General features: G+C 42.6%; 2 protein-coding genes and 1 long non-coding RNA gene across 7 annotated transcripts; 1 reads left to right on the top strand and 2 right to left on the bottom strand.

Moving 5' to 3' along the window:
* Positions 1–8,954: 8,954 nt before the first annotated feature.
* On the bottom strand, positions 8,955–31,622 carry EDA (ectodysplasin A). 2 transcript variants are annotated; one of them, XM_085857837.1, is made up of 8 exons: positions 31,500–31,622; positions 31,030–31,390; positions 22,010–22,772; positions 21,865–21,922; positions 21,646–21,755; positions 18,688–18,742; positions 18,439–18,560; positions 8,955–10,041 (listed from the first exon to the last, which is right to left on the bottom strand). In XM_085857837.1, exons 2-8 carry the CDS (start codon positions 31,044–31,046, stop codon positions 9,754–9,756), a joined length of 1,413 nt encoding a protein of 470 aa, XP_085713963.1. In that variant the 5' UTR covers positions 31,047–31,390; positions 31,500–31,622; the 3' UTR covers positions 8,955–9,753. The 2 variants fall into 2 exon arrangements, with proteins under 2 accessions (XP_085713963.1, XP_085713962.1); XM_085857836.1 differs by having other exon boundaries at positions 18,439–18,569; positions 31,500–31,613.
* Positions 31,623–31,871: 249 nt separating this feature from the next.
* LOC147011745 (uncharacterized) lies at positions 31,872–52,070 on the top strand. Its single transcript, XR_015051847.1, has 3 exons — positions 31,872–32,132; positions 51,573–51,727; positions 51,890–52,070. It is a non-coding gene; the product is annotated as an uncharacterized LOC147011745 (long non-coding RNA).
* Positions 49,291–100,897, bottom strand: LOC147011744 (solute carrier family 22 member 6-B-like). Of its 4 annotated transcripts, none has more exons than XM_085857835.1 (11): positions 100,449–100,897; positions 87,456–87,559; positions 87,150–87,304; positions 81,289–81,457; positions 75,167–75,247; positions 65,304–65,418; positions 65,091–65,209; positions 60,377–60,591; positions 56,286–56,394; positions 51,867–51,951; positions 49,291–50,539 (listed from the first exon to the last, which is right to left on the bottom strand). In XM_085857835.1, exons 1-10 carry the CDS (start codon positions 100,845–100,847, stop codon positions 51,873–51,875), a joined length of 1,545 nt encoding a protein of 514 aa, XP_085713961.1. In that variant the 5' UTR covers positions 100,848–100,897; the 3' UTR covers positions 49,291–50,539; positions 51,867–51,872. The 4 variants fall into 4 exon arrangements, with proteins under 4 accessions (XP_085713961.1, XP_085713958.1, XP_085713960.1 ...); XM_085857832.1 differs by having other exon boundaries at positions 51,867–52,082; positions 100,449–100,894; XM_085857834.1 differs by lacking the exon at positions 56,286–56,394 and having other exon boundaries at positions 100,449–100,896.
* Between the last annotated feature and the right edge of the window lie 27,543 nt (positions 100,898–128,440).

Genomic DNA, 128,440 nt, shown 5'->3' with positions numbered 1-128,440 from the left:
CTGATCCTGCTCACCAGATTCTCTGAGCGAGGGAGCCTCGTGAGTGGAGGAGGCTAATGGGCCGAACACGTGCCTCGAGGTTGTAGCAGGTTGATTAGCATCTCAAGGAGATGCGGATGGGCCAAGCATCTACCTGTGGGATGGCCAGACAAAGGCCCCTGGAGTACTGGTGGAAAACGGACGCTGCGACGCGCTGCTCCGGCGCATGCTCCCATACCTGACCTGACATCCTTGTGGTATTAGTTCCACATCAATTTTTCTTACGACTTTTTGAACCATGCAGTTAATACCCATAAAGTTTAAATAAGCCATACACGATGACAAGAGGTTCCATATCTACATTATTACATTTGCATGTCAGAATTTACACCTTTCCAGACGCAAGCTCACACCATATACCCTAAAGGTGAGCTCTAGGTGCTCAAACATCGCCCATGGATTATTATAAGCACAAAACCTCACTTGACACTTTCAGTATGAATAAATTGTGAAAGCATGGTCGATTTATCATTTCGATTTGTGAATCATTTAAAATCACCCTTTATTTGGCATAATGATCTTGTTGTGTTGGCATGTTATTATTACCTGCACAAACGAAGCAAAAAGTAGAGTCAAGCAATTGATTCACTTCAGTCTGTCTCTCTGTATGTGTATATCTATTGGCAAACGTCAGTTTATAATCGAGGAACAATTCCTATTTAAATTGAATGTTATATTTTCAACACTAATTGTAGCATAAATCGGAAAACAAGCCTGCCTTTTAACAGTACTTTGGCTCCGAATTTGTCCCGATTGCGCACGTGCAGAGAGGAGTGAGATATTTTTTACTCTGCCAGTCAACCAAAATTGAAAATCATTTAAAACAGGAAACCTATTGTTTTTAAGGATGTCATCAAGGACACATACAACAGGCAGAAAGAACTAATGTAATGTGTTTGATCGGGTGGTGTATAAGACCACAGGATGGCATCAACAGTGGTAAACTTCCAGAATTTTTTTCATTCAAACTTTAAAATCTTTATTTTAATTAAATTAAGATTATTGGCATTTCCTGCGATGAAGAATCACTTTTAAAAAGTCATATTCGGTTCTTCACCAAAATTTAATCAATTCGTCCTTGTTCCACACCCACCAAGTTTTGACCAAATCCCAACATAACTTTTTGAGATATCCTGCTCACAAACAAACAGGGGTGAAAACAACCTCTGTCCACTTTCAGTGGCAGAGGTAACAAGTTCCAGTGCAGCATCCGAGATTAACAGAACAAGAGTATTTCAAATCCACAAGTGAATGCAGATGTCACAGGTGTGCTGTTCGCTCTCACAAGAAGTGCTCTGAAATGCTGCACCACAACATGTCTATTTGAAGGTATTTTGTCAACAATCTGTATTCTCCGTTTAAACCAATTTGAAAGAGCAGTCATTAGCCTTCAAAAATAAGTTCACCCTTTTTGAGCAGCACTCACATATTATGTGAGGCAAAACCATTGCGCAAACATTTTGTCATGGGGCATCCAAAAAGCAAGTCATTGTGTACTCAAGGATTGGCTGTTCATAACCTGTATCCAGGGCTGGATTTTCCAATAGGCAACATAGGCCATTGGCCTAGGGCCCACCAGTAACTGGGGGCCCACCGGGGACTTGTGGGTTCTCTGATCGGTTTCATTGTATGCTTTTTATTATGCATTGTAATTTATTATGCTTCAGTTTCAGTGTATTTTTCCATTATTCCTCTGTGTAAGATGTACATGATATGGATCTTGATTTACTTTGATGTACTTGATATGGAACCAATTTGATTAAAAATTATTGATGTGTTACATTATGTTGTAATTCTTTTTTTTAACATTACAATATTACGATATATATATATATATATATATATATATATATATATATATATATATATATATATATATATATATATATATATATATATATATATATATTTTTTTTTTGGGGGTGGAAAGGCACTGATAAGGTTTGGCCTCGGGCCCACAAGCAAGTAAATCCGGTCCTGCCTGTACCCCCTTAAACCAGTCTTACCAGAAAAATACATACTCCAGAAAAGAAAGTTATAAATTGACAGTATTTCAAAGTGCACCTTTCAGGAGTAAACATTAAAATCCGTTTTATAACACAAAAATCATCAAAATTCAAACAAACAAAAACAATAGTATTACCTTATTTATTTATTTATTTTAGAATATCTCAATCCTTTTTAATGACAGAGGAACAAAAAAGTAGATGTAACAACAAAAAGACGTCATGCTCAATACTTGCAAAATCCACCCCCTCTCCAAAGGTTGCCATGGATACATCAACTTGTCCATTTCATTAAGATTAAAATTGACAATCTTAATCAAAGCTCAGGTCAAATCAGATGAAAATTGACGATTTTTCAGTTGAAAATTGATTTTAGAAGTTTAACCTTAAGTTGACCTTTGACCTCAAAAATAGTTGGTTTCCCAATTCAGTGACGGACTATACAAATCCTGTTCAACTTTCAAGTTAATTGGATGTAAATTGGCGGTTTTTAATAACTTCGCAGTCTTGGAATAACCGGTCGAATCACTGTCGTGACTCTTAGTTCATGATGCTGGGACACCAGATTCAAACAAAGTGCTAATAAGGGAACATGAAACAGGTCAGCAGATGGATCAAAATAATTTAAGATTTTAAATGAAAATATTTTCTACTTCCTATCCCCCACCCTTTTGCATGCAGGTTACTGTGTTTCCTACTCTTCACTTATTCCCTTGCTTATTGCATCCAACTTTGGCCCCACTGGTCAACTGTCACTACATTGTCTTTTTGCACTCTTCTAAGAGCCGACATTTTGTAAACGAAAAAGTCATCAAGTTCAATGAGCACGAACAAGTTTTGCATCAGCACCCAAAAAATTAAGGCCATGGAAAAATTTTGTGCATTGTCAAAAACCTCAAGCGAAGCATTTGCCTCGACGACTCCACTTCTTCAATCCCAGGCAATGTAATCTTCACGTTTTTTTTTTTTTTTTTTCACCAGCTGGTCAGTCATGGCACATTATTTGCTTTTAAAGTTTGAATGACTGGAACAGGGATCGTTCAAAGCTGAAGATTTGTCAAGAGAAAAATTTAAATATCATAAATCATAAATTATAATCAAGGAAAAGGCTGCCAATGCATACACAAAAATATATATTAAAAAAAAAAAAATAAATAAGGCCAATACCCCTGGGTGCTCACCTGGTAGAATAATAATATCGAGGAGGAAGTCAACATGGGATAGAATCAACAAAATGTACCAATAAACCAATGTTATGATCGAGATTTTTTTTAATGGTTTGACCAAACTTTGATACATATATGGTGATGAAGGTTGTGGTCAGGTTTCATCATAACCGTGTAGTTTCAGCGAATAAGTTGCAAGTGTTTATAGATGGACAGACACGCGCCATCTCATAAGCTCCCGGAACTACGTTCCAGGTGAGCGAACAAACCAGTAGTTAAATCACGAGCCCACAACTTTTCATTGATCAATTATTAGAAACGTAAACAAACAAAAAAATTTATTACTGTCAATGAGACTGATGTGTTCCAAAATAATCTGAAAATACCCAATTAAAGAATTGCTGTAAATAACCTGAAACAGCAGACGGAAAGAAAATCGAGCATCAGTATTTTAATAATGCTTTAATAGAAATGCAAGAACACATTATTTAAAAAACAACAAAAGAAAAGTTATTTCACAAATGAATAATCAATATTGTGCTTCATCCTCCCACACACAACCTCAGGAAGGAAGTCTTTAAGAAAATAGTGCAGAGCCATGGCAGGATGGCAGAGCGAGCGGTCCAAAAAAAACAAACAAAAAAATCATTCCAGTGGTCGTGGCATCAGGCCAATAAAATGTGGATCTAAAAATAGCAACACTCCTTTTGTTTGTACAAGGGTGGGAGGGGCACCGAGGTATATGGTTGGCAGAGTTCGCTGAGGGAAAGGAATCCGACGTCACCTAAAATTGTTTGTCATGTTTGTGCTGCTTGGGTCATCGATGATAAAAAATATATATATATATATACATTTTCCTTACGTAGTGGAAGAGTTTTGTGACCAATAATTAATCCAAGTACCATGCAGGTTTTCAAATACTATATTCAAAATACAAAACTATATGTGAAAACAAAGTATCGCATGTTGATCAAACAATGCACTGAACTTGCAGAGCTAATGTACGTACATCATTATTACTAAATGCAATGATGGGAGGTTCGGAGGAAAATGGCAGGCACACAAAGAAAAAAAAAAAAAAGAAAGGGATAAGATGAAAAATTGGTAAACTTATAATTATAAAAAAGTGAACACTCAATTTTTACGGTGAGAAAAAGTTACTACATTGTGCTCTAACTTTCATGATCTGAACACCATTAAACGACAGGCAAATCAAACTTCCATCATGAAATTAACTAATGCAAATGAAGCGACCACATCAATCAACATTGATATATATATATATATATATATATATATATATATATATATATATATATATATATATATATAGATATACACATACATATATATACACATACATATATATATACACATACATATATATATATATATATATATATATATATATATATATACACATACATATATATACACATACATATATATATATATATATATATATATATCAATGCAATACATACAGGAAATTTAGCACAAAAATACGAGATATACAGTATTTACAACAATCGTGTTTAAAACTTTCAAAAGTTTCAAATCACATCAAAAAACAACATCAAGTTGTTCAGAGGACGGCTTTTTCTGCTCGTCTTCATTTACATGTGCCTGGAAGGATTGAGTATAACGAGCAGTTTCTCTGGCAACCTGCCGAAGACCACAGGATGGCGTAGAGGTAGTGCAGTTGCCTCTGTGGTTTGGATTTTATTTTTGGACCGATTTTCAAGCTGTCAGATTAGTCCATTGCAGGTGGGTCGTTGCATCGATGGTGTGCCATCCCTCAGCTAGGACGTTAAGCTGGGCAGCTGTATGCTAGTATTGCCTGCTGGTTGTCCTTATAGTAGAGCCAAAATATGATCCGTATCACCGAACCCCAAAAAATTTGCAACAAAACTTTTAATTGTTTTAATAGGTCACACTGCGTGCCAGAAAAAAAGTCTCGGGTAATCTGACCCCGGTAAAGGGGTTACTTGCATATTTTAAAGATGGCCGCCAGTGAAAATTTCAATGTACTACAAACTTTTCATGGTTGATTTTAGACCCTATAAACGTATTAGCAACATATAGGAACATGGGGTTTCTGAATCAAATGAATATAGTTTCTCCCACCTATGACGTTTATGACATCAGAGCGAAAGCTGAAAGCCAACCCCGTTTCTTAGGATGAAAGAGCACAGACAAAAAGCCCCACCAAGAAGATCACAAGGTGATTATGAATAACTATTGTTTAGGCCTCCCATATGCACTTGTACGGTGCTGCCATCTGTGACTTTCAACTAAAACAATAGAATTTCTGGAACTGCTGATATTCACCTTTTCAATGTCCTTCAAAAGCATTGTCATGATGATAATGATTAGAACCTAGCAAGACTACAAAGACCAGGTAGGGATTAACACAGAACATCTATAATTTCAACATGTAGATCATGTGGAAGTAATTGGAAACCACATGTGGCCACGCCCTTGAGCAGAAGTACATATGGGAAGCCAATTGTAGAAAAATTCGTCTCGGGACTGAAAGACATTCTTGAAACAGTCTACGGTGAAAATGCAGTGAAACAAATGTTGAATGGGAAATCGGTGCAAAGGGCATTCCGTGGACATATGTCAGTAGAGAAATGTCTTTGTGGCATGATTGTGTCTGAGCTGATGAGCAGTGATCTTGAATTTGATACCCTAGTGCAACAGTACGAGGACATGTATCTAACGGTCATAGCTAGGGAGACGACCGTGGAATCCCTCGAATCTTCTGACATAAAGCTGAAATTAGAACAGGTGCTGAAGGACAAAGAAGACGAGTTGTCATCTCGGTCCCGGACAAGTAAGCTTTGGCTATCATACACCAGCATGGTAAAAACTAGCAGAAAGCTGATCATGGCTGATCGAGTAGGTTCCTGGCAAACTCACCTCGGCGCCGTGACCGAATGTCTGCCGATATTCGCTGCCGCAGGACACTTTAACTATCTGAAATAGGCGCACCTCGACTTGCAGAACATGCAACAACTGGAGACAAGCAATCCGGCAGTATATAGCAAGTACCAGGAAGGCTACCATGTGGTTCGCCAGAGTGATCAGTTCTGGGCTGGACTTGGGTTCGATCTTGTTATCGAACAGACACTTATACGATCACTCAAGTCGACTGGTGGGTTGACCAGGGGCAGTGGCATGACGGAGGAACAACGTGCCCTGTGGACACTGTCACCCCCGTATGTTCGGAATGTAATGTAGCCATGCAAGAATTCAATGATTGCACTTCCACGTCGAGTGAACAACACAAGGTGGCCACCAAGTCCAGGATGGAGAGGGACCAGTCAGATCTAGCAAAAATCCAAGAAAAACTTCAGTCATGCAATCCGTTCTCTGATGATCCAGCCTTGAGAAATGTTGTCACTGGTGTTGTAGCCAAGGATGAAGTGAATGTCGACAACTTGCAGTTAGTGGGGAAAGAAGTTGCTGAAAAGCTGACTGCACAACCAGTTTTCACCTACACATGCAAAAGGAAGGATAAAGCGAAAACTCTGGGAGATTCATCTGCTGTCCAGGTTACTGGCGACCAAACTATAAACCCTGCTCTTCTGTTTCAGAGGCTACTTGTCATTTCTCGGGCAGGGAACCTCTCATTGAAGGACGTTCTTGAATATGAATTGTCTCCATTTCCCCCAGCTCTCTTTGAGGCGAAGCACATATTCAGGAAAGCGGACAAGCCACAGCTTGCAAGAGCAATAGATGAATATGCAAAGGTTTGTCTACCGAGGATGAGTCGGACGATGTACCCAAGACGGACCACTAAGTGTTGGATGGTGGCTCACTGATGCATCGCGTTAAGTGGACGAAAGGGAGCACATACGGATCTATAGCTAACGGCTATGCTGACTTCGTACTCTGCAATTACGGGAAAGCTACTGTTGTCTTTGACGGTTATTCGGATGAACCATCTATCAAGGATAGCACACACCAGCGTCGTCAAAAGAAACATCATCCCAAAGTCAACTTCACAGAAGACACTGTGTTCATGGGGAAAAAAGATGAGTTCTTATCGCATGGTTCCAACAAGCAGGAACTGATAAACATCATTAGCTAAAGGAAAAGGGGTGCACTGTGATAAACGCAACAGGCGATGCAGACTACGACATCGTGCAAGCAGCAGTACGAGCTTCCCAGCTACAGTGAACAACACTGATAGGTGAAGATACGGACTTACTTATTCTTCTTCTTCACCGTTTTGCTGAAGGTGGCAACCGGGACTTGTACTTCTGATCTGACAAGATGCAGAACCAAAGCAGAATGTATCACATAAACAGACTGAAGAGCCCCTTAGGATCCCAGGCATCTACCATGATGCTTTTCGTACATGCCTTTACTGGATGTGATACGGCTTTGCGCATATTTGGGGTTGGCAAGAAATTTCTCTTCCAGAAAGTCATGAAAGGTGATGCTGGTTTGAGGTCATGTGCCCAAGCATTTACTATACCAGGTCAAAGCACATATGCAATTGTAGAGATTGGGTACAAGGCAATAGTCCAGGTGTTTGGTGGAAAGGGAACAGATACTCTCACTTCGTTGCGCCACAGCATCTTGACAAAGAAAGTGGTATCGGCTGTGTCATTTGTTACCCCAGAGCGTCTGCCGCCAACTGAAGCGGTGACTAAGCACCATTCACTCCGCACGTATTTCCAGATCATGACATGGATGGGAGAAGAGGCAGATTTGGAAGCAACAGACTGGGGGTGGAAAACAGAGGAGAATCAGTTCATCCCTGTAATGAATGACATGAATGCCGCACCAGACTCTTTGCTTAAGGTAGTTCACTGCAACTGCACTACCGGGTGCAGTACTCAACGTTGCACATGCAGAACCTACGGTCTACCACGCACATCAGCTTGTGGACAGTGCCAAGTGCAGTCATGTAGCAACCCTTTCAATCAAATGTTGGGGGATAAGAATGAGAATGATGACAATGACAATGACAATGCTGAGATGATCTTGGGTGACAATGGGCATGGCTAATGGTAAGGCTGTGTGACATACATACAGATTTATTTTGGATTGATGACGTCCCATCTATGTAATTACAGGAAAGGGACAGCTTAACGAGTTCAATGAGTTAAATTATAGCATCACAAGTCATTACATATTATAAAACAACAGATTTTCTATGGCATACTCATTTATCTTTTAACTATGATGTCATATATGTCATAGTTACATCACAGTACGTCATAGGTGGATGGAACTATGTTTATTTGATTCAGAAACCCCATGTTCCTATCTGTTGCCAATACATTTATAGGGTCTAAAATCAATCATAAAAAAAGTTTGTAGTACATTGAAATTTTCATTGGCGGCCATCTTGAAAATATGCAAATTAACCCCTTTACCGGGGTCAGATTACCCGAGACTTTTTTCTGGCACGCAGCATGACCTATTAAAACATTTAAAACAATAAAACGTTTTGTTGCAATCTTTTGGGGTTCAACCGTATATTGACTCTACTATTAAAGATCTCACAGTATATTTTGCAAGAGTACGCCATGCCAAACAACAAATTCATGCCATCATGTGCAGTGACTGCAACGGCAGCCGAACCACGCCTCTGGAATGATGCAACCAGCGAGCCAAATTTGTAATTGATTCCTGGCCAAAAAACAATAGCTGATGACAAGCACCTGCCATCAACTGCTGTCTCACAAAGACCAAAACGTTTTCATGTACAAAAACAAGGAAGGAAGAGCAAAATTGTTCCTTTAATGTTTTAGATTTCCTTCCAACTTGCTCATTTTCTGTTGTAGCCAGCAGCTTCCCAGCAGTGTCAAAATTCCATGAAAGGACTTTTAAATTCAAATTAGCAACGAGTAATAGCTGACACTTCGCCTGCATCATGAAACCAAAGGACACTCGATTTTCAAGTACGCAACAAACAATGCACGTTGAAACTTGGGAGTTGTACTCAGGGCGTGCATCACAATGTTCTACTGAGTTGGGATGCCCACCTCAAACTTCAACATGCCCCTCCAACCCCCTTGTTTAGTGTTTCAAATAAACCTTCCTGTCTCAAAGCTAAAATCCAGCAGTGGCATATACCCTGAAGATGTTGTGCTGCACTTCCAAAAGGTATTTTAGTTTAGTGCAAAATCCCTCCAAATTTGATCTGAAAGCTTTACAAGTGGGTAGCAGCTTCTCTTTTGTTCTCATTACTGTGCAGGCTCAACATCAAACAAAAACTGCTGTTCTCAGTCAGAAATGAACCCAGGCATGATTGCTGTTCAAATCAATATTATATTCAACATGTCAGTGTCTTCACATCATTCTGCAAAAAACATGAAATCTCTCTGAACTGTCTGTCCAGTCAAGTTACATTCAATAGTCTCCACCACCTGTTCATCCATCATCATCATCACCACCACCACAATCACGTGGTTTCACAATCTGGCAAGTTCTTCTCCAGCACCCCAATGATAAGCATATACATCACCTACGAGCCACTCAAAAAAACAACCCACGACTGAACCCCTCCCCCACTTGTCTTACTCCCTTTCATTTCCAAAATGGCTTCCGATTCCCCCAAAAAAGGTTCCTCGTGGATGTCCCAGTAATCGACTTGGTGCATGGGGGACACGCACACCAAGTCGTTCCCCAGCCCGCACCACCCTCACCGCACCTGCTGTGCAGCTGGCCAACCTCAGATCCGAGGTAGTGTCGAGGCCACTAGTCCCTCGACGGCGCTCACGGCTGATGGTGCACTGTGCAAAAGCATCTCGTCCATTCATAACTAATTGGTGTCCCGATACATCCACATAGTCCTGGTAATAAACCTGACAGAAAAGAGGATAATAAAACAAGAAAGATGTCATGCACAGCACGATACTTGCAAAATTCATAAAACAAATTTCACCTCACAAATAATTGGTGGTTGAATTCACTGACCAAATATGCAACACCTCTTCAAATCCCAAGTCAATTGGATGAAAATTGACAATTTTAGAAATCCGGTCTATGTTGACTTCAAAAATAATTTGTGGTTGAATTCAGTAACCTGATATGCAACTCATCTTCAAATTTCAAGTCAATGGGATGAAAAATGAGGATTTTAGAAATTCCAGCTTAGTTGTTGACCTTTTAGTCGACGCTGACATCAAAAATTATTGGCTTGTTGAATTCAGCGATCTAAAAATATAAATTCTTTGCAAATTTCAAGTCAATCGGATGAAAATTAAGGATTTTAGAAATCTCACCTAAGTTGTTGGCCTAAAAATAATTGGTGGTTGAATTAAGTAAGCTGATATGAAAGTCCTGTTCAACTTTCAAGTTAATCAGATGAAAAATGATGATTTTATTAAGTTGACCTCAAGATGACCTTTGACCTTTCACCTCAAAATCAATAGGCTTCTCAGTTGAGACTACCTCTACAACCCGGTAAAGTTTCATGACGATCGGTTTGGAATTGTGACCTGTAGACGATAAACAGATGGACAGACAGAATGAAAAAATCAATCACTCAGAGTGACACTTCGTGAAACGGAACGGCACCCGGTAGCGCACATACCTCTGCCAGAATGAATAGTTTACATTTTGTATACCGTAGCCTGGTGTTGGCTTAGTGGTTATGGTGGTGGCTTGGGATCCTAGGGTCCTGAGTTCAAGCCCCATTGGCCGCTGAATTAATACACCAGAGGGTTGACTCAGCCTGTCATCCTTCCGAGGTCGGCGAAAGGAGTACCAGGGTGTACTGGTAGAGGGGCACTGCATCAGCGACAGTCGCGCTTCCAATAAATGATAGCTACCTCGGCAGCGAAGCTGCCGTATGCAAGAAGAAGATTTTGTATGCCATTGATAGGTCGGATCTGAATTCGGACCTTAAGCAGAATCGAATTGGCTTGTTCTTGTCACCTAAACAACTCGTCCACAACTTTTTGAGCTATCACGTGATGCATAGTATTTGGTCCCACCTCTCAATGGTGAAGAATCACGTAAAAAAATTCACATCCGGATCCAGATTCTTATATTCACCCAAAAAAATCTCAGTACGATTGTGGTGAACTGAAGGTCGTGACGTGTGATCACATGTTGCACGGCTCGAGCACGGAATAGATAAAGCTAAGGTTCCGCTCGGTCGGGGGGATTGTCCCAGGGGCATTGTCGTTTACGGCGGCGATTCACTTGGTGCTCGTTGAATGGTGAGAATTGAGAGTATATCGGACTCCGGGCTTATACTGATTTATTTTGCGGTGATTAGTTGCACGTGTATACCTTACTGCTTATGTACTCCTTGCTGCACCTGTATCCCCTGATGTGCCCGTAGAAGCGGCTTCAATCAAATGGAATAAAGCCTACACTCTGAAGGTTCTTCTCTCGTTTTCATTTCAATTTATTCCATTTGGTTTTCTCGGCTCTCTCAACCAACGATGGACAAGATCTACAAACCAGAGAGGTTCGACGCAGACCCAAACGCGACTGACTCAGAAATGAAATGGTCGCATTGGTTCCGTTCCTTCTCACACTATCTGACCATCATCGAAGAGGGAGCCGACAAATTGGCCGCCCTTGTGAATCATGTCTCGCCCAGCGTATACAGGCTCTTCTCGGAGTGTGACACCTACGAAGCAGCGATCGATGTGCTGCAGGCGCTCTACGTGAAGCGCAAGAACGAGGTATACATACGACATCTTCTCAACACACGCAAGCAAGCAGCCGGGGAGACAATCGATCAGTTCCTGCAAGCTCTGAAACAGCTGGGAAAAGACGGCAGCTTCCGGGCCGTAAACACCGAGGAACACCGAAATGAAGCGACCGGGAGGCATTTATCCAAGGACTCAGATCAGCCCACATACGGCAACACTTACTAGAGAAAGCGCAACCCACTCTTGAAAAGGTAGTCGACCAGGCTCGAGCGATGGATACGGCTCAGCAGCAATCTGAGTCATTTGGGACACCGATGCTGCTAATGAACGCCGCTACGGTGGAAACTCAAGGAACCCCACAGACACAGACACAGCCTGACACAGGGGATGGAGAAAAACCCGAGGAGTCGGATACCCAGACCTCGTCAAACTCCTCAGCAACTACTCCGGTTGGTAAATGCTTCTTTTGTGGGTACAAAAGACACCTCCGCCACAAATGCCCCGCCAGAGATGCCACATGCATGAATTGTGACAAGAAAGGGCATTATGCCAGGGTATGTAAATCTACTCTAAGGAGAAATAAACCCACTTCTGCGGCTCTCTACTCACAAAAGAAACTAACTGCAGCCTCACCGGGGAATCTATCCAAGGCTATCATCAACGTACGAATTAACGGGCATATGGCTGAGGCTCTGATTGATACCGGTAGCTCTGAAAGTTTCGTCAACAGCTCGCTAGTGAAGGGCAGGAAATGGAAGATCCACCCGACAGACAATACGGTATGCATGGCCGCCACATCACTACAGTCCCGCATACGAGGGTACTGCAATGTTGAATTGGACGTAAAAGGGTACACGCATCGGGATGCAAGGGTACTGGTGCTTCGTGATTTATGCGCAGACGTAATTCTGGGTCATAATGTCCTCAAGCAGCACACGAGTGTCGAAATACCCTTTGGAGGAAGCAAACCTCGTCTAATTTTAAATGCTTTGACCACCGCAGAGGTAACGTCCCCCCAGCTGTTTGCTAACTTGTCGCCGGTCTGTAAACCGATAGCGATCAAATCGCGGCGATATACCACTGCCGATATGAACTTCATCACTTCAGAGACCAAGCGATTACTGGAAGAAGGAATTATAGAACCGAGCGATTCGCCATGGCGCGCACAGGTGTTGGTCACCGCCAATCAGAATCATAAGAAACGAATGGTTGTCGATTATTCCCAAACGGTCAATCGTTTCACCCAACTCGATGCCTACCCTTTGCCGCGCATAGACGAGATGGTCGAACGCGTGGCCAATTATAAGATATTCAGCACCATCGATTTGCGAAGCGCCTATCATCAAATTCCCATCCGAGAGGAAGACAAACCTTACACCGCATTCCAGGCAGGTAGACGCCTCTACCAATTCAGGAGGATTCCGTTCGGTGTTACGAATGGAGTAGCTTGCTTCCAACGAGTTATGGACGACATCATCTCAGATGAAAACCTCAAAGACACTTTTGTTTACGTGGACAATATCACAGTGTGCGGTAGGGATCAGGGGGAACATGATATGAATCTGGACAGATTCTTGAGCATTGCTAGAAAATATAATCTGACCCTCAACTACGAGAAATGCGTATTCTCGGCAAGGTCAATTGACCTTCTCGGCTACACAATAGCCGACGGCACGATTAAGCCTGATCCTGAACGATTGCACCCACTTCGTGAGCTACCCCCACCTCAGGACCTGCAGACAATGCACCGGGTGATCGGCATGTTCGCTTACTATGCAAGATGGATTTCCCAATACTCCGAGAAAATACATCCCCTAGTGCATTGCAAAAACTTCCCACCAGATGCCGCTGTTGTAAGAGCTTTCCACAGCCTCAAAGATGATATCAGTAATTCCGTGGTATTATCGATCGATAGCTCGGTGCCCTTCGTGGTGGAAACAGATGCTTCTGATCACGCGATAGCTGCTACGCTTAATCAGTCTGGGCGACCCGTCGCGTTCTTCTCGAGAACTCTCTCTGGAAGCGAGCAGAGACACTCGGCAATAGAGAAGGAAGCGTACGCCATTGTCGAAGCCCTACGTAAATGGAGACACTATTTACTGGGAAACCATTTCACGCTCGTCACGGTTTCATTTCACGCTCTTTGCTCTGCACGTCCACCAATGCAACTCCTCACGAACGAATGTTTACTCACCAGCGGCGTTATGTTGACGGCCAATCGGTGCCCAACTGGCTAACCCATCCCGGAACAGTGTTCATGAAACGCCCGGTATGACAAAGCAAGTATGAACCCATGGTGGAAGAGGTCGAACTCATCGATACTAATCCAGAGTATGCTCATGTCAGGCTCCCGGATGGCAGGGAGACCACTGTGTCGGTTCGCCATTTGGCTCCCTCAGGTACTCCTCCCGCAGGTACACCACCATCTGGCACTCCTCCCTCTGACATCCCCTCCCCAGGTGTTCCCCCCCCAGGAACTCCACCCGAGAATGGTGGCGACGGAGCTGCCGCGTTCCACCCGAGAGCGATCGGGGAGTCATCCCCGGCACGAGTCGAGGCTCACCAAGAGGATCGGAAGCCTCCCTCAAGTGAAACCGCCATTTACTCCCGGAGAGGTCGACGGATAATACCCCCTCGCCGACTCAATCTGTAAAGGGGATTATCGGCATCCTCGATGCTCATGCTCCTATATGCTCGTTACATAATATATCGATGCTCATTACCATGCTCCTACAACTCAAAATAATCCTCACTGCTTGGCATGTATGCTTCTGTAGTTTAGATAGTTCGCGTTGCTTGAAATGTATACTCCTGTAGCGCTGAAGTAATCATGGTGCGTTAGTTGGGCCTCTAGTTACATTTTAAAGACGGGGAAAATGTGGTGAATTGAAGGTCGTGACGTGTGATCACATGTTGCACGGCTCGAGCACGGAATAGATAAAGCTAAGGTTCCGCTCGGTCGGGGGGATTGTCCCAGGGGCATTGTCGTGTACGGCGGCGATTCACTTGGTGATCGTTGAATGGTGAGAATTGAGAGTATATCGGACTCCGGGCTTATACTGATTTATTTTGCGGTGATTAGTTGCACGTGTATACCTTACTGCTTATGTACTCCTTGCTGCACCTTTATCCCCTGATGTGCCCGTAGAAGCGGCTTCAATCAAATGGAATAAAGCCTACACTCTGAAGGTTCTTCTCTCGTTTTCATTTCAACGATTGCTTGGAAACTGTGGCCAAAAATCGTGTGACAAACACAGACCAACATACTTGGTGAAATTTTTTTCACCAAGTCATAACAAAATCGGCTGACCAATATACTTGAAAAATCTTCGTTTTTGCAAGTAAAAAACACAATGCCTATCAATAATATTTATTTAACAAGTGGTGCCAGGCACAACAAATCCCACCCATTTAAGGCACAAAGTTATTTTGGGGATCAAATTTAAATTTAATACATCCTTAACCTGAATGTTGATTATAAGGAATAGAATAAGGAATATTTTAGTCTTAGTTTGAAGTCAATTAAACCATTTTTGACGAAGTTATGACCGTAAAATGATTTTGACCTTTCAAGGCCACGTAAGGTCAAAGGTCATGGTGTCAAATGAAAGCCAATAAAGGACTTGATATATGTCTTCCATAGTAAACACGCATATTCCTAACCTTTTTTGATCGAAAATGGAAAATATGTAATTTTGACCGATGACCATGACCCCCAAAACTTCAGACCCTACCGATCTTCACAAATATGCATTTTTCATTCAAGGAATGGGTAGGATTAGAAGTGACAAATAGAATACGGTTCACTATAAGCTTAGTTTGAAGTAAATCAGATCATTTTTGACGAAGTTATGAGTGAAAAACGATTTTGATCTTTTTGTGACCTTGACCTTGACCTTTGATCCAATTGGACCCAAAAGTTAATGGGGTCGTCCAAGGTTCATCGCCCACCTGTGGATTAAATTTGATAGTGTTTGCTAAAGCCGTTTTGCCATAAAGTTGCTAACAGACAAACAAACAAACAAACAAACAAACAAACAAACACAAACAAACCGGACGATTACAATACCCCGCTCCCTCCCTCCGGACGCAGGATAATAATGGGGATGTGAAACCATTCAATGCATTACCATTTCTGGACTCTGGTGAGAACAGCAAACCACAGATATCCATCCAACAAGTCACAGTAATGAGTCATTTATTCTTTCATTGCATTTCCTTCCTGCCAGGGATATACAAGAAACTTGTACACAGGAGAAGCCCATTTGGGCCATCATGCTTGCACTTCATCAACACCACAGTAATTAAATATATCAGTGATTTAATTGTGGGAGTGGGTGGGGGGGGGTGAATTTTGAAGATGTGGCGTCATCAGAGTTGGTGGATTTTGACCTTTGCCTTTTTTGTATACATAGTCGAGGCTCGTGGCAGAGCTAGCACATTGAACGGTTCAGGGCGTTGCAGACAAAAACAGGACACAAAGCACGTATGCATGGAGAAGGAAACTCCAAGGAGGAAAAACTGGAAAATTAGGCAGAGGGATTTGGGTGGGGTGGGTGGTTAACCACGGTGGTAAAGATTATGCTTTAGGATTGAGGACGATCTGAGATGGTGGCGAAAAGTTATCTTGAAGACATGGAGGGAAGAATAAGATTGAAAAAGATGTGGAAATTGAATCCACAGGTGGGAAAAAAGAAGAACAAATGAGTGGAGGTGAGCAGTGATCCTGGATTTGGGTAATTTTACCAGAAGAGGGTTGAAGGTGGACTGTGAGAGTCTGGCAGAAACCTGGGGGGGGGGGGGGAAACGGGACAAAGCATGGAAAGAGCAGAGGGTGGAAGACCAGCAAGGAGGTGGTAGAAGACAGAGAGACCACAGACCTGTCTGCTATGGTGAAGTGATAGGCCCATCAAATCAGTTTCAATGCAGGAGGTTCCAATAATCTTCAAGGCCTTGGTTTCCATAGCATCAGGTTGAGCAAGATATGAGGCAGGCCAACGAGCCCGGATGGGAGAGTAGGAATCCATCAAGCTGCATATGAAGGCTTGTAGATCGATAGGAGTTCAGGTGTGCCAAGGAAGGATTTTGTACGACGGAGGATGCCGTCAGCACCTGGCTTTGGAGGCAAATGTTGAAATGTGATTTGCCCAAGAAAGATCATGGCTGATAGTGGGACTGAAGAGTTTGAATGACTGAACTTCCTCATGAGGATTGTTAAGAAAGATGGGAGGGTTTGCCAGATGGTCCTTTCCAAGAGAGATAGTGAGAAATAATGTGAGTGTGAGATTAGTCAGGATTGAAAGACATATTCCACGTTTTTTACCAGCTTATGATTTTCTCAATGTCTGAAGAGAGGCAAGAGGCTGCAGCATGCCTGTCTGAAGGATGAGGGATGTCACAGTGGAGGGTGGAGTAATCATCAAATGGATGAAGAGGATTTTCCAGAGTCAGAGAGTTCATTGATGAAGATTAGGAATAGGACTGGGCCCAGAACACTGCCTTACAGCACTCCAGCCTTGACAAGGAAAGGATAGGAAAGGACTCCGTTGAGTTATACACGTTGTCCACGAGTGTAGAGGAAATCAATAAGCGACATGTGGCGTTTGCCTTGGATGCCATAGGCAGGCAGGTTAGAGATTCTCTTGAGAGTGGACACACTTGTTGTGGACCTTTTGGAATGCACTAAGATTGCCTCCGGTCAGATTTGCCTTTCAGGAAGAGAAGGCAAGTTGTTTCAGAGCAGCTGCCTCACCACAGGATTCAGTGTGTCATGGGTGGGAAGAAGGGTGAGGATAATGGAAGATGGGATGGGGATGGGGATGGAGATGGAGATGGGGATGGAGATGGAGATGGGGATAGAGCAGGATTCTGTGGAAGAATTCCAAGGCTGAGTTATCATCAGGGTCAGTTGATAAGGGAGACCAGCCCTGAAGAGAGATGGCTGCTTGCAGTTCTTGCCAATCTGCTTGAGTGAAATGACAGACTCACCGTCATTGAGGCAGCCCTTTGAGAATAGCCAGAGAGATGTTAACTTTCACAAGCATATGATCAGATAAACCAATTGGAGCAGAGGAAGAGCAGGAGACATTTGCAGGAAAGTTAGTCAACACCAAATGCAGAAGGGAGGATTTACCATTTGGAGAAATCCAGGTTGGAAAGTTCTCCAATTGAGTCAGTCCCATGGAGTCACACAAGTCTTTTGCTGAAGTGCCATGGCTGGTGAGAGAGGAACTAACACCCAGCCAACTCACATGGTGACAACTGAAATTGCCACACATGCAGAAGAGAGTTGGGATGGGTGATTAAACATTTGTCCATGTTTTCCAAGAGAGAGATGTAGATGTAGATCTCCCTCTCCCTCTCCCTCTGCCTCCGTCTCCGTCTCACTCTCCCTCTGCGCTTATTCTGCCTATATTGCAGCAAACCTCCACTGGAAGCCATTCTCCTATTCACAACCTGTGGATATACTTGCTATCAGTATACAGCTCTGCCAAAGAAAATACCGTCCATTACTATTCAAGCCCCATATTTTCCACAAACATCAAATAAATTGAAATGACATATAAACACTAATCTCATAGATTATTATACCTGAGCATACAGGTAGTACAAGCCTCCCTCCAAGAACTCAACCTCGCCAGATCGCAGAATTCGGAAGATAGATGGTGGTGTCAGTATGGCTGCCTCTCGATCCCAATCACTCAAGAATCCTCCTGGGGCATCTCGTTGGGTAAAGGTGTGGAAGCATGGACAGGTTAGAAGAAAAAATAAAAATGAGGTGCAAATTGGAATACGAGGCAGAGAATACGATTACAGAATATATGAAGCACAGAGTCTTACCTGCATCAACCTGAATGACCGTGTCAATCCCTGGAACATGGAAACCTCTAAGTACCTAAAATATGGGGTAAGGAAAAAAAAAAAGAAAAGGGAAAAAAAAAAGAGATTGGAGAGCCAGACATGAAGGCATTTTGATTCTCAAATATACTAGTATACAGGTCTTGATTATAACAGTAGAAATGTCAAAACAAAATTACAACATTTATACAAACTGAAAACGAGCTGATGTATAAATAATTCCACGAATGTACTGAACATTTATTGCTGGGTGATATACAAGACAGACCACAATCAATAGACCATTCAAATGAAGCAGCTAGGCCAGATAATGGTCACACTTGTACCCATGTGTTTGTTTAGAGCAAGAGTACAAATGCTTTCCGCAGAGAGAGAACAGGCAAGCAGGAGACCGAATTCAGACCTCATAAAGTTGCAAAAGAAAAGTGTGTGTATTCATAACTTAAAATAAAACAAGCCGGTAGGCGACGAGGGATTCGCTAGGATCGAAGCGCTGGATACGATGCTTTTCATTCTGTCTGATCCACCGACGAAGATTCATTGCCAAGACGTATTGGTTCACATACAATTGTTCCTCTGCCTGGCAAGATTTTTCCTATTGCGTATTTTGCCAACTGGCACTCCTCATAAAAAATGACGGTAAATAGACACCATATTTTTGAAGGATGACCATTTGAAAAATAATCGGTTTGCTGGTTTGTGCTGTGGAGCCTCGCATTGCAGACAAACACAGACAGACAGACAGACAGACAGACACACGGAAAACCTGATAAACTTCTCTCAATGCTCTTGTTTGACCACACCTCCTGAGCCACACAATATTTTTCATAACCCATGCCCACTTCCATAAGCCACGCCCACTTTGTTACGCCACTCCCACTTTTCATCAACCACGTCCACTTTCCCTAAGCTCCGCCCACTTTCCTTAGCCCTCATAAAAATGACGGTAAATAGACACCCGATTTTTGAAGGACGACCATTTGAAAAATAAAACCTCAATCAAAAATCAGCTCGAGTAAAATTTTCTAAATATCTCGAAGTGTTTAATTCCGAAGTCTCCCTTCTCTACATTCAAAACTGAAGGACAAGTATTGAAAATACTGTACGCGGTTTTTCAGCAGCTGCTCAGTAATGGGTGGTTGCTAGGCAACGAAATTCAAATGCGAATATTCCCAGACCATATGGCACCTGTTGGCAAAGTTTCATCAAAATCGGTCCGCTGGTTCGTGCTGTGGAGCCTCGCGTTGCAGACACACATACACACAGACAGACAGACGGAAAACCCGACAATAAGGGATATCTCGCGAATCCAATATTTGGTATCGTATATACATGCGTTGGGATACTGATGCGACAACTGAGCTCTCGATAACAGAGTACTGCACTTGATGGTGGAAAAACTATAATACAACAAAATTCGTACCGCCACCACTTTACATGCTTTCGAGCATAGATGTGATTTTTCGCATGGCATAGGTGTGATAGGGCATCTCAGGTGACGATTAGTCACCGTACCTGGTGAGGCTGTCACGCGGTCAGCCCAGGTTTCACTACAGGGATAGTCATTCATGATTGTAGATCAATTTCATTTAATTGCAAATCCAATCAACAGCTGCACATTTCATCTCATGCCGATCTCCCAAATCTCCCGGAAACTAATCTCCTTCATCCGATTACCTCTGCCCTCCTGAAACCTACCTTTCTCCTGAAGAATAAGTGATCAAAATGAAAAGTAAGTTCAATCAATAAAATGAAGGCAAAACTTTTGTGTCACTTTAAACCGTTGTACGTGATACCCACAAATAGTGTGTAAAAGGGACAAACGATTCCAGTGTATTAGGGTGTCTTTTAGTGGCAAGGACAAGGTTGTGAATATCTCATGGAGGCAGAATATCTCACTCACTTATTGACATCTGTTTGCGCATTAATAATATTTTACTCACACTTTGTCCCAGGAGTGAAAGTCTGTCTGCAATTGTCCAGTCTCATTCTCCCCAAGCCTAATAAACCAACACTACTATATCAGGTCTGCCATCAAATTTGTGATTAAGAAAAATTATTTTGCAACACGTTTGATGAGATATAAACATCCGCTCCCTGAGAGAGAGCGGAAACTTTATTTTATGTAGTGCAACTTCCGGGAGTTTGCTTTTTTTTTTTGTGATGACTCCAGTTTTCGAGTTATTCTGCCCAGTGGTACAGGAGTGCATTAGAAAGTATGATAATTCACCCACTATTCACCATAATTCACCCATAATTCCCTAAATTGGAGGTGGTTATCCTTACTTACTAGAATGTTTCTATGCACAGCTCGACTAGATCCACCACTAAACTTATTTCCTCCAGTCCTTTAGGAGTGCATAAAATACAGGTCACACATGCAAATTGGCAAGTAGTTTTTGCTTCTACAATGTTTTCATACAGAGATACTATTATAATACTGAAAATTTCTGGGACTTGCAATACAATCTCCCAGCAGGAGCGGCACGACACAATACATATTTACAAAGGGAATTTGCATCCATCCCACAACTGCCTACCACCGCCTCCCAAAGCCTCGCGACAATTTTTTTTTAATGCCGAAAACCTTTCTGGACACACCGTAAGTACAACCACAAATTTTCAACTCATTCTGTCCAACGGTTTAGGAATTAATAAAAGTCAAACACACAAATGCTGTGGAGTGTACGTGCACGTGTGTACGTACAACACACACACACACACACACACACACACACACACACACACACACACACACACACACACACACACACACACACACACACACACACACACACACACACACACACACACACACACACACACACACACACACACACACACTCCTGTTATATCTCATTAATGTTGCTTTAAAGTAAGCCGGTACTTCATCAAAACCAGAGGAATGAACACCGAGATGCAATGAAGACGTTATCGTACTGGAAGGGATGGAGATGGGCCAGGAGGTCCAGGAAGACCAGGGGATCCCGGTGGACCCTGCAGTCCAACAGGTCCAATTGGTCCGATAGGCCCAACAGGTCCAGGATGACCTGAACACAGGAATGCGTCGAAAGCACTGTTGAAAATGTGAATAACATTCACATGCATCGCAAGAGTATATGGAAACAGAAGAATGAAAACAAAATCACTCCGATTTACCTCTTTCCCTTTGCCGTTTTCTGCCCCTTCTTCGCTTTGCATTCCTCCTTACCCTCAACTGCAAATATAACCAGGTGTAAGCCGGTGATGTAATTGCTATTTCAAAATTCCAATTCTAACAAAGAAACTCATCACAGGTTCTCACCTCATTATATGTTTGACCTGGAAATGATGGCAAGAAACCAGGAAATTCAAGTGTTGATGACATAGACTTGGTATAAATTGCGGATGAATCTGGTAAGATTGCATGCAGTCTCGAGTACATCGACAGTGAATGTGATGACGACAATGTAAGAGTGGGAGAAGGCTGTGGTGGTTTATGGGGATCGGAATATAGAATGTGAGATGCAAGTAGTGGAAGAGGCTGTGTCGAGATAGGCAGAAGGAAGGAGGGAGAAACCTTCGATGGAACATGATGGGCAGAAGGCACAAGAGATTCAGGGGAACCTGGTGTGTATTCGGGAGAGTGAGGATCAAGATTGGGAGAGAGGGGGGCATCATTTACAGAGGGTGATGTGGAGCCAAAAGAACGCAAGACAGGATCAGATAGCAAGACTGAGTCAGGAGAAAGTTCAGCAGAGTCAGAAGGGATGACATCAAAGTCAGGATAAAGTGGGATGGAATTGTGAGAGGGTAGTGTGGGGCTGGAGGTCGGGGGTACAAAATCAGGAGGTCGCTTGTCCGAATCGTGGGAGGGTGAAGGAGAGTAGTTTGGAGGATGCTGAGCAGAGTCCAGTGGATTGGGATCATTGGAGAATGAAGGGGAATGAGAGAGCAGGGAAAGATGAATGTGGCATTGTCGACTGTTCTCATCAATTCGAAAACGCAAGTCGATGTAGGCAACAGCCCAGAGAGCAACCGAAACCAGAAGGGAAGGGGAGAACAGAGGTCGTGTCCATCTGCGTTCCCTGCAAGTAAATGACAGACATTCACATTATAGACCCTTCCACAAAAGGGAATTTTCATTTCACACACTCATTCAAATTAGCACCAATATCATTCATTGCAATTGTCTACAAAGCATTGTTATCAAAGAGAAAGCAGAGGAAGATGAGATGCAAAGTATTTATAAATATAGGACGTGCAAACAGTTGTAACTGATTGGTTTTCCGACGGTCTGGATCAGCGAGGCTGTGTTCTTCAGAGGTTTCGACCCTTTATAATCAGAACCTCTCCAAACAGTGGGGCCATTCACTTCAGCTGTGCTGAAAAAGTCAGTCAATCCAGGGGTGTGTTCAGTTACCAAACAGCTAGCTATCTCGAGCTAAGCCGGCAGTTCCATATGAACAGTTTCGAATGGAGTGCTTCTTTCAATGCTGAACCCACTTGGTGAGCGCTGTACAAGAAACTTGGCAACAGAACACACCCCTGGGGAGTATTCCATTACTGACCTTAGTTTAGGATCACTTTCAAACTCACCAAAAGTTATACAAACTTATATGATGAGCAAACACTTTCCAAACTCACATGATGAGCAAACAATTTCCAAAAGTTACACAAACTCATATGATGAGCAAATATTTTCCAAAAGTTATATTGTTGTGGGCCAGGGTTCGGTGGCGATAAACGACCACTAGGTGGAACAGTAGAGCCATCTCCCACTGAACACCCGGAATTAAAAGGTCACTCCGGAGTCGACGGGCCGCTTAAAGGACCATGATCGCCAATTCTCTGACGGCGTGGGGTAGGGTCAATAGCCAAATTTCAATATACCTAAGTGCCCACGTCGTCAAATTATAGAGGAAATCACACCCTCGGCCGACTCTGTCCGAACCGAGTCGCAGGTACCGACTAAGATCCGGCGTAACCGAGCGGAGTTACCAGAGCCGTGCCGGTCCCAATGACAACTTACGGCACCAACGGCCTTACTATTTCTCAATACGCACCATGCGAGGCCAATGAAAGAAAACACGAACAACGAACTGGAACATTTAACACGGGGCTTTATATATAAACAATAATCGGGGAGGGGAGCACACAAAGAGCAGAGTTATCCGAATAAAGAAATGTAATGTACAATGAACATAGGGCACTTAGACAGTTTCTACTTAACAGACTGACACCACACACACACACACACACACACACACACACACACACACACACACACACACACACACACACACACACACACACACACACACACACACACACACACACACACACACACACACACACACACACACACACACACACACACACACACACGGTGGCCACGGCCTTTCAGCTCAGGAGGGAAAGGCGAGCTGAAGGCAACGGCCTATTCTTGCACCTGTCCACCTCGTGCGGTCTAGTCGAACTTGTCCAGTGGCGGGACTCGAACCCGCCGCCAACAATGCAGCGCCAAGAACCAGGAACCAGGAACGACGCCACGGACACCAGCCAGCACGGGAACGGAGCAGACGAGATGCCAGCAGGCAAAACGAGGCTTCCTCTCTTTTTCCTCTTTCTCGACGATAGGGCGAACCTTCTCTTCTCGACGGCTCGCCACCTCCTCTTATCCTTCCCCTCCCCCGCGGGTTGAGGGAAAATGCTCTGAGGTACTCGCCTCCGGATTGGAAGAGGGGTGAACATCCCATCTGGCTGGGCAGGGCCGCCCCTGAGGTGGTCAGTTTCCTGATTGGACGAGGAATCTCGGGGGGTGTGTCGAGGCGTCTCGGAGGCCCCCCCACCCCGAAGAGGCTGCGTAGTAGCTTTCAGCATGCTGGCCTTCCATTGGCTGGAGCGCGTGTGCGATGCTCACCCTTCGCTCATTGGCTGGAGGAAACGTCCCATGCCCTACCTCGGAGCGGAGCCTCGATCTGAAGCGATGGAGGCTCCACCCACGCCTTCAGCCAAAAACACATGGGTAATGGCAACCGGGTTGAGCGAGGGACGGTGTTGTTGTAGATGTATAAAACCCGACTATAAAATAACTCACAGCACACACACAAAATTCCCATTAGAAAGAAGGAAGGATTCTAACTATGAACACATACTTATCGAAATAACTAAGCTTATGGACTGCTGTCTGTTTGTGTGCAAATGGCTTCCAGATTCATAACAATGTAAACTCATATGACGAGCAAACACTTTCAAAAAGTAATTCAAAAACTTTCCAAAAGATATGCAAACTTTTATGATGTGCAGTTTCCAAAAGATATACAAACTTTCCAAAAAATAAACAAATTTATATGATGTGCAGTTTGCAAAAGCTATCCAAACTTATATGAGGCAGTTTCCAAAAGTTATACAAACTTTCCAAAAGGTATGCAAATTTATATGATGTGCAGTTTGCAAAAGCTACACAAACTTATTTAATTGTGCAGTTTACAAAACTTATCCAAACTTATATGATGTGCAATTTCCAAAAGTTATACAAACTTATATAACGTGCAATTTCCAAAAACTATTCAAACTTATATGACATGAAGTTTCTAAAAGCTGCACAAACTTTCCAAAAGATACACAAACTTATATGACGTGCAGTTTCCCAAATATATACAAACTCATATGACCTGCAGTTTACAAAAGTTACAGAAACTTTCCAAAAGTTATGCAAACTTATATGATGTGCAGTTTCCAAAAGTTATACAAATTTATATGATGTGCAGTTTCCAAAAGATATACAAACTTGTATGATGTGCAGTTTCCAAAAGATATACAAACTTACATGACATGCAGTTTCCAAAAGCTGTACAAACTTTCCAAAAGATATGCAAATTTATATGATGTGCAGTTTCCAAAAGATAGACAAACTTATATGACGTGCAGTTTCTAAAAGTTATACAAACTTTCCAAAAGATATACAAACTTACATGACGTGCAGTTTCCAAAAGCAAAACAACCTTATATGACGTGCAGTTTCCAAAAGCTGTACAAACTTTCCAAAAGATATGCAAATTTATATGATGTGCAGTTTGCAAAAGATATACCAATTTATATGACGTGCAGTTTCCAAAAGATAGACAAACTTGTATGACGTGCAGTTTCTAAAAGTTATACAAACTTATATGACGTGCAGTTTCCAAAAGCAAAACAACCTTATATGACGTGCAGTTTCCAAAAGATGTACAAACTTGTATGACGTGGAGTTTCCAAAAGATATACAAACTTATATGACGTGCAGTTTCCAAAAGATATACAAACTTATATGACGTGCAGTTTCCAAAAGATATACAAACTTATATGACGTGCAGTTTCCAAAAGTTATCCAAACTTTCCAAAAGATATACAAATTTATCTGACGTGCAGTTCCCAAAAGTTAAACAAACTTATATGACGTGCGGTTTCCAAAAGTTATCCAAACTTTCCAAAACATACACAAACTTATATGACGTGCAGTTTCCAAAAGATAGACAAACTTGTATGACGTGCAGTTTCCAAAAGTTATACAAACTTTCCAAAACATATACAAACTTATATGACGTGCAGTTTCCAAAAGATATACAAATTTATATGATGTGCAGTTTCCGAAAGATATACAAACTTATATGACATGCAGTTTCCAAACGTTATACAAACTTTCCCAAAGATATACAAACTTATATGATGTTCAGTTTCCAAAAGATATACAAATTTATATGATGTACAGTTTCCAAAAGATATGCAAACTTATATGACATGCAGTTTCCAAAAGATAGACAAAATTTCCAAAAGATATACAAACTTATATGACGTGCAGTTTCCAAACCTTATACAAACTTTCCAAAAGATATACAAACTTATATGACGTGCAGTTTTCAAAAGATATACAAACTTTCTAAAAGATGCACAAACTTATATGACGTGTAGTTTCCAAAAGTTATGCAAACTTACATGACGTGCACTTTCCAAAAGATATACAAACTTGTATGATGTGCAGTTTCCAAAAGATATGCAAATTTATATGATGTGCAGTTTCCAAAAGATATACCAACTTATATGACGTGCAGTTTCTAAAAGTTATACAAACTTTCCAAAAGATATACAAGCTTATATGATATGCAGTTTCCAAAAGTTATACAAACTTTCCAAAAGATATACAAACTTACATGACGTGCAGTTTCCAAAAGCAAAACAACCTTATATGACGTGCAGTTTCCAAAAGATATACAAACTTGTATGACGTGGAATTTCCAAAAGATATACAAACTTTCCAAAAGATGCACAAACTTATATGACGTGCAGTTCCAAAAGATATAAAAACTTTCCAAAAGATATACAAACTCATATGACGTGCAGTTTCCAAAAGTTATACAAACTTGTATGACGTGCGATTTCCAAAAGATATACAAACTTATATGAAGTGCAGTTTCCAAAAGATATACAAACTTAGATGACGTGCAGTTTCCAAAAGATATACAAACTTAGATGACGTGCAGTTTCCAAAAGTTATACAAACTTTCCAAAAGATGCACAAACTTATATGACGTGCAGTTCCAAAAGATATACAAACTTATATGACGTGCGGTTTCCAAAAGTTCTACAAATTTATATGATGTGCAGTTTCCAAAAGATATACAAACATATATGACGTGCAGTTTCCAAAAGATATACAAACTTATATGACGTGCAGTTTCCAAAAGATATACAAACTTAGATGACGTGCAGTTTCCAAAAGTTATACAAACTTTCCAAAAGATATACAAATTTATCTGACGTGTAGTTCCCAAAAGTTAAACAAACTTACATGACGTGCAGTTTCCAAAAGATATACAAACTTGTATGATGTGCAGTTTCCAAAAGATATGCAAATTTATATGATGTGCAGTTTCTAAAAGTTATACAAACTTTCCAAAAGATATACAAGCTTATATGATATGCAGTTTCCAAAAGTTATACAAACTTATATGACGAGCAGTTTCCAAAAGTTATACAAACTTTCCAAAAGATATACAAACTTACATGACGTGCAGTTTCCAAAAGCAAAACAACCTTATATGACGTGCAGTTTCCAAAAGATATACAAACTTGTATGACGTGGAGTTTCCAAAAGATATACAAACTTATATGACGTGCGGTTTTCAAAAGTTCTACAAATTTATATGATGTGCAGTTTCCAAAAGATATACAAACTTAGATGACGTGCAGTTTCCAAAAGTTATACAAACTTTCCAAAAGATATACAAATTTATCTGACGTGCAGTTCCCAAAAGTTAAACAAACTTATATGAAGTGCGGTTTCCAAAAGATATACAAACTTTCCAAAAGATATACAAACTTGTATGACGTGCAGTTTACAAAAGTTATACAAACTTTCCAAAACATATACAAACTTATATGACGTGCAGTTTCCAAAAGATATACAAACTTGTATAACGTGCAGTTTCCAAAAGTTATACAAACTTTCCAAAAGATATACAAACTTGTATGATGTGCAGTTTCCAAAAGATATACAAACTTATATGACGTGCAGTTTCCAAAAGTTATACAAATTTATCTGACGTGCAGTTCCCAAAAGTTAAACAAACTTATATGACGTGCGGTTTCCAAAAGTTATCCAAACTTTCTAAAAGATATACAAACTTATATGACATGCAGTTTCCAAACGTTATACAAACTTTCCCAAAGATATACAAACTTATATGATGTTCAGTTTCCAAAAGATATACAAACTTAAATGACATGCAGTTTCCAAAAGATATACAAACTTATATGATGTGCAGTTTCCAAACGTTATACAAACTTTCCCAAAGATATACAAACTTATATGATGTTCAGTTTCCAAAAGATATACAAACTTATATGACATGCAGTTTCCAAAAGATATACAAACTTATATGATGTGCAGTTTCCAAAAGATATACAAACTTATATGATGTGCAGTTTCCAAAAGATATACAAACTTATATGATGTGCAGTTTCCAAAAGATATACAAACTTATATGATGTGCAGTTTCCATAAGATATACAAAATTTCCAAAAGATATACAAACTTATATGACGTGCAGTTTCCAAACCTGATACAAAATTTCCAAAAGATATACAAACTTGTATGACGTGCAGTTTCCAAAAGATATACAAACTTATATGATGTGCAGTTTCCAAAAGATATACAAACTTATATGATGTGCTGTTTCCAAAAGATATACAAACTTATATGACATGCAGTTTCCAAAAGTTATAGAAACTTTCCAAAACATATACAAACTTATATGATGTTCAGTTTCCAAAAGATATACAAACTTATATGACATGCAGTTTCCAAAAGATATACAAACTTGTATGATGTGCAGTTTCCAAAAGATATACAAACTTATATGACGTGCAGTTTCCAAAAGTTATACAAACTTTCCAAAAGATATACAAATTTATCTGACGTGCAGTTCCCAAAAGTTAAACAAACTTATATGACGTGCGGTTTCCAAAAGATATACAAACTTTCCAAAAGATATACAAACTTGTATGACGTGCAGTTTCCAAAAGTTATACAAACTTTCCCAAAGATATACAAACTTATATGATGTTCAGTTTCCAAAAGATATACAAACTTATATGACGTGCAGTTTCCAAAAGATATACAAACTTTCCCAAAGATATACAAACTTATATGATGTTCAGTTTCCAAAAGATATACAAACTTATATGACATGCAGTTTCCAAAAGATATACAAACTTGTATGATGTGCAGTTTCCAAAAGATATACAAACTTATATGACGTGCAGTTTCCAAAAGTTATACAAACTTTCCAAAAGATATACAAATTTATCTGACGTGCAGTTCCCAAAAGTTAAACAAACTTATATGACGTGCGGTTTCCAAAAGATATACAAACTTTCTAAAAGATATACAAACTTGTGTGATGTGCAGTTTCCAAAAGTTATACAAACTTTCCAAAACATATACAAACTTATATGACGTGCAGTTTCCAAAAGATATACAAATTTATATGATGTGCAGTTTCCAAAAGATATACAAAATTTCCAAAAGATATACAAACTTATATGATGTTCAGTTTCCAAAAGATATACAAACTTATATGACATGCAGTTTCCAAAAGATATACAAACTTGTATGATGTGCAGTTTCCAAAAGATATACAAACTTATATGACGTGCAGTTTCCAAAAGTTATACAAACTTTCCAAAAGATATACAAATTTATCTGACGTGCAGTTCCCAAAAGTTAAACAAACTTATATGACGTGCGGTTTCCAAAAGATATACAAACTTTCTAAAAGATATACAAACTTGTGTGATGTGCAGTTTCCAAAAGTTATACAAACTTTCCAAAACATATACAAACTTATATGACGTGCAGTTTCCAAAAGATATACAAATTTATATGATGTGCAGTTTCCAAAAGATATACAAAATTTCCAAAAGATATACAAAATTTCCAAAAGATATACAAACTTATATGACATGCAGTTTCCAAATGTTATACAAACTTTCCCAAAGATATACAAACTTATATGATGTTCAGTTTCCAAAAGATATACAAATTTATATGATGTACAGTTTCCAAAAGATATACAAACTTATATGATGTGCAGTTTCCAAAAGATATACAAACTTATATGATGTACAGTTTCCAAAAGATATACAAAATTTCCAAAAGATATACAAACTTATATGACGTGCAGTTTCCAAACCTTATACAAACTTTCCAAAAGATATACAAACTTATATGACGTGCAGTTTCCAAAAGATATACAAACTTATATGATGTGCAGTTTCCAAAAGATATACAAACTTATATGACATGCAGTTTCCAAAAGATATACAAACTTATATGACATGCAGTTTCCAAAAGATATACAAACTTATATGACGTGCAGTTTCCAAAAGATATACAAACTTATATGACATGCAGTTTCCAAAAGATATACAAACTTATATGACGTGCAGTTTCCAAAAGATATACAAACTTTCCAAAAGATGCACAAACTTATATGACGTGCAGTTTCCAAAAGATATACAAACTTTCCAAAAGATATACAAACTTATATGACGTGGTTTCCAAAAGATATACAAACTTATATGACGTGCGGTTTCCAAAAGATATACAAACTTATATGACATGCAGTTTCCAAAAGATATACACACTTATATGACATGCAGTTTCCAAAAGATATACAAACTTATATGACGTGCAGTTTCCAAAAGATATACAAACTTTCCAAAAGATATACAAACTTATATGACGTGCAAACACTTTCCACCTCTACATTTTCAAGGTTCGCCACATTCTCAGATTCGCACCTGCCTTGCTGTGCCATGGCCTGCGATTCCCCAGCACTTTATAAATATTCTGAGGAAAAGTAAACCACACAGATCCTTTACATCAACTTAGCCTCCACTTAAAACGCTGTAAGTTAAGCATCATCCTTATGATATCTGTGCATCATATCCCTCGCCAAATTGCAAAAGCATTGGTTTTTTTTTTTGTTGTTTTTTAAAGATTCGTAAATTTTGCAAAGCTTTTGATGGAAAGAGCAGACGATCCACTTGCAGGCGCAAACGTGCCGCCCACGTCGCACGTTGATGACGTCACTGCTCTGAGGCGTTCGCAGTGTTTTGTTTTCTTTTTCTTGCTTTTTCCTCAACTCGACGACATATGAAACTGCAATAGAAAATTACATCGTCAATTCTAATTCTCCATTTGCATAAAATGTAATGGTGAAGGAATTATCCGACAGGATGAAGCTGCATTGTCCACTCGCACTGCTCACACTATGTACACGAACAGTTCGGTCAAACTCGAACAAAGGTCGATGAGGAGCAAGTGATGATTTCAAAATGACTTGTATCCACATTAATTCCCGATGAGACAAACCCTTCGACTGGCTTCCCGCCTTACACTGCAACCAACAGGGCTACCAATACACCGCCAAAGTCTTCAAAGGCGGGAAAACATGCAGATTTTTTTTTTTTTTAAGTAAAGACAAAAGCACAAAAAAATATGTGGTAGAATGTCATCTCTTTAACATTCTAATTTAAAGGAGGTGGTGGTGGTGGTGGTTGTTGTTATAATAATTGTTATTGTCTTTGGATTTGTTAATATTTTGGAGAAAAAAAAACAAACACACTTTGGATTTATCGAAGTCGATTTGCTTGAGGATTTGTCCCGTCTATTTATCTTTCCGATCTGATCTGCCATTGGTGATCAAGTTGACACGCAAATTGCCAACATTTTGCTGAAATTAAAGCGCCATCATCCATCATGGGATAGCTTGGAGTCAACGGCACACGGTCCGAAACCAAAAGCCTTGTGTTTAAAAGTTGGTTTTTTTCCATCTCGATGATGTATTGGGACAAACAACAAGCATTTGTCCGATGACGACAACAATGGACTTTGGGTCAAGGTGCGCGAGCGTGGAGCACGTGTGTGTGTGATGTGCGCACGTGATTATGTTGTGCGCACGTGATTATGTTGTGCGCACGTGTGTGTGATGTGCGCAGGTGATTATGTTGTGCGCACGTGTGTGTGTGATGTGCGCACGTGATTATGTTGTGCGCACGTGATTATGTTGTGCGCACGTGTGTGTGATGTGCGCAGGTGATTATGTTGTGCGCACGTGTGTGTGTGATGTGCGCACGTGATTATGTTGTGCGCACGTGATTATGTTGTGCGCACGTGTGTGTGATGTGCGCAGGTGATTATGTTGTGCGCACGTGTGTGTGTGATGTGCGCACGTGATTATGTTGTGCGCACGTGTGTGTGATGTGCGCACGTGATTATGTTGTGCGCACGTGATTATGTTGTGCGCACGTGATTATGTTGTGCGCACGTGTGTGTGATGTGCGCACGTGTGTGTGTGTGATGTGCGCACGTGATTATGTTGTGCGTACGTGAATATGTTGTGCGCACGTGTGTGTGATGTGCGCACGTGATTATGTTGTGCGCACGTGTGTGTGATGTCCGCACGTGATTATGTTGTGCGTACGTGATTATGTTGTGCTCACGTGTGTGTGATGTGCGCACGTGATTAAGTTGTGCGCACGTGTGTGTGATATGCGCAGGTGATTATGTTGTGCGCACGTGTGTGTGTGTGTGTGATGTGCGCACGTGTGTGTGTGTGTGTGATGTGCGCACGTGTGTGTGATGTGCGCACGTGATTATGTTGTACGCACGTGTGTGTGATGTGCGCACGTGATTATGTTGTGCGCACGTGATTATGTTGTGCGCACGTGATTATGTTGTGTGTACGTGATTGTTGTGCGCACGTGTGTGTGATGTGCGCACGTGATTATGTTGTGCGCACGTGATTATGTTGTGCGCACGTGTGTGTGATGTGCGCACGTGATTATATTGTGCGCACGTGTGTGTGATGTGCGCACGTGATTATGTTGTGCGCACGTGTGTGTTATATGCGCAGGTGATTATGTTGTACGCACGTGTGTGATGTGCGCACATGTGTGTGTGTGATGTGCGCACGTGATTATGTCGTGCGTACGTGATTATGTTGTGCGCACGTGTGTGTGATGTGCGCACGTGATTATGTTGTGCGCACGTGTGTGTGATGTGCGCACGTGATTATGTTGTGCACACGTGATTATGTTGTGCGCACGTGATTATGTTGTACATACGTGATTATGTTGTGCGCACGTGTGTGTGATGTGCGCACGTGATTATGTTGTGCGCACGTGATTATGTTGTGCGTACGTGATTATGTTGTGCGCACGTACGTGATTATGTTGTGCGCACGTGTGTGATGTGCGCACGTGATTATGTTGTGCGTACGTGATTATGTTGTGCGCACGTGTGTGATGTGCGCACGTGATTATGTTGTGCGTACGTGATTATGTTGTGCGCACGTGTGTGTGATGTGCGCACGTGATTATGTTGTGCGCACGTGTGTGTGATGTGCGCACGTGATTATGTTGTGCGCACGTGTGTGTGTGATGTGCGCACGTGTGTGTGTGTGATGTGCGCACGTGATTATGTTGTGCGTACGTGATTATGTTGTGCGCAGGTGTGTGAGATGTGCGCACGTGATTATGTTGTGCGCACGTGATTATGTTGTGCGCACGTGATTATGTTGTGCGCACGTGTGTGTGATGTGCGCACGTGATTAAGTTGTGCGCACGTGTGTGTGATATGCACAGGTGATTATGTTGTGCGCACGTGTGTGTGATGTGCGCACGTGTGTTTGTGTGATGTGCGCATGTGATTATGTTGTGGGCACGTGTGTGTGTTGTGGGCACGTGTGTGTGATGTGCGCACGTGATTATGTTGTGCGCACGTGTGTGTGATGTGCGCACGTGTGTGTGTGATGTGCGCACTTGATTATGTTGTGCGCACGTGTGTGTGATGTGCGCACGTGATTATGTTGTGCGCACGTGATTATGTTGTGCGCATGTGTGTGTGATGTGCGCACGTGATTATGTTGTGCGCACGTGATTATGTTGTGCGTACGTGATTATGTTGTGCGCACGTGTGTGTGATGTGCGCACGTGATTATGTTGTGCGCACGTGTGTGTGTGATGTGCGCACGTGTGTGTGTGTGATGTGCGCACGTGATTATGTTGTGCGTACGTGATTATGTTGTGCGCACGTGTGTGAGATGTGCGCACGTGATTATGTTGTGCGCACGTGATTATGTTGTGCGCACGTGATTATGTTGTGCGTACGTGATTATGTTGTGCGCACGTGTGTGTGATGTGCGCACGTGATTATGTTGTGCGTACGTGATTATGTTGTGCGCACGTGTGTGTGATATGCGCAGGTGATTATGTTGTGCGTACGTGATTATGTTGTGCGCACGTGTGTGTGATGTGCGCACGTGATTATGTTGTGGGCACGTGTGTGTGATGTGCGCACGTGATTATGTTGTGCGCACGTGTGTGTGATGTGCGCACGTGTGTGTGTGATGTGCGCACGTGATTATGTTGTGCGCACGTGTGTGTGATGTGCGCACGTGATTATGTTGTGCGCACGTGTGTGTGATGTGCGCACGTGATTATGTTGTGCGTACGTGATTATGTTGTGCGCACGTGTGTGTGATGTGCGCACGTGATTATGTTGTGCGCACGTGTGTGTGATGTGCACACGTGATTATGTTGTGCGCACGTGATTATGTTGTGCGCATGTGTGTGTGATGTGCGCACGTGTGTGTGTGATGTGCGCACGTGATTATGTTGTGCGTACGTGATTATGTTGTGCGCACGTGATTATGTTGTGCGTACGTGATTATGTTGTGCGTACGTGATTATGTTGTGCGCACGTGTGTGTGATGTGCGCACGTGATTATGTTGTGCGCACGTGATTATGTTGTGCGCATGTGTGTGTGATGTGCGCACGTGTGTGTGTGATGTGCGCACTTGATTATGTTGTGCGTACGTGATTATGTTGTGCGCACGTGTGTGTGTTGTGCGTACGTGATTATGTTGTGCGCACGTGTGTGTGATGTGCGCACGTGATTATGTTGTGCGCACGTGTGTGTGATGTGCGCACGTGATTATGTTGTGCGCACGTGATTATGTTGTGTGCACGTGATTATGTTGTCCGCACGTGTGTGTGATGTGCGCACATGATTATGTTGTGCGTACGTGATTATGTTGTGCGCACGTGTGTGTGATGTGCACACGTGATTATATTGTGCGCACGTGATTATGTTGTGCGTACGTTATTATGTTGTGCGTACGTAATTATGTTGTGCGCACGTGTGTGTGATGTGCACACGTGATTATGTTGTGCGAACGTGATTATGTTGTGCGCACGTGTGTGTGATGTGCGCACGTGATTATGTTGTGCGCACGTGATTATGTTGGGCGCATGTGTGTGTGATGTGCACGCGTGATAATGTTGTGCGCACGTGTGTGTGATGTGCGCACGTGATTATGTTGTGCGCACGTGTGTGTGAAGTGCGCACGTGATTATGTTGTGCGCACGTGATAATGTTGTGCGCACGTGATTATGTTGTGCGCATGTGTGTGTGAAGTGCGCACGTGATTATGTTGTGCGTACGTGATTATGTTGGGCGCATGTGTGTGTGATGTGCACGCGTGATAATGTTGTGCGCACGTGTGTGTGATGTGCGCACGTGATTATGTTGTGCGCACGTGATTATGTTGTGCGCACGTGATTATGTTGTGCGCACGTGATTATGTTGTACACTCGTGATTATGTTGTGCGTACGTGATTATGTTGTGCGCATGTGTGTGTGATGTGCACATGTGATTATGTTGTGCGTACGTGATTATGTTGGGCGCACGTGATTATGTTGGGCGTACGTGATTATGTTGGGCGCATGTGTGTGTGATGTGCACGCGTGATAATGTGCGCACGTGTGTGTGATGTGCGCACGTGATTATGTTGTGCGCACGTGTGTGTGAAGTGCGCACGTGATTATGTTGTGCGCACGTGATAATGTTGTGCGCACGTGATTATGTTGTGCGCATGTGTGTGTGAAGTGCGCACGTGATTATGTTGTATGCACGTGATAATGTTGTGCGCACGTGTGTGTGAAGTGCGCACGTGATTATGTTGTGCGCACGTGATTATGTTGTGCGTACGTGATTATGTTGTGCGTACGTGATAATGTTGTGCGTACGTGATTATGTTGTGCGTACGTGATTATGTTGTGCGCACGTGATTATGTTGTGCGTACGTGATAATGTGCGCACGTGTGTGTGATGTGCGCATGTGATTATGTTGTGCGCACGTGTGTGTGTGATGTGCGCACCTGATAGCTATAGATAGCGAGTTCGAAAGTGATCCTGTTCTGGGGTTGGTAGTTACCAAGTTTCCCAGAGTGTGTTCAATTACCAAGTTTCTTGTGAAGCGCTCGCCAAGTGGCATAAAGCACTCAAACAAGCACTCCGTTCAAAAAAACCGTTGATAAGGAACGGATGGCTCGGCAAGTGACAGCTTGCTGCTTGGTAACTGACCACAGCGCGAGATTGACGAACTTTTTCGACGCAGCTCAACTGAGTGGCCCCACCGTTCGGAGAGGTTCTCAAAAGAAAGGGTCGAAACTTGCATGAAGAATGCAGCTGATCCACACACAGTCGGAAAACCAATCACTTTACAAAGTCATGAAGTTCCCATTTTAATAGGTCGTGTTTGTAATGTTAAAGTACAAGCCGGGAGGCGACGATGGTTCGTGGACATTATTGAACAATGCCACGACAGGTACAATTGAGTTAGTGGAAGCTTTTGAGGAAGCCCTACCATAAAAATCCATCTCTTCCGTCAAAATTGACTAAATCAAATCGGATTTTTTATGTTCTACTTATGGACATTACGCACAGCTTCTAGGAAATGAAATTGCGAGAAAAAAAATCGAGAAAATTAATTAATCAATTAATTTAAATATATATAAACAAATAAATAAAAAGTTCAAGTGGGCGTGGCTCCGCCCACAAGGGGCGTGGGACGCCCCTCATACAAAAAGACACAACTTGACCATGATATCTAGCTTGTGTCCAAGTTTCATCAAGATCACGGAGCTATGTTCTGGAGAGAGTCACAGACAGACAGACAGACAGACAGACAGACAGACACAACGAAAATAGTCGTCACTGCTGGTGTCCACGAACCAATTATAGGGTCTTGGAAGATAAGTACAATTAACAACACACCTTTTTATATCGGATTTGATTTTTCGAGTGAAATTCGAATTTTTTTTAATCAAATTAACGATTTTTATTTCTAAGTGTATTTATTTAAGCAAAGCATTAAACTTGACTTTTTCTACTGTTTGGACGATTCTATTGAGCGACGAAAAGATTAAGGAATGTATAGAAAGTGTAACTTCATTGAGCGCAAGGCCGTGCTTCACAACTTGCTTTTGCAATCCATGGCAGCATCGTCCACAGGGGTTATTTTTTTTTTTGGCAATAACGGACACAGTTTGCTCTTTCCGTTTTGGCCGATCTGCTTTCATAACAAAATATTCACATAAACATACCATTATAGTTCTGCCAACATTGAGATGCTGCAGTAGCCGAGTGGTAATTCCGCCTTAACTCCGTGGGAAAATTATCAGTGAACTCCGCAATGCTCATCCAGGCATCATCACCATGGAGGATATTGCCCGAGCCCATGTTTGGTGGCCTGGTTTGGACAGTGACATTGAGTCCAGTGTGCGCCATTGCCACACTTGTCAAGCCCATGCCAAGACACTGCCACAGTCTCCATTGGCCATGTGGTCATGGCCATCAAAGCCATGGTCCAGACGACCACTGGACTGGCTCAAGTGCCTTTGTCACCCACCCCTGTTTTAACACCACCTGTGTTTGAACCTGAGGTGTTGTCTCATGCAAGCTTTTCACCCACCAATGTATCTGAACTCTCTCGATGTACCTGTACCCTCTATTGAGAAGCCCACAGCAGTCACAAGCAAGGACAACCCTCCACTTGCCCTTAGAAGATCAGCTCATGTCCATAAGCTTCCTAACCATCTTGATTTGTTAAAAAAGAAAAATGGGGGTGGAGGGGGGATGTATCAGTAGTTTATGCTAATGCATACATGTGTGCACCAGGGCATGGTCAACGAGCGTCATGTGACCCAGGAAGGAAAAGCTGAAAACTTGGAAAGAGATGGGTTTGGGGAGGGTTTAACAGGGGTAGAAAAGATCATTGGTTTGGATTGGGGATGATCTGAGATGGTGGTGAACACCTGTCTTGAAAACCTGGAGGGAAGAATGAGATTGAAAATGATGTGGAAGTTGGTTCAACAGGCAGGACAAAAGAGGAACAGATGAGTGGAGGTGAGCAATGATCCTGGATTTAGGTCGTTTCACCAGAAGGGGGTTGGTGGTGGAGCATCTGTGCCCTGCAGAAACCTGGGGGGATAAAACACAGAAAGAGCAGAGGGTGCAAGACCAGAAAGGAGGTGGTCAAAGACAGAGAGACCACCATCATGCCTGTGATGGTGTAGTGATAGTCCCATAGACTCGGCTTCATCATGGGATCTAACATTTTATAAAGCAGGTGACATAAACTATGTTAAGTGGACTTAGAAAGTAAATACAAGCCTTTCCTTCAGTAAATATAAAATATTGTATCAATGAAATAGGCTTACAGTCAATAAGTTTCATCACTTTGGTTGTCTTCTCTTCTCGAAGGCCATCCTCTTCTTTTCTGGTGCAGGAACCGACAAACTTTTGAAGATACATGAGATTGCCCCTGGCTTGAATTGCCTCTTCCCTGGGCAGAAACAAAGTCGTCATCCTCAAAATGTCCGGATCAAAGTTGGCTATACTTTGTACTCTCCCACAACTTATGCGGTTCCTTCACCGATTTCACACGTCCCATATTCAGCCTCCTCTTCTTGTTCAGTCCGGGATCGGTGGGAATCAACGGTAAAGCTGAACATTCCTCTTCCATGTTTCACGATATCGTCGCAGAATCGGTCCGGCAACACAGCAGGACATTTTCTCTGTGTTTACCAATCGATCAGTGTGAAATGTTTACAAGCTACTTTCAATATGGCATCACAATAAAACAGTGTGACTCAATTGACTTCACGCCTCAAATTGGTCACGTGACCTTTTTGCAGGTGATGGAGCTCAAGCAGAATGGTCCTACTTATACTCTAAAACCACATTTACAGAATTTCTAACCCTAGTCAGACCCTAAATTCTAATCCTAAAACTAATGTGTGTGGTCAAATACGACACATAAAACCTTATGCGTCCATCCTTCGAGAACACACTTGCGCCAGTTGTGCGCATCTTGCCCCACTGAGATAAACCCGTTTCAGTACATTTGCAAATCCCTGGGGGCCCAGATTAAAATTAATCGGAATCTTGAAAACAAATGTCTTCAGAGACGATCATCAAAAGGCGGAGTATCCAAGCACTAAGGTACTCCACCATTTGGCTATCAATGAAGCAACTGCTTTGGCGGTTGTGACTCCACTCACATTCGACTGTGATAATTCGCAGTTGCGGCATGGAGTCGTAAACGTGATAACACATTTTGAGACAATTCCTTACTGCAATTCACAGACCAGTGTGTGTTTGTTTGTCTTGGTACTCTTCCTACAGTTCCGGGACCCGATTACATCCAGACTTGCTACATCGTATCAGCATGACCCCAAATAGTGCAATAACGGTGTTTTTATCTGTGCCGGTGGTCTTGTGATGGTGGGGGGAAAAGGAGGGGGGGAGAGAAGGAGACGCAAATTCTCGACGTACATGCATATTGGGTAGCACCGCCTCGAGGTGGGGGAGCATATTACAAGTTCCCCCCATTTACAGTGCGGTATTCCTGTCCCCACATTTTCTGGTGTAGTGAGAGGAGGAGATTGGGGTCATACTCTGTGCTTAAGTAGTCTCCTTGGCTATTGGGCACAATCCTGGATGGGTCACCACTCCGACACAGTATACCAGCAAGCTGGCACTCATTTTGCCGACCTCGGAAGGATGACAGGCTGAGTCAACCACACCTGGTATTAATTCAACAGCTGAGCGTGGTTTGAACTGAGGACCCTAGGATCCCAAGCCCACCACTCTAACCATTAAGCCAACACCAGGCATGTATTGAGAGTGAGGTGTTTTGACTTACCCGTTTGAATAAGGATAATAACACAACCCCCCTGGCTGCTCCTGTATGGAGCAGATACTTCTAGTTTCAATAATGAACCTTTTCTAAAGTCTTACCTCTTTTTTTTCCTTTGAAAGTTCATAATGCTGTCTTTTAGGTTTGAACTTAATGAGAAAATTCTTCAACCTCTGAGATATTATTTATGACTTTTATATTGAGAGTAAGGCCTCTCTCTATCTGTTTTCTTGTTCACTCTTTCTGTCCTCATCAAATGTAGAAAACTAGCCCGAACAAGAAGGTTATTCTTTCATTGCAAGTTCATTTATATCATCTGACATTTAATTTTACTCATTATTAAATGTTTACTTTAAAAAATGAAGAATTGATCAGGGTCTCAAACTTCGACTTGAAGGGAATTATATTTTACACAACAAATTTGGTGTCCGAAATTTGAGTGAAATTTATAAAAGTTGTCTGTATTGTCTTTCATTGTTCCTGTACCATTCCTCTCTCGATATAGAGCATCAATTCTGCCAAAGCAGTTTTTTTTTTGGCAAGGGAAACAATTTTGAACATGCAATCACTTCACCACAGCTCGGTCAGGATTCGAACCCTGACTCGACAGCTCAGAAGCGATTGCGCATACATTGTGACTCTCTGTATGCAACCAGCTCAAACTTAAGGCCCTGTCACACCTTGACGTTTTAGCCAACGTATGCCGATTTTTGAATTTTTTTTCTAAAACGCTGGCACACGTTGAATACGTTATGGGTAAGTTTTGATAACATTGAGAGCACGCTGGCATACGTCGTAGTACGTTGCCATACGTCGTTGTACGTTGGCTTTAAACGTTGTACTTTTCGGTTGTCCTCAAATTTTTTCATGCTTGAAATTTCACGATGTATGTCGGCGTATGACTCACACGTTCCGCTACGCTGGCCACAAGTTGTAGGCACGGTCTGCGATCGTTGACAGACGTCAACACATGCTACTTGTAAGTTAATCATGAGTTGAGACACGCCGAGGTAATGTTTAGCGTACCCGAAACTTATTTCTAACCTATGATTAACGTGTTGTTGGCATGTTACGCGATCGTTGCCACACATCGACAGACGTTACTTTTAAGTTACTCATAGGCTGAAAGACGTCGGTATAATGGATCGTCCTTGCGTCAGCGTCCACGGCCACGGCCAGGACACTTATTTGCAGCATTCTTCAAACTTTTCTTCGGCATGACGAGGATGTTCACACTTCGATGTCTAGCTTGGCTATGATTCCAATTGTCCATCGGCATTGTCTATTTAAAATAGTCGAGTTTGAGCGTTTTAACACGTTCAGAAGAAACGTTTCAAATTTCCAAACCCCAGCGTCAAAAAAAACAAAAAAAAAAAAACAAAGGCGAGTGACAGCAATTTAAATCGTTCATTGTAAACAATGAAACTAGCTGAGTGGTACCGTTTAAAAGTCGTTGAGTGTAAAAAAAATCCAATTGTTGAGCGCAAGTGTCTACTTTCAATAGTGGAGATGCAGCCATTTAAATCGTTGAGTGGCAGCCTATGAACCTACCCGTGGACACGCGGACGCAAGGACGATCCATCATAACCCACACCCTCCCCCTCACACCCACCTACTACTGCCAACATGAACAAACTACTACTAATACTAATACTAATAGTAATACTGATACTGATACTGTTACTGCTGACATGGACATCGACTCAAAAAGGACTCGAAAACACTGTTGGGTTCCCCTTTTATGAACACCATTTTTATATACCAACTCCCAAAACCGCTGGGAACACGTCGTTATATGGCAGTTGTAAGCTAGAAACACATTCATTTATTTTTTTTTGTCGACCGAAAGACGTCATTGGAATATGTCTACATACGTCGATGTGTGTTGGGACTACGTAAAGAATTGGTTCAAAGCACGTCAAACATAAGTTAGAAATAAGTTTCGCGTAAAAAAGACATTACTGCGACGTGTTTCGACTTATGAGTAGCTTATAAGTAGCCTTTGTGGACGTGTGTAAGCGTCCGCATATCGTATGTAAAACTTATCCCCATCGCATGCGGAACGTGTGTCATACGCCGAGTACGTCGTAAAATTTTGAACATGTTCAAAATTTCTTGACGTACTCTACTTACTACGACTTATGATAGCGTATTTAGCGTTCTAGTCGCGCATACCAAACTTACCCATACCGTATTCGACGTGCCCCAACGTTTTAGACACACTTTTTGTTACGTCGGCATACGCTGGCAAGATCGCCAAGGTGTGACCGCGATTTTGACCCTTCCATTTCTACGGCAGTTATGATTTGAATCGTTGTGCGTCAGCCTTTTAATAGGCTACGTCCCAACATCGTCGGCGATGCGTGCAACGCGCTATGCCTGAGTTAGACTATCGTTGGGCATCGGTTGTGTAGGCCGACAACAGGTTCAGCATTCGTTGGTATAAGTTATCTATAACACAACGAAACGTTCTGTGTAGTTACCAATGCGTTATACATAAGACCAAGTCGCTATGAATACGTCCGAATCTTTAAAAAAAAACATCAAAAGTTCAACGTAAGCCAGCGTTTTACATAAATTTTAACACGTTGCCATCGCTGGCTAAAACGTCAAGGTGTGACCGGGCCTTTATATAGAGTAAAAAAAAATTGTAACAATTGTACAATAAATTCAGGGTACTTGTGATATGTTAGATTCAATCTTGAAAATATAGTACCATACTGTATCTTCAAATGCTGTTTGCAGTAGCAAAGAAATCCAAAAATACCAGGAGGCACAATATATCCACAAGATTATTTTCTGAAAATGGGAAACTAGGGGTGGGGGAGGGGGAAGAGGAGGTTGCAGAGTGAGATAATTTCGAAAATTGACTCATGGTGGGATGCCTAATCTTGTGGTTTTATCAATCAGTTACAATTCAAACTATTTATGCAGTTGGCTGCATGAGTTGTAACTTCCTTTTTAGAAAAAGTTTTCAGAGATTTGGGATACTGTTACGAGGCACTGACTACTAGCTTTTAAAGAATTTCTTCTTGAGAGGATTTTTGAGCCATTTTTCTGTTTGATGAATTCTCTGGGACAGGTTTCCATTTGATGTAATGTACCATTGCTAGGTAATCACATGGCTGTATATCTCCCCCCTCCCCCACCAGGGTTCTCTAGATAAACTATTGAATGGAATTTATTTTTATTGAAGAATCAAAGTTGGCTGCACAATATCTGTTTTTTCCAGCATGGAAAATATGTGCACAGATTATCACAATTGAAATGTGAACCTGTTGTGAATAGTACCATGAATCAGGTTAAGATGGTAATACCAAAACAGGCAAGTGCCTTAATGATAGTCGTGTGGTCAGAGAGCATGAAAATCATGCAAATTTATACACCACACCAACATGCCGTTTGGCATATTGGTCGGTCGTATGAAGATGTGGAATTGAAGTGGCTCCAACTACTCTGGGGTGGCCTTTTTGGTTACCTTTTTTACAGGCAAAGGTGAAATTGATAACATTCTCCTGAAAACACAAAAAGTTGAAGTTTAACCAGTTTTGGGTTATGTTGATGGAGATTTGGTATTGCTTAAACTTTAAAAAAACTTATCTTGGTGCCCTTGAAAGGTCAAAAGTTATCTGTCCCTTTTTCATCAACAGTAACTGCCAACATTTGCTGACAGATGCTGATGAGCCCATGCTGTGGTATAGGAGCACAGTATATCTCTCGATAAATGAAATGTCATCTGTTGTCATGACCTCTGGACATACACTACTGGTCAAAAGTTTTAGAACACCACCATTTTTACAATTTTACTGAAATTTAAGCAGTTTAATGATTCAATGTACTCTGAAATTAAAGCATAGAACAAATAAACAATTGCAGATAAAAAAAGAAATCATGGAATCGTTTTGTTGAACAAAATTTAATCTAAATTTTTGACTCATCAAAGTAGCCACCTTTTGCAGATATAACAGCCAAACATACTCGTGGCATTCTTTCTACAATGGAAATCAAATATTGTTCGGAAAGTTCTTCCCAACACTGTTGCAGAAGCTCCCACAAATGTGTTTCACTTGTAGGTTGCTTTGCTTTCACCCTTCTGTCCAGTTCATCCCAAACCAGCTCGATGGGGTTTAAGTATGGAGACTGTGCTGGCCATTCCATGATTTGAAGCCTACCATCTTGTTCTTTTCTTCGAAGGTAGTTCTGACATAGCCTGGAGGTATGCTTTGGGTCATTATCTTGCTGTAGGATGAACCCCTGACCAACTAGGCGTAGACCAGAAGGTATTGCATGGCGCTGCAAAATGCTGTGGTTGCCCTTTTGGTTCAGGGTGCCAGCCACTCTGTGCAAGTCGCCGACTCTGGATCCAGCAAAAGAGCCCCAGATCATCACGCTTCCTCCTCCGTGTTTGACAGTTGGTGTCACACACTGAGGAACCATCTTTTCGCCTACTCGACGGTGTACAAAAACCCTGCGTGATGAACCGAAGATTTCAAATTTTGATTCATCGGTCCATAAGACCTTCTTCCAGTTTTTAGTAGTCCACTGGTGGTGCTTCCTGGCCCAGGCAAGCCTCTTTTTTCTTATTTTGCCATCTTAGCAATGGCTTTCTTCCTGCCACTCGACCTGTCAAACCTGCAGCTTGAAGTCTTCTCTTCACAGTTGAAACTGAAACTTCCTTACTTCGACCACTGTTTAGCTGTGCTTGAAGCTGCTGTCCTGTGAGCCGCCTATCACGCAAGCTGTTCACTCTCAGAAACTTGTCTTCTGATTGTGCTGTGGCTTTGGGTCTGCCAGACCTCTTCTTGTCAGAGTTTTCTCCAGTTTGCAAGTGCCTTTTAATGGTGTAGGAAACTGTACTCACTGACACCTTGGCTTCGTTGCAATTTATCTAAAGGAAAGACCTACACTTTTAAGGGTTATTATGGTCTGTCTGTCTTCATTTGTTAATTGTCTTTTTCTCACCATTATGACAGCAATATACTACTTCCTGCAGTGCAATATTGTCCAAATGCTTCAGAGGGTGCAGCAATACAGTCTGTTCCAACACTGCTTTTATACAGACAGAGCGTTTGTAACTAATCAACAAAATTTGGGACACCTGTTGGAATTGTTTGCATCAACTTTCAAGGCTTAATTTACTTCCATTGCTGCAGAACAGCTGCAGTTGCTAACCCATTACTTGTTCCCTGAAAAGGGCCTTTTTAGCAACTCTGAAATTTACATTATTTTTCCGTTTTTGGTAACCTAAACTTTTTTTTTAACCTCTGGCAGTTTACCGCTTAGCTTTGTACCATTTCAGGTTATTCACTGGACGTAAACTGCTTAAGTTTCAGTAAAAACTGAAAAATGGGGGTGTTCTAAAACTTTCGACCGGTAGTGGATGATAGTGTCAGAAACGTGTGAGACATCTTGGTCAACTTTCAAAACTCCCCCACACAGTCTTTACCCCGTTCAGAGAAGTATGATATAGTATCACAACTAGTGAATGCATCCCAAAATGCTAAGGCAGTCTGAACATCTGGCGTAATCTTGTTAACACATTGGTAAATTGGTTTGAAGCATCTGTTCTTCCCAGTACCAATACCAAAGTCGCTCCACAATGCAAAAATGTTGAGTTGTGTAGATTTGTGGATTGCAATTACTACCATATCACAATCGACTGTCTTGACCATTAATTTGTCATGGCCACGATTAGCAGCATCCTTGATGTGCAGAAACATTAGTGTCCACTTATGTGTGTGTACATGGTGACATTCCTGTAATATCTGATACATAGCAAGATGATCTGACGATCTTGTGATACATACAGAAGGAGGCTTTACCTGGGGCTGTAATTGTCACATCATTGGTGAGCATGTGGAAAAGTCCCTTTTATTTTCAACTACACAAAGAAAAGCGTTCTAGTCTTTCGTGATGAGTGTTGAAAAGTAACATTGAATTTCTTCCCACACCCTTGCTTTCTTCTGTTTTCTTTTTTGAAGCTGTCAGCTTTACATATGTCAAACACCACATCTACTCTTGCTGCTTTGTGCAACTGGTGTATGATGGATGGCCATAACACATTTTTGCTGTAGTTGTGGAAGTTTTTACATTGCCCAGGCATACTGGTTGAGTGGACTAAAGCTGAGCCATCAAGCACCATGGCTGTCACCTCGGGTGATTATTATCACTTGGGCTTGTTTTCTCAATTTATGTTATAGCATCTGCATCATTTCCTCTTCATAGTTTGCTATACTCAAAGGGAAGATGGATAAGGCTGGTTCTCATGTTTGACCGAGAAATGTACTCAGTAGAGCACATTGTCTCAGCTGAACACGCTACGTGGCTCACTGCAATTATGCCCCATATACCCGTATCTTCCATGTACTCTATTATGTCACACACAGGTAGTGGACAAAAAACGGAAACACCTGCGTAAATGAGGGGACACCAAGCAACAGCTTCCACACAGGTGTGGCCCATGTGTTAATTAAGCAAATAAAATCCCAGGATGCTTAGGGTCATGTATAAAAATGCTTCACAGGCCCAGTTGCTGATAATTATGGGCAGCATGGCTGCAAGAGGAGGCCCTCCAATGCCTCCATTCACAGAGCATGTGTGGTCACCTAATGGTATGACAAGCATGACACTGATGTCATCCATATGTCATGGCCTTCTCAGTCACCAGATCTGAATCCGATCGAGCATTTACGGGATATTCCGGAATGACACCTGAGACAGCATTTTCCACTTCCATCAAACAGATGTGAGTTGATTGACTTTCACATGGAACAATGGTGCCGCATCCCTCCTGCAGAATTCCAGACTGGTGGACTCTATGCCACAGCGCATACAGGCCGTACATGGTGGTTCAATGCCCTATTAAGTGACTTTACATTGGTGTTTCCATTTTTGTCCACTACCTGTACATTTCCTTCATACGTAGTTTTAGTGATTATTAGGATATTTAACAACCACTTTTGTGCACATTAAGGCTAAATTGCATCAATGAAGATGAATATGAAAAACATTTCAAACTATATTCGCCATGGTCAGTCGATCATATGTGTGAAATTTCACATTGATTTGTTAAGCGATTCTGGAGATTTTTTTTACGTTTTAATTTTTGATCTAATATGGCAACCAGAACACATGGCCGATGATGTCATAAATTTTATTCTTTACTCACATCGGGTCATAGATCGGATAAAGATTTTGATTCAACCAATTATGGCTGGAATACCACATCACTGATGGTGTCATCATTATCACCCTACTGTGTATATACCCCACAGGGAGTTGATGACACATGCCAAGTTTCAATTTCTTTCATCAAGCGGTTTCAGAGAAGATGTCCAAATGTTTTCCTTTAATCTGATATGGCTGCCATACCATGTAACCTATGACATCAGAGTTGGGGAGTCCCTCCTATGTTCAGTTTTACATGAATCGGACAAGCGGTATCAGAGAGAAAAAAAAATTTAAGCGGAAAGATTTTAGACAGACAGGGTGTTACAATAGTCTTGCAACCCCATTGAGGCGAGACTTATTAACTGAACTGGTGATGAAGATTTCCTGAATGCACTTGACTGGTGATGAAAAAAGAAATCGAGCAAAGAGTTGAAAATCTTTGGTTCAGGCCACAACTTTGGATCACACTTTGTGGACTTTTGAGGATGATTTGTCTCTGAACAGCTGTCAATTTTTCTTTATAACATCTTGAACATAATCTTCCCGTTAATACCAGTCTTTCTCATTTGCAGGTGGAATAATGCTGCTGGTCAATGTCTGCTACACATCAGACAGATTATAATTAATGAATTTTTAATCAGGCATTTATGTGTTAACAAGATAAGTCATTTTGTCTCGATGAAATGGATAACCCTCACCATCTAAAACTTGCATGAGATTGTGACGTGCTGTCTAAACCACTCTTCAAATGCATTTGTATCTGCATGTGAATGTTCACCAGTCCCTTTCACAAGTTGTTATGGACATTGCTTCCTGAAATTAATTTACCATTCTCTCCATCTCTCACCCCAAGATCCTTTAAGAACCCCAATATCCTTAAGACCCTTTCGACCCCAAAGACACCCAAGATCTTTCAGACCCCCATTATCCTTTAGACATTTTATAGCCTTTCGACTCCTAGAACCCGTAGTAGACCTTTACACCCCTTAAGTCCCTTGACTCTCTTTCAACCCCTTATACATGAACATGATTTAGACCCCTTCAGACATGTTAGACAGCTTGGACCGTTGACTATTTCGAGCTTGTCTATTAGACCACTTGGATCTTTTTAGACCCTTTTTACCTGCTTGAGAGATTAGACCCTTTCAACCCCTTAGACCCGAACTACTATTGGAACATACTCTTTGGACCTTCAGACCATCCAGAACCGTTTTGGCACACACCGCACAAACATCGATAGTCTGATTGCAAAACACAGACTATACTTTTCACAGAAAGTAATGTGCAAACTCAACCCATCCAGGGGGTGGGTATTAAAGGTGAAAAGAGACTTTTGAACTGATTCCTGGGGTATCTGGTAAAACTTTAACTTTTATGTACTTTAGGGAAATTTTTCTTATCAATTTTACCTTTCACCCATATAAGGTCACCAAAAAGACACCCCAGAGATGGAGCGACTTCATTTTTTTCATCTACATGCCATGACCTACCTTCATGCCAACTGGCATGTTGGTATAGCAATTTGCATGATTCAGATGAAATTTGTTGCTCTACAACCCACAATAAAGGTTTTATCAACCAAAAGTTGAGAAAGGAACGCTCCTCTTAAGTTGATAAAACCTATCACTTGAATTGTCCACTGGCAGACCAATAGGACCCTTGACAAAGTCTAGCATTCCCAAGCGTAGTTTTACTTTGTACTTTTTGGTAATCAAATTTACTTCTAATACACCCCATTTATCTTCAAGTGAATAATAACTCAGGTTCCTGCAAATATTATTAATAGAGATACACTTCAGTATATACTTTCCATTTCCAAATTAATACTCGAGTTAAAGTGATTCAGTAGAACCCCTTTTATCCTGAATGGTCACGACAAAGCATGTTCTGGAGAAACGATATTTCCGGTTAATGGATGTTGATGTGTTATAAAGCATTATCCATCCCTCAATGATTAATAAACACAGGTATTATACATTCATGTACATGTACTGCATCTAAACAAGAAATAATTCAATATTCTGTAAAACATTGTATTGTATCTACAGTATTATAGGCATGTAATGGTTAGAAATATAAAAAACAAAAAGTTTGTGCTGTACTTCCCAATAAATCCTCTACGTATCCACTTCCAAAATGAAGATCCCAAACTCGACTTTTTGCTGAATGCTTATCACGTTCTGCTGCTGTTTCACGACACTACTTGTTTTCCCAGCACCCATCTTCTTGGTCCCAACTCCTTCACTACTATTGGCTGATGGTGGTCTTTTACCACTCTTACTGCCACGACAATCATCACTACAATCACAAGCATCCATAATAGGGATAGAAGAACGCTTTGGATTGCCCATCACTTTGAGTGCTGCTACCCGAATGCAGAAAAGTTTGTTGTGAAAATCCGGATTGCATTGCATTGGAACCCTGAATTTCTTTTGTCGGATCCGGTTCGATTCCGTAGCTCGAAGAAACCAGTAGTCCAGGCTTACGTTCGCGAACAAGCAACAAGCAGCAGCATTGGGAATACTGTATTTCTATCTCTGTTTAGTTACTAGATCTGTGGATTTCATGAAAACATTTTCTTTGTCTGAAATGTTCACGACAACATTTTAAAGAGCAATTTTCAATCGATAAACTTAAGGTATTCAGCAAATGTTTGGCTTTTAGAAGAGAAACTCCTTTAACAAGTGATTTTCAGAGTTAGTCAAGCTCAGATTGGCCACAAAACCTGGCCTGTGAAGCCAAATCCGGGGGAGTTGCAGTTCGGGAACCTGGTTCACTTACAGCACGAATTCTACTACCAACTGTGGAGCTAGTGGTGTTGCACGGAGACTGCAACTATGGCGGTACTTCCGAATGATGGACGATTTTCTGGCGAATCGATCATGGTTGAGAGGTCCTGATTTCTTCTGGATAATGGGTGTTTCCATTATTTGAATTTCTGGATAAAAGAGATTCTACTGTAATTGCTTAACAAAACATATTTATTGCTGTAGGTTGTTGGTCGATAGTGTTGTCATTTCCTCCAGTTGGGTACCATCATCTCTCCTCTCATTCGAGACTGCGTGGTTCTTCAAACGAGGTGTCTTTCCTCTATAGGTGGAGGGATACACAGCAGATGAGATATTTGTTGAATATTTTGAAAGTTCTGGAGATATTATTGCGAAGCACAATTATGTAAAATACTCGAATGCATTTTGTCAGCCTAGTTAAAAAAAAAAACTAAATTCTGAGTGATGATGCAACAGAGTAATACAAAATATATACCTTATTGTGCTGGATATGGGTTGAGATTATTTTCAGACTAATTTTTAGCAGGATATGATGACTAATTGAAAAATGTAACATTTCACATAAACATCACATTTTACCCAATGCAGCCCTCAAAGCTTCTTGCGCCAAAGTTATGGATCCTGCTTGCTGATTTCCCTTCCCCATCTTGGTTTCCATCGTGTGCTGCCTTCTTGGCTGCTGGTTGCATCATTGGTTATGGGCGCAGCTATGCCACTGATGCAGTGCTCTGATTACCAGTGTACTGGTGCTCATTTCACCAACCTCAGAGAGATGACAGGCTGAGTCAGCCCCCTGGTGTTAATTCAGTTTGAAACGGGGTTTGAACTCAGGACCCTAGGATCCCAAGCCACCACTCGAACCGCTGAGCCAACACCAGGCTACCCCTGTCTTTATGCAAAGGGATAAACTAGTCGTAGCATGTTCCTGGCCAGCAACAACTCAAATATAACTGCTGTTCAACCAAACAATACATTTGGGGGCTACATACAAAACATCATAACTCCATCATGTTGACTCAGTTTTCTATTTGAAATAATATTACTACATTTTTGGTGTATCTTAATGCACAGGAATACAAGTTGGTGCATCATCCATATTGTTTGTTTACAAACATTTAAAACCATTACCTCTAATGAAGTGGACTGTAGGCCAATTTTGTTTTTTTTTTTGCTTTATATAACTTTTCCAGCGAAGTTTTGCTCGTTACTGAGTTTGACTGTTTGCACTCTTTTGTTTGACCAACCTGGCATACAATCATTGTTAAAATTTCATGGTAGTCATTCAGCAAGCAGAGTTAACCATTGTGAGTGCTTTGTTGTTGTTGTTTCTGTAGGAATCCAACAAACCATGAAGTGGACAACTCATCCTTTTGCAGTTAGTTTGACAGATCATGCAGATGCTCGGCCAGTTTCTCACTTACACCGCAGAAGGGTAAACCCCAAAACGTCAGCTTCTCTTCTCTCCACGGAAGATCAATCACCATTTCAAGTATTTTATTTCCCATTTGTTTAGATTTTAGTTTCAACACCCCACTCACATATTCTTTGCACCAATATGAGTGTGACATACCCAGGAGATTCTTTACAGCATGTGATTTTATTAACTTAATTCAAATCAGAATACAAACCTGTTGTTATATTTTTGCTGCAGATCTTCTATCGTGTCCGGCAGAGTTCTGTTCCTCGTTTCTGGTAGCGTCAATGCTGCCATTCCTCCAACAAAACATACAGATGAATATATTATTTGTGGGAGTAATGGATAAAACTCTCCAGAATGAATGACCAATGGTGCAAGTATAGCACCGACTCGTGCCATGATAGATCCAGCACCAAAGCCATTCTGTCTGAAAAGTAAGAAAATGAAAAACAATAAAATGACAGTTCAACCAGGTACAGGTGTCATTGTTTCCCTGTCATGCTCTAAATGTCTTATCTCTGAGCCTTTATCTTCAGAGAAAATCTCCAGCTTGTTTTATTTTTGCTTTTATGCAATGTTAGATGATTGCACCTTTTGAATAAAACATTTCCATTGTTTGGGATGAAAAATATTTCAAAAGTGCAAGTAAATGTTCAAGTTTATTTGTCTTGTGGGTGCTTGTTAGCTTATAATCATGAGTGTTACATCAGGCTGGAATTTTATTTTTTATCTGGTTGCCAGCTGGTTAAGTATTGTCATCATGAGGTTTCTTTACTATAAATGTTTACTGAAGAATTAAATGTTTACATCACAAACTTGCCAAATACAAATGTCCATTAGGACCAATCTCAAGATGCCTGCCACCAGACATCGGGGCTCTGGCATCAATCGGGTGAGGTGAGGGCACCTCTGACCCGCACGACTCCTTCACTGACATCAGTGGGAGTGGGGGCCGTGCAGAGTGGGGGGGAGGGGGGGGAAGAAAACACAATATAAGAGGGTGCACACGAGTCAAGTTTAAAGAGTCTTCGGCTTGTCTTCAGCCTTTTCTTTGAAGGAATCTTGGTCTTTGGCTTGTTCTTTGGCTCATTTTCATCTTCAAGTTATCTTGTCCTCATCTTGGTCTTCCGAGTGTTGGTTTTCGGCTCGTCTTCGGGTCCAATCAGCATCATGCATCCGAGAGTCCCGTCTTGTGTCTTAGTGTCCTAACCTAAAAGTCCTAAAACCGTCTTGTGTCTTAGTGTCCTAACCTAACCTTAGTGTCCTAACCGGGCTCTGCACTGTGCTCGTCATCTTTACAGGAGTGCGCGATGGAACAACATGGCTCAGAGACATGCTGAGCAGAGCCAATGCTTGGGTGAGGAGGACCAGGGCCAAGAGAGACATTGAGCTGAGCTATCAGAGGCACCATCTCAGCTGAGCTGACACGAAGTGTGTCGGGGCATGACCGGTCCCCATCTTTCCTCTTTCTTTCACCTCCATCTCTCATTTCCTTGTCTAAGATGTTAAATGGGTGCCCTATGTGAAGTGTAAGTGACTGCTTAAGGAATCCAAGGGTGGGTACGCACATGTAGGGAATAACTGCAAGGAATGTTATTGCTTGTACATATCTGATGATCACTGTAAATACATGCCTTTCTCTGTAAATACGTGTAAAGTTTCAATACATGGTTGAAACGCATTAGTGTCTTGACTCATTCTGCCTGTCCTGATGGCAGCTTGTGGCAACTGCTGATTGGTTAATCAGGAAATTGGGCAACGGATAAAAATGCAGCACGTGACTTCGTCCCACTCAGTCAATCATTTAAGACCTGTCACTTGACTCCCAGCACGATACTGGTTCGTAATGATAACCTCACTGGTAATGGTAACAGAGCTTTAGACCCGGAGCTGGCTCGAGGTTAATGGTACAAAAGGCGTCCATGGCTTTTCAAGACTTGCCGTCCCTCTGGAGTTATCCACGGGCGACGATCATAACAATATCAGTGCATCCCAAGTTGGTCTTTACAACAGTTAAAAAAAATACATTCCCATAACTACTTTTACCATTTTTTCAGGCATGACCTGCCTTCTGAAAGCCTATTCAGCAACTACTCTGGGTACTTGATCATATGCTTTATCTAGATCAATAAAAACGTGATTCAGTTTCCTTTTCTTTGCCAAATACTTATCTTGGCATTGCCTCAAAATAAAAATCACCTCTATTGTTGATCTTCCTTGAATAAAACCAAAGTGGTTGTTGTCTATATTTACAACTTTTCCTCTTTCAACTAATTTTTCAAAAACTTTCAATGCCTGCTCAATATGTGACTTTCAAAATCACATAATCCGCTCCAGATTGCTTTGCGCGTATGTGCAGAAACCCCCAAGCAATTAAGTAAATCTGGGTGGCCGAGATATCTTTCATGCCTTCCAGATAAGGATTCTAGAATGAAACAACTAAGAAACTTTTTAAGAAGCCAAAAGTACTTGTAAGCATACGTGTGAGAAAGGGGTGTGTCTCTGCACAACAAAACAGTTAGAGAACTTCCTGATCAACTCGTTGAAAAAGTTGATATATTACAGTCCGGAATGCAAAAACTCCCAACAATGTGGCTTTGTGAAAGGCCAAAGGTTCATAGATGTGTTTTATAACCAAACCTTCATTCTTAACACAAAAGGGAATGTCATAACTGGGGCTCGTCGGTGCACAGGATAAGTTTGAAATTATGATATTTATTATTAATCATGTTAGGGAAGAGTGGGGGTGGGGGAGGGGTGGGAGTGGGAGTTTTTAATGGGCTGTGAGTGTCGTTACAAGTATATATATGTTTTCTTTGGTTCCAGGGTTGCAAGATAAATAATGCTCAAATATTGCATCTATTGGTGAAAGAAGTGTCCATCTCTGTGTGTGTGTCTCTGTGTGCTATAACCATGACCACCGCTGGCTAATTGTACTAATAGTAAATGCTACGAACCCGACTCCTCTCTTCCAAAGGATATTTTTCGTATTCCTTTATTTCCGTGAGTCCGATTTGCATTTAGGAACACAACAATGATAGTTAACCATCATGAAATTCCACTCTTTCGTCTAAATGCTGAAAATGATGTTTAAAAGACAATTTGAATTACAGATTTCATGCTAGCAATGGCAGGTTAAAAGTGCCCTGAAAAAGTGTGCACGTACACACACAGCGCATGCCCAAAAAGCCTCATTTAGCATTCATCTGTCATTTTGAAAGTCACATATGACTTTAACACTTCAAGAGGAACTTAATAAAGGGTCTCCCTTCATCTTGAAGAAGGACCCAATTTTAATTGGGTTAATTGTGTTAATTGGTATCATTGGCATCATTAAAATATGTTAATGCAACACTTCAACCGCATCTCGGAAAAATGCTACAGTTAGAACTGCAGTATATGAGAGTTGTACTCTCATATACTATAGTTGGAAACAGGTCCCTCGATAGTAGTCTGCAGAGAATTACTACAGGAAAGGAATGCTATTTTTGCTTGGGCATTTTGGTGGCAGGATTTGCACTCCAGCCACCATAAAAACACAACTCCGCCAAAACAGACTAAGTGGTGTGTGGTGGGGTGGTGCTGTGGTGTCATCCACCAGAAAGTGGTCTCCTCGGGTTAGCCTGAGGGGGTCCCTTCAGTTGGGTGACTGGAATGTTCTATCCCTAAAGAGATGGGGTGGGCCAGGCATCTGTCTGTAGAATGGCCAGATGGAGGCCACAGGAGTCCCGGCAGAAAGTGGAGGCCGCAACGCACTGTGGCGCATGCTCCCTATGTATGTATATCTTTAAATCCATCTCAGTCAAATCCATTTCTCAACTAACCCATTCCTTGCTTATCTTCACAAATATGGACTCTCTTCTCACTTCACATATTTTGCTCCCTTTTCTGCCTGTGGAACCAACAGCTTGTGCAGTCCTGCTCCTCATCATAGCTATTGAAAATGTCAACATCCCAAGATCCAATGTCAAACCTTTTGTCAATTTCTGAAACATATTTATTACTTTTCCCCTGCTTTATTCTTTGCTTCTTTGCTTGTTTGTGTCTTGTTATTATTCTGTGATATTACTCCCTCAGTCCTCTGACCCACTCTATCTTCTTCAGTATGCTCCTGTTCTTCCATTAACCTCCTCCTTGTTAATCTTCCAAAATCTGGGCTGACTACATTCCTCAGCTCTTTTATTCCTCACCGCTTTTGTCTACGGAACCGCCTTCCAAAGGCTTTTCTGTCCTACTCTTCCCTCCAGGGATTCAAGCAAGCAGAGCACCAGCATCTCTTGTCATATCAAATTCTGACCCAGAATCTTTATTACCCCCATTAACCTTTCCTAACTGAACTATTTTACTTCCTTGTTTCAGTTTTTGCTCCCCTCCCCCCTCTCTTTTCTTCTTCATTCATTCCCTTGATGTTTGTCCCACTGTTAGTTCTACCTCGCTCTTTTATGAGCCTCGCTCCTGTAGAAAAAAAGAAAAACTTTATAAGATTCTCAGCATTCTGTTCAGTTCGTCCATGAGTGCAGACATCCATTTTAACACAAAACAAAATCAGTGAAAAATACGAGAACAGATGAAAAGTATGACGTCATATTGCATCGCACACAAACAACGATACCATCTTTCAAATAGTTACCTCATAACCGTTGGATATAGTTCTCCTGTGTATAAGAACACGACCAAAAATGATGCGCCAATGCATCCTTTGCCAGCAACTGCAAATGATGCTCTCAGCATCTGCTTGTCTGGAAATGAAAGTTCTTCATGTGTCATGGCAAGATTAATGGAAATATTTTCTTTAAAATATAAAGATGTCCTCCAGCCAAAGCAGCAAAATGAAGATTTCTTCTGGACTGCATTTTCAAAACTCATCCAAGGGGAGGATAAATTATCCACCCATGATGAATGTACATGCTTTTCTTCTGAAAATTTCAATTTAAACAAACAACTGATTTAAATACAATTCAATAATTATCATGTGGCTATCAGGGATAACAGTAAATTCGTATCTGCGTGAACTAACGATTTCCAACTTGTTCGTGTGATTCACACGGATATTTGTGCAGACATCTTTTTCACATATACAGATGTCACGAGCCGTACGAACATGATTTTTAAAACGCGATGCTGTTTTTAGTCCCACTTGTTCCTTAAGGGACAGGTAAAGGTATGGCAATCAATGTGTACCTGCATGTGTGTATCATTGGTTGTTATCTCAATATGCAGGTTTCAGAAGATGGAACAGAGTCCTCCCAGGGCTAGAAGTATCCACTTCCGTTTCCGTAAGGGGTCATGATTCAGGGAATAAGCTGTGGAGTTTTCTTGCTCTCAAAGATTTGTTCCGAGGGATCTTTTCAGGATTGTGACCGAGCCCCAGACAACTTCCAACTGTACTTCGTTTGTAGTAATATTCCCAGGAATGTTAAAAAAAAAGATATCTGTGAGGTTCATCTTCATCATTACTGTTGCTCCAATTATTATCACTCAGAAGGTGGAGAAGTTTCTGACAACCCTCGACTCTGATTCTGCAACTGGACGGGAAGGGGTCAGCGTACGTGTCCTCAAAACCTGCTCTTGCACATCCTCCTTTTGCTCTTGTCGCCCTTTTAATTTGCCCTTGGTCATCTTCCATCTGTTTGGAAATCGGCCAACATCACTGCATTGCATAAATAGGTTGAAAAACCGATAACGTTAATTACAGACCGACCGATCAGCTTATTTCCAATCATCAGCAAGGTCATGGAATGTCATCATTGCAACTGACATCAAATCTTTTCTTTTCTCCAACAGTCTGATATCAGACAATCAGTTCAGACAGGCTAGCAGTGTGGCCAAGCGGTACGCATACTCTCCTCTAAGCTGTCTAGCCTGCGTTCGAATCCTGTCATCCTGGTGTTTCACAGGCAGGGGGATTCATCAATGTGTTTTACCCCCTCATCACTGCCGACCCTCAACACTGGCTGCCCTCAAGACCTCCCCATTAATGCCTGCCCTCACTACCTCCTAACCACTGCATGCCCTCGCTGCCCCTCACCACTGCATGTCCAATTCCTACTCCCTCACCACTAAATATCCACTTTCTACCCACTCACCACTGCATGCCCACTTTCTACCCACTCACTACTGTATGCCCTCACTACCCCTCACTACTACCTGCACACGCTACCCCCTCATAAGGTATTCAAAAGTTGAACAAACGGAGAGGGGGTGCCAAAGACAACCCTTGCATGGGGCATCATTTCATCTGGGGGCTGGTCCTGCCTCCACACATGGCTTCCGGACTTCCTCAGCCTCTGCAGCCAATGCATGGCTCTCAGCGGGATCCTTATCAACTCTACCTGTCAAGGCTTGAGTGCCCAGAGGCAGTCTTGGGCCCATTCCTATTCTTAATCTTCATCAACAATTTTTCTGACTCTCTGGAAAATCCTCTGTATCTCTTTGCTGATGACTCCACGTTCTGCTGCAACATCCCTCATCTTTAATATCGACAGAAAGTAGCTTTCCCCTTCTTTGCAGACCTTGATAGAATCACAGGCTGGCCAATCACTTGGAATATGTCTGTCAATCCTGACAAATATCACACTCTGACTCTGACTCTGAAAACAATGTCTGGTGAACCATGCCATCTGCTTTCTTAATAATCCTTTTGAAGAAGTTCAGCCACTCATCTTTTGGGCCTCAACATCAGCCATGATTTTTCTTTGCCAAACCACATATCGAAGTGGGCCTCCAAAGACAGTTACCGACTGGACATCTCCCATCTTGCAAAGTCTTTCCTTGGCACATCTGAACTTTTATCTTGTTACAAGGCCTTCATCCACAGCTTGATGGAGTACTGTTCTCCCATCTGGGTTGACACCCCTGCCTCACACTTTTCTCAGCTCAATGCTGTTGAAACCATGCCCCTCATGATTATTGTTATCTCCTGTGGTGGAGAGTTTGCTGCTGTGTCCGTGCCATTTATCCCCTTTTTCTTCCCCTTGCTCTCATTCTTCCATACGTCCCTTAACCTTTCATGCCTCCCTCTATTTTGTCCCTCAACTCTGCTGTTGTTGTGTTCTTCCTCCCTCCTCTCTTTCCACTGTTCTTTTACTTCTGTTATGTCCTTGTCTGTTCTGTGTTCTCACTCCTCCATGAGCCTTGGCAATGTTTACAAAAAATAAATAAATCATAAAGTATGAACCAAACAAAATGAAGCCATAGAGCATGGTATTGAGAAGGAGGGATTGAATCGTGGGAAAAGACAAAATCATTAAAAATAAAAAAACGACAAGTACAATAACTGTGAGCATAATGAGATTTTAAAGAAAATATATCATTTATTTCACAGCTTCCTGTGGAAGTGCAGCTGCCATTTTTGTCGTTCATGCATTTTATCTCTTCCTCCCCCAATTGGATATATGGAAAAATCACACCCTGTAAAAGTCAACAGGTTGTAACATCATTCTCAAGGACCAAAAGTCATAAGCTAGTGGTGGAGTCAATTCCCCCCCCCCCCATAAGCTATTATTCATTGTGATGCGGGTATTATAAGGTAAGAGTGTACCAAGGCTGAGGGATAGTTCAATAAAACAGGTTCTGTGCCTTTCATATTACATTTGAAAACATCATGAGTCATCTTAAATTTGAAAATAAGTCAACTGTTAATTATACATTCCTTGCAGCTGCAACCATAATTGACTGATGGACATGACCCTGATGGAGCAGATTGAGGCACGTGACAGATGATCAATGTTGGAGAGTAACAAGCTGCAACACCATGCATGCACATGGTTTTGGTGCCATGAAAGTTAGAAATCGTGGAAAATTATCAACACATATAGAGGTGCAAGTAATTTTGTTGGTATCACATTGATATATGTTATCCAAAGACTATTTGGCCACCACACCTGTGTTGCAACTCCACATTCATTCGATCCATGCCAGATGGGAAGTTTATCAACTTAAATTTAATTGGGGGTAGGGAGAGGAACAATGGTGACAAGCACAGGTACATCACCAGAGTACCATTTATAAATCCAAATTATTTTATTTTGGAGGGCTGGGGTTGGGGATGAAGATGGTTGGTGTGGTAAGGAATGAACTAACACCAACAGCACATTCTCGTTTAGACAAGACCTTCTCACAGGCATCACAATCACTATACATGTATGTATACAATCACCCATCCATACTTGAACTACCTACCAGTCCTCCTAATCTCCAAGTACCCCTCTATCTGCAATCCTTTGAGGTATTTATGTCGTGCCAGTTTCAACCTACATTCTGTTTCTGCTGCCCAATACCTGTCTGGAGAGACCATTGCATGCATTAAGTACTCCATTAAAGAAAGACCAATGTCTTACCACCACTATCACTCTCCTCTTTACTTTCAGGCTACAGCCTCTGGTCCTATCACTGTCTATTCTGATGAAAAAGTCTTCTGGACTTATTTTGTCTCTACCTTTTATTGTCTTAAACATCTCTATCAGATCCCCTAGTAATCACCTCCTTTGTAATGGAAAATGTCCTGTCACCTTCAGCTGCTCCTCAACACTTAATCAAGTTAGCTCCAGAATTAGTTTATTTGCTCCACAATAAACCCTCTCTATGGCAGCTATGTCTTCCCCCCCTCAGATAAACAAATAAGAAAGCAATACCTGGCTAATGTCAGCTTGAATTTGGCTTCAAGCTAAACAAGGTTATGTTATAGTCAAGAATATCTTGTCACTGTATCTACACACATACCTTTTGATATGAAGATTAGGGCAAAAGACATAACTCCTGTGAGCAGCAGTGCTCCAGCTTGGGCTGCTCGGCGACCAACGAAACCAATTACGACGGCAGAAATCAGTTTCATTGGCAAGTCAGCAAGGCCAAACATCACCATAAGGACGTACATGTCAACCTTAAATCCTTGGAGGTCCAGAGATAAACCATAGTAGGCAAAGCTGGTTGTAAACCTGTTTGGAATTCACAAGATGGAAAGTTATTGTTTGGGGTTTTTAAATTCACATTGAAATGCAGTCAACGTTGTAACATCAACAAAGTCAACAGGTTGTAACATCATTCTCAAGGACTTTCTACCTACCTGATTCTCCATCTTATTCATGAGAGCTAGTCATTCTACTCTGAGGGCTGAGAGAACAGAGGGATACCTCATTCCACATTTTTTTATTATGTTAAAAAAGAATGGCCAGTCACTAAATGAACAACTGTACCTAAAACGAATATGAACTGCTATGTTGGCTTAATCTTGGCATCAACAATAGGCAGACTTCCCAATAAGTAATGGAAGTTATCTTGAAGAATGTCAGTCTGTTTTTATTGTGCTATAATTTTTGGCATTCAGTTTAAAATTTATAGAAAATTAAAAATATCAGGATATACAATGACAACATCCTTCCAGCTTCTCCCAATCCAATAAATAAAGCAATTGGAAAAACTATGACTAAGAAGATGAGTCTACAAGTCCATTCCAAATATTCTCAACTTTTCATCCTTTGCCAAATTCTCCCCTTCCTATCTGCAAATTCTCTTCTGCTCTATTATTATCTCACCTGGAACATACTTTCGGGGAGCTTATGGGATGACGTGTCATCAGTCTATCCGTCTATCCGTCCACAAATATTTGCAACTTCTCTGAAACTACACAAACGATTTCGATGGAACTTTGCCACAACCTTCGTCACCCGTTAAGCACCAAAGTTTGTTCAAGGCATTAAAAAAAAAAAATCAGGCCCAAAGGGGGTCTACAGGTGTTGCCCCCAAAATATGTATTTGCTTCTTCTCAGAAACTACATATGAAATTCTGATGAAACTTGACCACAACCTTCATCACCTGTGGTGTACCAAAGTTTATTCATGGCATAAAAAAATCGAGGTCTGAGAGGGTCTACAAAAGGAGTTTACAGGGGTGTTGTTCTCCCTAAAGAGGTATTTGTTTTCTTCTCAGAAACCACACACAGAATTTTGATGAAACTTGACCACAACCTTCATCACCCGTGATGTACCAAAGTTTGTTCACTGCATTAAAAAAAATATGGGCAATACCCTTGAGCGCTCACCTGGTAGTGGCTGCATAAGATAACTAGGGAACTACTGGTAGGCATGGATGACCCACAGCCTATGTAATGAAGAAGAAAGTAAGTACTTTTTGAATTTTTTTAATGCCATGAACAAATTTTGCTACAGCATGGGTGATAAAGGCTGTGGTCAAGTTTCATCAAAATTGTGTGTGTGGTTTCAGAGAAGAAAGCAAATCAATATTTTGGGGGGCAATCCCTATGTAGAATCCCTAAGTCCCCAATTATTTTAATGTCATGAACAAACTTTAGTACATCATTGGTGATGAAGGTGGTGGTCAAGTTTCATCAGTATTGTGTGTGTAGTTTCCGAGAAGAAAGCAAATACCTCTTTTTGGGGGCAACCCCTATGTACAATCCCTTCGAGCCCAATTTTTTTTAATGGCATGAACAAACTTTGGTACATACTGGGTGATGAAGGTTGTGGCCAAGTTTCATCAAAATCGTGTTTGTAATTTCAGAGAAGAAAGCAAATACCTCTTTTGGGGGGTGAAACCTGGACCCACTATGTTCTCCCGTCGACCCCCTTTGACCTTGATTTCCTTAATGCCATGAACAGACTTAGATACATCAGGGGTGATGATGGTTGTGGTTAAGTTTAATCAAAGTTAAAAGAAAATACCTATTTTGTGGTGGGGGGAGGGGTGGTTAAACCTGGACCCACTTTAACCCCAAATAGACCCCCTTCGACCCCAATATTTTTTTTAATGCCGTGAACACACTTGAGTTGCAACATACCAAGTATCATTTTAGCCATGTTTGGTCACTATCCCATCAGCAGTTTCGGAGAAGAAGTTGCAGATGGAGGGACTGACAGATTTATGGACGGAGGACGCACCATCTCATAAGCTCCACGGAACTACGTTCCAGGTGAGCTACAAGTATGACCGTGGGTCTTGAAGCTCTCCAGGATCAGGAGAAAGTCACTCAAACCTCCCACAGAACCCCTTAGACCATGATTTTTATTTTTTTAATTTAATGTCATGAACAAACTTTGGTGCATCACAAGTGATTAAGGTTGTGGTCAAGTTTAATCGAAATAATGTGTGTAGTTTCAGAGAAGAAAGCAAATATCTTAACATGCTCTATAAGCAATCTCAATCATATTTAAATACTTATTTCCATACTAAAAAACGCAAAACTTCAGAGGTTTGGTTCCTGGCCACCACAAGGGCTCAGGGGGTGTTGCCCCTATGTGGGCCCACTTTCTACCTACCTGATTCTCCATCTTATTCATGAGAGCAAGTCATTCTGCTCCGAGGGCTGAGAGAACAGAGGGAACTCAACTGGAGGAGAGGCAATCAGACCGAGCTACTTGTGATTTGAGATGTAAGACCAAGTTTGTGATGTGAGAGCAAATTTTCATCGAGATAAAACTTAAGTAAAAAGGCTGCGGATAAGACACGGGCTTAATGGGTCAAATGGCCAAAGCAAAACAAGTGTGAAACAATATAATAACGTGCCAAAGTTTGTAACCAAGGTCGTAATTGTGGCGTATTGGCATACGCGTGCAAAGCACAATGCGTAGAGCGTTGTGGGGGCGTGGAGGAGTTGTGATGGTAGTCACGTGTCTGCAATGCATATAGCTGTTTGCGCCCGCGAGGGACTTGTAGCACCAGTAGCAGCATGTGGTATCATTAGCAGTGTCTTGTAGGTCGTGTGCCTGTACAGTGCATCGAGTGCGTAATAAAGTGGAGTTACGGGCATCGTACGCCCACCCTCTCGCTCGAGGCAATAAAGCGGAGTTGTGTTACCCTCCGGCTCGTGTCTGCCTGATCGCACCTCTGCCACGACACTACAGTTTGGCGACGAGGCTGTTTCGGATCGTCGTGTGCAGAGTGCCTGTTTTCCTCGTCATTGACTTTGAGTCGTTGCCGGAGCAATTGGATTGTCGGTCGCATGGAGCGCCGGGAGAATCAGCGCAGCTCGCGCGGTACGAGTTCGATCACCTGGTGAGGAGCCCAGGGAAGCGCATCGCGAGTTTCACCGCACGGATGAGACATCTCGCCGTCACCTGCGAATTCACGTCGAGTGAACGGTGGGCCGGGCTCGGTGATCGTTTTATTTCTGATTTGCAATCCTCGGAAATGGTTTCTGCAATGCCACGGCTAAAGGACGAGGACATTACATTCAACTCAGAAGCGGTGTCGGCCGTCGCACAGACTCTGAGGGATGTCCGGGCCCTCGATGGCCAGAGCAAGACAGGTGATCCGGAGGTCCGCGCAGTGTACCAAGCACCCACGGCCGCACGCACAGTCTTCAGTGCGGGTCGTGGCCGAACGTTGCAACGCGGCCAGTCGGACGGCGGTCTGAACACTCAGGGACATCTACGGTGTGTGTGCCAAGTGTCATTGGCCATCATAACGGTCATGGATGGCGGTGTGCGAAGCGACCCCAACGTCCCGGGTCGAGACCTACAGCCGGTACGATGTTTTGTGCATGACGTACACTTTTACGCCCCGGGTCGAGTCCTGCAGCCTGGGCAAGGTTTTGTGGATGGAACGCCGATTGTGTTTCAAGTTGGTACCGGAGCGGCGGTGTCGATCATGAGCGAGCGCACCGCTCGTGCACTCCCCGATCTACGCCTTTTCAGGTCTACCCTCGCATTGCACACATATACCGGTGAAGCGCTACCAGCGGTTGGCAGGGCACACGTCTTGGTCGCCCATCAAGGTCAGCAGGTCACGCTCTCTCTGTTCGTGGTGCGAGGGGAGGGGCTCACCCTTTTGTAAAGGGGCAAAGCACAATGTGTAGAGCTTTGTGGGGGCATGGAGGAGTTGTGATGGTAGTCACGTGTCTGCAATGCATCTCGCTGTTCGCGCCTGCTAGGGACTTGTAGCACCAGTAGCAGCATGTGGTATCATTAGCAGTGTCTTGTAGGTCGTGTGCCTGTACAGTTCATCGAGTGCGTAATAAAGCGGAGTTACGGGCATCCTCCGCCCACCCTCTCGCTCGAGGCAATAAAGGAGAGTTGTGTTACCCTCCGGCTCGTGTCTGCCTGTTTGCAGCTCTGCCACGACACTACAGTAATTAACTTTCTTAAGTTAATGGTTTTTATAAGATTGCCTGCCTTTTATGCAGCGAATATATAAGGACAATGTAAATAACATTTAAAAGAAATGTAATGATTTCTCAAATACTAAAATCAATATTCAAGTGAAATAAGCAATTTACACTGTGTGGTCAAAATTGTGCAAATTTATATGAAAGATGATTCAATATTAATAAGTCGGAATGACGATGGTGTTTTGGGTTTTTTTTTGTTTTTTTTTTGCCAATATGCAAAATTGTGGCTGGTTGTGGGATTTTGCCCTTCCATATGGAGGTTAAGCATTTAAATTTAATGCTTCCTTGGAGATACCTCAATTTGCACTTACCATACAAAAAGTATTGCACAAGTTGTCTTTCGAATCGCCGCTGTTCGGACCAAGTCCAGGAATGTGTATGTATTTTTCGACACTTCAGAACATTCCTTCTCGTATTCTTTTTGCAGGACCTGAGCCAACATTGACTCAGTCAGGAACATACATCATCGGAAATCACACAACTACAGTACATTATAAAGAATCAATACTTCATGTGATACTTACATCTATATTTAAAACAACACGTTTCCCGTTGACTCTGGCAACATATTTCAAGGACTTCAAAGCATCATCGAGTCTTCCTTTGATAATTAACCAGCGTGCAGATTCCGGGTGAAACCTGAAAACACGCACAAACAAAGTTAACTTAACCGTATATGTATCCAAGATTCTCCCTGAAACGAACACTACACTTCACATACCGTTGATTATAAATTCTTTTATTATGACAGTAAATTCTCTTACGGCTATTCTGCGATTTTTATCATTATTTATATAGTTTTTACTGTTTTGTTAGGGATAGGACATTCCAGGCACCCACCCGAAGGGACCGCCTCAGGTTAACCCAAGGAGACCGCCGTCTGGTGGACGACACCTCAGCACCACTCCGACACACTCTCCCTCAATCTGACCCAGGGATGTTACCCCGTGGTTTCGCTCCTATCAAAGATTGGGGGTCCCGAAGGCTACCAAAACGTGGGGTGCCACCAACACTGATCGATCTGATGTCTGAACTCTACTCTGGTTCTGAGAGTGCTGTGAAGTGTGGTGGTACCACCTCTGACTTATTTCCAGTTGTTACTGGAGTTCGTCAGGGATGTGTACTTGCCCCCACACTTTTCAGCGCTTGTATGGACTGGATTTTAGGGAGGATGTCGGAGAGATCAAGTTGCGGTGCATCGTTTGGGAATGTCAAGATCTCGGACCTTGACTTTGCAGATGATGCAGTCATCTTTGTGGAGACTTTAGACATCCTCTTGGGGGCCCTCGAGGTGCTGAATGAAGAGTCGGAGCCGCTGGGATTACGGGTTTCTTGGGTCAAAACTAAGATCCAGGCTTTCGGTGACATCTTGGATGCTGCTGTACTGTCTGTGTTTGTTTGTGGTGAGGATGTTGAGGTCGTGGAGAGATTCACTTACCTTGGCAGTGATATTCATGTCTCTGCTGGCTGCGAGTCAGAGGTCAATAGACGTCTGGGTCGGGCCTGGGGAGTCATGGATTCACTGGATCATGGGGTGTGGCGCTGCCGGTACCTGTGCGGGAGGACGAAAGTCCGAGTCTTCAGGTCCTTGGTACTTCCAGTCTTGCTCTATGGGTGCGAGACTTGGACTCTGACCAAGGATCTGAGACGGAGACTTAATTCCTTTGGTACCAGGTGTCTTCGGAGAATCCTTGGCTATCGCTGGTCGGATTTTGTGTCCAACGAGCGGTTGCTGAGAGAGACTCGGATGAGATTTGTTACCTGCATAGTCTGTGAGCGTCAGTTGCGGCTGTATGGACATGTGGCTCATTTTCCTGATGCTGATCCTGCTCACCAGATTCTCTCAGCGAGGGAGTCTCGTGAGTGGAGGAGGCCAGTGGGCCGACCACGTGCCTCGTGGTTGCAGCAGGTTGACCATCATCTCAAGGAGATGGGGATGGGCCTGGCATCTGCCTGGGGGATGGCCAGACGGAGGCCCCTGGAGTACCGACGGAAAGTGGACGCAGCGACGCGCTGTTCTGGCACATGCTCCCATACCTGACCTGACCTGACTGTTTTGTTATAACACAGAAGTCAAAATGGAGCTAGAAGGGCACTCGGGAGAGTGCATACCTCCACCAGGTTGAACAGTTTAATTTTGTATCCCACTGATAGGCCGAATCTGAACCCAGACTTGAACTAAAATCGAAATGGCTGGATCTTGTCACCTCCCCAACTCATCCACCAAGTTTTGTCAGAACTCACCCACAACTTTTTGGAATATCGTGCTATGTATCATACTTTGAGCGACTGTACCAAGCTGATCGACCAGCTCTCGAGTTGGACGTCAGGGGTGTTACAATCACTGTTGCTGACCCTCCAATCAACTGTGATCCACCTTCATTTGTGGAAACAAAGGCTGCGGTGAACCGGTTGAAATGGGGTAAAGCTGCAGGAATCTGTGGCATCCATGCTGAAATTCTCAAGACTGGTGGAAATGCTGCACTCATGTCATTGCAAGCAGTTCTATGCTCTACCTGGAACACAGGCATCATCACAACTGACTGGTAGAGGGGCCTTGTTGTCCCTCTCTGGAAAGGGAAGGGTGATCGCCAAGACTGCAACAACTACCGAGGGGTGACGCTGCTGTCAGTGCCGGGCAAGGTCCTTGCTCGGATAATTCTTGAGAGGGTTCGCCACCATCTGCTTGAGCACCAGCGTCCAGAGCAGTCAGGCTTTACACCAAAGAGGTCAACGATTGACCGTGTTCTTGCTCTTTGGGTCCTCACCGAGAGTTTCGGCAGGGGCTGCTTGCAGCCTATGTTGATTTCTGCAAAGTGTTTGATTCAGTGAATCGGGATGTCCTCTGTAGGATTCTTGGTCTTCGTGGGGTGCCACCAAAACTGATCGATCTGATGTCTGAACTATACTCTGGTACTGAGAATGCTGTGAGATGTGGTGGTACCATCTCTGCCTTATTTCCAGTTGTGACTGGAGTTTGTCAGGGGTGTGTTCTGGCCCCCACACTTTTCAGCACTTGTAGGGACTGGATTATGGGGAGGATCTCGGAGAGATCAAGGTGCGGTGCATCGATTTTTTTTTTTTTGTATACATTGTCGAGGCTCGTATGAGAGCTAACACACAACTCACAGCAAGGGGGCATGAGACAAGAGGGGCGGGAGTGGAAGGGACAAAACAGTGGGGAACAGACACATTAGGTGAACTGTGGAAGGGAGGGGGATGGGGATGGGATGGGGAACATGGCGAAGAGAGGATGGACATTACAGGGACTTTCAGGAAGGAAAGCAGGGGAATTGAAGGAAGTGGGCTTGGGTGGATTATCGGGGGTAGAAAAGATCGAGGATTTGGATGGGGGAAGATAAGAGGTGGTGGTGAACAGCTGTTTTGAAAGCTTGGAGGGAAGAATGGGAAAGAATAGAGTGAGGAAGTTTATTCCAAAGGCGGGAAAAACGAGGAATGAAAGAGTGAAGATGAGCAGTGATTCGTGATTTTGGTAGTTTTACCAGAAGGGGGTTGTTGGCGGACCTTGAGCGCCCTGTGGATTTGTGGTGGGGACAAATCGCAGAGAGAGCAGGGGGGCAAGGCTGGAGAGGAGTCGGTAGAAGACAGAAAGACCACCGACCAACCTGCGGTGATTGAGTGAGAGGCCCAAAGACTCAGCTTCATTGCGGGAGATGCCGATGATCTTAAATGCCCTGGTTTCGACAGCGTGAAGCCGAGAAAGGTGGGAGGCAGGAGCACCAGCCCAGAGGGGAGAGCAGTACTCCATCAGGCTACGGACAAAAGCTTTGTAAGTGGTCAGGAGCTCAAGAGGGCCGAGGAAGGACTTAGCACGACGGAGGATTCCCAGTCGGCGACTGGCTTTTGAGGCGCGGTTGGAAATGTGACTTTCCCAGGAAAGGTCATAGCAGATAGTGAGACCCAGAAGGTTGAAAGAAATGACTTCTTCCAGAGGATTGTTGAGAAAGTGGATGGGGGGGGGGGGTTTCTAAACGGTCCTTTCGAAGCGACATAGTGAGAGTGTGAGATTTCTCCGGATTCAAAGACATGTTCGACGTGTTGGACCAGTTTGTGATTTTGTCCAGATCTGCAGTGAGCGAAGAAGCTGCTGCTTGCCAGTCTGAGGGATGACCGATGGTACGGCAGAGGGTGGAGTCATTGGCAAAGAGAAATAGAGGATTTTCTAGAGAGTCCGAGAGATCATTGATGAAAACCAGAAAAAGAACAGGGCCCAGAACGCCACCTTGAGGAACTCCAGCCTGGACAGGAAGAGGGGATGAAAGAACTCCATTTAGGGCCACACGTTGACTGCGACAGGAGAGGAAGTCTGCGAGCCATGAGTGGAGATGGCCTTGAATACCATGGGAAGAGAGTTTGGTGAGTAGTGCAGGATGCCAGACTGTGTCAAAAGCACGTGATATGTCCAGGGATACGGCTCGGATTTTCTGTCTGGCATTGAGGACCTCCATCCATTGATGGGAGAGCAGAAGCAGCATATCCAGGGTAGAGTGACCTGGTCTGAAACCAAATTGATGATTGGAAATCAAACCATTGGAGAAGAGGAAGGATTTCATGTCTGAAGCGATGATGGATTCCATAACCTTGCTGATGATTGGGAGAAGGCCGATTGGTCTGTAGTTATAGGGATCTGTTTTTGCACCTTTTTTATGCAGGGCAGTGATGTTAGCAGATTTCCAAGCAGATGGCAGATGACCTTGGGCAAATGAGAGGGTGAATAGAACAGAGAGAGGGTGAGCAAGAGCAGAAGAGCAGGCTTTGAGGACACGTGGGCTGATGCCGTCTGGACCGGTTGCAGAATCTGACTCGAGGTTTGAAAGCAAGCTCTCCACCTTGTCAGGAGAAAAGGACACAGAGTCCAGGGACAGTTGGGTGCGACTGGGTAAAGTGGGTAGAGAAAGTGATGGGTTTAGGTTTAGCTGCAAACACCGAGTTTAGACATTCAGCTTTATCACGTGCGGTATCAGCAGTGTGGCCATTTGAGGTAAGGGAGGGGATGGAGGGGGAACATACACCAGAAACAGATTTGATTAAATGCCACCAGGATTTTGAGGAGGGAGAGAGGTTTGAGAGTTCAGACTTGAGATGAGAAAGATGTTGTTTTCTGGCTCTCCTGAGGGTAAATACACACTTGTTCCGAGCTTTGTGGAAGGAACTGAGATTGCCCTCAGTTGGGTTTGATTTCCATGAAGCAAAGGCAAGTTGTTTCAGGACAACTGCCTCGCTACAAGCTTCAGTAAACCAAGGGCGGGAGGAAGGGTAGGACAAATGAACGCGAGAGGAGATAAATCTGTGCATGAGGGAGAGCAAGTTTCTTTGAAAGAATTCCCAGGATGAGTTGATGTTTGAGAAAGTAGTGATAGGAGACCAGTCTGTAAGTTTGATGGCTGCTCGGAGACCCTGCCAGTCGGCTTGAGTGAAATGCCAGACTCGACGGCGGTGAGGTGGTTCTCTGATAACAGCCAGAGAGATGCCCACTTTGACAAGGACGTGCTCAGAAGAACCGATTGGAGCGAACGAAGAGCAGCAGATATTGTCAGGGAAATTTGTGAAAATCAGATCCAGAAGAGATGAAGTACCATTGGTTGAGATCCGGGTCGGGAAGTTGACCGATTGAGTCAGTCGTAATGAGTCGCAGAAAGCTTTTGCTGAGGTGCCATGGCAGATGAGAGAGGTACCCACACCTAGCCAACTGCGTGATGACAATTGAAGTCACCACATAAGAGGAAGAGAGAGTTTGGATGAGAAGATAGAAGATGGTCCATGTTTTCAGATAGTGAGGTGTAGATGGAGTCATCGCTGTTCGGTGGATGGTACAGTACACATATAAACATGAGGTGGGAGTGGAGGGGAAGCCGAAGCCAGAGGTATTCCTGGGGGTGTGGGGGAGTGAGAGCAGTGCATGGAGAGTGAGGAATAGAGTCTTTGATGAAGAGAGCAACACCTCCACCAGGACGAGGCTCAGGTCTGTCATACCGTAAGAGGGAGTAACCAGGGAGAGATACTTGGGAGTCAGACACGTCTTGGGAGAGGAAAGTTTCTGTTAGGCAGATAATGTCTGGTTTGTCAGTGGCAACCTGTATGGAAAGATCTGAAAGGTTTGAGCGAAGGCCCCAGATATTTGAGGTCCACACTTTTAATGAAGAGGTAGGGGAGGAGGCTTTGGGTGCAGGAGGTGGAGGGGGAGGGGGAGGGTAGGACAAGGGACGAGGGGGGCAGGTAAGGAGGGTTGTTGAAAGAGTGTGGGGTATTGCAGAATAGCAAGGGGAGCGGGCCGAATGAGGAGGAGAAAAGGCTCTGTGGTGCTGGGGGAGAGGGGGGACAAGAGACAAGGAAGAAGGCAGTTGAGGATTTGAGGAGGTGGAGTGAAGAGATGGAGGTGAGAGGGCAGTGGAGGGCAGTAGAAAATGTATGTATGTATGTATACATATATATATATATATATATATATATATATATATATATATATATATATATACATACATATACATATATATATATATATATATATATATATATATACATACATATATACATATATATATATACATACATATATATACATATATACATACATATATACATACATCCATACATATACATATTTATATATATATATATATATATATATATATATATATATATATATATATATATATATATATATATATATATATATACATATATACATACATATACACATACATACATATATACATATATCCATACATATACATATATATATATATATATATATATATATATATATATATATATATATATATATATATATATATATATATATATATATACATGTATACATACATATACACATACATACATACATATATACATACATCCATACATATACATATATATACATGTATACATACATATACACATACATACATACATACATCCATACATATACATATATATACATACATACATACATTTTCTACATTTACAGTATATATATATATATATATATATATATATATATATATATATATATATATATATATATAAGCCTGCTGTTGGCGCAGTAGTTAGGGCAGCGGCTTGGGATCCAAAGGTCCTGAGTTCAAGCCCCGTTGGTCCACTGAATTAATACACCAGGGGGTTGACTCAGCCTGTCATCCTTCCAAGGTCGGCGAATTGAGTACCAGTATACTGGGCCGGTGTCTACCCTGGTTAAAATAGGTGTACCATATCCCTGCGTCGTAAGAGGCGACCAGGGTTGTGTCAGGAAGGGCATCCGGCGTAAAAGGTGTGCCAAATCACTATGCAGATCATACGGAGATCCGCTGTGGCGACCCCTATCGGGAGCAGCCGAAAGAAGATGAAGAAGATATATATATATATATATATATATATATATATATATATATATATATATATATATATATATATATATATATATATATATATATATATATATATATATATATATTGCAGTTCTCGGAATCGCATGCATACAACAGATAGGTGTCCCGAGACAGTTATGCCATTAATATACGTGTAGATAGACCCCTTCGTTTTGTTTTGTCGGAAGACAATGGAGTGCGTTGCGATGAGCTAATAGGTTATCAAATCATTTTTCCCTTCTCATTTCATTCCCACCTTTTCTTTTCTGAGGTAAATCTTCCTCGCTTGCCCAGCGTCTCATTTACCACAGCATGACGATCCACGGTACCTTCTGCCTCGCTTTCCCCCTCGTCTCGTCTACCATAACCATGCACCAGCGTCTACCCGAAACCAGACATGTGCAGCGAGTCACGCAGTAAGGTGGGTGGGCTGCACCAGCGTCAACCCGAAGCCAGGCCCAGGCTGGCGGGCCATGTGGGGGGGTCGGACCCAGTCGGAACGTCCGACTCGGGCGATGACGTTGGATTTGGCATGGCCCCTCCCGAGCTCCGGGCTCTATAAATCACAGACAAACCCTCCGTGTAGGTGGGAGAATTGAGAAATGTGTGTGTTCGGTGTGGGTGTTCTTCACGCGGAGTGTTCCTGCTACTTGACTCTGCCCACGTCTCGCCTCGACAAACCACCTCCTGCCTGGTCCCGCCTACTGCTCCACCCGCACCTTCTGGACTCCCCCCTTCTCGACTCAAGCTCCTCCTTCAGAACACGATCTCCACATGTGCGGTTGTGGCTAGAACAACGCGACTATTGTCCGGTCCCGCACCACGGAGCACCCCCCCTCCAAAACGCCCATATACCGAAAGCTCTCACCTCAACCCCCTCCCTCCCTGGCTGCAAAAGTTCCCTCTTCATTGGTGATTCTTTTTCTGTGTGTGTGTGTGTGTGTGTGTGTGTGTGTGTGTGTGTGTGTGTGTGTGTGTGTGTCTGAGTGTGCTGGTAGCTGTCTGTTAAGTAAGCCTGAATAAGATCTTTTATTGTTGTTACTGTTCATAATCTCACGTCAAGTCTGCACCTGTGGCTTTCGTAAGTTGCTTGTATTCTTGTCGCACCCCACACACACCCCTCTCCTCTTTCCCTGCATTAGATACCCAATAAATCTTTGTTGTGCCACATGCTTTTCCTCGCTTGCTGTATATAAATAATCATCATTAGAAATGTTCCCGGTTGAGTTATTGGCATCCACGGTCGGTTAAGTGACCCGCCGCGTCATGGGATTTATCCGTGAGTGACGGCCTACAATTCTGGGAAGGCTGGTGGGAATCGACGTAGCTTCCCCCACCTCGTGGTCTTCTCACCCGACCCCGCCGGCCCACAACAATATGAATAAATAAATATATATATATATAGTCCGGGAGCCAACCTGTGTACGAGGCTGTTTTAGGGTTGGACCTTACAGCCTCTGCTATAAAATTTTACACCCCCAGGATGTTTAGATATATGTTTGCAGTTCATGAAAACCAATGTTGGCAATTCATAAGCTCTTGCGAAAAATTTTGGCGGCCGTTTTTGTTTGAGGAAGATTTGAAAAATTTGATAAAACAGCAATTGTCAATAAAATTTCTAAAAAAATTAAAAAATCACATTCATGAAAAATAAATGTGAACTAAATGTAAGAATTCAATCAGTGCATTGTAAAATGACAAAAAAAAATTGCCTTTGTGAAAGTAAACCTCGTAAAAGTACATAATTTTGTGAAAAATGCCTTAAAAATAACGTTTTTTGAAGATGGCCTTTAGAACTTTTCTTATCATAGGCAGATGCTGCATTAGAATACTAATTTCTCTTAATGTGATATGAACATGGTATCCATGGCTAATTAAAACAGCAAATTTGATTGAGTTCTATCAATTTTTAAAGAGAAAATTAACATTTTTGTCAACCAAAGTTACCCCTACCCCCAAAATCCTCTTACTCTATTGAACACAGTTCGGTTAAGGTTTGCTGGATCCAGGTTGGGTACTTCACAGTTCACTCTTCCAAAGGAAAATTCAATGGTGTTTGGAGTGACATGGCCCTGGAGCAGACATACAACAACGAAGGGAAGACATCTCTGTTCAAACGCATATCTCAGGCACCAGCTGCTCGAGATAAATATGTGAAAACAGCACCATTTCTCACAGCTGTATCAGAGAACATAAAGTCTATGGCTAATCTAGGCCAACAGGAATCTACTCATCATGGAGAAACACAGAAGCAGGCAACAGAAGAACATATGCATGTTGAGGAGATCAAGAAAGTGATATGCCAGCAGATGATAAACCCATTCCAGTGTAACAACCAAGTGGTTCTGCTCAATAGAGCAACTAGTGAGAAGGATGCTTCAAAAGACTTGGTCCATGCTCAAGCTAAGGGCATGGAAGCCATTATGAAAGCAGAAGAGGTGGTCTCTATTAAGATTGAACCACTGAAGCTGGTAACTTTCTCCTCACAGAAGAAATCAAAACCATCAAGGAAACAGAGTTTAATCAGGATCTATCAAGATGAGACTGCAACTACACGTGTGCTGTGTTTCTATCGAGATGCCGACCCAGTCACAAGACAGATTGCATTTTCCCATGAGTGGACAGACTATCCATCATCCCTGTTTGAGGTTGATCCACGCTTAGCACAGGGGTTTGTAATGCGCAAAGGCAACAAGTCTGATTTCGTGGCAGTGCTAATTGCTGAAGCTGAGCAGGATGTTGTTTTACAGCTGCCATCATTACCACAGAGTGACCTATACACAGTTTATCTGGTAGACACAATGGCATTTGTAAATAAATACCAAAAAATGGGTGCGAAAACATTTGGTGAACTTCCCCAGCTGTATCTTCGCAAGCAGGTGTATCCTGCAGTTGAAACCTGAAATGTGCAACTGTGTCAACATCATTGGTGACCAATCATCATTGGTCAACATCAACTGTGTCAACAACATCAACAACATCAAGTTCAGTTCTGGACTTACCTTGTGAAGAACATGAAGAGGCAGACACAAGGATTATTGCTCATCTTGCGTATTGTGTGGAATATCTTGATCACCATCGAGCTGTTGTGCATGCAACAGATACAGACATAATTATGCTGTGTATATATCACTTCTGCTGCTTGAACACATTGCAAGAACTCTGGATACAACGGCAGAATCAATACCTACCTATTCATGAGCTGGTAGAAGTGTTGAGCAAGAAGTACCAGAAAATCCTCTTGATGTCGCAGCTACACTTCTGTGCACATATGTGTTGTGTGGATGTGACACAGTGAGCTACCCATTCAGAAGGGGAAAAGAAGAGGTCAGGTCAGGTATGGGAGCATGTGCCAGAACAGCGCGTCGCTGCGTCCACTTTCCGCCGGTACTCCAGGGGCCTCCGTCTGGCCATCCCCCAGGCAGATGCCAGGCCCATCCCCATCTCCTTGAGATGATGGTCAACCTGCTGCAACCATGAGGCACGTGGTCGGCCCACTGGCCTCCCACTCATGAGACTCCCTCGCTGAGAGAATCTGGTGAGCAGGATCAGCGTCAGGAAAACGAGCCACATGTCTATACAGCCACAGCTGATGCTCACGGACTATGCAGGTAACAAATCTCATCCGAGTCTCTCTCAGCAACCGCTCGTTGGACACAAAATCCGACCAGCGATAGCCAAGGATTCTCCGAAGAGACCTGGTACCAAAGGAATTAAGTCTCCGTCTCAGATCCTTGGTCAAAGTCCAAGTCTCGCACCCATAGAGCAAGACTGGAAGTACCAAGGACCTGAAGACTCAGACTTTCGTCCTCCCGCACAGGTACCGGCAGCGCCACACCCCATGATCCAGTGAATCCATGACTCCCCAGGCCCGACCCAGACGTCTATTGACCTCCGGCTCACAACCTGCGGAGACATGAATATCACTGCCAAGGTAAGTGAATCTCTCCACGACCTCAACATCCTCACCACAAACAGACACAGACAGGACAGCAGCATCCAAGATGTCACCGAAAGCCTGGATCTTAGTTTTGACCCAAGAAATCCGTAATCCCAACGGCTCCGACTCCTCATTCAGCACCTCGAGGGCCCCCAAGAGGATGTCTAAAGTCTCCGCAAAGATGACTGCATCATCTGCAAAATCAAGGTCTGAGATCTTGACATTGCCAAACGATGCACCGCAACTTGATCTCTCCGACATCCTCCCTAGAATCCAGTCCATACAAGTGCTGAAAAGTGTGGGGGCAAGTACACATCCCTGACGAACTCCAGTAACAACTGGAAATAAGTCAGAGATGGTACCACCACACTTCACAGCACTCTCAGTACCAGAGTAGAGTTCAGACATCAGATCGATCAGTTTCGGTGGCACCCCACGAAGACCAAGAATCCTCCAGAGGACATCCCGATTCACTGAATCGAACGCTTTACAGAGATCAACATAGGCTGCAAGCAGCCCCTGCCGAAACTCTCGTCTGTGTTCGGTGAGGACACGAAGTGCAAGGATACGGTCAATCGTTGACCTCTTTGGTGTAAAGCCTGACTGCTCTGGACGCTGTTGCTCAAGCAGATGGTGGCAAACCCTATCAAGAATTATCCGAGCAAAGACCTTGCCCGGCACTGAGAGCAGCGTCACCCCTCGGTAGTTTTTGCAGTCTTGGCGATCACCCTTCCCTTTCCAGAGAGGGACAACAAGGCCCCTCTTCCAGTCAGTTGGGATGATGCCTGTGTTCCTGTGAAAAGAAGAGCGGCACAGGTTTCTCTGGGACTGATAGGAAACCTTCCCCACCTTGTTGATTTTGGAAGAGATAGTGAAATGGCAGCAACAGAATGTGTCATTGATGAGGCCAGAGTATACTGGACTGCTCTGTATGGCCAAAAAGGGTTCAGCTGTTTGGATACCCTCAGGCGGCATATGTTTGTCTCTTCAAAATTAGACCTTAGGTCACTGCCAGCAACAGAAGATGCGTTTTACTTCCTTGTTTTAAGAGCATTGTATCAATTGCTTCTGTATAGACGTGCACATCTCAGTGACCGAGCACTTCCCCCAGCCACAACATTTGGCAGAACCCTTATCAATGGAAAATTGGTCCCAATTCTCATGTCTAAGCCAGCCAAGCCAAACATAGACAAAACGGTGTCTTGCATGTGCAAATTATCCAAATGTCTGAAACGATATTCATGCAAAAAGGCTGCTGTGCCTTGCTGAGTGACATGCATATGCCTTGGTCAGAGAGGTTCATGTGGTGGAGTTGTTTCAGAGAGTGACTCTTCCTCTGAAGAGGATGTTTCATGTCACAATATTGTGTTAATCCATTTCTAATTTTATCTTCCTTAAAACCATGGCATGTAAAAGTATGTTCTTGTTCCTGACCCCATTGATAGTCAAGCATTTCTGAGTTACATAAATCTTTTGTTGTTTGACATATAACCTTGTCAATTGAAGGTAGGTTAAATCTACACCAATTGTGATATAGGAAATGAACTCCTCTTTAATATGAGGGGTCATTTGTGTATATAGGTTTAGTGGTTATGATTTTAGGACAATATGAATTACCCCTACCCCCATCCTACATCTTCGCTTTTGCCAACATTTTGTTATCAGAGGGGGCTCGCAAAAGTGTTGACTGTGTTGTTGCGCAAGAGTTTCACCATTGCCAACATTGGTTTTCATATACTCAAAGGGTGTCTCTTTATGAAAATCAACACAAAAATTTTATAGCAGACCGGGCAATTTTTTTTAAATTTTGATCGGTTGGCTCCCGGACTAATATATATATATATATATGTATGTGTATATATATATATATATATCTATATATATATATATATATATATATATATATATATATATATATATATATATATATATATATATATATATATATATATATATATATATATATATATATATATATATATATATATATATATATATATATATATATATATATCTATATATCTATATATATATATATATATATATATATCAGCATTCCACTTCTGGGAATGTTACCCCGAGCCATAAAAATGTCTTGCTCCGACCTCACGACATGATATGAATCACCCACACCAAACTCCGCGTCATAACTTGTCTTGCAAGAACCCCCGGGCCGTGCCCTGATGACCGGCAGAGGGCAGCATCAGTCTCGCACAACCGCTTGGGCGCCCCCGACCGGCGCTGGCCAATGTGCCCGGTCTGTGTGCGCCACGTGGCCCGAGCTGCACAACATACCTCTGCCTGATCGCAGCTTCGCTGGCAGTGGAGGCGGGGGACGTTTGCCGTCTGCGGCCACCAGCGAGGACGGAAGGTTCGATGTTATGGTGAACCCATGCACAGACAGTAAGATGTGTCCATTCGTGCCCGGATCTGTTCGATAACAAAGTGCCATGAGCGGCGCACGGGTCTGCCTTTGAGAGCACTTTCCATACTACATCTTCCTTTCCAATCCGCCATTACGCACGTGGCCAGCGCTCACCCGATTCTGCTGTCGTGTACATGGGGCAAAACCCGATCGATATAATTAGTCCAGAAATGGGTTGAAAGGAACACGCCACTTGCGCTGTGCACACTCGCATCCCGCCCAACGTGGCGTGGTTGTCGTTTTACTATTATCGGCCTCGATGGAGGGATCGCTTGAGGATGGGAGATCTGTGCTGTCGATTGTAGTGTGTTGTCCGAGCGCACCTAAGGTGTTGTTTCTTCCGTCTGCTCGGTACGCGTTTCCTGTAGTGTGGGCGTCGTGTTTAGTGTGCTTTCAACGGAGGGGTGTCCAGCATAATGCCTGCTTGACGTTGGCTGAGGACCCATCTCACGGAGAAGGGAGCACCTGGCTCAGATTTACCTCAGGAATAATCAGAAAAGAAGAGTAGGAATGAAGTTAGAAATGAAATGAAGAAGGAATGATGTAAGCAAACCGAGCTATAACATCCTCACAATGCACAACCCTGCTGTCCCGCTAGACAAAAGGGAAGGGACTATCTCCACATATATTAATGGAATAACTGTCTTGGGACCACTATCTGTTGGAGGCATGTGGTTCCAAGAACCGCAACAATATATATATATATATATATATATATATATATATATATATATATATATATATATACATATATATACATATATATATATATATATATGTATATATATATATATATATATATATATATATATATATATATATATATATGTATATATGGATGTACCCCACCCAATCCCTCTCCCTTCCACAGATCTCCTCATGTCTCTGTTCCCCACTGTATTTCCCTTCCCTCTCCCACTCCTCTTGTCTCCTGCTCCCCTTGTTGTACATTCTGTGTGTTAGCTCTCACATGAGCCTCGACAGTGAATACAAAAAAAACAAAACAAGGATATGTGTGGAAGGGAGAGGGATGGGGCAGGGTACACAGGGTAAACAAAATTGTACTACAAGGACTTTCAGGAAGGAGAACAGGGAATTTGAAGGAGGTGGTTTTGGGTTGGATTAAAAGGGGTAGTAAAGTTCAAGATTTTGGATGAGATAATATAAGAGATAGTGGTGAACAGCTGTTTTGAAGACCTGGAGGTAGGAATAGGATTGAAGAGAGTGTGGGAATTTGTTCCAGAGGCAGGACAAAAAGAAAAATGAAAGAGTGAAGGTGAGCAGTGATTCTTGATTTTGGCAGTTTCACCAGAAGGAGGTTTTTGGCTGATCTTGAGCACCCTGAGGAAATATAGGATGGACAGTTCACAGACAGAGCAGTGGGGGCAAGGCCGGAGAGGAGACCAACGAAGACAGAAAGACAACCGACCTACCTGTGGTGAGAGAGTGGGAGAACCAAAGGCTCAGCTTCATCGCCGGATATACCAATGATCCTAAAAGCTTTGGTTTCCATAGCATGAAGTCGAGCTAGGTGTGAGGCAGGAGCACCACCCAGAGGGGGGAGCAGTAGTTCATCAGACTGCAAATGAAAGCTCTGTAAATGGTTAGAATCTCAGGTGTGTCAAGAATGGACTTTGCACGACGTAGGACACCCAGTCGGTGACTGGCTTTGGAGGCCTGCTTGGAAATGTGGTTTTACCAGGAAAGATCGTGGCAGATAGTAAGGCCCAATAGCTTGAATGAAAGGAGTTCATCAAAGGGATTGTTGAGAAAGTAGATGGGGTGGTTTCCAGCCAGTCCTTTTGGAGAGACATGGTGAGGATGTGAGATTTGTCAGGTTTGAAAGACATATTCCAAATGTTTGATCAGCTTGTGATTTTGTCCAGGTCTGCAGAGAGTGAAGAGGCTGGTGCCTGCAGATCAGCGGGATGAGAGATGGTACGGCAGAGGGTGGAGTCATCAGCAAAGAGATTAAGAGGATTTTCCAGAGAGAGTCAGACAGAGCTCATTGATGAAAACCAGGAAAAGCACTGGCCCAGAACACTGCCTTGAGGAATTCCAGCCTGGACAGGTAGAGGGGATGAGAGAATTCCATGAAGGGCCACACGGTGAATGTAACAGTTGTGGAAGTTCATGAGCCATGAGTGGAAATTGCCTTGTAGACCATAATAATTGAGTTTGGTGAGCCGTGCTGGATGTCAGATCATATCGAAAGCTTATGATGCGTCGATGAAGATGGCTCTGATCTCAGGTTTGGCATTTATGATCTCAATCCATTGTTGGGAAAGCAGAAGTGGCACGTCCAGGGTTGAGTGACCTGGTCTAAATCGAAATTGATGGTCGGACATCAAGCCATTGGAGAAGAGAAAGGATTTGATGTTGGAAGCGATGATGGATTGCATGACCTTGCTGATGATTGGATGATTGGCCTGTAGTTGCAGGGATCAGTATTTGCACCTCTTTTATGCAGAGCGGTAATGTTTTCTGATTTCCAAGCAGATGTCAGATGACCTTAAGAAAATGAGGGTGAATAGAACAGAAAGAGTGTGAGCAAGAGCAGCACATCAGGTTTTTAAAACATGAGGGCTGATGCCATCTGGACCGGTTGCAGAATCTGAGTCGAGGTTTGAAGATATGACATTTATTATTTTCGGTTACTGACAAGAATATGCATTTTCATTATATGACTCAACTGCCTGTTATTTGATATATTGACATTCACTGGAATGAAATACATTTTTTTATCATTCTTGTCATACCATGCAATGAGGAAGAAGAGAGCAAAGGGAACAGAGGATGCGAGGTGGAGGTAGCGCCAGTCTCGTATACCATATGCTACTCCCGCAAGCATGGTCAGTCCAAAAGTATAGCAGAAACCCATGCATGTTGTAACGTACAGGCGATGTTCTTTAGTCACCCATTCTAGACCTGCAACATAATATAACCTTTTATAAGTTTAGATGATGAAAACTTTTGCCTACTTTCCTGAAGTGACAGTTGCAGTCATAACACCATAAAATGTTATGATTTCAGACCTACCTTAATATTTTGGTGAAACAGTTCCTCCCCCTCCCCCCCCATGACTTCTGTAACCCAAATGATTCAAGCACACAATTGACCACTGTGATCACAATTAATAAGTCATTGCACTCTTTAGAAGTGTACCTAAGTACACACTACTGACATATCATAGTGGCCAGGTGATCAACATCCTTGGGATTTTAGAATTCCCACACATATTTGATCAATTTCATTTTTCCAATGCGAAGTAAAGAGTAGCTAAATAAATTATTTTACAAGCATTGTGCGATAGTTATAGAAAGTGCACAGTGGATGTAAAGGCTGGAATTGTCAGGGGTGGGATTGCGATTGTAATTGTGAGTGAAGAAGTGAGGAGTACTTACAGGCTTATCACTTTTTACATGTGCTCTATACTGGGTTACAGGTGTTCTGTGCTGGATTGCAGGTGCTCTGTCCTGGGTTGCAGGTGCTTTCTCTGTAGTGGGTTGCAGGTGCTCTATAACCCAGTACAGAGATCTGTGTTAGGTTAATTACATTTTATTTGTATAATATTTACTTTGGAAAAGCAAAACAGCAAAAACTAGAAGGGCACTCAGTGGAGCGCATACCTCCGCCACGTCGTAAGGCCTCATCCACGAGAACATATTGGGACCAAAACATTTTTGATCTGGAAGGGCACTCGGTAGAGCGCATACTTCCACCATGTAATGCCTGATCCACGAGAACATATCGGGCCCAATACATTTTTGATCTGGAAGGGCACTTGGTAGAGCGCATACTTCCGCCATGTAATGCCTGATCCACGAGAACATATCGGGCCCAATACATTTTTGAAATATCATGATATACAGTACTATATCGTTTTTGGCCCTATCTCTCAATGGTGAAGAATCACTTTCGAAATTAAATCACTCTCGTATCCAGATCCGCATTCGGATCTTCACAAAGATTGAATCAATTCTTCCTCGTCACCCACCCAACTTAATCCGATCCGTCCACAACTTTTTGAGATATCCTGCTCACAGACAGACAGACAGACAGACAGATAAACAGACAGACAAACAAACAGACAGAAAGGAGTGAAAACCTAACCTCTTTCACCTTCGGTGGCGGAGGTAATGAATCCCCATGTTAACATGAAGCGATGGAACTCCAAGAAAATGATGAATCACTTGAAGTGAGAGTTTTCATTTTTAAGAACATTAGCATTTGAAAGGTGAAGGAGTCATAATGACAAGAGCGAGTAGTTTGTTGGGTGAGTTTGCTGTGTGGAATTTTAACCAGCTTGTAATTTTGTCAATGTATGAAAAGAAAGAAGAGGCTGCTGCCTGTTATCTGAAGGATGAGGGATGCCATGCAGAGAGTGGAGTCATCAGACAATAAATATAGTGGATTTTCCAGAGAGTCAGAGATTGTTAATGAAAATTAGGACTAGGACAGGGCACAGAACACTGCCTTGTGGCACTCCAGCCTCAACAGGGAGAGGAGATTTAAGGATTCCATTGTGGGCCACATGTTGGCCATGAGAGTAGAGGAAGTCAGTAACCCAAGAATGGAGTTGGCCTTAGAAGACAATGCGCATAGAGTTTGGAGAACACAGGGGGATACCAGACTGTAATGAAATCTGGAGATATATCGAGAGATATTGCCCTGATCTCATGTCTGACATTGAAGGCCTCCATCCTTGTTGGGAGAATCTGAGCAGCATGTCTAAGGTGGAGTGACCTGGGCTGAATGTGAATTGCTGATGTTAAATGAGGCCGATGGAGAAAAGTAAGGATTTCATATCAACTGTGATGATGGATTCCATGACCTTGTGAATGTTCGGAAGTAGGCCAATAGGTCTGTAGTTAAAGGGATTCGATTTTGACCTTTTAGGAAATGCAGAGATGTTGGCTGATTTCCAAACAGATGAAAGATGACCAAGGAAAAATAATTGGTGAAAAGAGCAGAAAGAGGATGTGTAAGGGCGGCAGAGAAAGTTTTTAGGATATGTGAGCTAATGCCGTTCTGTCCAGTTGCAAAATCATAGTCGAGAATTACCAGAAAAAAAAAATCAGGTCCGAAACACACAGAGTCCAGGAGCAGTTGGATGCGACTGGGGAGGGTGGGAGCAGAAATATTGTTGACACAATATTTGGAAGCAAACACCGAATTGAGGCATTCAGCCTTCTCGCAAGTAAAGTCGGCTGTGGTGCCATTTGAAAAGAGGGAAGGGTTGGAGTGGTAAGGGGCATGCTCTAGAGACAGACTTAAAAAGGCACCACAGGTTTTAGAGGAGGGAGACAAATTTGAAAGTTCAATCTTGACAATGGACAAATGTTCATTTCTGGCTCCCCTGAGAGTGGACACTGTCAGGAAGAGAAGGCACGACCACTGAAACTCGCTCGTTCTGCGCATGCTCAAACAATTCACTTTCTCTTTCCAGGAAGAGAAGGCAAGTTGTTTCAGAGCAACTGCCTCACCATATAATTTGTTTTACCATCAGTGGAAAGAAAGGTTGGATAACTGAAGATGAGATCTGATGTATCTGTGCATTAGAGAGAGCAGGTTAATGTGGAAGGATTCCCAGGCTGAGTTAATGTCAGGGGCAGTAGATTATAGAATTGAACGTGGAATGAGATAGAAGAAAATGTGGAGCAAATGAGTGGAGGTAAGCAGTGATTTTGGATTTTAGGGGGTTCACAACAAATGAATTGATGGTAGACTGCATGTTCCATGCGGAAACCTGGAGGAATAAAGTATGGTGAAGGCAGAGGGTGCAACACCATTAAGGATGTGGTAGAAGACAGAGAGTCCACCAACCTGTCGGTGATGGCAAAGTGAGAGGCCCATAGACTCAGCTTCATTGTGAGAGATTCTACTTATCTCAAAAACTTGGTTTCCATGGCATCAAGGGATCAAACTGAGCAAGGTGTGAGGCAGAATGTTCAAATAACCAAACCATTGCCTTAATTATATGTGCCAGCAAGTTATTATAAAAGATCATTCAACACAGAAGAGCAGATTTTATTAAGTGAGAAATGCCTGTTGAGCAAGCATGTTTCATAAAAGGAAGAGGTACTCGAGATCAAATCACAAATATGAGGTGGATCATGGAAAAGACAAGGGAATGTCACTGAAGGTGTATCTGTTTTGTACATTACTAGGAAGAGTACCCATCCCCAGTGACGGGCAAAGCAAGAAAACATATCTGCCACCAGTGACGGAGAAAGTTCAAGTTAATCTATTAATTTAAATTATTTCATGGACTTAAAAAAAGTTAATTGTACTGATACCACTCACCGCAAAATGGTGGTGCAACATCTGGCAGTGAAAGTTGAATTTGTCCAAAAAGAGGGCAAAATATGCAAAAAAAAAAAAATTGGCATCAACATTACTCATTTCTGTTCTCCTGTCATTTAAAAAGTGAATGTTGAGCTTTTAAAACGCAGTGTAGGAAGCGGCCGCCGTAAACGGGAGACAGATGAATGTACAGACAGACACCACAGTTCGCAACATGTAGTGCACTTGCAGGGGTATCTGGCATTACCTGGTCTATTTTCTTGTGAGGGGCCCAAAACACTTCCCCACACAGACTAAGGCATAGTCTCGGGGATCATTTAATATTAACTTTCACATCACTATAAATGCTTAGGCAGAATAGAGATTAAAAAAAAAAATATATATATATATAAAAATACACCAACAGCGGAGTTGAAGTCCACCAAAAAAAAATCTACCAACAGCAGAAAATGTTGGGAGGAGACCAACAACAAAGTTGAAGGACAAAATAGAGGGAGACTTGGACAAATAATGGAGTGGGGAGGAATGGGGTGAACAGATGGATACAGAAGAAAACTTCTTCCACCCCCCCACCCCCACCCATCCTCCCCTCTCATGTAAAAAATGTAGTCTTTATTTCAACTTCAAAGAGAATAAAATCTTGTCATCTGAGAAGATCTACATGTTCAGATTGGGTGACGATCATGTGGAAATAATGGAAAGTTTCATCTTCTTGGGTGTAAGATTGAAGTAAATGGAGAATGTGGAGGAGAAATTAATAGACAGTTGGCATTGGGGAGAACAGCAATGTCAGGATTGACAAAGATCTCGAAAGACAAAGATGTGACAAAACAAACGAAGAAGAGACTGGTGAATACTCTGGTATTTCCAATTGCAATGTATGGATATGAGTCATGGACAATGAAAAAGAAAGAAAGGAGGAAGATTCACAGTTTTGAAATGAGGTGTTGGAGACAAATGTTGAATGCAAGAAGAACAAACAATTGAGTGCTTGAAGAAATTACACCACCATATACTGTACATTAAAAGCGCTGATGCTCAAACAAAAACTGTCCTATTTGGCCTTTGGACACATCATGTGTGCAGAAAACTAAACTCGAGAGAAGTCAAGCATGTTAGGTATGATTGAGGGAAGAAGAAGAAGCAAACTATGTACAGTATGTGCTGCATGGATGGGGTAAAGTCTGCAACAAACTGTCTCAGGCAGAGCTTTGAGAAAAAAGTGCAGGACAGGGATGTTTGGAGAAATATGATCATGAATTTCACCAGAAGTAAGCGATGACTTCACAGAATTAGATAATAATCAGAATGAATAAATAACAGCGAAAGATTTCCCATGAATGCATAGCACCGAAGACGGGACACACTAAAAAAAATTCTAAGTAATCAACCAAAGTGTTTGTACTTGCATAATTGGAATCCTCAAGGGGCATAATTTTCTTTGATTGCATTCATAAATGCTTTTGTTTTTTTACAGGATATAAGCCTTGCAAGTGAGCTGACACACACACACACACACACACACACACACACACACACACACACACACACACACACACACACACACACACACACACACACACACACACACACACACACACACACACACACACACACACACACAACACAGGCACAAGTGTCGTCACTTCCTGGGGCACTCTCACTTTCAGCGACACCACAACAATGGCGCCACCTTTCTCACCACGCTCAGTGGGGCATTTCCTAGGAGAAATTTCCTCCTCCCCATGGATGCCAACCTCGTTCTCATATTTGTGAAAATTAGAAGAAGAAAAAATGACGCTGAAAAGTTACAATGTCCTGTTTTGGGTTTGGGGTTTTTCTCCCTTTTCAAAAGATTAAAGCAGTGGCAGTTTACGTGCACATAAAAGTTTACATGCACATCGTCTCATTTTTCTGCAAGATTCATTTTTCTGCAAGAGTAACTGTTCATATTATCTTCCCTTTGGAATGATTCTTATGAGATCTGGTATTTCCTCCAGTCACAAGAATATTGTGGAGCAAGAATGGTGGATGTGAGACAGCCCTACCATGTGTGCCTCATAAAATTCTCTTCCCTCTCCTCCTTCACTCCTATCACTTCAGTGGTCTTCACTTTTTTTTTTTATTATTCTCTCTCTTCCTTTTCTCAATTTGCCAACCATGTCCCCACACACACAAATATTATATCCTGCAAATTCCGTTCACCCAATGGATTAGAAAAGCACCTCATTGTCTGTATTTTAAATAAATATCCTTCAAGATATATATTGTTCAAAAACCTTGCAAAAACACGAGAGGAAAAAAAAAAACTTACCTAATGAATGTATATTTAATAGAGAACCAGACACAAACACCCCATCAGTGAAACGTGCTAGCATGTAAACGACCAACGTTTGGGTGAAGAAAACCCATATGCCCGATGCAACAATCCCAAGGTGAGAAATCATCATGACGGAGCGACGTCCATATCTGAAAAAAAAATCGATTAGAACTCATTATATCATGTAGCCAAAAAGTGGATTGTGCAAAGTATGATGAAAACAACAAAATACAAAATGAAATAGTATCTGTAGGTCATTTTGATCATTAAAATCAATTCTGTTAAATACTGAAGATGTACCTATCAGAAAGTGCTCCAAGTACCAATGCTCCAACCAAAACGCCACCCATATAAATGGACTGTGCCATCTGCTTCAACACTCTCTTTTCACACACCAGGTCCCACTAGGCACACCAGGAAATAAAAAAGGAGATGCAGAAAGTAATACATAGCCTGAGCTGTATCATCGAGTCAACAAAGAAACATTCAATGAAATGGAAATCGTGTACTATTTCTTGGTGAATATGCTCGAGTCCAAGGTATCCAGAACCTGTGGTTTTAGTGCAGCATCATTTGAAAAATATGAAATGAAATTTGAGCACAAATAAACAACAAAAAGTACAACAATGTAAAATTGAGAGGTATCTGGCAATTTATTCGAATAAGATAAATTGATGCAAATAAAATTATGCAAAGAGTAACAAATGAGTGGAGGTGCTTGGGTACACTTCTGGTCTGAGCATGTTGGATGTTGTTGCTTCATATGTGCCGATGGATCAGGATAAATAGAATTGCTGTAGATGAAAGTTAATTGTATTATTTCATCAGAATATTATAATCCAGGAAAAAAACATATGCTGTACAGTATTGTTAGGCAGCCATTGCCCTGCTAACTGGAGCTGTTGGGGGAAAGGGCTTTGTACTAAAATAAAATAATTGTGTTCTACAAAAAGGAATTCATTGCTTGTAGTTGAAGAAAGCTGTGTTATGCCCCAATTGCTTGATGGATGTCATGACTAACTGGCCAAGGCTGCAAAAAAACTTTGAAAAGACCACAACACATATGAAAACCAGACTCTGGGATGCTCGTGACATTGTCAACATAAAACATCTCTGGATGAAAGAAGAACAAAGGCTTATTGACAATTTGAAAATGAAATAAATTACTGATAGCTTGTCTTGGAACATCAGGAGGGAGGGAGATGTGAACTGAGAGGAGCAATGGCAGTGGGCTGCATTTTCATGTGGCCAAATGCATTTTAAAATCCAGCTCACCCAGTAAAGAGGGAATTGGAAGTGCTGCATGCGAACCGGGACTGTTTTCGCAACTCCAAAGCCCTGATTAAAGAACCAGCTTCACCCTGCGCTCAAAGATGGTAGTTCTTATCTACTGGCCGGTACTCGAATCTACTGACTGGCTGTTGTCTCGGAGACGACTTTAAAGCAGGCATCTCTTGCTGGATGCATCAAGGCGGAGCTTGCCTGTTCCTTCACTCGCTCCTTACCCTGTTGCCAAGTATGCGTAGCCCTTAACAGCCTGCAGTTCAGAATTCAACATCAATCAGCTCGATCTGTGGACTCGGATTCATCTGCATACTTCGGTAATACCAAGATCACCCTCTGAGGACTGGCACGTGACTGGCCATGATGAATGTCATGACGAACCAGCCAATGCTGAAATAAACTTTGAAAGGACAACAACACAAGATATGAAAACCAGACTCTGAGATATTCGTGACCTAGCCAACATAAAATATCTCTGGATCAAAGATGAACAAAGACTTATTGACAATTTGAAAATGAAATAAATTACTGACAGATTGCCTCAGAAGATCAGGATGGAGGGAGATTCGAACTGAGAGGAGCAATGGCTGTGGGCTGCATTGTCATGTGGCTGAATGCATTTTAAAATGCATCTCATCCAGTGAAGTGGGAATTGAGAGTGCTGCATGCGAACCAGGACTAGTTCCATGACTCCAAAGTCCTGATTATAAAACCATCTTCACACCTGTGCTCAAAGCTTCTATTTCTTTTATAGTGACCAGTACGAGACGAATCTACTCAACAAATCTACTGCCCTGCTATTGCCTCGGAGACGACTTCAAAGCAGGCATCTCTTTGCGGGCTGCATCGAGATGGCAGCGTTCCCGTTTCTTCACTTGCTCCTCACTCACCCTGGTGCCAAATACGCGTGGACCTTAATAGCATGCAATACATAATTCAACATCAATCCATTTTATTTGTGGACTCGGATTCTTCTGTATACGTTTGTGATACCAAGATCACCCTCTGAGGACTGGCAACGAGACTGGCCGGTCGGATTCCAATTTGTGCACACCCACTGGACAAGATTGTTTCAAACATGTTAACAGCTAACCCTTCACCCATTTGTAACGTGCTGAAGTTTATTTTACAAACTGTTTACCTGAGTTAAGTTACCACTTTGAAAGTTGTGAGTTAATTCATAGGTGCATTGATATCTGTGACATTTATATTTTGGTCTTCTGGAGATTCTTTGGAAAATCATTAAGTGTTTCTTTTAATCAGTTTTAGAGTTTTAAACGTTGATAGTAGGGATTACTAAATATTACTTTCGAGCAAATACAACCAATCACTTTGGTAATTGGAATATTAAGGTGGGGGGGGGGGAGTAAGAAGGAGGGGCGGGAGAGAGGGGAGAGGGGGAGAGAGGATAGAGGGGAGAGAGGATGGAGGGGAAGTGAGGAAGGAGGGAGACCGAGGAGGGGCTGGGAAAGTGAGATGGGATGGCGACCGAGGAGGGGTGGGGATGTGAGGAAGGAGGGGGGAGTGGTGAAGGAGGTGGGAGTGAGGAGGGGTTGGGGAGCAATGAGTGGTGGGGTAAGGGAAGGCAATGTGAGGGGAGGGCAAGGGAAGGAAGCATGAGGGGAGGGCAATGGAGGGCAGCGTGAGGGAAGGGCAAGCTAAGGCAGTGTGAGGGGAGCGTCCGTCTGGACATAACCACCATCCGGAGATAACCACCGTCCAGAAATAACCACCATCCAGAGATAACCACCGTCCAGAAATAACCACCATCCAGACACCTTTAGAAATAACCACTGTCCAGACATAACCACCATCGGGATACGTGCAGAGATAGAAATAGAGAGACGTAGAGGGAGGTAGAGGGAGAGAGATGAGAGGGTGTGGGAGGATGCTGCACTGTATTAGGAGGGGGTAGAGTGAGGATGGGAGAGAGAGAGAGAGAGAGGATGGGAGAGAGAGAGAGAGAGGGGGGGGGAGGGAGAGTGAGGATGGGAGAGAGAGAGAGAGAGAGAGAGAGAGAGAGAGAGAGAGAGAGAGAGAGAGAGAGAGAGAGAGAGAGAGAGAGAGAGAGAGAGAGAGAGAGAGAGAGAGAGAGAGAGAGAGAGAATGGGAGAGAGAGAGAGAGAGAGAGGATGGGAGAGAGAGAGAGAGAGAGAGGGGGGGGAGAGGGAGAGTGAGGATGGGAGAGAGAGAGAGATATACAGGCAGGGGAGTTAGCAGAGAATGTTATGCTTCATGAACTACACACACACACACACACACACACACACACACACACACACACACACACACACACACACACACACACACACACACACACAGACACACACACACACACACACACACACACACACACACACACACACACACACACACACACACACACACACACTTATTTTATTGTTTTGCCTGTGAATTAACACAGTACATAGCGGGTGGAGCAGGCGACTGAACTGCGTATGTCATATCGTTCACGTCACCTTGCCATGTTGCTTACTCAGCACTGCCACATTGTAAAAAGACAGGTGTGAACCCCATCGCTTTGCTGAATATGGAGGAGGGATCTCCTTTTTAAGTTTTATAGCATTTTCAGAGTCAGGAGGATCTCTAAACACCACATGAACAAAGGAGCCTTCAGGTAATTCATCATACTTTATTGATTTCCCACTGTCTTTTAAAAATTTTCAGAACCACCTTGCAGATTCGGGAATGCTTCTGGTTCAAATGGCGGAAAATATTTGGTAGATCTGAAACGCCACTCTCCATCTCTTAATACTTTTAAATAGATGCAATCTGCGTCCGTCATATGGATGGAATTAAAATAATCAGATGGTTCAGACGAAGCAGCTTGTAGAGCTCTTACCAAGTGGCTTAAGCACTCAAGCAAACACTCCAATGAAACGGTTAAAGCAAGCACTGTATCGCCCTGGTTTACGAATATCGGTTGATAAGGAACGGCTGGCTTGGCAAGTGATTAGCAATGTATACAGTGATTCGTCGGCATGAATCTCGATTGTACAGGCAAGGCATTCAGGCTTGGCAAGCGATTAGCTAACCATTACGACATGTTTCAAGGCAAGGCATTTTGGCTAAAGTAGGCTGAATTGGAAGACCAAATCAAAATGGCAGCCAAGACCCATGTGAGGTGAAGTTGGGCTGACCAAGGATAAGCCTTTCAAGAAGGTAAGCCCTTAATTATCTTCAAAATGGGTCTTTAAATTATCCCAAACACCCAATTTTCATTCATGCACTCCCTTGGATTTCTCTTAGTAAGCATGCACAGTTTGGGGCTGCTAGGGTTCATGGTGTGGGAGTTATGGAGGACACACACACACACACACACACACACACACACACAGATGACTGACTGACTGACACACACTGCACACTGAACTGAAAAAAAAAAAATAATGAACTCTTTCTGCATGTTATTTCCTTCTTTCGTACATTCATTATCTCTTCAATTCTCCATACCTCATAATTGAACAACTATTCCTCCTAATTAACCTTTTTTGAAGACATGGTTGAGGCTCGTGGAAAAGCTAGAGCAGAATGGAATGGAACAAAATGGAAAGGGGGACGTGCATACACCAAGAGCAGAGTAGAGGTGAGAATGAGATCAAGGGGAAGGGGAGAAGGACACGTGGAGTGAACATGCTACACATAAGCTGAAACCAGGTAAGAAAAGGAAGGGGAAAATGGGGGAAAAAAAAAACAGTAAAGAAACAAACCCTCTGGAATGAAGAATTGGATTGAACAAACTGGGGAAGTTGGTCCCACAGCCAAGAGAAAAGAGGAACGATCGAGTGGAGTTGAGCAGTGAGCCTGGATTTTGTGACTTTAACAAAAATGGGGTTACGGAGCCAAGAGAGGGGTGAGGGTGTGAGACCAAAAAGGAGGTGGTAGAATATAAAGGCCTCCAACCTCTCTGCAATGTGAAAGTAACAGGTCAAGGCACTCACCTTTGTCATGGGAGATCCCACTGATTTTGAGCGCCTTGCTTTTGACAGTTAAATCAAGAAGGCAAGGCATGAGGCAGGGGCACTAGTCCAAAGGCAAGAACAGTACTCCATCAAGCTGTGAATGAAAGCCTTGCCAGTTGTCAAAAGTTCAGCTTGGCCAAAGAAAGACCTTGCATGATGGATGATGCCTGGCTGGCCTTTGAGGCCATCTTGGAAATCTAGTCTGCCCAAGGCAGATCATGGCTGGCAATGAGGCCCTCAAGTTTGAGTGACTTAACTTCAAGTCATTTGTTTAGGAAGTAGATTGGAAGTTTTGCCAGATGAAAAGGATGAAAAAGAAAAGACTTTTGAAAAGACAGGATGAAGATGAGTGTGTGGGATTTCTCATAGTTGAAAGACTTTCCAAGTGTTCGACCAGGTCCTGATTCTATTGATGTCTTCAGAGAAGGGAGAGGTTGCTTTCTGCCGATCTGAAGGATAAGGGCTCTTACAGCAGAGAGAGGAGTCATCAGCAAAGAGATGGAGAGGATTTTCTCGAGAGTCTGAAAAATTATTGATGAAGATTACGAATTGGGATGGGCCCAGGACTGCTTTGGGGCTCCCGAACCTTAACAGGCAAAGGAGGTAGAGATCCTGTTGGGAGCCATACATTGGCTACAAGAGTAGAGGCCTTGGTGGTTCCAAGTCCGCCCCCCCCCAATTCCGATGACCAGTAGGGGTCTGAGGAGGTAGTTGCCCAGGCATGTGATCCTGCACCCTCTTTCTAATGCTCCGGCACAGCCAGCATGGAGTGACCCCCCATGCTGTGTTGAACGAGGGACGTATTTCACGACATACACCATGATTGGAGTATGGATTTGTAGACCACCAGCAGGTGACCGAACGAAGCACCTGTGGAATGTTATGTTGTTTAATAGAAAACATTATTGGGAAAGGCCTAGGATGTCCCCATAATCTCTCGCACAATGCAAGATATATTTATGTCTCGTCATCTCTCCTTTCAGTCTCGTCCTCTTGAGTGAATGGGCTAAGTGATTATTAGTCTTGCCCCAAATGGGTTGTGAGACTTTTGTAATGCCCCTGTCTGTCTGTCTATTGTAACACCCTGTCCGCTTGTCAGATCAATGTGAAACTTTAAGCATAGGAGGGACTCCCCATGGAGAATATTTTAATAACTTTGATCTCATAGGTCAAATGGTATGGCAGCCATATTGGATTAAAGGAAAAAAATTAGACATCATCTCTGAAACTGCTCAACGAAAAAAATTGAAACTTGGCATCTGTCATCAACTTTCCATGGGGGTATATAGGGTGATAACGATGATGTCATCAGTAAAGTGGTATTCCAGTCATAATTGATTGAATCAAAATCCTCATCAGAAAAATCTGGAACTTCATATATCTGATCTACGACCCGATGTGAGGGAAGAATTGCATTTATGACGCCATCGGTCACACGGTCTGGTGGCCATATTGAATTGAAAATATGAACGTTAAAGAAAATAATTCTTTCCAGAACCGCTCAACAGATCGGTACGAAACTTCATACATATATGACCGCCTAGTCATTGGGAATATCATTTGAATTTTTTTTCCTGTTCATTTTCATTCACATAATTTAGCCTTAATGTTCACAGAAGTGGTCATTGAATATCCTAATAATCAATAAAGATACGGATAATGGCAATGCATGCGACAAAATAGGGTGCACGGACGATGCGGGTACATGAGCCACAATAGCAGTGGGCCATAATAGAAGCTGTTCAGTTAACAATGGCATTTTTGTTCATCATGAACGTGTGAGATGAGATTATATGCTCTACCGAGTTCCATTCTAGTTCGTACAAGCCATCGAGGTCCCGACAGAACGCTGGGTGTATTTTTAATTTTTCATTTGTTACAGTTTGTGATCGCTGCTTTGCCGTGGCCATGTTCTTCTTCCTGCCCTTTCCCTCCCTGTAAATAAGTTCATATTTTCATTAACTATTGTGTGGTCATTGGGAGTGGGTTCCATAAGTGCAGAGGGAATAAGCACATTAATCCATGAGAGAGGCAGTTTAGGTTTCACGCTTTAAGCACCTCCATTAGCAGATTGCCGACAAAGCTCCACTTGGCTATTCCTGTTGGTAGATTCAGCACACTCATGTGTTCTTGAATGCAGATTCATGCCAAATTCACCAAGCGGACGTGGAGATGTACGTTCCATCCCCGGCTCCCCGCTGGCAATGTGACCATCGTTGAAGACGTGTGACCGTTACATTATGTTATGACAGATGTTGGAGACCACGGGGAAGCACAAACCAAGACCCATAAAGAAACCCTCGTGTAGTTATCGCCATAGTATTTTGTGTAGCCAAATCCCCCCTGCCCTCCCGTTCAGAATGGAAAGAGAAGAATGCATCGTGTCTGCCGTAGCATCAAACCTCATTGCGATTCTTTTCATATATATATATATATTATATACTGTATATACTGTATATATATATATATATATATATATATATATATATATATATATATTATATACTGTATATACTGTATATATATATATATATATAAGATGAAGATGATGAGCCGACCAATGGGTGTTCAGATTAACCTTGACGTCATTATGGCTGAACCAATCAGCGTCTACCTTATAGAGACCTGCGTATAAAGCACACGCTTTCACTTCCTTCTTCACTTGCTGCGATTTTTACTCTGAGGAGTGCAGCACGAAAAGCTTTGGTCACTATTATGTCGTGTTTATTTGTATATATATATATATATATATATATATATATATATATATATATATATATATATATATATATATATATATATATATATATATATTCGCAATAAATATATATATATATATATATATATATATATATATATATATATATATATATATATATATATATATTTATTGCGAATGCAGTGAGCTTCATACTGAACACGTGCACATGAGAGAATAGGAAACAACAACAAACAACAACACAATACCCGCTGGCCATTTGGAATCTGTGTCGTTAACTATGACCTTTTGCTTCCGGTTGTTTTTAAACGCGGTGCGGTGTTTAAACACGATTGGGTTTTATTTCTATCTTGTGAATATTACTTAACGTGTGCACATGAGAGAATAGGAAACAACAAAAACAACACAATACGCTGGCAATTGTGAATCCGTGTCGTTGCCTATGACCCTTTTGCTTCCGTTTTTTTTGTTTCCGGTTTTTGTCATGGGGAATGCTGCATGCCGGGAGATAAAGGCATCGTCGGAGACATGAAATACCCAAATAATATCAGACATGGTGTATATTTCCTCCACTGATTTTAATAAAGATATCTCCCGCATCATCAAAAAATAATTTTTAATCGTGATTTACGTTATTTGATCGCTGATTCCGAATCCAGGCCGAAGTAACCGGAAATTGCGTATACAGTTGCGAACAAGTTGTAGGTAAAGTCAAAAGCGAATATAAGAAGAATTCTACGTTCACTTCTTGTATTATTTTTTTTAGATGAGATCCTGTTCTAGGCGGTGTAGTTGTCGTTGTGAAGGTAATGTTGAGGATTTTTTTTTAGATGAGATCCTGTTCTAGGCGGTGTAGTTGTTGTTGTGAAGGTAATGTTAAGGTAATATTTATTTTTTCATATCAAAAAGACTTTAATTTGATATATTTAAGAAGCGAATGTAAGAAGAATTCTACGTTCGCTTCTCGGCTTTGCCTATTCCATATTATATATACACGAGATGACCCGTGAACCCGTGAACCCCCCCAAAAAAGACGAAATTTTAACATTATTTAGTGGTCAAATTTTAACTTGAAGAAAATCGTTTGTCATGACTTGGAGTCATCGGTCAACGAAGCACGTGTTTAATGACAACATTATTGGTTGATCTCCCATCCTTCAGGAATACTTTGACATTTTCCTTCACCTTTCCTCGGCTAAGAGCCACATACAGTTGTCCGTGCTGAAATACCGGTTTCTCGAGGTGTATCAACACATTCTCCATGGTTTGTCCTTGCACTTTATGGATCGTCATACCAAAACTTGACTAAATCGGGAATTGATTTTTTAATATTTTTTTTCATTGCCCGATTTGAACAAAACTTGATATTGCGCATCAATGTGAAAAAAAAAACCAGAGAAAAGAAAGTCGAAGAAATTATTGTGCGTAATTTTCTAAACACAATTTTATTTATTAATGAACACCGAAGTATTAGATCAAAATGGCAATGCTTATAAATAAATTGTTCTTTGTCTATACTAAATGTCTGAGATTTTTATATAAATCATTTCAAGAAAATAAAAAGATAGCTCCAGCGAACTATACCGCTGAGGTTGTTTGCATTGATCAAATAATCCCGAAGAGTACTTGACTGAATCGGGAATTGATTTTTTAATGATTTTTTTCTTTGCCCGATTTGAACGAAACTTGATATTGCGCGTCAATGTGAAAAAATAACGGAGAAAAGAAAGTCGAAGAAATTATTGTGCGTAATTTTATTTATTAATGAACACGTAAGTATTAGATCAAAATGGCGATGTTTATTTTATGCTTAAAAATAAATAGTTCTTTGTCTGTACTAAATGTCTGAGATTTTAAAATAAATCATTTCAAGAAAATAAAAAAATATAGCTCCAGCGAACGAAACAGCTGAGGTTGTTTGCATTGATCAAATAATCCCGAAGAGTTCTTGACTGAATCGGGAATTGATTTTTTAATAATTTTTTTCATTGCCCGATTTGAACGTTGATATTGCGCGTCAATGTGAAGAAACAAACGGAGAAAAGAAAGTCGAATAAATTATTATGCGGAATTTTCTAAACACAATTTTATTTTTTAATGAACACGGAAGTATTAGATCAAAATGGCAATGTATATTTTATGCTTAAAAATAAATAGTTCTTTGTCTATACTAAATGTCTGAGATTTTTAAAGAAATCATTTCAAGAAAATAAAAAGGTAGCTCCAGCGAACTATACCGCTGAGGTTGTTTGCATTGATCAAATTCTCCCAAAGAGTACTTGACTGAATCAGGATTTGATTTTTTTAAATAATTTTTTTGTTGCCCGATTTTAATGAAACTTGATACTGCACACCGGAGAATGTCTCTGTAACTAGGAGAATGGTGAGTAATGCGGGCCAAATTTTTTTGCACTATTAATTTTGTACCATTTTGGCTGTATTTTGGGAACATACTGTTACTGGCCAGGGGTCGGCTGCCAACCGACCGCTCTGAACGGAGCCGCAAGTCGAGTCGGCCCGACTGATCACCCGGAATATAGATTGCCGTCCGGATAACTCCGAGCGACGGGTCCTTGTACAAGAACCGAAATACACCAATCGGCAGATCACGTGGGGTAGGGTCGATTGCCAATCTTCAATGTACCTAAATTCCCACGTGATCCAACTACCGGGGTATTCCACCCGACGGAACTCGTATGGAACAAACCGCTGAGGCGAGCTTGTCCGTGCGCAATTCCGAGCGGCGTAATCGCCGAGAACCGTTGGTCCAAATGTCCCCCTATTACGGAAAACCAACGGCTTTCTAACTCGCATCACACGAAATGTTCAGTCAATGAGGGAATGGACGCAACGAGCAGGTTTACATTCACACAAGGACATTTATTATAATGAAACACGTATGCAATTAAATAAGGCAAAACACGTATGCAAATATACAAGCAACAAAAGCACGACAAAAGAACTACAACCGTCTACTGATTATGTGCAGTCATTTACACTTAACAGCAGTTCCTACTTATTAGATGGGCCCACGGACACACGTATGCACGCGCGCGCGCACACACACACAAACACACACACACACACACACACACACGCACACGCGAAACGGTGGCTGAGGCCTTTAATCACAAGCTCCAGCTCGGAGGACAGGTGAGCTGGAACTCAGAGCTTGACTCGACCCTATCCACCTCGTGTGGTCTTCAACTTGTCCGGACCTGGGCTCCAGCGAGAGCGAGCTGGATCCAAATCGCTGTGAGCCGCATTCCTTCCCGAGCTTCCGCGAATCCTCCCACGCTTCTCAACACATGCTGGTGAGATGAGGCACCGATCCGTCCCGTCGATGCGTCGCTTCCCCGAGGAACCAACTCCAAGAAGAGTCCGACGCATCGCACCAAGCCGGGAAACAAAATGGGGGACGAAAAGCTCCACAAACCAAGAGGAAGAGGAAGAAGAGGAAGAGGAAGAAGAGGAAGAAGAGGAAGAGGAAGAAGAGGAAGAAGAGGAAGAGGAAGAAGAGGAAGAAGCCTCCACACGCAGCTCGAGCCGAACAACCAGCTCAAGTTCCTTCCAAAACAAAGCAGCAGCTGAAGCTCACTGAGCAAGCCGAAGCAAAAATCTTCCGAAGGCCTCAAGCCAAGCAAGCCAAGCAGGACCCGATGGCTGAACGACTGCTCTCTCCGAAGCAAAAAAAGCTTACTCCTCCCACGGGACTCAGCACACGAACGCTGCACATGGGACTCAGAACGGGACTCTTCATGAACTCTTCCACGGGACTCCCCCGAACTCTTTACATGGGACTTTCACGAACTCAGCCCACGAACTCAGCCCTACCACGGGACTCCCACGAACTCTTTCGGGACTCTTCTTGAACAAAGAAAAGATGTCCTCTTTATCCTTTGCACCCCCTCCCCCGCACCCGGCGTGACTCATGCCCTCGTGATCTACCCCCCGCCTAACCACGGGTGGGAGGGAGTTGTTGACATCACCGCAGGGTTCTTCTTCCTCTTCGCAGAAGAGGGGGGAGGGACGTGTGACCATTCTTCGCTCCCTAACTATTAAATCGATCCGCAGCGCATCTTATCGGTTTCAAAACATCTAAACAATGGAAGGTAAGCTATCTAGGGAACATGCACTTATCAACATAGCTGACTAAGGGAACCTGTACGTTGTGTGCAATTGAATTCCAAATTCGTAACAATACATACATACAAGATGAGAGTTTTAGTACTATATTGATTGATATATATGCCATCAAAGGCAAATATATTAATATATATATATATATATATATATATATATATATATATATATAAATAAATAAACACGTCTCTACAGCACATCCAAACACACTTTAAATCACACCACAAAACGAAGCCACTCCACTCGTGAAAGCCTGCATCTGCCAGCGAGGGTCGAATGGACATGGCAATCCAGACAGCACGAAAAGGGCTGAACAGTGGCAATGAAAAAGCAACGAAGGAGCACTTGGTGGAGCTGAGGAAGCCAAATCAGCAACAAAGATATCACCAAAATGGTACCAAATTTGCTCGCCACCACACTGTTGGAGGGTTGGGAAACAACAATGTGGAAATAGCACCATCCAACCCTTAGCACTCGTTCCACTGTGGACCCGTCTCGCCATGATGCCAAGCTTCCCCCAAAAAGCAAGTGGGTCAACCAACATCCAGACATGGTGGAGAGTCGAGGCAGCTTATATTGTAAACCGAATTCACATTTCTTTACTCTTTACGTCAGTATCCTTGACGATATAGTACGAGCAAGCAATAATCATCGTGCATGTATGAAATTACAAGTCAAATAACAACAATAATTGCATCATCAATCATTTCATTCCATCAAAGGAAAACAGCACCTGGTACCTATTCCAGGCTGAACAGTTTATAATTTTGTCTCTCATTGATCAGCCAGATCCGGACCTAAACCAAAATCGACGCAATTTGTTGGTGTCACACACCCAACCTGTCCATAACTTTTTGAGATATCCTGCTCACAGGCAAACAGACAGACAACAGGGTTGAAAACAACCTTCGTCCACCTTCGATAGGGAAGGTAAAAATACATAAATTTTCATTTTCATTTTTAAAAACCTGAGCACGTCATCAAGTCTTTGATCAGTTTCCTTGGCAGGCATTAATTTATATCAGCAGAACTTTTTCTTAGGGTAGAAATATGATTATACAGTGCAGTACTTGTATAAATTTTATAAGAAAGCAGCTTCCACGTGTTCCTTTAAGGTGATGTCATCGATTTACAACTGCACAGTGCATGATTTTGCCTACTAACCTCTGTGACAATAGTTGATGAAAACTGGCTAGTGTCAAACTCCCAGCCATCCACGCAGCCCTGAATGTTCATGTCATCCCCGACAGTCGCTGAATCATTCAACATCAGCTGCCACTGTGCCTGGACGTAGCGGCTGCAACTTGCAGGAATGCCTCGTTCTTGAGGAATAAAGACCTGTACAACTTCCTTCGTGATGTTCCTCACAGAGTCCCGTGGTGCGACAAGCGAATAATTTTGCAATGACGGAATCGAACAGTGATGTGGTGGAGTCGCTGCTGTGAAGTTCTGCACAAGGTTATGAAAAGGAAATAGAAACATTGTCAAGGATAATAACAAAACATGAATGACCTGAAAGCGTCCAGCTTCCCCCACAGTGTGTAGTAAGTCCGAGAAAGCCATAACTGAAAGATCAGTACTCTGAGAGTATTTCAGTTTGTCAATTGCAAGGAAAACCAGACAGCTTGAGAAATAATTAACCATCACTTTTTTTCGTGGACATTCAATATTGCACAATCATGGGGTTTTGATGTGACTGTGAGCTTACAGGCCAGTTGGATAGCCGAGAGCAGTGATCTGCACTATTATTTTTTTTTAGAGGGGGGGCCACTTTCGATGCTAAGACATCAGTGTGAGAGCCGCCATACCACATGCAAGCCAAAATAATGCAATTATGTTATATAACAGCTCGGTTAACTAAATATGTCTGCATGTGCAATAAAACAACATATGCTTAATCATCAGAAACCTAAAATGTAATATGAAGCCACCCTCTTAAATTTACATGTTTTAAGCAAAAATAATACAGATAATATTCCAATAATAAGAGGACAAATAAGTTAGATTTCAAAACTTGCTTTAAAAGCTGGATGAGTGCAAATATGCCTGATGCTCCGTGACCCTCTTCATACAGTATTTGTAATCCGTCACAGCAATCTTTGTGATGCAGTCCAAATGTTAATATGTCAATCTCTTCCTCTGTTTTCTTTTCACAATGTTCATTGTTGAAAAGGTTGCTTCACATGTGTATGTAACTGAAGAAAAAAAAAAAAAAACACTGATCCCTGATCCCATAATGACGGACCACACATGAAACACTTTCACCTCTTGACTACATATCTAGCAACTCGATTTTTTTTTTCGCACAATGTCAGAACCTGTCTCTGCCTTTTCGCACAAATAATTTTGTCCAACCTTTGATGTTTGGGTGCCATTTCTAACTGTTGTGTGTCTCATAGTTCTTGTAGATATAATATTTCAGGATCTCTGTATATCATTTCCTCTTCGATGACGATTTATTATTAGGGCTTCAAGCATGGCTGAAGCTCTATTGAAATCGTTAGTATTATTAGGGCTTTTTTTTTTTTTTGTATACCTTGGTCGAGGCTCGTATGAGAGCAAACACACAACTCACAGCAAGGAGGCATGAGACAAGAGGGGCGGGAGTGGAAGGGACAAAACAGTGGGGAACAGACACATTAGGTGAACTGTGGAAGGGAGAGGGATGGGGATGGGACGGGGAACATGGCGAAGAGAAGATGGACATTTCAGGGACTTTCAGGAAGGAAAGCAGGAGAAATGAAGGAAGTGGGCTTGGGTGGATTATCGGGGGTAGAAAAGATCGAGGATTTGGATGGGGGAAGATAAGAGGTGGTGGTGAACAGCTGTTTTGAAAGCCTGGAGGGAAGAATGGGAAAGAATAGAGTGAGGAAGTTTATTCCAAAGGCGGGAAAAAAGAGGAATGAAAGAGTGAAGATGAGCAGTGATTCGTGATTTTGGTAGTTTTACCAGAATTGGGTTGTTGGCGGACCTTGAGCGCCCTGTGGAAATGTGGTGGGGACAAATCGCAGAGAGAGCAGGGGGGGCAAGGCTGGAGAGGAGTCGGTAGAAGACAGAAAGACCACCGACCAACCTGCGGTGATTGAGTGAGAGGCCCAAAGACTCAGCTTCATTGCGGGAGATGCCGATGATCTTAAATGCCCTGGTTTCGACAGCGTTAAGCCGAGAAAGGTGGGAGGCAGGAGCACCAGCCCAGAGGGGAGAGCAGTACTCCATCAGGCTACGGACAAAAGCTTTGAAAGTGGTCAGGAGCTCAAGAGGGCCGAGGAAGGACTTAGCACGACGGAGGATTCCCAGTCGGCGACTGGCTTTTGAGGCGAGGTTGGAAATGTGACTTTCCCAGGAAAGGTCATGGCAGATAGTGAGACCTAGAAGCTTGAAAGAAAAGACTTCTTCCAGAGGATTGTTGAAAAAGTGGATGGGGGGGTTTTGTAAACGGTCCTTTCGAAGAGACATAGTGAGAGTGTGAGATTTGTCTGGATTGAAAGACATGTTCCACGTGTTGGACCAGTTTGTGATTTTATCCAGATCTGCAGTGAGCGAAGAAGCTGCTGCTTGCCGGTCTGAAGGATGACAGATGGTACGGCAGAGGGTGGAGTCGTCGGCAAAGAGAAATAGAGGATTTTCCAGAGAGTCCGAGAGATCATTGATAAAAACCAGAAAAAGAACAGGGCCCAGAACGCTACCTTGAGGAACTCCAGCCTGCACAGGAAGAGGGGATGAAGGAACTCCATTTAGGGCCACACGTTGACTGCGACAGGAGAGGAAGTCTGCGAGCCATGAGTGGAGATGGCCTTGAATACCATGGGAAGATAGTTTGGTGAGTAGGGCAGGGTGCCAGACTGTGTCAAAAGCACGTGATATGTCCAGGGATACGGCTCGGATTTCCTGTCTGGCATTGAGGACCTCCATCCATTGATGGGAGAGCAGAAGCAGCATATCCAGGGTAGAGTGACCTGGTCTGAAACCAAATTGATGATTGGAAATCAAGCCATTGGAGAAGAGGAAGGATTTCATATCTGAAGCGATGATGGATTCCATCACCTTGCTGATGATTGGGAGAAGGCTGATTGGTCTGTAGTTATAGGGATCTGTTTTTGCACCTTTTTTATGCAGGGCAGTGATGTTATCAGATTTCCAAGCAGATGGCAGATGACCTTGGGCAAATGAGAGGGTGAATAGAACAGAGAGAGGGTGAGCAAGAGCAGAAGAGCAGGCTTTGAGGACACGTGGGCTGATGCCGTCTGGACCGGTTGCAGAATCTGACTCGAGGTTTGAAAGCAAGCTCTCCACCTTGTCAGGAGAAAAGCATACAGAGTGCAGGGGCAGTTGGGTGCGACTGGGTAAAGTGGGTAGAGATAGTGATGGGTTTACGACACAAGATTTAGCTGCAAACACCGAGTTTAGACATTCAGCTTTATCACGTGTGGAATCAGCAGTGCGGCCATTTGAAGTAAGGGAGGGGATGGAGGGGGAACATACACCAGAAACAGATTTGATTAAACGCCACCAGGATTTTGAGGAGGGAGAGAGGTTTGAGAGTTCAGACTTGAGATGAGAAAGATGTTGTTTTCTGGCTCTCCTGAGGGTAGATACACACTTGTTCCGAGCTTTGTGGAAAGAACTGAGATTGCCCTCAGTTGGGTTTGCTTTCCATGAGGCAAAGGCAAGTTGTTTCAGGACAACTGCCTCGCCACAAGCTTCAGTAAACCAAGGGCGGGAGGAAGGGTAGGACAACTGAACACGAGAGGGGATAAATCTGTGCATGAGGGAGAGCAAGTTTCTTTGAAAGAATTCCCAGGATGAGTTGATGTTTGAGAAAGTAGTGATAGGAGACCAGTCTGTAAGTTTGATGGCTGCTCGGAGACCCTGCCAGTTGGCTTGAGTGAAATGCCAGACTCGACGGCGGTGAGGTGGTTCTCTGATAACAGCCAGAGAGATGTCCACTTTGACAAGGACGTGGTCAGAAGAACCAATTGGAGCGAAGGAAGAGCAGCAGGAAGGAAGATTTTAATCATATAAATTATGCAACGATTTCGACGAAATTAACAACTTAACATTCCAATGGAACCTCGCAAATGTGTGCAAAAGATTGAGGCTATCGTATTATCCCTTCTGGAGAAGATGTTTTTAGGTTTTGGAGAAAATCCAATATGGCCGCCATACCACGTGACCTACGTCATCAAAATTTTCAAAGTATAAACATCAAGTGGAGAGTTATTAAGGTGTTAAGTTTCATTGAATTTCATCAAAGCATTGTTTTCATTTAACGACATTTCAAAAATGGGTGATTTTAAACTTTGGGGGGCTCTGGGGCCTCACGGGGGTCAAGTCCAGACATGCTATAAACATATTTGGAGTCCCCTGTTTATGTCCTATCTCAATCTGTCATTAAATTTTTTCAACTCTCATTTGCATATTTTGCATATTTAATGAGGCGAATCGGCATCATTTAAAATCATATAAATTAAATAACGATTTTGACCAAATTAACAACTTAACATTCGTATGGAATATCGGAAATGTGTGCAAAAGCTTGAGGCTGTTGGGTTATCCCTTCTGGAGAAGATGTTTTTAGGTTTTGGAGAAAATCCAATATGGCCGCCATACCACGTGACCTACGTCATCAAAATTTTCAAAGTATAAACTTCAGGTGGAGAGTTATTAAATGGATAAGTTTCATTGAATTTAATCCAAGCGTTGTTTTCATTTTATGACATTTCAAAAATGGGTCATTTTTAACTTTGGGGGGCTCTGGGGGCTCACTGGGGTCAAATACAGACATAGTATAAATATATTGGGAGTCCCCTGTTTATGTGCTATCTAAATCTGTCATTAAATTTTTTCAACTCTCATTTGCATATTTTGCATATTTAATGAGGTGAATCGGCATCATTTTAAATCATATGAATTATGTAACGATTTCGACCAAATTAACAAATTAACATAACCATGGAGCAATGCAAATGTGTGCAAAAGTTTGAGGCTGTCGTGTTATCCGTTCTGGAGAAGATGTTTTTAGGTTTTGGATAAAATCCAATATGGCCGCCATACCACGTGACCTACGTCATCAAATGTTTCAGAGTATAAACTTCAGGTGGTGAGTAATTATCCTGTAAAGTTTCGTTCAATTTCATCCAACAGTTTTCTCTCCAGATCTGCCACAAAATCGGTCAGTAGAACATAAAAACACCTTTAATAATAATAATAATACTAACGATTTCAATAGAGCTTCAGCCATGCTTGAAGCCCTTTTTTTTTTTTTTTTTTTCACTTCCATGACCTAATCTGTTGAACTCTCTCATACATTATTTTTAACAACAAAAACGATCTTATAATGCTTCATCTTCCTCTCTCACACATGTGGTACTCTTTACTGTTTCACAATGCACTCTTCTGCTATTTTAACAGACTGCTCTCATTTCGACCTCTCCTTCATTCCTTGCCTAAAAAATCCAACGATTACAGCGCTTCTTCTCTCCATTCTCTGAATTCGCCTTCATTGCATCCATCAAGAATTGTGTTAAATCGCATCTCTGACCTAAAACTTTTAAAAACCACAGTTTGCCATGGATGCTCGCCTTCCATCAACCATTCTTTTTTTCCAACTTCAGTGCCAACTCACCCCCCTCACCCCTCACTCTCACTCTCAAAGCAACCATCCCACTCTTCTCCCTCCAAGCCTCCCTCTCACCTCTCTCAAAAATTCCCCCCTCACCTTTCTCCCACCTTTCATCCCCCTCACTCTTCCTTCTCAAAGTTGCCCCCTCTCTCATCCACCAACCTGCCTCCCTCCACTGCCCTCTCACCTCCATCTCTTCACTTCACCTCCTCAAATCCTCAACTGCCTTCTTCCTTGTCTCTTGTCCCCCTCTCCCCCAGCACCACAGAGCCTTTTCTCCTCCTCATTCGGCCCCCTCCCCTCGTTATTCTGCAATACCCCACACTCCTTCAGCAACCCTCCTTACCTGCCCCCCTCGTCCCTTGTCCTACCCTCCCCCTCCCCCTCCACCTCCTGCACCCAAAGCCTCCTCCCCTACCTCTTCATTAAAAGTGTGGACCTCAAATATCCGGGGCCTTCGCACAAACCTTTCAGATCTTTCCATACAGGGTGCCACTGACAAACCAGACATTATCTGCCTAACAGAAACTTTCCTCTCCCAAGACATGTCGGACTCCCAAGTATCTCTCCCTGGCTACTCCCTCTTACAGTATGACAGACCTGAGCCTCGTCCTTGTGGAGGTGTTGCTCTCTTCATCAAAGACTCTATTCCTCACTCTCCATGCACTGCTCTCACTCCTCCACACCCCCAGGAATACCTCTGGCTTCGGCTTCCCCTCCACTCCCACCTCATGTTTATATGTGTACTGTACCGTCCACCGAACAGTGATGACTCCATCTACACCTCACTATCCGAAAACATGGACCATCTTCTATCTTCTCATCCAAACTCTCTCTTCCTCTTATGTGGTGACTTCAATTGTCATCACGCCAGTTGGCTAGGTGTGGGTACCTCTCTCACCTGCCATGGCACCTCAGCAAAAGCTTTCTGCGACTCATTGGGACTGACTCAATCGGTCAACTTCCCGACCCGGATCTCAACCAATGGTACTCCATCTCTTCTGGATCTGGTTTTGACAAATTTCCCTGACAATATCTGCTGCTCTTCCTTCGCTCCAATTGGTTCTTCTGACCACGTCCTTGTCAAAGTGGACATCTCTCTGGCTGTTATCAGAGAACCACCTCACCGCCGTCGAGTCTGGCATTTCACTCAAGCCGACTGGCAGGGTCTCCGAGCAGCCATCAAACTTACAGACTGGTCTCCTATGACTACTTTCTCAAACATCAACTCATCCTGGGAATTCTTTCAAAGAAACTTGCTCTCCCTCATGCACAGATTTATCCCCTCTCGTGTTCAGTTGTCTTACCCTTCCTCCCGCCCTTGGTTTACTGAAGCATGTGGCGAGGCAGTTGTCCTGAAACAACTTGCCTTTGCCTCATGGAAAGCAAACCCAACTGAGGGCAATCTCAGTTCTTTCCACAAAGCTCGGAACAAGTGTGTATCTACCCCCAGGAGAGCCAGAAAACAACATCTTTCTCATCTCAAGTCTGAACTCTCAAACCTCTCTCCCTCTTCAAAATCCTGGTGGCGTTTAATCAAATCTGTTTCTGGTGTATGTTCCCCTTCCATCCCCTCCCTTACCTCAAATTTTTACCCCTTACCTTACCTCAATTCCACACGTGATAAAGCTGAATGTCTAAACTCGGTGTTTGCAGCTAAATCTTGTGTCCTAAACCCATCACTATCTCTACCCACTTTACCCAGTCGCACCCAACTGTCCCTGGACTCTGTATCCTTTTCTCCTGACAAGGTGGAGAGCTTGCTTTCAAACCTCGAGTCAGATTCTGCAACCGGTCCAGACGGCATCAGCCCACGTGTCCTCAAAGCCTGCTCTTCTGCTCTTGCTCACCCTCTCTCTGTTCTATTCACCCTCTCATTTTCCCAAGGTCATCTGCCATCTGCTTGGAAATCTGCTAACATCACTGCCCTGCATAAAAAAGGTGCAAAAACAGATCCCTGTAACAAAGACCAATCAGCCTTCTCCCAATCATCAGCAAGGTGATGGAATCCATCATCGCTTCAGACATGAAATCCTTCCTCTTCTCCAATGGCTTGATTTCCAATCATCAATTTGGTTTCAGACCAGGTCACTCTACCCTGGATATGCTGCTTCTGCTCTCCTATCAATGGATGGAGGTCCTCAATGCCAGACAGGAAATCCGAGCCGTATCCCTGGACATATCACGTGCTTTTGACACAGTCTGGCACCCTGCCCTACTCACCAAACTCTCTTCCCATGGTATTCAAGGCCATCTCCACTCATGGCTCGCAGACTTCCTCTCCTGTCGCAGTCAACGTGTGGCCCTAAATGGAGTTCTTTCATCCCCTCTTCCTGTGCAGGCTGGAGTTCCTCAAGGTAGCGTTCTGGGCCCTGTTCTTTTTCTGGTTTTCATCAATGACCTCTCAGACTCTGGAAAATCCTCTATTTCTCTTTGCCGACGACTCCACCCTCTGCCGTACCATCTGTCATCCCTCAGACCGGCAAGCAGCAGCTTCTTCGCTCACTGCAGATCTGGATAAAATCACAAACTGGTCCAACACGTGGAACATGTCTTTCAATCCAGACAAATCTCACACTCTCACTATGTCTCTTCGAAAGGACCGTTTACAAAACCCCCCCATCCACTTTCTCAACAATCCTCTGGAAGAAGTCTTTTCTTTCAAGCTTCTAGGTCTCACTATCTGCCATGACCTTTCCTGGGAAAGTCACATTTCCAACCTCGCCTCAAAAGCCAGTCGCCGACTGGGAATCCTCCGTCGTGCTAAGTCATTCCTCGGCCCTCTTGAGCTCCTGACCACTTACAAAGCTTTTGTCCGTAGCCTGATGGAGTACTGCTCTCCCTTCTGGGCTGGTGCTCCTGCCTCCCACCTTTCTCGGCTTCACGCTGTCGAAACCAGGGCATTTAAGATCATCGGCATCTCCCGCAATGAAGCTGAGTCTTTGGGCCTCTCACTCAATCACCGCAGGTTGGTCGGTGGTCTTTCTGTCTTCTACCGACTCCTCTCCAGCCTTGCCCCCACTGCTCTCTCTGCGATTTGTCCCCACCACATTTCCACAGGGCGCTCAAGGTTCGCCAACAACCCCCTTCTGGTAAAACTACCAAAATCAAAAATCACTGCTCATCTTCACTCTTTCATTCCTCTTTTTTCCCGCCTTTGGAATAAACTTCCTCACTCTATTCTTTCCCATTCTTCCCTCCAGGCTTTCAAAACAGCTGTTCACCACCACCTCTTATCTTCCCCCATCCAAATCCTCGATCTTTTCTACCCCCGATAATCCACCCAAGCCCACTTCCTTCATTTCTCCTGCTTTCCTTCCTGAAAGTCCCTGAAATGTCCATCTTCTCTTCGCCATGTTCCCCGTCCCATCCCCATCCCTCTCCCTTCCACAGTTCACCTAATGTGTCTGTTCCCCACTGTTTTGTCCCTTCCACTCCCGCCCCTCTTGTCTCATGCCTCCTTGCTGTGAGTTGTGTGTTTGCTCTCATACGAGCCTCGACCAAGGTATACAAAAAAAAAAAATAAATGATGCCGATTCGCCTCATTAAATATGCCAAATATGCAAATGAGAGTTGAAAAAATTTAATGACAGCTTCTGAAAGGCCTTGAAGAGAGGACTCCAAATATGTTTACACTATGTCTGTATTTTACCCCAATGAGGCCCCAGAGCCCACCAAAGTTGAAAATCACCCATTTTTGACATGTCGTAAAATGAAAACCAAAGAAGATAGACAAAAAGTGACCACATATTCTGGAAGATATTTTAACGTTCTACAAGTTCGCCATTTACATTAATATGCAAATGTGGAGTTATTGGACTTTTTTGGGGACTTGAAAAGTTGTCCAGCCTCGATTTGTCCAATGTGAAGTTTCGTTCTCTATCATGTATTGCTATGGGCTTTTCAATCCTTCATTGAGATAACATGAGGGACCCCGTAGCTGGACCCCATTGCAGACTTGAACTAACTTTCTAACTCGGAAAACCCATATCATGTGACAGGGTGATGGTGTTGAAATTTGTTGAAATGGAGGCACGCCTTGAAGCCCTGGATTACTGGTTTACCAGTTTTAATTAATCTTAGCTTTGTTCTGTATACTGGTCGGATGACTACGATTAACGGTGTGCGAGAAACAAGAAAAGACTCATAACAGGAGGTAATCGTCCACACACAGGCAAACAATGACTCATCCTCGCTCAAAAAAAAGCTAATTTTGACCATCTTCTTCTGAATAAGAAGAAAATAAATATTCTTGAGTGGTCCAGTCAAAGTCCTGACTTGAACCCAATTTAATATTTATGGCGAGACTTGAAGATTGCAGTCCATCGACGATCCCCATCAAACTTGGCAGAACTAAAGCAATTTAACATGAAGAATGGGCAAATATTTCACCACCTCACTGTGCAAAGCTGGTAGAGACCTACTCACAAACACTCATAGCAGTCATTGCTGAAAAAGGTGTTTCCACCAAGTACTGACCTTAGGGGTTGAATACTTTTGCAACCAATGAATTTTGATTTGTACGTTTTTTGCAGGTATTCCTGACATGTAACCTCCTTCAATGACAACAGTGTTGAATTTGATCTCTTCAGTTATGAATAAAGAATGTTCATTTCGAAAAATTGTTCCACCATCATTTGTAATTCATCTCAATGTGGCATTATTGGAAGGGGATGAATACTTTTGCAGGCCACTGTATGCATGCCAGCCTCTTGAGCTGTTTAGACTTTAATAGACACAGTTATGAACCACCCCCCTGCTGTTTTACATGCAGGGTGAGGCATAAAAGTGTGTGCCATCGCAGATGAGAGTCCTGTCTGCTCACATTAGTTGGTGGACAATAAAGACCACATGGTGTACGTCCATCACATTGAGTTATCACCAAAACCCTGGCCATAGCAAATGTTGATTTAAGTCTGCCACCACTTGCGAATCATGAGCATTTACCAATTTTTTTTCCTCAATCTTCCTCCTCCCTTGTCTCATAACCTGGCCCTCTGTCACAAACAACACCTCTCCTCCTCCTCTCTCTCTCATTCCGACTGTCGATCTCTCCACCTCATCGCCTCTCACTGCACCATCTCCATCACCACCACTCGTATTTAATCATGCTGTATCCTATAACTTCCTGCTACCAATATTAGTGAGCAAGCACTCAGTGCATGCTGCTGTGTTGCCCGACCTCCACACCAAAAACAACTCTTCCAACCCCATCCTTTCAAGTTTGCTGGCGATGGAAGTACATCATATGTTACCCACAATAGGAAACTCCATGCTCTTGGCTCCATCCTCCAAATCTCTTGCCACTTCAATGTCCCCATCTGCACACCTTCCCATTGTTTCAAATCCCTCTCCCACCACCTCACATATCTCCTCTACTCTTTTCCTTTCAATTCCCTCTCAACCATCTTCCTCCTTTCTTTCCAGCATGACTTTTTTGTAAAGCATGTGTTTTCCACCCAAAACCATGCCTCCCATGCTGCACCCTTCTGCTGCTCCTTCATCTCATCCACCTCAACTCTCACCTCCGACTTCTGACTTGCCTTATTCTCCAGGAAATCATTCTTCAACACCAGATCACTCAAATCCCACACCCTCACCACCTTATACTCCTCTATCATCGCTCTTCAGTGAAACCAAAGTTTTCCACCCTGACTATAAACATAGGGGCAATACCCCTGGGCGCTAACCTGGTAGTGGATGGATATGATAATCAGGGAACCACTGGTAGGCATGGATGACCCACAGAATATGCAATGGAGAAGAAAGTAAATACCTGTGGATTTTTCTTTTTAATGCCATGAACAAACCTTGGTACATCACGGATGATAAAGGTTGTGGTCAAGTTTCATCGGAATTGGGGGTGTGGTTTCATAGAAGAAAGCAAATACATATGTTGGGGGGAAATCCCCACGTAGAATCCCTTAGACCCCAATATTTTTTTCACGTCTTCCACAATGTTTGGTACATCACAAGTGATGAAGGTTGCGGTCAAATTTCATCAAAATTGTGTGTGTAGTTTCGGAGAAAATAGCAAATACATATTTTGAGGGTAACCCCCCCCACCCTTACGCCCCCTTAGACCCCGATTTTTTCTAATGTCATGAAAAAAACTTTGTTACATCACGGGTGATGAAGGTTGTGGTAAAGTTTCACCGAAATCCTCTGCGTAGTTTCAGAGAAGAAGTTGAAAGTATTTGTGGATGGACGGACAAACGGACGGACAGACGATGCGCCATCCCACAAGCTCCCCGGAGCTATGTTCCAGGTGAGCTAAAAAGCAATGTTCGTTAAACTATGTGGTACTCCCAACCATCTCCTCACCAACTCACTCACAAACACCTCCATCCTCTCGACATGCTCAATCTTATGTCACATGTACTCACTTAGTCCTCGATTTCTCCTCATTTTATTTAGTATTTTTCGACATAACACCTTAAACAAAGTTTTGAACAATGTCTATTTATGCCTCGTATGGTTTGAGTTGAGGTTTTTTTCATGTGGGGGAAAAAAAATCTAAGTTTTATGCCAGTGCTCAAGGGGAATGGAGGTACGACTTACTTCTCTCTCCCTCAGTCACTTGGTCTGTAATGGACTCGTGAGAGGTATCGTCCAACCTTCATTGATATAGTCCAAGAGCATTAGGGTTTAACCTGGACATTTTTGGTAACAAGCTGATTTTTTCAGGAAAGGTCCAGGAATGCGTGTGAAATAACATACTAAAAGTCCTCATGAATCCTCCTTGAGCGTTTTCCGCAATCCAAGATGGCGTCCAAAATGGCCGCCATTTCATGTTTTTCTCTTAACTTTGCAAGTAGGTTTCCCCAAAACGCACTTTAGATGTCTAAATATATGTTTTGAAGTACAAGGAACTCAATAGAATACATTATAAGAGATGTAGAAGCACACAAGTGCCAATGCCATCACATGATTCTGCAATTTCTATAACACATCACAATCACAGTACTCTATAGCATGTTTACATATTGATACCTGTGAAGTTAAATTACGGATGAATCAACTCATTGTGGGGTGCCAGAATGTCTGGTAGGAATTGTATTGGGCAGAGAAAATCTCGCAAGGAAACCCGAGAGGAAAATGATGATGATAGTGGCTACTCCACAGAAATTCACTGCCATGTAATATGTGACTTGAAGACTAACTTATTTTGTTATCCCTAGATGTGCACTGCACTTGTACTGTCGCAGCCTGGTAATATATTTTATCTCCTATGACAACCAGGGATGACATCTCATAGCACTTTGTATCCAATGGAAAAGGCACTTTAAAATGTCTGCTATTATTAATAATGAATGTATACTAGCATATCACAATATAGGAATGACATGACACACACACAAAAAAGGAACCTTTTATACAAATACAGCATACATGTACCAATAGGAAGGAGTGTCATACACTCTCTGATTTCTATCATAATATAATTCTTTTCATCTGCATGAAACAAATAAAATGATTCAATACAATGTTTTAGGTGTAACGATAGACTACTCCACAGAAATTCGCTGTCAAGTGATATTACACAGTACTGTGTAGTACATGCATGAAGACACAAATTTTGATCATGCATTTAGTCTGGGTACCAAAAATAATAGTTTTACTTCCTTAATGATAACGGAATGTTTCAAATAGAACTCACCTCATGGTAGACATCAACTGCATCTTGTTGGTAAAAAAAGGTTAGCACCAAGTTTTCAATTTCCGAGCTTTAGGTGACGAAAATGGACCATATGGCAAATTTATGTCGCCCTGTCTGTTTAGCATCAAACTGATGGTACAATGTTTCCCTCATAATGTCATAAGCGATTAAGGGCACACTTCTAGACTTTAACATTCAAATTGATTTGAATACTGTATGCACAGCAACCACATTTATAATTGAAATGTTTGTTGAATATTTTCAGGATGAAATATCACAGTTAATTAATTAATGATAAATATTTAAACAATTTTGAGATAAAATTGTTAATGACGGCCATTTTGGACACCATTTTGGATTTTTGGAAGAGCTCAAACAGTTTTATTGGTACTTGCGTGCTTCAACATCTCTTAAAATGTATTCTATCGAGTTCCTTATACTTCAAAACATATATTTAGACATTTAAAGTGTGTTTTGGGGAAACCTGCTTGCAAAGTTATGAGAAAAACAGAAGAGGCGGCCATTTTGGACGCCATCTTGGATTGCGGAAAACGCTCAAGGAGGATTTATGAGGACTTTTAGTATGTTATTCTAGACATATTCCTGGACCTATCCTGAAAAAATCAGCTTGTTACCAAAAATGTCCAGGTTAGGGCCTATTTTGACCTAATGCTCTTGGACTAATAGTATTTTGTGCCAAACTCTCCCAAACTCCTTCATCATGAGTGGTAAACGATCCTCAAGTTCTCGAGCCGAGAGTCCCACGAAAAAGGTTCATAAAGCTATTGGCTTGGACATTAAAATGGACGCGGTGAAGCAATTTGAGCGTGGTGAGCGTTTGGTGGACATTGACTCCGCACCCAGCCTTCCTCCCTTGACTGTGAAGACAATTACTCGTAACACCACCAAAATAAAGTTGAGTGCCTCATCATCTCAGAAACAGCTCCACGCACAATACCCTGCGCAGACAGTAACCATCTCCGATTTTGAAAATTCTTCCTAGAAAAAAAAAGTTATGACGTCAAAATATCTCCGCTAATGGAAATCGGCTAAAAAATTATCTCCGAAACTAGGCAAGCTTTTTGACTTCTGTTTGCGGGAATTGAACAGGGCAATAGCAGAGATGAATTACCGCTCATATGATACATCACTATGACGTCATATCAATTTTTATGACGTCATTCCTATTTTTTGGACATTTTTTGTTTCACAACCCAGAGTTTTCATCAGATCTTCGTGAAACTTGCCATGTATATGCAGAAAGCCCACACGCAGGCAGTAACCATCTCCGGTTTTGGAAATTCTTCCTAGAAAAAAAGTTGACGTCATAATATCGCCGCTAATGGAAATCGCCTATACCATTATCTCCAAAACTAGGCAAGCTGTTTGAATTTTGTTTGCGGGAATCAAGCCGGGCATTAGCACAGATAATTTATCGCAAACCCGATACGTCACAATGACGTCATATTCGTTTTTATGACGTAATCATTAAGAGGACGAGGATCTTAGCTCATTCGAGCTTGTTTAATTAGTCTTTCGACTCTTTTCCATTTAAGAGACTTGCCTTTTCAAGAATTCCCAGCACCATTCCTTCGGGTGGAATTTCTTGAAAACCATTATTGTACAGTACTACGGTGACTTGTTACACAATAAAGTGCCACAAGCAATATGTAGATAACACTCAGATATTATACTGCAGTATCAAGCAAGGACTTTACGGCACGATAATGCTCACCCACGTACAACAAATGTAACGTGTGAAGATTGTGAAGCCAAATACGTTGGCCAAACGTCCAAATGCTTATCCACAAGACTAAACGAACACCAACGTGCTGCGAGGTGACAAGACAGGTTGTCCTTCGTTTTGACACACACACACACACACACACACACACACACACACACACACACACACACACACACACACACACACACACACACACGTTCTCATGGAATCAGACAACTATCCTTGGCATAAGATCATCAAGGGTGAACTGAGATTATCTTGTGAAAACTCCATCAACTGACACTAATCGACTTACATCCCACATACAAACTACGCAATTGATGACAACGGCAACACAAACAGCAGTCATTCAATTGCAAGGAAGCCTTGTGATTGGCTCGGACTTGGACCAATCCATGATGCGAACTGTCCCCAATGGAACTTAACAGCGTCACCACCACAGCACTCTCAACGCCTCCGAGGGAGAGAATTAGTTTGTTCTTGAAATGTCAGGCTTTTAATAAATAATTTAAATTTTTTTTATTGCTCAGTGTACTTCTTCCTTCTTTACCAATAAGAATCCTGAGCTGCAAATCTTTCGACATTTTACACATGTATATATATATATATATATATGAATCTCCATCGTGACCATCCTCTGTGCAGAGAGTTGGTGCTGCCAAAGCAGTCTTATCTCCTTGGCTCTTGGACACAATCCTGAACGGGTCACCACTCCGACACAGTTTACCAGCATGCTGGCACTCATTTTGCCGACGTCGGAAGGATGACAGGCAGAGTCAACCCCACCTGGTATTAATTCAACAGCCAAGCGGGATTTGGATTCAGGACCCAAGGATCAATGAACAACAACAATCCCGATCAGAGTGATTGGGACAGTATAGGATTTGAGAGGATGGGTCAATGAACAACAACAATCCTGATCATCAGTGATGGGACAGTATGGGATTTGAGAGGATGGGTCAATGAACACCAACAATTTTGATCAGGGTGATGGGATAGTATGGGATTTGATAGGATGGATCAATGAACAACAATCCTGATCAGAGTGATGGGATAGTATGGGATTTGATAGGATATGTCAATGAACAACAATCCTGATCAGAGTGAGGGGATAGTATGGGATTTGATAGGATATGTCGATGAACAACAACAATTTTGATCAGGGTGATGGGATAGTATGGGATTTGATAGGATAAGTCAATGAACAACAACAATTTTGATCAGGGTGATGGGATATTATGGGATTTGATAGGATATATCAATGAACAACAACAATTTTGATCAGGGTGATGGGAGAGTATGGGATTTGATAGGATATGTCAATGAACAACAACAATTTTGATCAGGGTGATGGGATAGTATGGGATTTGATAGGATATGTCAATGAACAACAACAATTTTGATCAGGGTGATGGGATAGTATGGGATTTGATAGGATATATCAATGAACAACAACAATTTTGATCAGGGTGATGGGAGAGTATGGGATTTGATAGGATATGTCAATGAACAACAACAATTTTGATCAGGGTGATGGGATAGTATGGGATTTGATAGGATATGTCAATGAACAACAACAATTTTGATCAGGGTGATGGGATAGTATGGGATTTGATAGGATGGATCAATGAACAACAATCCTGATCAAGATCCCAAGGTGTGTGTGTGTGTGTGTGTGTGTGTGTCTTAATATGGAACAATAGGAAATGTCGGTGCATCTTGGACTATTATAAATGAGCATCTTGTTCGTGAAACATTTTTAACATCCCTTGTTGTCGGTGTCGATCTCCATCGCCGTGTCGTTGACCAACACGATGACAGTAATAACAATCCAGATGCCTTGTTAACAAGGCACGTATTTAGCAGTAAAAATTCACAGAGCAATTTCTTGCTGTGTTTTGTGCACGTCCTTTGTTACAAGCCTCGATATTATCACCATGAGGGTCTTCCTGACCTATATAATCCGTACGTTTCAATTTAACTCGTTCCGCTTATCACGAAATTATAATGCTCATTGGTGACTTGCACCTTACGATGAATATAAGCAAGGAAATAGTAGCTCGAAAAGGGCACGATTATTCACGGAGCTGGTAATTATGACACAGAACCGGCGGGATAGCTTACGAGGGCATTTGCAGGTGCTTCTTGGGGGTGTCTATAGCCTAGGTTCGAATCCCAAAACCACCTGTCAACCTGGTGTTTTGCATGCAAGGTGACGAATCCATATTTTCCAAAACAAATTAACAAATTCCCTGCTATGACCACCTTCAATGAAAACACAGCTGTGGTCAGCCGGTTCGTGAAAGACTTTGGCGAATAAATTTCCCTGGCTAACCTCATGAGAAAGTGGGAATAATTCCATGTGAACAAGGAAATATCCAAAAAAGTACTGTGCAGGGTGGCTCAATGAAGTGTATCGAAAACGAATACCCTCTTGTTATTTGGCACTACCTTATGGGTCACGGCTACTAATTGATCACACCCAACATCAGCCCTCTCTTTGATGTTTCATTGTTCTTTGTGAAATATTTATTGAGACATTAAATAACTTTGCACACAAAGCAAGGTCATGTCATAGAGTGGTGTGTGTGTGTGTGTGTGTGTGTGTGTGTGTGTGTGTGTGTGTGTGTGTGTGTGTGTGTGTGTGTGTGTGTGTGTGTGTGTGTGTGTGTGTGTGTGTGTGTGTGTGTGTGTGTCGTTCAAAAACCTCCATGAAGGAGATGCAATCCTCCAAGGCAGGCCAAGAAAGTATGAGGAGGTGTAAATATACAAATTTAAAATGCATATATATTTGTCTGACTAATAATAATTATTATATATATGATTATATATTTGACCATTACATAAATCGGTGTGTTTTGCAGCATTTTGTAAACTTGTTCTGATAAGAATTTGAACAACTTGTGGAATCATTTTAGAAAGCAATTAAGTGGGTGACAATAAATGACGAGCATGTTCTGACTGGGTAACAATAGTTGACCAGCCTGTTTCAACAGGATAACAATAGTCTACTAGTCTGTTCCAACTGGGTAACATTAGTGGACTAGCCTGTTCCTACAGGGTAACATTAGTAGACTAGCCTGTTCCAACTGGGTAACATTAGTCTAAGAGCCTGTTTCAACTGGGTAACAATAGTCTACTCGTCTGTTCCAACTGGGTAACATTAGTGAACTAGCCTGTTCCTACTGGGTAACAATAGTCTACGAGCCTGTTCCAACTGGGTAACAATAGTTGACCAGCCTGTTTCAACAGGATAACAATAGTCTACTAGTCTGTTCCTACTGTGTAACAATAGTTGACACGGTTGTTACTCCTTCATAACAAAAGCAGGGTGGAGGTACAAAATCTGGGGAGAGGTGAAGAAATAATGGACGTGGAGAAAAATATAAGAAAGGAAATGACACAGGGAATGAACAAGATGGATACAACCACAAAATGTTCAATCACATAAGTGGAAGGAAAAATTGGAAATCTGGGAAGACGTGGGCTTGGGTAGGTTTTATAGGGATAGAAAATATTGTGATTGTGGATGACCTGCGATGATTGTGCACAGCTGTATTTCCGATGGGGGGGACAGAGCAAGGGTACAGGAAGGGTACAGGTTGCAAGATCAGAAAGGAGGCCATAGAAGACAGAAAGACCACCGACATCTCTGTGATGGGGGAAGGGATAGGCCGACTGACTAAACTGCATCACGGGAGACTCCAACGACCTTGAAGGCCTTGGTTTCCATGATTTCAAGTTGAGCAAATTATGAGGCAGGGGTGCCAGCCCAGGGGAAAGCAGTACTCCATCATACTGTGGATAAAGGACTTGTAGGTGGATCGGAGTTCAGGTGTGCCAAGGAATGGCTCTGTATGCTGCTGGATGCCCGGTTGTTAACTGGATGTTAACTGGAGGATGCCCGGTTGTTAGCTTTGGAGGCTATACTTAGAAATGTGATTTACCCAAGAAAGATCATGGCTAATGGTGAGACTCAAGAGTTTGAGTGACTGAATTTCAAGAGGATTGCTAAAAAGTAGATGGGAGGGTTTGCCATCCAGTCCTTTCTGAGAGAGAGAGAGAGAGAGCGAGAGAGCGATTTGTTATGGCTGAAAGACATACTCAAAGTGTTGTCCAATAGCATGTGATTCTATCAAGGTCTGAAGAGAGGGAAGAGGCTGCTGCCTGCCTCTCTGAAGGAAGAGGGATGTCACGGCATAGGGTGGAGTCATCAGCAAATTGATAGAGGATTTTCCAGAGAGTCATGGATATTGTTGATGAAGATTTTGAATATGACTGGACTGAGAACATGATTGGACCTCAAACACACCCTTGGGGCACTCCAACCTTAACAGTGGGAGAGGAGATGAAAGGATTGGATTCTGTTGAGTACCACACGGTGACTGTGAGAGTGGAGAAAGTCCGTAACCCATGTGTGGAATTGACCTTGGTTGCCACAGGCAGAGAGTTTGGAGAGCAATGCGAGATGCCAGACTGTATCGAAAACTCAAGATATGTCGAGAGAGATGGCCCTGATCTCATGTCTGACATTGAGGACCACCATTCATTGCTAGGAGAGTAGGAGCAGCATGCCCAAGGTAAATTGACCAGGTCTGAATTCAAATTAGTGATCTGAGATGAGTAATGAGAAAAGGAATGATTTCATATCAACTGAGGGATTTGGTTTTCTCATGAGCGGAGTCGGCTGTGGTGCCATTTGAAGTGAGAGAAGGGATGGTGGGGTAGCATAACCCAGAGACCGACTTAACAAGATGCCACCCAGTTTTAGAAAAGGGAGAGAAGTTTGAAAGTTCAATCTTGACATTGCATAGATGTTCTTCTCTGGCTCTCCTGAGAGTGGACACATACTTGTTGCGGACTTCGTGGAATGATCTGAGATTGCCTTCAGTTGGATTTGCTTTCTCGGAAGAGAAGGCAAGTTGTTTCAGAGCAACTGCCTCACCACAGCAGTCAAGGTACCATTGGTGGGAGGAAGGGTTGGATAACTGAAGATGAGATGGGATGAATCTGTGCATGAGAGAGTACAAGTTTCTGTGGAAGAATTCCCAGGCTGGTTTAATATCAGGGGCGGTAGATATGGGAGACCAACCCTGAAGTGAGATGGCAGTTTGCAGTCCCTGCCAGTCTGCCTGAGTGAACTGCCAGACTGCCGGAACTGAGGCAGCTCTCTGAAAATAGCCAGAGAGATGTTGATGCTCACAAGAATATGACCAGGTGAATCATTTGGGGGCAGAAGAAGAGTAGTAGACATTTGCCAGGAAGTTCATCACCAAGTCCAGAGGAGAGGATTTGCCATTGGGAGAAATCTGGGTCAGAAAGTTCATACAGTGAATCATGCCTGAGACCAGAAGACAAGATGGGAGAGGACGGGGTCTGGGGCAAACTGGGGAAGGGAGGAATGAGGAGAAAGCTGGGAGAGTGTGGATGAGGAGGAAGCTGAGAGTTTGTGGGACCAGGGAGAAGCTGAGAGGGGATTGTATAAGTGGGATTCCTTGAGGAGGAAGAGTGAGGGAAAGCTTTGAGTAGTGTGGTGAGGAGGAAGCTTTGAGGAGACAGGAAGAGGGGGGGGCTGTTAAGGGGAAACTTTAAGAGAGCTGGATGCGGGGGGGGATGTAGAAAGAGGGGACATGAAGTGGAGCGATGCTGAAGAGGGGAAAATATAGAAGTGGTGTTATTAGAAAGACGTTGGCTTGAAGGGGATGTCGAGGAATGTACTGACATAGAGGGGTTTGACACCATTAAAGGAGGTAAAAGGGATGTGATTGTCATGAGCAGACAACCTCTGCAAACTGGATTTCTCAACATTGTCAAACTGGAGATACAGAGACAAAGATCATGGGATGGGTGGAAATAATTATTGTTGAAATCACGGAGAAAGGTGCGGCTGTAGGTATTGGAAGAGAGTTGATGGAATGAGCGCTTTGGTGAGAGAGAGGTTTGGAAAATATTCCTTGGAAAGATGAAGATCAAGAAGATAATGGATATATCGTGAGGAAGAAGAACACCATTTGGGGAACTCATGATTGAGAAATAAGGAAAGTGAAGCATTTTAATGTCTTTAAAATTTTTTAGAGGAAGAAGCATTTCATTCAATGAAGATTCAGTTTGGAGATATTGAGAAAAGGGAGAGATAGAGAATGAAGTGTAGGAAGTTCAGGCAGGATGAGATAGTGTTTTTTGAGTGAAAAAAATTCCCCTAATTGGTGACATATATTTGTTGACTTTTTATTTTTTTAAATCTCCCTTTCTTTATTACCTCTGCCACCGAAGGTGAAGGAGGTTATGTTTTCACCTCTTTCTGTCTGTTTGTTTGTCTGGCTGTGTGCATGATGTCTCAAAAAGTTGTGGACGGATCCAGGTGAAACTTGTACACGTTGGGTGTGTGACAAAGAAGAAATGTTTCAATTTTGGTGAAGATCCGGCTCCGGATACGACAACGAGAATTTTTTAAGTGATTCTTCACCATTGAGAGAAAGGGATAAAAATGATATATAGCACGATATCTCAAAAAGTTGTGGACGGATTCGGACTAACAGCTTGGTGGACAGGAGTTTGGGTGTGTCGCAAGGACAAATTGTTTCGATTTTGGTGAAGATCTGAATCCAGATCTGGACATGAGAATTATTTAATTTCTAAAGTGATACTTCACCATTGAGAGATGGGGCCAAAAACCATATAGAACTGAAGAGTATGATATTTCAAAAATGTAATGGGCCCGATATGTTCTCGTGGATCAGGCATTACGTGGCGGAGGTATGCGCTCTACCGAGTGTCCTCGTTTTCTTTGTATTCATGCACAAATTGGATTTGACCTGTTGGGATTTTTGCATATGCGGCCAATCCTAGAGTCATTATGTGCACCTGGTTGAGGTCCATGAGGATACCACCTCATCTCAGCAGGTACATTTTCGGGATGCATTGCTGATCAGAGAACAGTTTTTTATGGTTTTGATTTTGGTTATTTGGGAGATTAAAAAAAAGATTATTCATGTTCTGTGCAGGAATTCCTTTGCAACATTCTTGCATATTTGTTTGTGACAGACCGGTGGCCCATTTGTTTTTTTCTTTCCCCTTTTTGGTATTTGTATGATGTTTCATTTTATACCTTTTGTATTGTTCTTTGGTCTTTTTAGTGTTTTTTTTGTTGTTGTTGCGTTGTCTATTGTCTCGTCCAAATCCATTTACATGTTTTGAGTGTACCATTTTTCGCAGTTTTTGCCTTTACCTTTTGTATTGTTGTAATTACCTTTTTGAGCAAAAGGGGGTGCTGTTGTTCCAAATTTACTTTGTTAAAATCGAAATTCCAAAGCTAAACCACATAATTATCGAGTAAAGTGAGGCAAGATGTCCTTGCCAGGAAATGAGGCAAGATCCACCTCTCTCCCTTCGTATATGCACATCCTCTTCTCTCATTTTGCTCAGTATATGACTCATTTTTCATTTGAAATTGCCTATTATACCATCAACCAGAGATCTCTCTGATGTAGACATCAATTAGGCAATTCCCCTATTACCAGTACACTGGTGCTCATTTCACCGACCTCTGAAGAATGACAGGCTGATTCAACCCCACCTGGTATTAATTCAACGGTAAAAGGGGCTCAAACTCAGGACCCTAAGATCCCAAGCCAACCACCCGAACCGCTAAGCCAACACCAAGCTTATTAGTACCTTCATCTCCAGTAATTCCTATTTCATTGCTTTCCTCGAGTTCTTTCTCAGAGGTTTATCTACCTTGTCTGTGCAATGTAACGATTATTTCAAAGGATGAGTGCCAAGACCAATCCTCCGACCTGCAGAAAATTAATTATTCTGCCCATCATCAGGAAAGAAATACAATCTATATCTGCTGCAAACCAAACTTTTGCCTCTTCTTCAACTCTTTGATGATAGACTGGCAGATTGATTTTGATCTCACATTGACAACTCAGCAGTGGATGAATGCCTTGCACCACAAACAAGAGGATTTGTCCTGAAAACACAATTGATCTTCACCTGAAAGTCAAGAAAACATAATTATATGATTCTGAAAACATATCTGATCTTCAATAGGCAGTTAAATCCCACAGGACATTATCCTGGGTGTTCTATTTCTAGCTTACAACAATATCCTCTATAGCCTGGTGTTGGCTTGGCAGCTAGGGTGGCTGGCTTAGGATCTCAGGGTTCTGAGTTCGAGCTGCATTGGGTGCTGAATCAACACCAGGTGGGGTTGACTCAACCTGTCATCCTTCTGGGGTCAGTGAAATGAGTACCTGTGTACTGGTAGAGGAGCACAGCATCAGTGGCACAACCACACTTCCAAGAAAGGAGAGCGACCCAGCAGCTAAGCTGCCATATGCAAGAACAGAACAATATCCTCTCTGCCTTTTTGCAAAATTGTCCATCCCACTCTTTTGCATATTTATCCCTTGGAACATTAAACCCTCATCAATGGTGAACAAGTGACAGAAGTATTGTCCTTAGTGCTCATTCGATTTACAATCTGCATTGGTCTCTCATGGGCGAATCACACGTGCAAGCTGGCCTCCAAGGCTGGACATTAACCAAAGAGCTGACGAAAACCATTAGCTCTTAACCACTGTCAAAAAATCTCCCATTATTTCTCATGAGATCTGATAGAAATGTGATGAGAATGTCATCAGATCACAAGAGAAGTTGTTGGAAGGAGGTTTACAAGGCATTTCTAAACTAGAGAGTTCATAGAACACATTACCCCATGCAGGTGCGCTGTCTTGAGAACTGTCTTGAGAATCTGATTGGTCGAGATGATGTAAAATGCTGTAATATTTTATCCAAGTACTGCAAAATGGAAGGGTTTTGAAAGTGCCCAAAGGGTGATTTATGTTCTACAGTGTTCAAGTATATAATTCAATTGAAATGAAATAAAGATTTTAAAGGTCGGAGAAAAATATTTCGGGAGTTGTCTTTTTCACCACCTATTTACCGCGTTACATTGGTCATTTGTGACTGTTGTTTGTGTCCCTTATGATGTCCTTAAAAACAGTAAGTTTCCTGTTTGGAATTATTTTTAATTTTGTTTGACTGCCAGGCAGGCAGACAGAGTAAAAAAAAAAATCTCACTCCTCTGCGCATGCGCAATCTGGACACATTCAGAGGAAAATTACCACGAAACTACAGGTATATTTTCCAATTCATATTCTTATTCGTGTTCAAAATATATAATTTCATTGAAACTAGCAGAGTACCCTCCCTGTGGGCGATCTTGTTCCAAGCATGCAACACATTCTTCCGGTGCATACCCTTTTTTGTGGAGGCAAAAAAAAAAAATAACCCATGAAGTTATGTGCATGAAGTAAAAACATACCTCCTGCCTATAATTCAAAACAGCTCACAGCACTGGAAAACGTCGGAACAGGAACACTGTACTGTAAATGGCGGAGACTTGTAATACCCTCACCCACCAGGAGGCGGTGCTACACGATGCACATTTACATAGAGCATTTGCGTCCCTTCCTCCCCCCCCCCAAGACCACCGGAAAAGAAACACCCCTCCACATTAATTGGGGTCACGCTGATCCTACGTAGCAAGTCTGGATGAAATCAGCACACAACTGTAGGAGGAGTAGCGTGACAAACAAACAAACACACAAACACCGGTCATTGAATTATTATCCCCCACCAACCAACGAAGTTGGCGTGGGATATAGAAATGGGTTCCGTCCGTCCGTCACATTTTGTTTCCAGAGCTTAACTTCAAATCCTCTCAACATATATTTAAAAAAATTGGTACACATATCAAGTCAGTGGTGAACTGGTGCCTTTTGATATTTTCTAATTGATAAGTCACATCGTTTGGCAGCCATGTTGGATTCAATAAAAATATTAAATAATGTTTTCTCTGGAATCACATAACCCAACGACGCGAAAATTTGCAACTATCATCTTCCATCATATCTGCAAACATAGTAAAAATTATGACATCACAAGTCACATGGTTTGGTGGCCATCTTGGATAGAATAACACACCTCATTTGATTAACACGAAACTTCACACAAGTATTCCACTGGAGGATTGGAGGCAGAATGTAAATTTATGATGTCATAGGTCACATGGTTCGTCAGCCATCTTGGATTGAATCTTCTCCAGAACGGCTGGACAGATTGAGGCAAAATTCCACATACACTTTCCCCAACACATCCTTTCATAAGTTTGTTAATTTTTAATTGATAGGTCACATGGTTTGGCGGCCATATTGAATTTACCTTAAAACCTTCAAACATCTTCTCCAGAACGACTGGTCAGATCAAGGGGAAACTTTACAGACATATTGCACACGCTTCGGGAATATAAGTTTGTTAATCCTCATTTACTATGGCGGGGGATATTGAAGACTTTGTCTTCAATGGATGGTTGTTAATATATATATATATATATATATATATATATATATATATATATATATATATATATATATATATATATATATATCTTTTGTATACACTGCCAAGGCTCATATGAGGGCTAACACACAACATACAACAAGGGGAGCAGGAAACAAGAGGGGCAGAAGAGGGAAGGACAAAAGTGTGGAACAGAGACATGAGGAGATCTGTGGAAGGGATAGGGATGGGGTGGGTACACAGGGTAAACGAGATGGACACGACAGGGACTAAGTCTCTGATCCAAGCCGGAAAATCAGTTTTCCTGAACTAATGACATTCTCATCACAATCAACTCTGGAACTTTGAGATCTGGAAATCTAATCAGTTCTCACTTGTCATACACCCAATCTGCCCAGCCAATTTCATCCGGATCCATCCACAACTCTATGAGATATCGTGCATACAGACAGACAAACAACAAACAGAGGGGTGAAAACATAACCTCCTTCAAGGGGCTGTCACACCTTGACGTTTTAGCCAGTGTATGGCGACGAAGGAAAAATTTGGCGAATACGCTGGCACACGTCGAATACGTTATGGGTAAGTTTTGTATACGTTAAGAGCACGCAGAAGCACGTTGGCATACGTCGTAGAACGCCGAGCTTGTCAACAAATTTTGTGCATGCTCAAAATTTGTCGACGAATACCAGCGTATGACTCACACGTTCCGCATACGCTGGCCATAAGTTGTAGGCACGTTATGCGATCATTGACACATGTCGACACACGTTACTTGTAAGTTACTCATAAGTCGAAATATGTCGAGGTAATGTCTAGCATACCCGGAACTTATTTCTAACCTATGAGTAACATGCTTTGAACCTATGAATAACGTGCTTTGAACCTATGTGCAACGTATCTCCAACGCATATTGACGTCTTCCGGACGACCACAGAACTTAAGGAACGTGTTTCTAACTTACAGCTACCGTATAATGTGGTATTGGCAGCGTTTAGGGGAATTGGTATCTAAAAAAGTTTTTCTTGTTTCTTTGTAATACGTTTTTATTGACTGTACATTATATTATTGTACCTTTTTCAAAGTGTATGAATAAACATATATATTTATATGGACCCAAAGGGAGTCAGTGATTCCTATATTATATATATGTATATATATATATATATATATATATATATACATATATATATATATATATATATATATATATATATATATATATATATATATATATATATATATATATATATACATATATATATATATATAGATATATAGATACATATACATATAGATATATAGATACATATATATATAGATACATATATATATATATATATGTATATATATATATATATATATATATATATACATATATATATATATATATATATATATATATATATATATTGTTGCGGATTCGTGCCCGCCGGCGTGCTGGCGGCCACGTAACTCGAATCGCGGCACGTCGCCCACCGGACGGACAATCCCGTCGTGACCCTCTCGGACTAACGCCGGGAACTAGTCACGGGTGGGCCTTTCGGCCTCACCACGATCGTGCCAATCGGCCCCCCGCGTGGGATAGGGTTGTTCGCCAAATTCGACCTACCTAAGTACCCACACGGAGGGTAGACCGGGCGATCGCACCTCGCCGCAGGTCGACTTCGGACACGGGCCACTTTAAGCGACCCGTTCCATACTATCGGGATAACCGAGCGGTGTTATCGTCAACCTCGACGGTTCCGATTAATTATCGGGCATATTTAGCCCACGACCAACCCTTTACGTGAAGTAAGATGGAGATTCAATTAGAGAAAAGACGAAGCGAAACGGGAGAAATAGTTCAACATAAAGAACATTTATTCCGCAGCAAACGGAAAGCACACATATACAATTACCACAATTATGCACCAAAAGCAAATGTAACAAAAGAAGAAACAACAATTACGCACCAAAAGCAATTGCAACAAAAGAAACACAATGCAGATCTACTACCGACTACGCGAGCACACGGCAACACTTACACAGCACTACTTCACAGACGGCGCCGACAACACATATACTCCGAAGCAAAAGAAAAAGGGGCCACCCTCAACGACAAGGGGCAGACGGGCCTGGGGCCGAGACCGCGTCGAGCCTACCCGTCTGGTGATGAGCCGCAAAATGGCGGCGGCGCCCCGACTCCGCGGGCCTCGCTGGCACTGCCTGGAATGGGGTGGGAACGGGGCCCCCTTCTCACACTATCTCAGCGCGGGGGGAAACAGGGGGGGGGTTGTTGATGCTCGGGGGAAAGAGGATATCTGGCTGGCTTGGGTCCCACGACGAGCGACGCCACTGCGACCTCGACCGCGTTCCCGGCCTCCCCTCTCCACAGCTCCCCGACTCTGACACGAGCGCAGACCTCCACAAAGCTCCTTGGCTTCTCCAGACTCTCCGGACCCCGACAGACACTCTCTCGACTGATTTCGCCGCCGCCACAACTCTCCAACTCTTCCCTGATTCGCCCCGCGCTCGGCGCTTTATAGTGCGACAGGAGAAACCATATGCAGATTTTTGGATCAGGATCGGCTCGGGGGTGGGGCCACACTCGCCCATTGGACAGAGGAAAAGTGGGCGTGAATCATTCCTGATCCTCGAATCTGCATATATCGATTATACTCCGACGCGCCTGGAGGCGGGGCCAAATCGCCCCACGCTCGCTGATAGGACGGAACAGAAGTGGGCGTGAATCATTCTTGATCCGATTTCTCGGAAAG

Source organism: Eptatretus burgeri, chromosome 15 (genome assembly GCF_056783735.1).
Source record: "Eptatretus burgeri isolate ZD-2024b chromosome 15, Ebu_testis_v1, whole genome shotgun sequence".
NCBI lineage: Eukaryota > Metazoa > Chordata > Myxini > Myxiniformes > Myxinidae > Eptatretus > Eptatretus burgeri.
Note: the sequence above shows the minus strand (reverse complement) of the source record. Positions and strands in the feature narration are given on the sequence as shown.

Coding starts and splice junctions, on each gene's coding strand:
- EDA (XM_085857836.1), bottom strand. Junction 18,743..21,645: donor GCCCATCTCCATCCCTTCCA/GTACGATAACGT, acceptor CCCATATTTTAG/GTACTTAGAGGTTTCCATGT. Junction 18,570..18,687: donor GGTCATTCAGGTTGATGCAG/GTAAGACTCTGT, acceptor TTACCCAACGAG/ATGCCCCAGGAGGATTCTTG.
- LOC147011744 (XM_085857832.1), bottom strand. CDS start 100,847: ATGGCTTTCTCGGACTTACTACACACTGTGGGGGAAGCTGGACGCTTT. Junction 75,248..81,288: donor CTCTTCTTCCTCATTGCATG/GTATGACAAGAA, acceptor CATGCACAACAG/CTCGATGGTGATCAAGATAT. Junction 56,395..60,376: donor CCTAATCTTCATATCAAAAG/GTATGTGTGTAG, acceptor TTTCATTTCCAG/ACAAGCAGATGCTGAGAGCA.